This window comes from Zalophus californianus, chromosome 2, assembly GCF_009762305.2.
Source record: "Zalophus californianus isolate mZalCal1 chromosome 2, mZalCal1.pri.v2, whole genome shotgun sequence".
Lineage (NCBI taxonomy): Eukaryota > Metazoa > Chordata > Mammalia > Carnivora > Otariidae > Zalophus > Zalophus californianus.
In genome coordinates, this window is record NC_045596.1 from 84986931 (window position 1) to 85131109 (window position 144179).

The window sequence follows — 144179 nt, forward strand, 5'->3', positions numbered from 1 at the left end:
TTTCAATGCAGGGAGAGGCTAGGAGGACACTATGCAATTGATAAAGTCGATGTCCATCTTAAGCTTTTTCCTTGAGTTATGGGGAGAAACACTTCTTCCTTTGGAGCTGGTAGATGTTCCTGCCTGCCATCATAATTATGAATTACTATCTTTAATTCTTGCCTAAAAATTGGTAGCCAGTTTTAGAGACAAATGGGGTTCTTCCCTTCTTCATTAGAAGGCATCTTTAATGTTTTATAATCTGCCTGTTTGCTAAAAATTTTTAAATATTTGTGAAAAATAAAGTAAAGAAGATCATAGGAATTTGCTTCATCCTTTTAAGGTCCTAAGTGACTATTTCTTAACTTGGTACTTTATATAATAGTCAAAAAGTAAAGGGTTATTTTTTAATGACATGTACAGCTGTCTAATAATTTTGCTAGATTTCCTTTCCAGTTACATTTCATGGAGAAAATCTTTAAATCTTTAAAATTTTTCATTCTACAAAGTAAGTTCATTTGAGCAAAGATTTTCATTAATTCCTACTCTTTGAGGCAATTTTCCTTCATTCCAATGGGAAAATGAGTCATTTATTCTTTTTTCTGTTTTATAGCTACAGATGAAAATGTTTCATTTATATGGATTTTGTTTTTATTCACTCAAAACATGATGTTTTTAAAGTTTCTTTACTCTCTTGGAAAAATCATTATGTTGCTTTAGTGTCATAAATGTATAATTGCAACTTTTAGATGAGAAAAATGTAACACCTTAGAAGTATTTTTCAGATCTATTGTTGGTTTGTTGCATGTAATAATTTAGAATTTTCAAAGAATAAATGGAAAGCCCATTTTATTTTTGAGGGGACAAATATCTTCATAGTGTCCTTGTTACATTTCTCTTCTACCTTCCTCAGTTGAAGCACAGCTGTACAAAATTGCCCTCTGTTTCCAGAGAGTAGGTAGGGCAGGACTGCTACACAGGAGAATAGGGGCTTATGCTGACACCATGAGGCCCTCACACGACTCTCTCACTTCAGGAAATGAATTTAGGAATATTCATCCACAGAGGTGCCAGGCGAATTTATAAAACTTGACGTGGTGGAGGCAGATTTAGAATTCCTGTGGGAGCAGCCGCTGAAGCTTGGATCTCTTGGAGTTGCTCTCTTCTTCTGACTGGATTTGGTGTTGTCTGCATCACTGGGCTCAAACACCACTGTCATGGACTCCATCCTGGTCACCGTGTACAGGCTGCTTTGCCGGGTGGGGTGAAACCTGGTGGTCTTGAGCTCCAGCTCATCATAGCTAGAAACTTCAATGAAAGGACACCAGCGAAATGCTCTCTTGAAGCCAGCTCGAAATCTGAAGAGAAGCAGGCCACAGAAAGAAAAAGTCATGTTTTCAAGTGGAAATTTCCTTCAATTCCCACAGAAAGCCCTACTTAAGGCAATTAAGCAAAATCAGGTTTTGAATTTGATTTCCAACCCTTAAATGTATGCCACAGTATTGGTACTAGTCTTTTAAGTTTTCTTGTTTGAATTTTAGTTTCCTATTAATGAGAAGCAAGTCATCGAAGAGTAAAAGCACAGCGTCAGGTAATCCTTATGCCAAAGAAACAGTGTACATTTCTTCAGTAATTTTATAGGTTTGCAGAAGTGTGATTGAATTAGGCTTGGGGGTTAAGGCACTTAAAAATGACATATTTCAAAATAGCTTCTTTCGGAAATGATTACACATTTATACATTAAAGTCTCATTTAATGTTAGAATTAATTACTAATCTTGATGGTTTTTATCTAATCGCATATGAAAGCACAAAAGACTTTGCTTTGTAAACCATTAAGTGAAGTTGATTAAAAACAGATGTACTGCTTGTGGGGTGGCTTGAATTGATATATAGCTTATGCAATTAATGAAAAAAAAAAGGGAGAATTAAGTGTTTAACAAACTTAGGCACAGTGTAGTGGAGGCCCAACTGGAAAGAGAGTTTAGGATTTGGCTCACAGTTACTTACATGAAGTTCTATTTCTAGTTGTGCTCAAAACACATTGGTTTCTTCAGGGAATTACTAATCTTATGAAATTTAACCCTGCCCCTCCGTGTGTTTTATACATACAATCAAGGTGTTTTTATCTGGAAACATTTTACCTTCCTTTCCAGTCTTAAATTTGACTATAGTCAAATACCGCCTTTTAAAAACTTTACTGTAAAAGTAGCTTTGCCCTGACCACTTTAATTTCTTCACAGCCCATTTCCATGGGGACTGCACCCTGTCTTACTCACTGACCTCATTGTATAGGCAGGAGGATTGGAATTCTCCTCCCCTTACTGTTGATTCTATAACCCTCACGGCAACATCTGCTATTTTGAAGTCTATTTACAAGACATCCTTCTTAATAGAGTCCACTCACATATGCCATCATTTCTCCCCATCTTATAAAAATTATCTGTATATGTTTATGAAATGTCTTCATTTCTTTGAGGACTTGAGCACATATTCAACTCACCTTCTTCAATCATGATGGATTTTTTTTTCTTAGCTGACAAAATTCTGAAGGGTCTGGAGGGAGAATTTAGGCCATATAAAAATTTCTCAGTTAGAGCTTCTAAGTTCACTGTTTTGAGGACGCAATTGTTAAGGTGGGATATTTCAGAAAGTAGGAGGAAGTCTAGAAAAAAATCAAGCTCTGTACTCCTCTCAGTGAATTTTTAAATTTTCCCTTCCTTTTGCATTTTTAATTTGCACCAAAAAGCTGGAACAAAATTATATGCTTTCAGCTAAGCCAGGAGTGACAAGAAACTTGGGCTTGGTAATTTTGTTTCTACCTTTTATTCAGACAGCAGTAGATGATGGGGTTGTACATGGTTGAGCTCATTGCCAGCCAAAAGCTGGCCAAGTAGACCTGCTGGATGTATTTCCACCTATTTAGCTGTTGATAGACTGCAGTGAGGATGAAGTAAATATGATAAGGCAGCCAGCAGATGGCAAATGTCACCACAACAATTATCATCATTTTTACAACCTAGAAAGAAAGAAGGAAAGAGGTCAGTTTTGGAAAATTTAAAAGTCATTAAATGTATTAGTTGCAGTAGTTTACTGCAGATCATATTTTTCTGCCAATATAGTTAAATACATAGCATGCCTAAGGATTTGTATTAAAAAGTGGGAGGTAAGCCAGGGACAGCTGCCTAAGATAAGTCCCAAGAAAGCATGCTGATGTCACCATTCCTTCGTTGCCTAGCCCAAGTGAATGGATGGCACTAACTCAAACAGAAACAAATATATATATTAATTGGCCTGAAGAAAATAAGTGTTTACAAAAATCCAACAAGCTTAGGGGAGAGAGGAGCAAGATTTGGCTGTGCTAGCCTGAACAGTAAAATAGCAGAGATATTATATGTAGAGAAACTGACTGTTGAGTCATGGTGGGGGTAATTTAGGCTGTAAGGGTTGGGCTGGTTCCTCAGTATTTACTATAGCCTGACTATAGCTTAAGACTATTCAGATTTCTTTACTCTAATACCATGCTCACCAGGCAACCTTCTGAATATCAACTTGGTTTCTCTTGTAATCTGGTATTGGGAAAGGTTTCTCTGGATAGTGATTATGAGTATTCACATTAGTCTGAGGAAATATCATTAACTTTAAATTTGCAAATAGGCAATCAACTGGTTTATACATTAGGTCTTATGAATTTGGTAAGCATGGATCATTTCCTTGGTTTCCACACCTTTGAAACAAAATATTCTAGAAAGCCCTGGCCAAAGTAGCCTATCAACCTTTATTTCTCCACCACTAGGCCTTAAATTCCTAAAAGGCAGAGAGACTGTCTTAATTATCTTAATATTCCCAGCATCTAGCACAATCCAAAGTATATAGCTGAAAATAAATAATTAGATATGGAATGAATGAATAATTAATGACAATGTACAATTTGCAATAGTACGTTGAATGGGAGGATGTTTTATATGTCCCTAAATGAAATAAAATCTGTCCATTGTCTGTGACTCTAAGAAAGGTAGACTCAAAGCAGCTTGGCTTTGTGTGGAAAAGGAAATAATAATATTCTATGATGACCTCATTTAATATTTCTCACTGGCAATCTGTCTACTAAATTTATCCATACTTCTTTTGGCAATTTGGAAATAGTAAAATGTTTAGAATGATATATGTTAAATAAAATAATTTTGGGGCTTATCCCTAGTCAGATCAGCACACAAATCAGAGAGACATCAGTGATCTATGAGGCATCTTAGAACTAAGAAAATACAATATTTATGGACTGTACTCATCATTTCACTGCAAGTTTGGGATTCAGATGAAAAGTTGGCAAGGTTAAGAGTCAGGAGAGACATGATTCTAGAACAAGGCAAAGCATGAAGTGGATCAATGTGGAAGGCAAAGCTTTCCCAAGGGCCTAATCACCGTACCATCAAGCTAACTAGTATTGAGCTTCATCAGAGCTGAAGATCTAGGTCAATAGGTCACAGAATGTCATCCCTGGCCACACCATCTAAAGCATTTTTTTCTCAATGCTTTTTAAGCTGATTTTTTTTTTCCTGAAAAGCTGTATTCGGATTTCTGCATTTATCTCTCTGATTTCTTATTCATATATTTGTGGAATATAAGTAAGAACCATATTTTAATTCACATTTATACAATGTTTCATGTATTTAACAACTTATTAGTTGGTTTTCAATTGTGCTTTAGGAAACTAAGGCAAAGACCAAAAGATTTGACCACTGTGATTCATGAAACAAGGCTGCAGGTTTTTTTTTTTTAAGATTTTATTTATTTGAGAGAGAGAGGGAAAGCACAGAGGGATAAACAGACTCCTTGCTGAGCAGAGAGCCCAACATAAGGCTCAATCCCAGGACCCTGAGATCATGACCCAAACCGAAGGCAGACATTCAACCAACTGAGCCACCCAGGCGCCACATGGCTGGAGTTTTAAAACTAAGATTCTTAAGTCTTTTTTCTTCCTGTCTACAGTTAATAACATTTTTTGAATGTCTCTTGGGTCTAGAAAACAGAATAGAGAAAAATAATGAGTAGGGGACCCATTTCTTATCCTGAAGAAGCTTACAATATAACGAAAAAATGTAAATAAAAAATGCATGGAAATGTGGTGAACGTAAACAAGTGCATATAAAATTGAAATAATATTTATGAGCAATTACTAGTTTATTATAAGCAAGAATGATTCGGTGCATGATAACTGTAGCCCAGGGATAGAAGACTGAATGAAACAAGTTCTATTACCTTTTTATTTTGAATATACGAACATCATACTATTCCTTGAATACAACAGGCAAGCTCCTGCCCCAGTTATTTGCCCTCCAGAACACTCTTCCCCCAATTATTCCCACAGGGTACCACGCTCATGTTCTTCACGCCTTTGCACCTACTTTCTCTGTGACTCCCATTCTGACGAACCTGTTTAAAATTGCAGTCTGCCCTTCCAGCACCAAACTCCTTAGCTTGCTCTTTATTTTCAGTTTGTTATGTTTATTCTTTCCTTTCTGTCTCCTCATGTTAGAATATAAGAGAGCAAGAATCTTCTGCTTGCTTTGTTTTTTGTTGATGGATTCAGGCACATAGATTGGACTTCATACATAATCAGTGCTCAAAAATTTTTTAAAATAAATACATGGAAGTGAATAAAAAAAGAAATGAAGAGTCATACAGGTGGTTAAGAGATGTCCCCAATTTTACTCAGTCATTAATTACTGGTATCATTTGTCCTCCAAGTTTAAAATGGGCATGTATGTATAAAATGAACCTGATGTTTTATTGCTATTTCATTTTTCTAGGCAAACAAGTTCAAAAGAATATGAGTGTACAAACAATATAACCAATATATTATTTTAGGTGCATGAAAACATTAAATTTTATTCTGAATAAGTGTTAAGGGCAAAAAAAAAAAAAATCCATGACAGTGTGAACATGGTACAGGCTACTCTGTTAAATACAGTATCAGCAGATATGCATAAAAGCTCCTTTGGATGCTTTTTTGCAGGCTGTCCACAAACTCCCTGTGCATGAAGTTGTTTTCCAACAATAGTAGTTAAAGACCTACAAAGTCTATCAGAATCTTTTAAGTGAATTCCAACCATCAATAATGTAGAAAAATTAAAATGCATGTGGAGAATTAAATTAAATGAAAATGCCTCTGGAACAGAAGTTTCAGATAACTTCTAATTCACAGATATAAGGCCTTATGGACCTTGTTATAAAACATATAGAAACTTATTTGAAGATAAGGAAAAATCTAAAAGACTCAAAGAAAATATCTTTTACAGTGAAACATGGTTATAATATACTTCATTTTTTTATTTCTATAAAATACATTTTAACTGTTAGCTTCAGTCTCTGCTCACAAAATCTTGTGGAATTATTTCAGATATCCAACTTTCGTGACCTCAGGTGTCATGTAAATGCAAAAGCAGGGTCATAGGTGGGAGAAATTGCATTGCTCTGTGAAGTGCCAAAATCATGAAATTGTAATCCTACTCTTTAAATTGCTAAGGAAAAGAGCACTTCGAAGCACAAACCTTGAGCAAGGATAGATGCGCAAAAACTGTGAACAGTTCCCCTGTGTCTCATGGCTGGGCAATGGCACTAGCACATAAATACTAAGCAGGAAAGGATTTAGTTTGGTAGACTTCCTGAAAATCCTGAAATTTTTAGGCAAGATAAGAGATTGGGATGGAGACAATTCAAATCTTTCACCATGTCTTAACAAATTGTGTTACAACTTGATATAAAGATTGATTGATGTTGGGTATTTCATAAATCTGAGATGCATCCCACTTCTGAGGCAATGGGATTTATTTTCCATTTTCCATGGCAACAAGGACAGTCGTGGCTGCCCACTGTCTTTGGCACAGACAAGGGAGGTGGGACAAAAGTGATGTAGCTCATACAGTTCTACTGTCTGTTTTTAGTAGTTAAGAATCCACTTTACTCACATAGGCAGGATTGAAATGCATGTCCTGGTAAGTGAAAATAAGCTTTGGGAACCTTTTGTTTGTGTATCAAAGGTAAAAAAAAAAAAATCTTTGATTTTTGTATCCTGTACAGGTTAGCCTGGAATGCCTGCAGCTGTTCTTATCTTTCATATTAAATTAGTGTAGGAGGTATGATTTTGAGGTTTAGGTCATAAAAGAGAAAAAAAGTAAGTCTAGGAAATGAAATAAAATGGTGCCAACTGTAAAAAATGTCTAGGATTATATTCTTCAGTGTAGGACTTATTCTTCCTAAATGTCCGACCCGGAAGTTTTCAACGTCATGTGACAGGAAGCTTCTTGCTGTGATTAGAACCTCTTCAGAACGTATGTTCTGGAGGACTGTCCCATGGGTCACATCTTACCACTTCACCACGCCTTTTGTCTGCACAAACATTCTTAAATGGACCATAATATTTAAGTCAAAATTTCAGGTCTGCTTATGTTAACCACTCATTAGCAAATTAAGATAATACCCCTAGAGAAGGGATACGGGAAAAATTTCCATAAAAGCATCAAGATGTAAGGTATCATTTCATGGGCTATTTAGGTTGAACTTTCGCTGCTTCAGTTACATTCAGTAGGCTTAAAAATTGCAGTTTTGGGTGAGAACATAAGAACTCAGTGATAATAGTTGTGAAGAAAAGGACACCGTGGCCCAGAAGCCGAGTTGAATTTTGCTAGTGATTTTAGAATTAGATGAGAATACGGGCGCACTGTGTTAGTGTCATCCAAGAGATGTGACACTGGTGCCAATTCCAAGTAACATGTGCACACAGTTAATGTTAGAGTAATGCCTGTAAGAAATTATGTCAAGTCCAAACAAATGAAAAAAAACCTATGTGTGTGTGTAAGTGCAAGTGTGGAAAACATTTCTGTATGTGTGTGTGTGTGTGTGTGTGCAGTGTTATATTTGGACTCTCCTTCTTTACATGTTTTGCTTTTAATGTATTTTCATTTTTTCCATTGAAAACTTAGACTTTGAGAGCATCATAAAATTTTAGGCTTATGATGGTCTAAAGCCAAAGAAAGTGAAGCAGCCACAAAAGGGAAGATGAGATGAAATTAGAAAAGGAAATACATTAAAGCAAGATGAATAAGGTCTGATGTAATGGGCTCATGGTTGGAGACAAAAATGTATGGAAGCTTCTTATGGACCAAATTGTGTTCCCCCATTTTTTTAAAGTTTACAAGCCTTGTTTATTTATTTATTTATTTATTTATTTATTTATTTATTTATTTATAGCTTTATTGAGATATAATTGATATCTAATGTGTATATTTAAAGTGTACAATGTGATGATTTGATACATGTGTGTATTGTGAGATGATTAACACAAAAGGTTACACATAATTACTGGGTTTGGTTTGTGTATGTGTGTGTGTGGTAAGTACATTGAAAATTTACTAGCAACTTTCCAGTATGTAATCCAGTATAGTTAACTATAGTCCCCATGCTTCACATCTGATCCTCAGACTGTATTCATCTTATAACTGGGCCAGTGGGAGACCTGCAGGAGAGGCATCCCCAGCTGCTTGTGGACCGGCCTCCTGTAGAGTCCATGACTGGTTAGTAGAATCCAAGTCCTTCTGCTAGGTTCCATTTACCCTGCTTGCTGTTTTCCCAGCCACTCACCTGCCTGCTCGTTCAGCAGCTCATGACTCAGTTCTCTGGATGTAGGGAGAGAGAAATGGGCCTTTTTGGCAGCACCCTGCAGAGCTGGGGCAGTGGGTACTCACTCACTCACATACTTTCATTTCCCCCCCTTGGGAGAAATCACCTCTGAGAAAGACCCTCTTGGCTCTGCGCTGTGTCACTTTCAGGGAGAGGTGATGTGGGTGCTGTCAAACTGTCTTCTTACCCTCTCCAGTGCATCTGCATCACATTTTTTCTTTTCTCTAGTGCTGTGCTGGAACTTCTCTGCTAGACTCCTGGACTTCCACATGGCTCTCTGGTCCATGGGTGATTATCTAAATCAGTTTTTTCCAGGGATCCTGGACTGTAGCCGAGAGGAGCTAGAGTTGGTTCATGTGCCACGGTAGGGTCAACAGCTGCATGGAGGTCCATCACATGACTCACGGTGGGTGAGATTCCTCCTGGATCCCTTGGTGTTTGGTGCTGGTGAAAGAGCCAAAGCCAAATGAGGCAAGAGCCAAATCTTCTGGGGTATAGAGCTGTTTCTGGGTCTATAGCTGGGACCTTGTTTTAGCCTCCTGGATGCAGGCCTGCCTTCTCAAAATGACTCTCCTCTTTCTTGGACTGCACCAGATCTATCTGGATCCTTCAGCTCCTACAAAGGCACTTTTGCCTGTGGATGCATGCCACATTGTTATTAGGGAGATGACAAGAGATGTCTTATTTTGTCATCTTGCTGATGTCAGTCTTCAAAATTCATGTTGGTGTCCTAATCCCCAGTACCTCAGCGTGAGACTGAATTTGGAGATAGGGTGTTGAAAGAGGTAATTAAGTTAAAATGAATTCATTAGGAGGAGGCCTTAATCAGTATGACTGGTGTTGTTGAAAGAAGAAGTGATTAGAACACTGACACACAGAGGGAAGACCACGGGAAGACAGAGGTTTGCAGCCACCTGCACACCAAGCAGAGAAGCCTTAGAGAAAACCGTCTCCGATGACACCTTCCACTCAGATGGCTGGCTTCCAGAACAGTGAGAAAATAAATGTCTGTTGTTTAAACCACCAGTCTATTGTGTGTTGTTATGGCAGCCTGAAAAGACAGCAAGTGTTTGAAATGCTGAGGGCACTAGATGATATGGCTTCATGCCAGCAAAATAGGAGGCAAAATACCCTAGAGGGTCCCAGAAAATGGAGATTTCCAGAGAGGTTTGGATTGCCTGTAGAATTGCTTTTAGCAATATCAGAAATAGACCAGGATCTACATTTGCATCAGATGAGCCTCTCTTAGGTTATATACGGTCTTCCTCAGCCGCACCGTCGTTTTCCATGGTTAATTCCTTTGCAGCAGAAATAATGACACTGCATATAGAAAGCTTGCTTGCTAAATGAGATGATGGATTTTTCTTGGTTGTTATACAATTCAAAAATCCAATTGAATCTGTCACTTGAGCTTAGACTGAGGAGTGGTCCCCTTGATTAAGGCAAAAGGCTTCTTTGTTATCATACTTAGGTGTTCACCTCTGAAGGAGCAGAGCTGCTATGGCTTGTTAGTTTAGAGGAAGAAAATTAAAATAGAAAATAGCCAGAAAACGATTTCTATGGTTTACAAAAACAGTAGAAGTAGATTTATTTACCAGCATTTCATGGGTATCCAAATAATCAAGAGTAATTTTAATAGGCGTTTTTGAAAAGGAATTGTTACATATTGTGAATACCGGGACAAAGTCATGTTTTTGAGGCTTCTGTTTTATTAGAATGGAAAGGAATGTCAGAGTATGGTTAAGCAGTGTGGATTAATTTAAAGTGTATGTTTAGCAAATTAACACAAAAATGTAATACAAGCATACAATTCACGACATGTTGACAAAACATAATACTAATTCATAATGGACTATGAGATAGTGGTCTGGTAATGGGAATGAAGTTTGAAATTCTTTGATCAGTATTTGTGCTCTTAGAGAGAGAGGGGCTGGGTTGTTACATTTTAACTGGAGTGCCATGAAGAGCCCATTCCTGACTCTGCATTTCCGATTTCTCCTTTATAAACTCTAGAAGGTACAGTAGTGTTTTCAATTTTATCCTGTGCTCTACTTATTTCATCCTACCTTCCAAACCTTCCGTTCCCTTATCTTTTCCCTCATTACCTTCCTGTGCTTGTTTCTGGTGCCACAGACTCTGTGCTACAGAATGCAATGTTCAGCCCAGGTGCTGCACTCTATGCATCGGTCAGGTAGTTCTAACACTCATTTTGAGGCTCAGCAAAGGAAAAGCATGCTGATAGCAATATTGTCCTTTGAGTGAGGCAAGGCCAGCAGATGCATTTGAGGGATGACTCAGTAGAGTTGTATTCACTTTTGATTTTAGTAACAGGCTTAGTGCATTTTATAATCGTTGAAAAATAATCTTTCCAATGTATGAACTTCTCTAACCTTCATGACAAACCTTTGACCATATAGCTTCTCCATTTTATGGGTGAAAGACTTAAAACCCAGGAGGTGGGGTGCTTTCTCAGGATCCCAAAGGCAGGTTCAGAGCTAGGATTCCTGGATCTCTTAATTCTTCATTAGCTAAGGCCTCATTTTGCATATACTCTCCTTCTCAAGACCTTTAGAAATAGTCCTGGCTTCTTTCCTCATTTAACATGCTCAGGGGATGGTTAAGTGAAGGGTAGTCAGACAACCTTATTTTGCCAAGGAATTGCCCATTTGAGCTTCGTGTAAGATGGGATCTTTTCCTAAAGCTGGAAGATCAAAGAGTGAGAAAAGGAGTTGGAATGGTGGAGTGGGCTGGGAACTTGAAGTTGGAATCTGCTTTATCTATCGCTACGGGAATATGGGCAGATTTATCTGCATTAAAACTATGAAATACGGACTTGGAACTTCAAATATTGTATGGGCTCATGTGGCACCACTTACTTCCACAGATTTCATTTATGTTGAGCATGTTTAAAGACAAAAGGACAAGAAGTATAAATTCTTGACTATCTCCTATATTCTTTTTACCTAGTAGCCATAAAGCAAGTCTGTGGAAAAGGATTACTTTGGTCCCAGATAAATGGTTACTGTTGGGATTTAAGATCCTTTGACATTCACAGAAGGGGAGTGAGCGAAGAGAATTTCTGCCTCAATTACCTTCGTGGGGAAGTGAGTGGGAAAGAGCAAACAGCTGCAATCAGCTGCCGGCCTGCTGGCAACATGGCATGGGGTCAGCTTTTCCTTTTCTGTTCCCGGAGTTGCTGGGGGAGATCTGGTATCTCGGGAGTATGCCTGGCCAGGTGAGAAAGGCTAGGCTGACATCATTTGCCCGACCAAGAGATTTTATGTCTTGCTCTATGTTGACATAACTTGTCCTTTTAAAAAATACACTGTTATTAATATACTGCGGTCTGAAATATTAAGTAAGCCAGTGTCTTAAAGTACTTTTGCAGTTGGCTTTTTGTCTTAAAGGTGTGTATACCTTAATTGCTTTTTGAAACAGGAGAGAATACTTAAAAATACGTTTTACTACACTAAATTTGGTAGAAAATAAGATCAGCCACTGAATATTAATATTTTTCTCTATGATATATGACAATCTAATAAGGCATGGATTATAAATAATGTTATTGTCCTGATTTGTAGTTACCTTGAAATAAACCTATGTGATTCGCACATGCTTATCACTCTGGAATGCCCCGATCTGATATCTTTCCCTGTAAAATTCTCTATGCATCTTTTGGGAGGTCACCTCAAGTTCACCTCTCTCAGTAGCTTCCCTCATTTCTTCCTGCAGGTATTGTTAGATACTTCCTAATGAGATTTAGCAAGAGTAATTTTAACAAGAGTTTTTGAAAAGGAATGCTTACATCTTATAACACAGAAAAGGAATGCTTACATCTTATAACGCAGATACATGTTATAGTCAAGCGTGTTTCTGTTTCCTTCCAAATACGGGCATATGCATTATTCGTTTTTGTGTCTCCAGAACCTAGCATAGTTCTTTTTTTTTTTTAAAGATTTTATTTATTTATCTGACAGAGAGAGACAGCGAGAGCAGGAACATAAGCAGGGGGAATGGGAGAGGGAGAAGCAGGCTTTCCGCGGAGCAGGGAGCCCGATGCGGAACTCGATCCCAGGACCCTGGGATCATGACCTGAGCTGAAGGCAGACACTTAACGACTGAGCCACCCAGGCGCCCAACCTAGCATAGTTCTTGACATTGAATAAATTACCTGGTGACTGAAGGTATTGAATTTTCTCACTCATTTTATGAACAGTTTAATTGCAAGAAGCATCATTTATCTTTGTCTTATGAGTGTTTTGCCCTATCATGCACATAATAGGATTTCAAAAATATGCATTTTTGAAGTAGGAAGGCAGAATTTCTTTTTCTTTTTTTCCTTCTCCCCCTACTCCCTTATGCTGTGCCTTTTATTTCCATGACTCATTCAGTCCATAACTGGAAGCCTGTATCTCCCACTCCCCTTCATCCATTTTGTCCAAACCTCTATCCTCTTGCCCTCTGGCAACCATCAGTTTGTTCTGTATATTTATAGGTCTGATTCTGTTTCAAAAATATTATTTAAGTGAATAAAACAAAAATATATTTAAATATCTTATATCTAAATTAAGATAATTATTATTGCCCTTGACTTTTGTGTTTAGCACAAAGTTTGAAAAGAATATTTGAACCATGTGATGGCTCAGGCTTAGAAGGAAGTCAATTATTATTGCGTACTTAATTTATTTTACACTTATGTAACAATTGTTTTACAATAATGCCATTTTTTCTAAAGAAACCAAGGCTCCAGACTCTAGGGATACAGTGCTAAATTAAAAAAGAAAAAATGTTATCTATTTTCACAGCATTTATATCCTCTCAAGGAGACATTTGTTAAATAATAAGTATAGAAAACATATGAAATTACATATTATGGTAAATTCTATAGATAAAGATAATCACATGTAGATTTGTAGAATACAATGGAAGGTCTATTTGAGGAAGCACTATTTAAGCTGAAACCTAGAGGATGTACAGACAGAAGAATAAAAGGCAGGTTAGATACATGTCTGTATTGTGCATTGTCTTTTATTTCAATGGTGCCTACAGAATACAAACTTCTTTTTGTAGAGTGTGATCTTGTGTCAGTATAGATTTATTTACACCCTAAGGCAAATATAAGTCAAGACATATATTCTAAAAGCTTGTACTTTCTTCTCTTAATAGCAGCAATGGTATAAGGAAAGAAATGACTTTCTATTGTAAGAAATTAATTCAGAATGTACTACTAACATGTAGGTGCATTTGGTTTTATAAGAATGTTTAGGAAAGAGGATAAGAAATAAATAAGTACTTCAAAAAGTAAAGGACAAACAGTCGCCTTCTAAGTTGAAGGGAAACTAAAATTTGTTGAGGACCTGTTCTATGAAAAGGACTGTGCTACACGTATTCTGTGTGCTACCTCACTCTAACTGATGCGCTTGGTCCATATTGGAGGTGCCCTACTGCGTTTCAGTTACAGTTAACTAGACATGCATTTCTTTTCTAACAAGGAATGTTGTCAAGAAGTAGAAGAGGCTGATTCTGGACATAAAGGTAAATAAAACATTCTTCTATACAGTGAGTTCTTCGTTATTCAAGGGAATGAATTCATATCACTAACCTAGACTCCTCTAAACTTCTGTTACTTGTTCCCTCGTGGTCCTTAAGTATTTTGTATATTTGTGTTTCGATATATTTCTTCACTTCACAATGGTGACATCCTTTTTTTAAATAATTTTTATTGTTATGTTAATCACCATACATTACATCATTAGTTTTTGATGCAGTGTTCCATGATTCATTGCCTGTGCACAACACCCAGTGCTCCAAGCAGAACGCACCCTCCCCAATACCTGAGGTGACATCTTTTTAACAACTGGAGTTTTACATTTAAAAATCATGTATTTAGTCTCATAATTTTTCTATCATAATGAAGTGACTTATCTTTTGTGTTTTAGTTCATGAAGTACAGCTTATTCTAAGTGCTCTGCTCCTTTGTCTTGTTTCTAGTGGCTGGGATCCCTGAGGCTTGCTTTTCTTTCTTTCTTTTTTTCTTTTTATTTCTTTATTTTTTTAAAAGATTTTATTTATTTATTTGACAGAGAGAGAGAGAGAGACAGTGAGAGAGGGAACACAAGCAGGGGGAGTGGGAGAGGGAGAAGCAGGCTTCCCGTGGGGCAGGGAGCCCGAAGTGGGGCTTGATCCCTCCGAGCCTAAGGCAGACGTTTAATGACTGAGCCACCCAGGTGCCTTCTTCTTCTTCTTCTTTTTTTTTTTTTTAAGATTTAAAAAAATTTTTAAAGTAATCTCTACAGCCAACATGAGGCTTGAACTCACAACCTTGAGATCAAGATTTGCATGCTCTACTGACTGAGTCAGCCAGGGGCCCCTGCTTTTATTTCTTTTGTCCAACTCCAGGCCCTGTTCATCCTTGCTTATAAAGATAAACTGAAAGTGTTCTCCTCAAGCAGCAAATCTGCTGTGTGTTCTTGGAGGATGCAAAAAGCAGTCTGCCCCACGTGGACCTAGTGGGAACATTAGCATTCTCACGGTCTCAGGAATGATGAGGTTGATGCATAAAACCCTGGGCCTTTTTTTCCTGGGTTGCAGCACCCCTGGGCTTCACACACCCCTCTGAGCTTGGTCCACTGTCCTATCTCAGTTGCTGCTTCACTCAGAATTAGCAAGTTGTAGATGAGAAGGTAGAACTTTAGGCTTTCTCAAATGTGAAATGAGACTAACCTTACATAGGATTGTGATGAAGATTATTTCAAATAATGCTTTTAAGCATCTTATTGGGGTAAACTGCCAAAGCTACTATTATATTTTAATAGCTAATAATAAAACAATAACTGTCTTAGCTCAGACAGCTGTAACAAAATATCATAGACTAGCTGGCTTAAATAACAGACATTTATTTTCTCACAGTTCTGAAGCCTGGAAGTCCAAGATCAGGGTGCCAGCATGGTTAGTTTCTGGTGAGGGTCCACTTCCTGGTTTGTAGTCAGTCACCATCTTACTGTGTGCTCACAAAGAGAGAGAGTGAGCTCTCTGGTGTCTCTTCTTATAAGAACATAATTCCTATTGGACCAGGGCCCTATCCATATGAGCCCATTTAACCCTAATTATCTCCCTATAGGCCCTCTCTTCAAATACAATCATATTAGGGTTTAGAGCTCCAAAAATCTGAATTTTGGGGGGACACAATTTGTCCTTAGCAATGATAAGTGTAAGATAATATATTTTCAAGTGCTCATTTTAGGATGTGTTTAGTTCTTTTATTTTCTAGACTTTTCCTTTGAGTTGCCAATTATCTACTGTGCTTTCTAGAAAGTAATTTTTTTGATATTAGTTTTAATATTTATATTAATATACTGTGATTCATTGTTTGGCCTAGGAAGAATGATTTCCAAATTTGGAGAGACACACAACTTTTTTAAGGAGTTGTTGAGAGGAGGGCTCCTGGGTGGCTCAGTTGGTTAAGCGACTGCCTTCGGCTCAGGTCACGATCCTGGAGTCCCTGGATCGAGTCCCCCATCGGGCTCCCTGCTCGGCAGGGAATCTGCTTCTCCCTCTGACCCTAACCCCTCTCATGTGCTCTCTCTCATTCTCTATCTCTCAAATAAATAAATAAAATCTTTAAAAAAAAGAGGAGTTGTTGAGAGGAATTCTTTCCCTGATATTTCAAGGCATTATCAACTTGGTTCTATTTAGTGTTGAGGCAAAAAAAATTGTAATGGCTCATCACATGGCTGCGCAGTGGTGTGTTTTTAAGCATACACTCTCTGGAATAGTTAGAAGACTTGAAGCCTTCATTGCACAGCAATGTACTACAGTGTCAAGAGCACTAGATTCTTAAGACTTTGATTTAAATCTAAGCCTGTTCATAAACAGCTACGTGACCTTGGGAAAATTACTTAATCTTTCCTCATATCAACAGTGTTATTAGTTAAGAAAAGACAAGAACACTTTTCACGTATGGCCTGTGAAGATTAAATGGAAGTGTGGATGCCAGGCTCATCAGATACTCTGGGCATGCTGAGATATTCATTTTCACTTCATTCCCCAATCTGACTAATTTATAAGCAAATTTTAAATCGTTGGTACCGTGTAAATTGATTGCAAACATGCCTTTTGTAAAGGCAAAGAAAGACTATGGTGGCAGGCTGGGGGACAATGGGTAAAACGCAAATTGAGTACTAGAGAGCCAAGAAATTTGGTCAAATTTTGTAACAGAAATTGTGCAGACAATAGGAATTTTAAGAATGGCTCTTTTTCAAGCATAGTCCTACTATCTGTGTGTGAATGTGTGTGTCTGTGATTGTGAATGATAGAGACAGAGATAGTGAGAGAGAGGGAAGCAGAAAGTGGAAGTAACATCAAATCCATGTTTTCCATTACAGAATAAAAAAACAACAAGCCCAGTTATTATGTACTTATAGTGGTTTGTCATTTCTCCAACATGGCATATTTCTATAAAACAACAGGATAACAGGTATTCCTTAAAAAACTTTCCTATGTAAGAAAACTATTATATTACCAGGAAGAAAAAGAATAATAAATGTTTTATTTTTGATATTTCTTTTAGCTTTACCACTGGAAAATTAGCAATGTGAGACTTAGTTAATAAAATATTAATTGAACAATAAAAAGACCAGAAAAGTTTTTAAAAAGTTAAAGAACACTTAGACTGTCATGGCCATTTAATTTTTTTAACTGTAATATGTAGAGCATAAAATTAATCCAAGGCTTACAATCTCAGGATTTTTTCTATTAGTATTTAAGATCTCAATTGGCCTGTGAAGTTCATCTGAGAAAAAAGAAAATAACCTATCTATCTACTCCTTTAGATGCATGAGTAATTTCTGGGAAAGACTGATATCCTCTGCTCTAACGATTCCAGAAATATATTTTAAAACAGTAAATTTAAGTCTTCCTCATAATGTGTCTGGAAAATTGGAAGTGATTTAGAAAATTAAATTATATGGACTCAGATCAGTAATGTCAGAAATTAATGACTTGTGTTAGAGGAAACTCCAAGGTGGGATATTGGAGACTATGAAGTGAAACATTAGTACCAGTTTGTGGGTCACTACACAGCACAAAAGATACAATCAAAGATAAAGGACGGGATGTATTATGAAGATGTTTCCAATATAAGAAACATTAATATATTATATAACTTGTGTATATATATATATAACTTGTATATATATATATAACTTGTATATATATATATAAATAACTTCTGTGTGTATATATATATATAACTATAAATATATAACTATATAACTATATGACTATATAACTATATATATATGTATATATATACATATATATATATATATATATATATATATATAGTTCCATCCTGCAGAACAGATGGGTTGCTGTGGAGTCATGGAACTCAGTTGCATGGAGCAAGAGGACCAAGGAGTGACAACCGTTGTTAAGGCCACTGGGGAAGGGCATTCACCAGCTTTAAGGAACCACACTTCCTAGAATTAAAATAAATGCATAGTGAAGTTTGAATCAGAATGAATTGGAGGACAGAAATCAATGGGAATGGTGTAAGGTCATTTGTTGGATACCTGTCCTCAAACTGGAATATACCTACGACTGTCTTAGAAAAAGGATTCAAAATAAATAGATTCATCCTTTTCTCCTTAAAATTAATATAAACAAAACTAGAAGCTAAAAAAACAACTAGAAGCTTTTTTTAGTTCCAGCCAACTAATATAACTTGGTACTGTAGCTGGATGAGAAAAGAATGTTTATGTGTGAAGCAACACATTTCAGAGAGATGAGAATCTGATCTGTGTTGTTCAATCACCCAAAGACATGGATTCCGTGACTTTCCTACAAAACTTTAAAAAATATTAACAACTTCATGTGCTGGAAAATAGTTCCTTTTGCTTACGGCAAAATATTTTTGTGGTTTGTCCTCACAGAATATAATAGAACAGCCATCTGTATGTCATATATGTATTAAAAAATGAAATCACTATAGCAAAACATTCCTGAACCATGTTTCCCTTTGGGGCTGTGGGACTTGAGGGAAGGTGCGGGTAAAAACCTTCACATTTGAATCATCTTCTCAAAGCTGCCTAGATTCTAAGATGTCTTATAGGAAGAAGATAGGAGAACAACAGAAACCGAGTTGTAAGGTCTGCAGTCTCCCACTCAATCTATTACAGGTGATCCCCAAGTAAATGCAAGTTGATTTATTAATTGTCTCCCAGCAGTGGAGTTAGAGCTCTCTGTACAGACTCTTTCCTAGTAAAATCCCTGGTCTGGTAATGAAATGTTCTTTTTTTTTTTTTAATGTTTTATTTATTTATTCATGAGAGCCAGAGAGAGAGAGGCAGAGGCAGAGGGAGAGGCAGGCTCTCTGCCTAGCAGAGAGCCCGATGCGGGACTTGATCCCAGGACCCTGGCATCATGACCTGAGCCGAAGGCAGACGCTTAACCATCTGAGCCACCCAGGCGCCCTGGTAATGAAATGTTCTTTTAGATGTCCCATGAAATCTCCTGGCTAGAAGTTAGACTGGGGTTGTGATGATGGAGACCTGGTTTGTTTTCTCAGTCAAGTGAATGAAGCAGTGTCTTCTAGTTCTCCATGAAGCCTTGTTTTAAAATAAACTGGTCTGTGATGTTCAAGCTGGATTAATGTGGTATATGAGCTTATGGCCATCGATCATGTGTTTTCAATTTCCGGTGAGGCACTGTTAATATAAAGGAAATTATTATCTCATACTTGATCTTCTGCCTTTTAATCAGCAAGGATAATGCTGAATGACCTGTTGTTTATTCTAATTAATACTGAATTCCTTTTTGGTATGCAACTACTATTCTATCCATTGTTTTCGGTTCTTTTAAGATGATCTTTTCCTTTACAGTTTTAATATGTGAACATGTACGTGTTCCTTTAAGGTGTCAGTGAAAATCATTCTTCTCATCTGGGCTTAGATGGCTGCGGCAAAAGGCTTTAGAAATTCCTATTTCAGAGATTTGTATAATGCTGCCAGATCATGTTGGAGAATGATGAAATAATGAGGCAGAAATAATGTGAGGATAATACCTGAGAATGAAAATGTAGGAAGAATTCACAATGTTATTTCTCCAGTTCTAAATATTTCCAAATAAAAACAGATTCAAGATAGGTTTGGAAGGAATATAAATGATTTGAAAAATACGTAAATTTGGAAATACACTGAGGAAAGCATATAGAAGTACCGAGAATCATAGTCCTTTAGGATGACCACCTAAGCAAATAGGAGAGGGAAGTCTCTCCGAAATCTTTTCAGAAATGAAATAAAATAAAAACAGGAGCACAAAGACACCTGAAAAAGACTTAGATCAAATAATTAGAATCACATACATAAAGGGTCTGTCAACATAGTGTGACAGAAAACAACAACGTCAACAACAACAACATTATTTTTCAGTTTGTAATAATCTCCTGACATGGAAAAGAGAGAGAAATTGAGTATAGGGAGGGTATATTGTTTGCTGAGAAGGGTAATGGGTATAGATGAGAATTTGCAAGTTTGGAACTATTCGAATTATCAGAACAGTACTATAGTTGGAACTCTAGGAACAGTACTAAATTTGTCCTTGAAAGTTGTGGGTGCATGGTCTTTGTGGAGCAGAGAAATGGATCAAGGAGGGGCTGCAGGAAGGAAAGGTGGGAAGGGAGAAGGTGAAGAGGGGGAGAGACTGACATAAGTACCTGGTTGCTGACTTGAGAAGACACGCTAAAGGAGTTTTATGTTCTGAGAGGCAAATTCTCTCTTTCAACTAATCTACAAAGTCCTTGAGAGAGTTTACATTTTTCATTCAGGACATATGAAAAAAGTGATACGTATGAAGTGAGTTAAAAACCAGGTCACATAACTAATGATAAATGAATACGGAGAGTCCTGGGAACGGGCTGTCATTAAACATGCGGAGAGTAAGAGTCACTCACAGAGTGCTGTGCTGGGGGGCTCAGGCATCATACCAGGCACTTTAACAGGACTGCAGAGATTACATAATGATGGGAAGGTGAAATCATTTCAAAAGGAACAGTTTCTTTGAGGGCAGGAATGAAAAAAGAGGACTGGAGGAGAACGGTGAAGTGCAAAGGGCTCTCACAAGCAAACTGCCAACTAGGGATGAAAAAGAATAAAACATTCAAGTCAAACAAACAGAAAAATGGTTTCAATTTTCTTTCAGCTGAAGATAAGCCTGTTGGAATGAAGTGGAGAGGAGCACTACCCTAGCCCTCATTTAGTGCACTCTCTCTCCCTTGTTAAGGAACTTGCCTCTTCATAACAGAGCAGAAATACTCCTTGGTGCCAGCAAGCGGCCAGAACCGTCAAGTGACTGAATCAGAGGGTTCCTTTCTAAAAATTAGGAATGACATCTTTGCTATGGGCTGAATTGTGTCCCCCTCTCAAATTCATATGTTAAAATTCTAACCCCCAGTACCCTCGAGTGGGACTGTATTTGGAAGCAGGGCCTTTAAAAAGCTAAATAAGACACAGTGAAGGTCTTATGGATGGACCCTAATTTAATATGACTGGTACCCTTATATACAGAGGGAAGTCATATGAAGACACTGGAGGAAGATGGTCATCTACAAGCCAGGGAAAGAGACTTTAAAGAAACCAACCCTGCTGACCTTTGATCTTCTTCTTCTTCTTTTTTTTTTAAGATTATTTATTTATTTGACAGTGAGAGACAAAGCGAGAGAAGGAACACAAGCAGGGGTAGTGGGAGAGGGAGAAGCAGGCTTCCAGCCGAGCAGGGAGCCCGATGTGGGGCTCGATCCCAGGACCCTGGGATCATGACCTGAGCCGAAGGCAGACACTTAACGACTGAACCACCCAGGTGCTCCGACCCCTTGATCTTCTAAGCCTCCAGAATTTTGGGAAAATAAATTTCTGTTTTTAAATCACTTAGTCTGTGGTTGTTTGCTATGGCTTCTCTAACAAAGTCATACATTTTCTTTCCACCTTTCTTCCTCACATCCCCTTACCACTTCTAAATCATTTGTGGCAGGTATTACGAAATATAACTGATATTTATATTCTGTTACCTAACCTAGATAGATCCACAGTAAGCCTGATACATGTGCAGTTCACATAGCTGCTCCTGGGGCTGAAATGGCAAATTTAATCTGGTATCTCTTACTGGTTACCTCCAGCAGAGAGAGCCCTTGATTCTGTCAACTCCTGTGTCCTAGTTGTCAACCAAAAGGACACTAAGAAAGAAAGGCTTGTTCTTCATGTATTCTTTGGGTTTTTGGAAGGGAGTTTTCTTTTTAGAAAAAGCTTCATGACTAATGTTACCAGCTGAGGGCATGGGCAGAATGGGAGGTTTGTGGAAACGTTTGCTAGGATGGCAAACCTGCTGTGGGGATATGCAATACGTAAGCCTAGGAGTATACCCTCTGCTATCCATCATTCTGTTAGCTGAACCTGTCTATTAATTATTGTACATGGTCAGGCAATTTATGTTTGATATTGATAAAGTTAGTCCTGCATAACACTGAAGTATTTTTCTCCTTTATGAAAGAAAGGAAGCTTTTTTTTTCCCAGCACAGTTTGATGTTAAAGGAATTTGGAATTATATAATGAATATTATATGCATGCATATAAACTCCTTTTACTGGCTAGACTTTTTAGCTTACTGGAATACCGTATCACGAATCTATACAATAGGGAGAGTCCTATGTATTATTTTACTTGTGGCAGGGCTAAGAAATATTTTTATTTAATGAAATATGGAAACTTTTCAAGAACAGTTTAACTCATTCAGCAATAGAGCAGTAGACTTCATTTCTAGTGCTGAGGATTTTAATACAGTCCTGAAGACATTCACTTTATTCCACAGATTTAGACTAAAATCTTTCCTGTGTGCGTCGGGACAAGGAGCAGAGTTCCAGCGTAGAACTCAGGAAGTCTAAATTCCAGAACTGGTTCTCCCCTTTCATGATTTTGACTTTTACCGTCACATCAGGTGACTTCACAAGCAGAAGACTACACATTATTATTAAAACAGGCTGTATGATGATGATGCAAAATTAAAAAGGAATAGAGGAAGACAGGTGATATTCACTCTCTTACTTTTGAGAGCACAAGAATAGCGGCATAAATGGTCAGTTAGCCATCCATCTGTTTCAAAGAATATTTTACTAACCTGTTATTAACTGGTTACTTCTAGTAAAGAGGAACAATTCTATCGATGGAAATTTCTGCATGGGTTGAAAAATCTTTTTTAACAGAATTGGAAACAATAAAAAATAGAAATCATGAAATAAGTATAAATAGAAGCAGGTAGTTCTGGCAAAAGAATTTTTCTCTGCTCCTCTGACTTGGGCTTTGGGAGGTTGATGGTGTGGAGAATGGGAGGAAGGAAGGAACATGAGCAGAGGACATGAGTAGAGGAATTTGTGTTCATGATACTCAGTAGTTGGCACACCTATATTCACAATTATTATGTCCTTCAGAGGGTGGGATAGAATGTTCTTATGAAAATTTCTAATCACAGTACAGAATAGATTGAAACTCATAGTGTTAGATTAAAGAAGTGTGAGACATTTTGTGCAGTTGTAATATGAGCTGTCATCTTCCCTAGCACGAGTAAACGTTCCCTCTGCTGGAACACACCTCCAGTTGCATGTGGACCATTTCCACCTTGCTGGGTTCTTCTAAAAGTGAACTCATTTTCACTCCAAATTGCTGGATTTGCTCACAAGCAAATTTCTTGTCACAAGCATCTCAATTTTCTCAGCAATTTAGTCTTTAAATAGAACTTCTAATTTCCTCTCTCTCAGTCTTCATATCTAATCAGTCACCAAACTCTGATGATTATTTTAAGTTTTTCACATTGATCTCTTTCTATTTCACCTTTACCTTCTCTAATGTTGACTCTCTTGCTTATGTATCTCTAAAGTAAGATAAAACCTTTCCTATCTATCCTGGAACATTACTGTGAGTGTAAAGTAAAATAATGTAGCGACTGTGTGTTACACAGGTTATGGAATTGGAAAATTTTTTCATCATAGATTGTGAGCTAGTTTCAGACTCCATTATTGCCTCCTTACCTCATCATCTAGTGCACTGCTGCAGTGCATAGAAAAACATTATGTATATTTTATATGAATACATATTTATATAAGTAATGGACACAGAACTACTGCATATAAACATCACCTTACACTATAAACATAAGTTGATACTCTAAGTATTAATGTTTCCTGTGATTTTCCTTCCTGTTTTCTGTCCCATTAGTGTTCCTATGAAACATTTGCCTAAGCACATGTAAAAGCACATAATTTTTCTTCCCCTCAACTAGATAGAGTTGGGGGTAGGAAGTGGAGGTGGAGGGGTGGCTGAGATCAGAGAGAAAAAAATGTAGGGACTGAAGTGTTACAAATTAGAAGAATAAATTTTATTTTTGAGTGGAGGGGACTCCATGCTGAACTGACCTTAAATGTGGGTCTTCCCATCTGTATCCCTGCATGATACACCACTTGCAGACATTAATATAATATGTGTGACTTCAGTTGCTTGAGTGAGGTCAGAGATAGGAGGAAAAACTTTGGTGTGTAAGCAAAATCAACTGCACAGAACCCATTAGAAAAGTTCCAGTGAGCTTGGGCCACTAATATTTCTGACCTGAAACATAGCCTCTTTTATAGGATTTTGTAAGGTTAAATAAAATCACCTGTGCACAATGCCTAGTATACACTTGATGTTGAATAAATAATTCATGAATCTCAATCATGGATATTTATAGTTGGAAGAGAACTTAGAGATGATAGTTACTGCAAAACCATTAATTAATATCAGTATGCCTTAGGATGTTATATTAACTAAGGGCAGTTTGTTGGGGGGGCTTGTTGTTTTTATTTCTTATGTATTAAACGGAGCTTTAGAATGTTAAAAATTGATCTGAACAAAAACCAAAACAATACTATATATTGAGCTGATTTACAATTTTTAATGATCAGTAACACATTTTTGCGTAGCTAAAATAGATGCCTCTTCAGTTTGGTAAATACACGCAGTCTTAGTTTACTGATGGATTGTTTTCTAAGAATTAATTTTTAAGTTGACTGCTGATACTGGAAATAAATTTTAAGTTGACTGCTGATACTGGGAAATAATTATTTTTTAAAAACAATGTTATGTATTTTGGTTAGTTTAATCTTCAAAAGACTTTTAATTCAGAATATGTCAATAAATAATACAATAATATAATTCAATTGTATTACTGGTAATTAAATAAATTCAAAAATAAGTGAAGAATTCTTTTTTCTTATTTACTGCCTCCCCCCCCCCCCCCCGTATTTGGAGCAAAGTATGGAAATGATCAGTATAATAGAGAGGTTAAGAACATGTTCTCTAGGGGCGCCTGGGTGGCTCAGTCGGGTAAGTGTCTGACTCTTGACTTTGGCTCAGGTCATGAACTCAGGGTCTTGAGATCAAGCCCTGCATCAGACTCTGCACTCAGCAGGGGAGTCTGCTTGAGATTCTCTCTTCCTCCGCCCCTCCCCCCATGCACGTGTGCACTCTCTCTCTAAAATAAATCAATAAATCTTAAAAAAAAGGAACACATTCTCTAGAATCAGATTTGCTGGGTTCAAATCCTGACTTTATCATTCAGTAGACTAGGCAATTCCTTACCCCATCTATTGACTGCTTCTTCATCTGTTAAATGAAATAATAATAGTACCTTCCTCATGTGGTTGTCAGAATTCAGTTGGCTCATCTATTTAAAGCACCCAAATCAAGTGTCTGGCATGTAACAAGAACGATAAATGCTGTTGCTTTTATAAAGCTATCATAAGCATTATTTTTATTAGTAATCATAATTAAGTTTATTTTTGTCTCACGAATAGATGAAAGTAAGTGTAGACTGGAATTGCATATTTATGAGCATTAGGTACCAGACACTTTAATACATACATTATCTTGATTAGCCCTCATCAAAAAGTTTCAAGAAAAGAAATAGTATTTTGGTATTTTATAAATGAGAAATGGAGGGTGAGAGAACCAGTAGCCAATAATCCAGGAATCACACCAGCCTATCGGACTCCACAGTTCATGGTTTCGCTTTGTTTTTTTCCCCATTAACACTGTACAAATATGTTACATGTGTTTGTGTTAGGCATCATGTCAGAAATGTAAGGAAGTCATGATGGCCCTTTTCTTACAAAGAAATCTTTACTTATGGCTCAAGAAACTTAGTAGCCAAAATAAGTGTATATATGTGACACAATATAGTTAAAATACATATAACACATAATAAGGATCAAGAATAGAGAAAAAGTATTTCAAATACCAGAATTCTATGAGCAAAATGTTAAAGTAGAGGAATCTCAGTTTTTTATGAACCTCATGGTAGAATTATTCATTTTCTTCAATTCTTACTACATTATCACAGTAAATGAGAGTAAACACTAGTTGTAAAATAACTGGTTGGTTTATTGTTCTGCCTTTTTTAGAGTAGCACTGATAAAAATATGGTAGCCACTACCCAGATGTGGCATTTAAATTTCAATTTACGTTAATAAATTAAGTAAATTAATTTTCATTTTTTGTTATTGTGGCTGTACTTGGTGTTCATTCGTTGGGTGCATGTGGCTAATGACTATCCCATTGGACGGTCGAGATACAGAACATTTCCATCATTGCAGAAATTTCTATTGGACAGCAGTAGTCTAGAGTAAATCAGGATGTGTAATGGAATGACCAGGAAGAAATTTTTAATGCACAAAAGACTGGCTAAGGGTAGTTGCGAATTCTTTGCAGTTGAGTATAACGGAAGGAATGGTCATCTTGCATTCCATAGTACTGAATGGACTCCATGTACACCATTATCAGCTGTGTAAGTTTGGAACACTTTCACCTTCCCGGAGCTTCAGTTTCCTGATTTGTTAAGTGGAAGAAAACACCTTCCACCAGGCCTACTTCCTCAGGGAAATTATGAAGCTCAGTACAGACAGTATATAAGAATGCACCTTGTATAATACAAATAATACTCAGACATAAAGTATCATTCTCAAACCTGGTTCTTTGAACTAAGTAGTTCTCTAAAAGAACACAGCCCTAAAAACTTCTGTCCAGAATTCAAGTCCAAGTTCTGCCTCTTATGAATTTTATAAGCTTGAGACTCAGTTTCATTTTTCTGTAAAGCAAGAAAAAGTCACATAGATATTGTGAGAATTAAGTAATATATATGTGGAAGGAAGTCAGTGTAGGTGGGTAGGGGGATGGACAAAATAAGTGAAGGGGATTAAGAGCACACAGAAACACAATGTATGTCAATATTATATTTAAAAAGATAAATGGCCAATTTTATACCTCTTTACTTTGCTATCACATGATGCTTTCTGATCTCTGCAATACTGGCATATATATTCACAGTGAAGTACCGGCATTAACAGGTACCATTTACTGAGAACAGTTCTATGTGCTAGACACTTTTTGGAGTACTTAACATTCATTGCCTTGTTTAATCTCTATACAACCACATGTATATGCATTATTATTTTTTTCCTTCATTTTATAAGGGTTGTAACCTCTCTGAGGCTCAGATAGGTTATATAGCCCAAGATAGGTGCCAGAGTCAGCATTTGAAGTTGGCACACTAAGAGTCTCTGGTCCCAGTCATTACATTCAATTGTTTCAAGTAACGTAAAAGAATACCATTGGTTTATCCATTCATCAACCCATTCCATTTTTTCCCTTACTAAATATTTATGGTCCAGTTCTCTCAAAGTTAATAAATGTTATCTAATTTCAAAATCAAAAATCATTTTTAACTAGACAAAATGATTTTATAAAATTTTTATGTAAAAATAAACATGGAAGAATAGCTAGGAAAATTCTGGAAAGAAAAAAGATAAATGGAGTGGAGAGTTGCCCTGTCAGATATTAAAATACATTAAGTTTCATTAATTTAATCTGTATGGTGATAATGCATGAACAGCCAGATAGAAGAGAATAGAAATTCTCCTGAGTCTCAAACACATTTAAGAATTTAGGATATGATAATTGTGACATTTTAAGTTAGTGTTGGAAAAGATGGGTTATGCAGTAAATAGTGGCAGGTACAACAGAAGAACATCTAGAAAATAAAACTGTTTTCTCATTCTACAACTTATATAAACTTCAGATAGATCTAAGTTTTAAATAACAAACACACAAAAACCAGTAGAAGACTTTGATTCAATCTTATCTATCCATATGGTGATTTTGTAAAACCTATAATAATTGATACCATTCTTGTGTGTGCATTTGTGTGTTTGTGTGTCCTGAAGTATTGAGAATTTTAAGACAGTGGTCCAGTTTCATTCTTTCCTATATAGCTGTCTAGTTTTCCCAACATAGTTTATTGAACAGTCTGTCTTTTTCTCATTTTATATTCTTAGCTCCTTTGTTATAAAATAATATGTAAGTTTATTTGTAGGCTGTCATTTCTGGTCCATTGATTGATGTGTCTGTTTTTATGCTAATACCATACTGTTTTAATTACTATAGCTTTGTAATATAGTTCGAAATCATAAGTATGATCCCTCCAGCTATGTTTTTCTTTCTCAAGATTGCTTTGGCTATTTAGGTTTTGTGTGTGGTGTGTGTGTGTGTGTGTGTGTGTGTGTGTGTGTGTGTGGTTCCATACACATTTTAGGATTGTTTGTTCTTTTTCTGTAAAAAATGCTATTGGAATTTTGTTAGGAATTGCATTGAATCTGTAGATTGCTTTGGGTAGTATGGGCATTTTAACATATTAATTCTTCCAATACATGAGCATGGAGTATCTTTCTATTTATTTGTGTTGTCTTCAATTTCTTTCATCAATGTTTCAGTGTACAGGTCTTTCACCTCCTTGGTTAAATTTATTCCTAGGTATTTTTTTCTTTTTTGATGCAGTTGTAAATGGGATTGTTTTGTTTATTTCTCTTTCTGATAGTTTGTTATCAGTGTGTAGAAATGCAACAGATTCCTGCGTATTGATTTTGTAGTACTTGTTATAGATTTCATATGCTAAGCTTAATTTTCCTGTGAGAATTCCACTACTTCTGAACCTGGTCCCAAAATTCTCTGCACCTGTGATTGCAGAATGAGAACTATTAATGGGTAATCCATGGCGAAATCTTTTCAAGTAATTGCCAAGCACTGAAGGGCTGCAGACATTTCCTCCACAAGTGCTATCTTTTCAAAAAGGAGTAAACACCTCCTCTTCTTGAGTACCTCTGGAAAACCAGAAAGAAATACACAGAAACTTTTCTAGGTTTTTCGAAATGATTGCCATCCACTGCCACCCATAGAGAGCAGGGAGAAGATTGCAACTAAGTGGCATCTGCAGTCAATGCAAAGCTCAGGTGTAGGAGGCACTCCTAATTGTGGGTTGTAGTCCCAGGTGGGGTAGAAGTTAATGAGACAGAGCAGCTCTTAGTTTCTTTAAGCTTCACTATTTCAATTAGAAGTATTTCGTGGTAATATTATTCCTAACTATCATAAATTTCAGGTATTTTTTGACTTTGTTTTGATCTTAGTTCTTTTCCTTGAAGACATCAAGGTTTTTAAAGACCCAATTCATATAAATTTTCATCATATCCTGATGGAATAAAGTATTTATATAATTTTCAAAATAAAAAAAGCAGATATGTTCTAATGATGTTCATTGACTCATCAGCCAAAGCACAAACTGGTCTCAAAATATATGAATGAAAAATAGTTGATAAATTATCATGAACTTCTATATAAAAGTGCTTACAATATTTATTTTTCTTTGTGGGGGAGATATTTTGTGATACATGACAAAAACTTAAAAAAGCTATTTTATAGTTCTTGATTTTCATTTCCATAGAAAATCTACTACTAAAATATTGGTTTTTTGCCTGTATAAACTTTAGGTTTACATATATATATATATATATATATATATATATACACACACACATATATATACCTATATATATATATGTATACCTACACCTAAAATGTATACTTATAGTATATATTTTAAAGGAAAGAAGACAAAGGAAGATATGTATTTCTTAAAATGTAGAGATTTTAAAAGGGATATATGGTTTTATGATTAATAATATGAATAATAATATTATGCCAAGTTATCGGAGAACGATGCATGGAAATAAGTAGAAATGTGTCATGGAGACACAGAAATGAGGAAGGGACACAAAGATAGGAGAATCACACTGAATTACACTCCCTTTTACATTTACATAATGTATTAGCATTTGAAGTCTAAATCATATAGATAATATCAAGTTTTTTTTTACTGCAACAAAGTGAAGTACATAAAGATAAAACAACTGATTATGGGGAAAGGGTCAGACACAAAACTTCTAGTTTATTCACAAAGCCAGCATTTCAGCAGATTCTCAATTAATCTGAATGCCTGCCACTGCTGACATTGCACAGTGAGCTCTTTTAGAAAAATATGCACACGTTGTGTTACTTTATTTGCTACAGCTGGGTAGCTAAAGGAAGACAATTGCTAGGAAAAAAATCACATTAATAGCATAAAATGTGATGTAAATAGTAAAACACAGAGCAGGAAATGTGCTATCAAATTATTGATTCACCTTGTTTTAATGGATATTTTCCAAGACTAAGAGGCTTATAGGCTAAATCTGAAAAATGGAAAATAACTCTTTTTCCCCTTGTGGTTGAACTGTTGTTGTTGTTACTTTGGTTAAATGTAGTCACAGGAAATTTTCTATTTATATTTTTTGTTAAGTTAATGCATAGAAAAAAACAACTCTTGACCGCTTGGAAATGGATTTTATCTTTAATGGAATTTATCTTAACTGTAAGTCTTGATAAAATCTACAGCCATCTTAAATACAAATCATTGATTTATTAAAGGAGTAAAGTGAGAGTGAGATATAAATGTTTGGGCATGAGTTCTCCACTCAGTTTTATGTTCTCCATATTGAAAAAGGTAGAAAATGGCTCAAGAAGAGGGAAATATCAACAGGAACTAAGTGCCTGCTTTGTAAAAGGCATGACGCTGTGCATTAAAGCCACCGAATTTTAATACAAAAGGTCCTTTTTCAAACCTCCACAGTCTTAAGTAAACAGGGACTCTGAAAGTTAAAGAGATGTGTCTAAGATCACACTGATAGGACAGTAACTAGAATAAAGATCATTGGTGGGGCATCTGGTGGCTCAGTTGGTTAAGCACCTAGCTCTTGGTTTCAGCTCAGGTCATGATCTCAGGGTCATGAGAACAAGCCCCAGGTCGGGCTCTGCACTCAGCATGGAGCCTGCTTGAGATTCTCTCTCTCCCTCTGTTCCTCCCCCTGCTCTCTAAATAAATAAATATCTTTAAATTAAAAAAAAAAAGAATAGAGATCATTGACATCCAATACCCCACCCTTTTTGGTCAGCCAACGGATCAAGACCATCCAGCATGCACAACCTATCATGCACATGGCACTGTGTTCTAGGCCTTCCTAGATCTTACTTCAGTCATCTAATATTCTGTCTCTATATGTAGATTTATTTATCATGGCCACAGAGTTGATATTCTTGTTACTGATCAATTTTGAATGAGCTAGTACTGAGGATAGAGCTCTGTGGCGTGCCCCACAGAGCCTCTGTTTAGACTGACATCATTCTCTTCATCAGCACACATGGAGCATCCAAATTCAATCAATACTAATATGATTTGCAACAAGGCCATTTTTCTTTATCTGGTTTATAAGAATATTACAAGATAGCAACTTTTTTTCTGATATCAGACAAACTTTGTCAGTGGTATTTCTACAATAGGAACTTTTAATATATCACCTTTGATGAATGAGTTAAAGTTGATCTGATATAGTTCTTACCAGTGTTTTCATTCTCTATCTAGCCACCACTTATTTTTCTGATAGATGAATTTAATAATTATAATTATTTAAAGTATTAAGCTATGTTTTATGTCCAACTCATATACCTATTAATAAACATAATTTATTTTCTTTCCATCTTGCTTATCACTGGTCTTCTGGAATTTATGTTCTACATAGTTACTCCAAGATGTCAGCAGACTTACACATATATTTTGGGATATATTTTGTCATTGCCAAGAATTTAATATTATTTATAGGAGAATGTCACTACTTTTTTTCACCCACATTGCCAAGGAAGTAGTCATTATATGAGAATACTAAGTGGGAGAGATGGATAGCAACTATTCTCTGTTTCCAAAGTGCAGCTTTCAAACTGTAGCTGTGTAGATTTAGTTGTAGATAAGATCCTAACCGAAATAAGCATTACAATGGCTTCTGAGACAGTATCTATATAGTTTTCTTATTTCTAGATACTTAAGGAAATGGAACAATATTGACAGGAGTGAAAAAACATCAAAGAACATACTTGATTTTTTTTTTTAACCAAAACATCCTAAATATGAGATGTTAGCACCCCATACCCATTTCTTCCTTATACTGCATTTGATTTTAATCCAGAATAGCAATAAACAAGGGATTCATGAAATTTTAGGTTCTGATCAGATCTGTCATTCTAGAACACATTTTTTAAACTGCAAATATATTTTAAAATCACCTTGTGAGTTGACCACTAGATATTTAAAATCTGACTTTTTATATGCCAACATAAAGAGATACAGCTTCAGGTTTTGTCATATAATTGTTATGACTTCAAGTAGATTGCTTTCATGCATAGCGTTTCAACCACAGGTAGCCAAAATCTGTGACTACATCCACTAGTAAGTAGAATAAACAGGATCAGCTTTTCCTCTGGACACTAAATTTTTCCTACACTGGAATGTAAGCGTTAGTATAACAAGCTCAGCAAACAGGATAATGTTAGAAAAGCATTCTCTTAAAAATTTATAAAAATATTATAATTTCAATTTTCAATTTGAATATTATAGCAGTGTACAAAATAATACACATTTCCTGAAAGGAGAGCTTTGGCAAGAATATTGACCAATTACTACCAAAAAAAAAAAATAGAACCAATGAGAGCTAAGACTCTGGGGATTCTGTGATATTAATTGAAACTTTATATTTTCTACTATTTGAAGATAATCTTATTTAAAGTGCCTGGATTCTTAAGTTAACCACTTTATACATTAAAGGTACATTATTATTTCAATATGCATATTTAAATAGACTTATATTGAAAGCCAATGGGTATGTAACATACAATATTTTAAAATCTAGCACATCTACTATAAATTAAGGATATCTGATTGTGCTATGAGGTAAACATAGTGCTGTGAAGTTGTAAAATACACTTACATAAGAGTTTATTAATGTGATTTCTAACATATTTTTGGAAGACTGGTTCTATATATGTGACTCAAATGTCAGACAATCCTACCTATTACCTCCTAGAGTTTAGTGAGCTGTTTAGAGCCATCGAATTTTAATACTGATTTTCAGTTTCAACACTCCAATTTTAATGATGAAATATTTCTAGAGGTATTAACTTATTTCTCAAGACTAATAATTTAGTTTTTTTTTTTTTTTTTTTTTTTTTAACCTGGTGCTGGCTAGAACTACTGGTATTATTTTCAAACTATACATATACTTAGGCAGGTCATATGTAAAGATTGAGTGGGGAAGTTAATCCTTAATTATCTGAAAGTTTTATATTAGTTTAATTTTTAGGTTGCTAAATTCATTATGGTTTAGACATAGTAATTTATTTTACTGGCTGTTCTTCAGAGAATTTAATGTATAATATTTGAAATTGAGCATAATTCCTGCAGATTATGGGAGAAAGAGAAATGGAAGTAATGCTTCTCAGTGGTGGCAGAGATCTCAGTGACTTGCCTAAATTTCATTTATTCTTGTTCATGTGTATTTGGGGGCTCCACTACTCTTTTATTACTAGGAGGCTGACTCAGAGTTGTTTATGGAGTTTTTTCTTTCCCCACAGTCATCATGAATTTGTACTGTCATAACCGATATCCTCTTATTTAATCTCTGAAGTCCAATCTGTATTATCAAGGATGTATTCTTTAAATGATAGTGCTCATCCAGAGTAGGATTTACATCTTTAACCTAAGTTGTCATATTGAAATATAAAAAATTAAAGTGCTCATCCAGAGTAGGATTTACATCTTAAACCTAAGTTGTCATATTAAAATATAAAAAACAGATGATTACTAGATAAATAACTGTATCCCAGACCATATCAGACAATATTTTAATTTTAGGTTCAAATAAAGAAATTAGGAGAAAAGCCAGCTCTATTTTGAAATTTAAAAGTTTTAGACAAAATGAGTGTTACTTCTGAGATACCGATGATCATTCTAATATGTGCCTGCGAAAGAAATCCAAGGGCAAGGTGATTTATTATGAGAAGTCCATGTCATGGATGTCATTTTGTCTTATTTTAGCCCAGAACACAGTATGACAGAAATATGGACTGGAACTTCTAAATGTCTTACTTTTTTGAAATGTTCTAGAAGGGTCACTCTCTCAGTTTGAATTGGTATTTATACTTTGGAATTGTAGAGTAATGAAATAAAAAGTAAATATTTATGCCTTGTTCTCATCAGTTATAGATGGGCAAAGACAAAAATATTCCCTCTTGCTTCTCTTCCCTCTGGGACTCAAATAAAAAATAAAACGGAGCACTCACATTAACTTTTCATTTCTTGCTAGACAATATTACATGCATATGAGAAAAAGAGAACAATCATCAACAATTACTGGGCTTATTTTAATTTGTTTAGGAGTGAACAAGAAAAAAATGTAAAAAAAAAAAAAAGAGATGCCTAAACCAAAAGAAAGAAATAAAAGATGGGAAACTAAGTGGGTACTATAGACACAGACATTATTCTGAAATAGCTATCAGTTATTTAATGTGATAACCCCTAAAACATAGCTATAAAAAATATGATTCTCAAAAGTATTCTGAAATATGAGCAAGATGTTGGAAAATGAGCTGAAACCACAAAGTAGAAAGAGAAACTGTTCATTTAAGATGTGTGTTATTGATGTTCTTCTAGATTTAGGGTTTTTTGTTGTTGTTTTGTGCTAAAGGCATAGTTTAATTGTGCACTTCATTTTTAAGGTAAGTTTCTTTGAAAGAGAAATAAGTCTATAACTTTATCCATATTATAGGCTGAAATGACTAAATTAATGTGCAGAAGTTCATGCTACTTTTTGTTTTCAAATACTAGAGACCATGATAAAATGTGAACTGAACATAAATCTTATCTTCCATTATTTAATGATAACAGGAAAAGCATAACAGTACTAAAATGGAATCAATTTGCTACATCAGATTTTAAAATGTGATTGATCTTTGTTAAGTGAGAATTTGTAGGTAAGTGGTTTTTAAATTGTTGAGTGTTTTTTCAAGGGAAGTGTCCATGTAGTAAGGAGTAGTTCTACATAAATAAATGAATCGCAAATGGAATAAATAATAATTGGCCTAATCAGTATGACTCTTTCATCTTTGGGAAAACCTCTCTGATTTGTATCAGGAACACATCGACTGGAGAGAGGAAGACGGAATAGATGACTCTAGGATTCTTTTCAACTCCACAGATTTTTTAAAAATCTCACTTGAGTCATATGATGATAGAAAAGAAATCTTCATTAAAGAAATCCTAATAAAATGTCAATATAATAATTTTTAGAAGCTTTTTGTTTCATGTGAATTGTTCAAAAATAAGCTTTTTCTTGCCACCCACTAAGTCATAGAAGAGCATTGGTGCAGCCCGCATCTCTTCACCAGGCTTGCATGATGGCTGGCTAGAAACCACATGGGGCTGGGGGCGTAGGGGAGGCCTGTGTAGGGGGAGAGGGATGGGTGGATGGATATTTGGAAATTATAGCACCTACTAGGAGAGATTCCTGGGGTAAAAGAAGCTGCTGGAAGATTAGAGGACATCAGAGGCATTCTGTTCAATAAAGGACAAAGGTAGCTATAGCTGCAGAAACATAATCACTGGGACTTCAACTGAAATTTCAGAAGTTTCAGGTGGAGTAATTGAGAGCACTCTGCAAAAAGTAGTGCAAGTCCTGCTGTAAGAAACCGACTGTATTCCAGACTGATACTGTACATAGACAGTGCTTATAGAAGACATGAAGAAATTAAAAGAAAAAATTGATAGAGAGAGTGAAAACATGATAAAAAAAATAAGAGTAAAACATCCCATTGTATTATATTAAAATGCCATGACTAGGTTTTCCCCTCTCTGATGGGCCACTAACACAAATGCTAGGTAAAATGATAATGGAACAGTACCTTTCTTTTAGCCTTTAGCTGCTCATGATACTTGTCACAGGTATCTCCTGGGATCTCTCCTCCCCAGAGAGTAATTCCAACAATGGTGTATGTGACACCCATGACGAGCAGTGGGAAGCAGTACACCAGTATAATGACAATAATATGGTAACTGCAAGAGATGAAAAAAAAATGCTGAAGAGCATATTGAGATGCAATATGTGGAACTCTGAATTCATTCCCTTTTAAATAATAATGGAAAATTCCAAAGATTACTTCCACATTTGCTCCAAGTCCTCATTTCCCAAATCCATCAAGATATCATGTTATTGTCTACTACAGGCATCCAAATGCTGCCAGTTGATCTTGGTCAATCTCTGATTCACATGCAAAAACTATAGGGGCATTGCAGTGCTGATTTAAACCATCCCTGTTCTCCCTGCCTAGAGGTTCAGGATGAATGCCATTTCTCTGCTTGGTAATTGTTCAGTTAATCTAATTAAATTTATCATCAGAGAGAAAGAGGTAAGGCCAACTAAACGAATCAACTGACTGATATTTTCTCATATGTAAAATTATTCTATATATCTCTGCAACAACAGTCATATTTGAAATAAATTGTTTTTTATCTGAATAAAAAATGTAACTGGATACTCTAAGCCAATTTTGGATCCACAAGCTATATGACTGTAATTTAAGAAAATCAGGTAATGACATTTTCATGCATTTTTCCAATGTCATGACACATCTGATAGCATTATTAATTTGGTAAATAACATTCAGATGTTTTAGTCACACCAGTGTCATGATACTATTTAGCAAACTAAATTCTAGGACTTCATAGCTTTCAGTCAAAATTATAAGGATGCAGTTGGGGAGGAATAGGAGGGCAACTGATAATATAACCACACAATTAGAATTTGTAGAAGTTTTGCGTAATTTCCACTGTCTTAGGAAGGCTTTAAAGTAATTAAAGAATTTGGAACACTAGTCATCTCAATATCTGTTTCTTTGTAAAGAGAATCTTAAATCTCCTTGCCTTCCCGTTTCCTGATAGCTTATTAAATATTGAATTACCATCAGTGGGAAGGAATTCAGGCAAAAAATAATTGAATTTTATTATCATGGTTACTTTTATTTTGTTATACAGCTAAGATTTATTAATATCAGAATAACAGTACTCGGTTTAATAACCGCTGCCTTCTTTTCCTTCAGTAAATATTTCTTAACATTTTTATTTAAAAATCTGGACTCTGGGCACTCAGAGAAAGACAAATACCATATGATTACACTCATATGTGGAATTTAAGAAACAAATGAGCAAGGAAAAGAAAAAGAGAGAGAAACAAATTAAGAAACAGACTATTAACTATAGAGAACAAACTGATGGTCACCAGAGGGAAGGGTGGTGGAGGGATGGATTAAATAAGTGATGGGGACTGAGGAGTATACTTGTGATGAGCACCGCGTATTATATGGAAATGTTGAACCACCATTTTGTACAGCTGAAACTAACATTATACTGCATGTTCACTAACTGGAATTAAAATAAAAACTTAAAAAAATCTGGACATTGGGTATAGACCAGTTTGATAAAACAGCTGCTTTAAAAGATGACCATTATATTTGTATTACTTGTTATTGTTAAAGGGAAAAATAGGACACTACATAAGATTTTACTGAATTAAAATTTAAATGATCACAAGAAAAAATGCAAACAAGGGCATCTGGGAGGCTCAGTCAGTTAAGCTGCCAACTCTTGACTTCGGCTCAGGTCGTGATCTCAGGGTCCTGGAATCGAGCCCCATGCTTGGGAGCACCGAGTCTGCTTGGGATTCTCTCTCCCTCTCCCTCCGCCCCTCCCCCAGTCTCTCTCTCTCTCTCGCTCTCTCTTTGTCTCAAATAAATAAATCTTTAAAAAATGCAAACAGTTGCCCAGTTATGTTTTTTTTTCTTTTTAAAAGATGGGCCCAAAATATGAAATACCAAATTCTATCGTATAGAATTCGTATTTCCATTCTAACCTAGTGTTTATGTTTCTTTAATGCTAAAAGAAAGGAACACAACTAAGAGCCTACTAGAACTGCCTTTCCCTGGCCAGGATTTTAAAAGGGCAGTCAACACCTTTGGGCTTCAGTTCTTCTTTTCTCATTCTTTTCTCAATCAATAATAACCCTGCTTTCGTTTGTGTAATGCTTTCATCTCCAGGGATCTTATCACCTCCTCCAGGAAACTCTCTAGCTCTACCCCATATAAATGTCATCAAATTTTTCCTATTAGAAACCTTTGTAACTTATAAAATTTATTGATCATATCATATTGTAGTATTTTAAACCTTTTTTTTAAAAAAGATTTTAGTTTTAAGTAATCTCTACACTCAATATGGGGCTCGAACTCACAACCCTGAGATAAAGAGTTGCTCTACCCACTGAGCCAGCCAGGCACTCCATGTATTACAATATTTTAATATGTCTATTTTCCCAAGTAATGTGTGAACCCTTGGGAGGAAATGCTTATATCTTATTTGCTTAATTGTTTCTCCCAACCTGTAGTTTCTCAAGTGTTCAATAAATTGAACTGAAAACCACAATAGAGAATTAACTTACGTGAAATGTTGTTTGGGACCTTCTGGCCATTGCACGTAGCAAAGAGTACGGCCTGGCATGACTTTAATTTTGGAGTAAAGACACTGAGGGAAGGCAAGTAGGAATGCTAGAATCCAAATACTTCCAATGACGATCTTGGTTGCTGTGGCAGACAGTCTGGGTTTCAAGGGGTCAATAATGGCCATATACCTATATAAAAACAAACAAAACCATTTTGTTGAATCTCTTGCTACAGAGTTAAAAATGGAGATTCAAAGGAGTTATCTCTCTGGTAAGCAAGTTAATGAGGATTTTGCTTAGGTAGAGGCAGCATAGAATGATAATCACATCATAGTCTTAGGAATCAGGCAGATTAAGTTTCAAATCCTATTCTGTCACTTATTTAACCTTTTTGAATCTCAGCTTCATTATTTTAAAAATAGAAATAAGAACACCCACCTCGTAGGGGGTGAAGTCAAGATTAATAGAAATAATGTAAGTGAAAGGTATTGATTATTTGGTGCTGTGCCTAGCACATTATCAGAATTCATAAATGTCTGCTGAATGGAATTGGAAAAGTGTGTAGTAAGTGCTTAAAAATATGAGTTCTGTACCTCAAGACCTCCATTTTTCTTCTGTATGTTTACCTGTTTGAAAGAAAATTCTAGAGAACTAATATGGATATGATGGACAAAGATGAGGAACCCCTATAAAGATATCATTAACAACTTCATTTAAAAACATCAAGATACAAGTTCAGGATTCAGATAATAATGAATAAGTCAAGTTTGACTGAGGCTGTGCCTTGCTGTTACCTCTAAAATTGAATTCATGGTTCAGTACAGTATCAGATGGTTCAGATACACAGTATCTATGTAACTCTGTATAACATAATAGTTATAAGAAAAATATATTTGAGACTCTTAAAAACACACTTAACATATGGTTTTTGTAGTGCAACTTTCTAGGAAATTGGAAACTCTTTGAATATGGTAACAAAAGTCAAGCTATTTCACTTGGTAAAATAGTAGCCATGTCTGGGAGAATCAGTTAAAGTTTTAAATTGGATAATATGTCTAATTGCCAAATTCTGGCTAATAGAGCAGAAAGTTAATTACAAATTATACATAAAATCAATTATATTTCTGCACTTCTATCAATAAAACATTATTTAAATTATTTTACTGTTGACCATTTTGTGTTTTTCAAATATATTTTGATTTATGCAAAATTTCCAGAGGCTTTAATTTAGTCAATTTAATCAAAGAATGAGTGTTACTTAAACCCCAAATATTTCATTTTTTTATTTTTTATTTTTTTAAAGATTTTATTTATTTATTCATGAGAGACAGAGGGAGAGAGAGAGGGAGAGAGAGAGAAGCAGGCTCCCAAGGAGCAGGGAGCCCGATGCGGGACTCGATCCCAGGACCTTGGGATCATGACCTGAACCGAAGGCAGACGCTTAACCATCTGAGCCACCCAGGCGCCCTATCCTTAGTTTATTATGTATGACAGCTAATAGGTATAAGTGAATGTTAGGTATGAAAAAAAAATCATAAAAACAGTACCATAGTTTCAGAAAATTAAGTAAACCACACAAGAAAATAAAATGCGTATGTGTAAAACTGAAAACGTACCTCTTGTGCTTATGTTGGTGAATAATAGCAACAATCTTGCTGATTGCCAACCATAAGCAAGAAATTTATTATATACGCTATATATATTTAATATCCAGAACAATCTAGTCAACCAAATAATATTATTATCTCTATTTTACAGAAAATTGAAGCTTGAAGACATTAAGCAAATTGTTCAAAATGACCCAGATGGTAAGGGCTTAGAATTCTAAACCAGTTCTGCCAGTCTTCAAAGTCCGTATGTTTAGACTGTGGCTTTGAATATGACTGCTCATGTAAGGAATCATGGAAGAGAAAGAAAAATATATAAGGTAGACGCCATCCAAAGAATCACATTTTGCCTCGGAATCCAAAAGCATTCATGTGCGATGTTAATGACAGAAGTCAAGCATAGATAGGTAATATTTGTCGTTGGGCATTTCTGTTTCCACTGCTGCTGATTACGATTCACCACAGCATTTCTCTCATTATATTGACTTGTTGCTTAATGGACGTTTCTAGAGCCAAGCACGGCACTTACCAATAAATTTTGTTGTACTGAACTGAATATTCCCCAACTCTGTTATAATCTTTGGCTTTTTTGCTTGCCCTGGAAGTATGTGACTGCAGTTTGGATGTTTAGACAGTTGATTTTTTGAGACTAAAAAGAGAATTTGAGTGACATGAGCAGGGTTAGAATTTTCCACAGTTACTACAACTCAAATAATTCAAAAAAAGGTGCAAGTTGCTTATTGATTGTTTCGGTGACTTACTCTATATTTACAGAAATTATTTCCTGACAGGGAGAATATCGTCTCATACGAATTATATGAAAACAATCAATTTATATTCTCGTTAACCAGCACTTTAGTGAAAATAGAAATTTAGGAACTTCCAGCTGACATTTTTATCATTTCTGGTTTGGTCCATTATTCATCCAACCAAACATTTATTGAATGCCTACTGTGGTATGCTAAACACTACAGTGATACAACACTGAGGAGAAATGACCTTCACAGAGCTCACAGTCCAGTGGAGTAGACAGATACTAATCAAATAATGTAAACATAAAATTACAAATATGACAATTGTTACAAAGGCAAGCAACATATAGCCATGTGAATGCATTTACTGGGAAAAACATATTTAGATTGTGACTCAGTCTTCCCTAAGAAAAGTCATTCTGGCTTGAAGTTTGGAAAGGTGATTAGGCAAGGCGGCAGAAGAATAAGGAGTGCCAGAAGATTTGTAGAAGAGCAAAGGACATGGGAAAAACTCCTGTGTTAATGGGATTTTATTGGTTGAATTGTGTGTCTCTAAAAAAGATATGTTTAAGTCCTAAAGCTCCGTATCACAGAATGTGACCCTAGTTGGAAATCGAGTTTTTATAAAGGCAACTGAGTCAAAATGAGGTCGTTAGTGTGGGCCCTAATCCATATGACTGATTTAAAGGAGAAATTTGGGAACAGAGAGAAACATGGAGAATGCCATACGAAGATGGAGGACTGAATGATGCATCTAAAGAAATCAGAAGGGGAGACAAACCATGAGAAGCTCTTGACTCTGGAAACAGAGGGAGGGTTACGGAAGGGGAGGTGGGTGGGGGGATGGGGTAACTGGGTGATGGGCATTAAGAAGGACATGTGATGTGATGAGCACTGGGTATTATACACAACTAATGAATCACTGAACACTACAACAAAAACTAATGATGCAATGTATGGTGATTAACATAACATAATAAAAAACAAAACAAAACAAAACAAAACCCCAAAAAACTAATGATGTTGGCTAATTGAATTAAATTAACAAAAATAAATAAAAGCCAAGGAGTGCCAAAGACTGCCAGCAAACCACAAAAAGCTAGGAGGAGGCAAGGAAGGGTTTCCTTACAGGTTTCTGAGGGAGCTTGGCCTTTGTCAACCCCTTGATTTCAGACTTCAAGCTTCCAGGACTGTTAAGACTGTAAAAATCTGTTGTTTTAAGTCACTCCATTTGTGTTACTTTGTTACAACAGCCCCAGGAAACCAGAGCTATGGGTAAGGGTGGGGGAAGCATTGGGCACTTAAGTAATTAAAGACTACTGTAACAGAAACACAGAAAGTGAACGGGGGAAGTGGTTAGAGATGGGGTTGTACAGCAGGTTCTAGGTCTCTTGTCCTGTGGCAAGTAGGGTGAGGTAATCAATCAGAGGAGAATAATCAGATTTTAGTATGGAGAATGGACTGAAGGAAGGAGAAGAATGGAAGCAGGGGAGTAAGTGACTTGGCTATGTTTTTGTTTCGATGAGAGGATTGCTGCTTGGAGTAGGGTGTTACCTGGAGATTGAATTATGTTAATGGTCTGAGGAAAATAAAGGAATGTTGAAACATTGTAGAAAGGGAGAGCCAGTTGGCCAAAGAAGTAGGTACCATTGCCAGGCACTGCTGACAAGACCGATTTGAAATTGGTAATTAAGAATTCACTGTGGCATCAATATTTCCTATTCTGTGACTCTCTCCAGCAATAATAATTTGCTCGAAAGTAGGCATAAAAAATAAAAGGATCCTTGGGCTCATCCACATGAATATCCTCTGGACCCTGAGAAGAAATGGTCTAATCTGAGTTATATTATCACCTAAATGATTGTCAGTACTTTTATTTCTCCTTTCGAGAAATTCGTATCTTTGATGTGATCACATTAGCTGTTGCTAGGTTTTTGTCTGAGCTTCTCGCTACCATTTTTCCCTCACTAAACAGATTCTCAAATATGTTAGTCTCCTTGGTCTGATTATTTCATATGTAACAGCTAAGATTGGATTCTTCACTCTTCCAATTACCATATCACTTAAACAAGTTTAAAGTCACTTTTTATTATCTTTTGAGTCTGAAATTTTTAGAAGCATCCATTGAAAGCTCATATTTTTAATGCCATATTTTATCAATTTTCCTTTTCATTCTAATGAATTCCTTTACAACTTACTTTTTTCTGATATAATTGAAGGGTCTTTTCTGGTCCTTCTGATGTCTAAAATAGAATATTTTGACATAACTTTTTCAATAAGTAAGCCTTTTCCATTTTGCAATTCTTGATATCTGTCTGGTATAATTCTTCTTTTTGTTAACATTTTTATTAAGCTCTGTTTCTGGATCTTTTTATGCTTCTGCAAATTTTAAAATTTTGGTATGAAGACAGAGTGCACTCTTCAGACGGGTACTTGATTATATTAACAATGCAAAGAATATTTGCCTGAAATGACATGGGTCTGGCTGTTTTCCAATTTGCTTCTGGCCACAGTAGACAAAGTCTTAGTCTGTAGAGCCCATATATAAAATGCTATCTAGCTATTGTCTGCGCAAAGTAAAAATTAGTTGCAATAGGTGTTCATGACACATAAAATTTCAACTTCTGACCTTTGGTGTTAAGGCATTTTCTGCTTTGAGAAGTCACTAGAGAGAAATATAATCTTTTCTGAAATTGCATTTTGTAGACAAATTTTATTTTGTGCTTTTTCATAAGTGTTTTAAAGAAGCAAGAGTGAGCCAGTGAATCTGTTACATTGTCTTAGTGAATTTTGAAAGGAACAAGTATTTATTGAAATGAACATATATACATACATTCAAATACATGTACACATATAATAGGAACTTTAAAATATTATCAAGCGAGAAACAAATCACTACTTAATCAAATTTTTAAAAAGATTTCATTTATTTATTTGTCAGAGAGAGAGCACACAAGCAGGGGGAGCATCAGGCAGAGGGAGAAGCAGGCTCCCGGCTGAGCAAGGAGCCCGACGCAGGGCTCAATCCCAGGACCCCGGGATCATGACCTGAGCCGAAGGCAGACACTTAACGGACTGAGCCACTCAGGCATCCCAAGTTTTTTGATTTTTATAAATAAAATTTATAAACAGGCATTTGAGGGAGATTATATTTAAAAAATAAAGTTTCCGAATAGTAAAATACCCTCACTGTATATACTTTCAATTTAAATTTGGCAATTAGGTCTATCTATTCATTTATTAACTGAATATCAGCTATTTGTTTTCAACTATTTCTTGAATGCTTTTTTTCAAGATTGTATTACAATCTTTGGCCATATTGGTAAATGAAATAGATAATAGTTCCTACTCTTGTGGAGTTCAGAGTCTAATGCAGAAGAAATACATTATTCAGATAGTCACAAAATATGTTAAGAAATTACTACCTAAATGTTGCTTAGGAAACATTGCCTCTGTGATATTTAGTTAAACTTTCCTTGGCGCTTTATTGTGATGGCCTGCGCAAGTTCAGCACCCTCCCCCATGATTTCTAAGTGAAATCCAATCTGTCCTATTTGGTACCCTCTGTTTCTGTTTTTGAATCTGTATGAAATACATTCATCTCACCCATTGTGAAGCTGGCTGTGAAATTGTACTGATGATTTCCACAACAAATCCAATTATATAAAGCATTTCAGATTTCAAAATTTTATTGGATTTAGGAGTTTGGCAGGGGAGAATATACTGGCACTCTTCGTCCTGATTCTAAACTCAACTTTCTCTCTTTGTTATACTCACTTTATATTCTGTAATTTAAAAAAAACTCTCCACATACCATGGGTGACCCTCTCATGTACAGTGCCTTGAGAAGTTTAACCCAGTTCCCTGGGGTACTGTCAATAGGCTAATCTGTCTAACATAATCCTTTGGGAAGTCTGCAAAATAAAATTGTCTCCCTTATGTACACCATGATGTTATGAAGACATGTACTAGTAATTATAAAGCATAAAACAAGCAATTTGACTCAGTCTGGGGTATAGGTTGAAATGATGGTAGAGATATTAATAGGCATGGCTTCCCTGAGGAAGAAACATCAGTTTAGAATGATAAATAGGAGTTAATTAGAATGAAGGTGGATTTGGAAGAGAAAGTAATAGCAAGTCCTGAGGTTAGAGAAAGCATGAGGTATTTGAGGAACTAAAAAAGCTAGCTTCGCTACAGCACAGAAGAGGTAAAAGCAGAGGTGTCAAATGAGGCTGAAGATGTAGGTATTAATCATGACTTCACTGATATTATATATCCAATATATATTTAGATTTTCTTTTTTGACAATAAAAGCAATAATTGCTAACACCTGTACCAGATGCTATTCTAAGAGCTTTATATATAAATCATTTAATCTTTAAATTCCATTTGTAGTAATTACAAAATGAGTTATAACAAAATGCTACCTCATTAGTGAGTATGACGTAAAACAATTTCTCAAAATTTCAGACACGAATTTAGAAGTGGTTTTCTAAATTGACAATATAAAACTTACTGCTAACGATTCTCTAATGTTATTTATACTACCTCTGATGATAAATAATTCAAAAATCAGAACATAATAGGTTATTTCATCCATGAGATACTATAAAACTCTAAATCACTTTTTTTAAAGTCCAATTTACTAACATTTTGTGTCATTTCTATATTGGTTCAGAAAAATAATGGGAACATACATCACCACTTCTATATGTCACTTCGAAAGTACTGCTTTCACAAAGTCACCTTTATGTTATCAATCATGTACTAAAAAGTTAATTAGTTTCTTTGCTAAGAAACTAATTCCTCTTGAAAATACTTTTGAACTCTTGGCAAATTATTTTCCTGGAAGCAATGCCTTCATTAAAATATATCTGAAGTTGGGGCGCCTGGGTGGCTCAGTCGTTAAGTGTCTGCCTTCGGCTCAGGTCATCGCCCCGGGGTCCTGGGATCAAGCCCCACATCAGGCTCCCTGCTCAGCGGGAAGCCTGCTTCTCCCTCTCCCACTCCCCCTGCTTGTGTTCCCTTTCTTGCTGTGTCTCTCTCTCTGTCAAAAAAATAAATAAAATCTTTAAAAAAATTTGAAGTTGAAATTGACCTATAAATATTTTTAGTATTCAGTATTTTATGGAGATAACACAAAACACAATACGTAATTGTGTATAGTATAATTATACATGATATTCTATTTATACTATAAGGTAATATGCTTCCTAAAATGCATACAAAACCCCTTTTCAGAACAATAAGAAAAGATATTCAATCCAGTTTAATTTCATTTTATAAGGAAAAGAGTTTTTAGATGAAAAGACAATTCAAAAGGTTGCCCCAAAGTGGAGGAATTCGAGTAAGGGCTAAAGAAACTCCCAGGTGGGAGCAATAGACATGTCAAATTATAATCCACGGATAAAGGAAGTGAAATTTCTTAAGAAGAGAAGACTCAGGACACTTGCTAGCTTTAGTCAAATGTATAAGGAGCTGTAGTGTAGATAGTAGAGCAGTTTGAGATCACTATAGGAGGTAGAGCTCAGACTACAGTTTCTGGAGAAAGATGAATCACAACTCCCTAGGGGACAATAGATTGTCTCCAGTGGTAATAAGTCTCTCTTCTCTTCTCTCTCTCTCTCTCTGTTGTTGAGGCACTCAGGAATCAGGAATAAAATGAGTCACCATTTATTGAGTGAATTAAAGGATTATAAACGTAAGGTGAATTGTTGAAATAGATAAAAGTAGTCTCCCACACAACTTTGAGATCCTAATTTTCATCAGAGGGAGGTTGTCAGAAAACTAATTATAGTTCCAGGCCCTCGTCATCAAAATTACAACAGGAAGCAGATTATTGGGACAACTGAGTGAAGTAACTTATTACTTTGTGTAATTTGCAGAGTACTTTGTGTAATTTGCAAGTATGACTCATATATCAAATAGTATTGAGCCAAAATTCACTTCCCCTCTATTAGCTTCCCCTTATAATTGACTTCTCTTTTTATGACTTTTATATGCATTGATTAAGTAAAAGCTACATATTATAATTAGCACTACAAGTCAATAGTTTTGGCAGACATTTTTCTTAACTAACAGCAACATTAAGAGATTATAAGAGTGGATGGAAACATTTTTTTTTAAAGGTTTTATTTATTTGACAGAGAGAGACACAGCGGGAGAGGGAACACAAGCAGGGGGAGCGGCAGAGGGAGAAGCAGGCTTCCCGCTGAGCAGGGAGCCCAATGCGGGGGCCTGATCATGACCTGAGCCGAAGGCAGATGCTTAACAACTCAGCCACCCAGGCGCCCCTGGATGGAAACATTTTATATCTACTCTTTGACGGTGTGAATGACTTCAGAAAAAAAACCATGAATATTACTATGTATATATGAAAATATGTTTATGTTTCAATAATAGGTTTTACACTTTTGGAAAATGAATACTTTTTGAGTGTGCTCATTGTATTATTCATATGTACATATGAGTTACTCTGAACCCCTTTATTTTTCTCATTTCCTTTGCACAATCATAAACCTTATCAATTCAGCTTCTGACACCACCAAATCTATTCTGTCCTCCCTTTCAGCTCTCAATTCCTGAACTATTGGAACATCACCATAATGGGTTTCCCTGATGCTACTCTTTCTTCACAATGTCTTTAAAGTTATTTTTCTAAATTATTTCACTGTCTCTTCACTTTTGACAGGATTAACTGCAATTCTGCACACCCTTTACTACAGTGGTACTAAATATCTTACCTTTCACTCAAACTTACTACATTGTATCAGTCAGAGCTCCAGGAGAAACAGATGGCACACTGGCATGGGAAAACTAGAGAGTTTAATAAAGAGGTCATTTATAAAGTTAAATAGATAAGCCATTTACAAACCCCATTTTACAAAGGTGTAATAGGAAATCAACTTGAAATGAACATTCCTAGGATTAGCAATAGCAAGGAGTGGGAGGAGTGGGTGTCCCCCCTGGCCAGGTCTGAAGGATGAAAGAATGCTATAATCTGAAGTGAGGAGATGAACCCTTGGGGGAGGAGTACGTGACAAGAGATATGTTGGGGGCTTAGCCAATTTGCAGCAATCCTGAATGGAAGGAATGTTAGTAAATACAACCCAAAGTTGCTCTTCTCTCTTCCTCCCATTTCCTCCAAGTGTCTCCCATTAGGCAAAGCCAAGAAGAGACCAGAGAGCAAGGGACCCTATAGATGCATTAAGTCCACAGCTATGGTCAGCCTGGTGGGGAAGGGGCAGAAAAATGGAGTAGACTAAGTAGAGAGTAAATCTGAACTGAGACATGGAAATTGTCCAGCTCACATAGCCTTTAATAATTTCATGTTTCTCACCTGGTAGTTTCTTTGCTGGAATGATTTTTCTTGCTCATACCTTACTTTAAAGTTCTACAGCTGCTAAACTTTTAGGCATCCTTCAGTTTCCACTCAGGTTACAGAATGATCACCGTGGATTCCTTCCCTTCTCTCTGTCCAGAGTTAGTTTTTAACTTTCTCAGGGCTCCAACAGGCTTATGCTCATATTTTGATTTTAGCTCATTGGAATTACTGATTTATTCTTCTCAGTGTTCTGTAGCACCTAACAAAGTATCTACAGTAGTCGACACGATAGTTTCATAGTGACTGCAAATGGTTATTACATATTTGGATGTTGAATACTTGAATACTTCTATGGTTGTTGAATATTTGGATGGAGTGAATAATTGATTACAAGTGGAAACTTCAGCATGTATACAATTTTTAAAGGAATAGCTTTCTTAACTTTGCTAAATGGGAATAATAAACAATACAGAGTATGATTATAAGGTTAAAATAACATTAAATAACACAGTATATTCGAAGAGACTTAGCTAATGTCGGGCACAGTAGACACTCAATCTAAAACATTCCTAACTATGTTGAATAAGACGAAATTAACACTTAGGACAAAAACAAAAACAAAACAGCTAAAGTGGTAAGTTTGAGACAAAAACAAACAAAACAATTTAACATGGTTCTTAGAACTTGTGATTGGCAAGAAAGAGAAACACGTTTATGTCCAAATTCTAATCTAAGGATTGAAAAAACATCTTTTGATATTGTCCCTAGCTCTTCAACACAAACCAATCCCATAAGGGTAGCAACAGTATAGGTATTTCTCTTCTAAATCTCTCCATCTGAAACAATTTTCTATATAGGGAGTAATGAAATTTCTATGCAACTTCAATAAGGACATCTAATGCTCAGTGATTCAATGATTAAATGGAAATATTCAGTGTTACATTTGGAGATTTTAAAAATTCTTTGTGTATACTAGGAATCAATTTTGTCTAATGTGGATCTACACCATATCAAACTCCTTTCTGAAATAAATAGTGGTGTGTAGCAAATCCACTAGATTATCTTTAAACTCGTAGAGATGATGACACGCATAAAGCAGGAGGATTTCTAAATCTTTGGGTATTTAAGTTGTGATGATGTAAAGGTTTCTTTAACTGTGCAAATGGAGGAAAACAGGTAATAGCTTTTAAACTTGGATTATAAAGATGGAAAATGAAAGCTTTTTCATATCTTATTTTCTTTCTAATTATGTTTTCATTATATCTTTTTAAGGTAATTTGTGCTCAAATTATTCAATGTTAGGAAAACAATTTTAAAAATTTTTTCCATTCACTCAGTCATGCAGGAAATATGTATTGAGTGCCAAATATATGTAGTCATTATCCTAGATGTTATGAATATAGTAGTAAACAAAATAGATAATAGTAAATATTATGAAGAAAAACAAAGCACAATATGTGGGTAGAAAGTAACATGAGGCTACTATTTAGACGGTGATCACTCAGTTCACACATGATATACACTGAGAAAATGAAAGGTATCTATTCATTTCTTTGTAAGAGTTGCTTTTTTTGTCCTCTTACAACACAACTATAAATATAATTTTATTTTAATAACTTTTCTTCTTTGTAGGCCATAACCCTTCCATGCTTTTCTGAACAACAATATGCTAACCAATTAGAAAACTTAAGTAAAATTGAAGAATTCCTAAAAGGAAACAAAAGACTGAAATTGACTCAGCAAAAATAGAAAATCTGAATTTATATACAACAAATACAGATATAAAATCAGAAATCGAAAATATTCCCACAAAGAAAAATCAGGTTCAAATTATTTCAGTGATGAATCTGCTTAAACATTTAATGAAAAAATATGACCTGTCATGGGAATGTAGTGTACAGCATGGCTGCTATAGTTTATACTGTATTGTATAGTTGAAAGTTGCTAAGTGAATAGATCTTAAAAGTACTCATCACAAGAAAAAAATTGTAGCTGTGTGGTGATGTATGTTAGCTAGACTTATTGTGGTGATAATTTTATAATATATACAAATCAAATTATTATGTTGTGTATGCAAAACTTATATAATATAATATGTTAATTATTTCAGGAACATACAAAAAGTATTATCCATCACGGAAAAGTGGAAATTATTTCAGAAATTCAAGGTTGATCTGAAAATCAGTTAATATAATATACCATAGTAATAGGATAAAGAACAAAGACCATGTGGTCATATTAACAGAGGCAGAAAATAATTGTCTAAAATCCAAAAGCTTTTCAGAATAAAAACTCTCCACACACTGGGAATATAAAGGAACTTTTTCAACCTGATAAAGTGCATTGATGAAAAATCTACAATTAACATCATACTTAATTGTGAAAAGTTTAATTCTTTCTCCTGATAATCTGAAGCAAGGCAAAGATGTCCAATTTCATCACTTCCAATAAAAATTGTACTGGAAGTTCTAGCCAGGTTAATCAATCAGGCAAAAAACAAACAAACAAAAATAAAATATAAAATAAAGAAAAGAAAAAAAGAAATAAAAGACACGCAAATTGAAAAGAAGAAAGTAATGTCTTTATTAGCAAGTGACATGATCCTCCATACTGAATATCCTAAGGAATGCACAAAAGCCAAAACCCATTAAAATTAATAAATAAGTGCAGCAAGGTCACAGGGATACAAGTTCAATCAACTGCATTTCTACATAGTAGCTATGAAGAATCTGAAAATGAACTTTAAAAATTCCATTCAGCAATGAGGAATTTGAGAAACAAAATAGATGAACATATGGGAGGGGGAAATAAAAGAGAGAGGGAAACAAACCATAAAAAACTCTTAAAGATGGAGAACAAACTGAGGGTTCATGGAGGGAGGGTGGCGTGTGATGGGCTAGATGGGTGATGGGTATTAAGGAGGGCACTTGTTGAGATGAGCACTGGGTGCTGTATGTAAGTGATGAATCACTGAATTCCATTCCTAAAACCAATATAGCACTGTATGTTAACTAACTAGAATTTAAATAAAAATTAAAATTTAAAATTCCATTCAGCAGCACCAAAAAGGATAAAATATTAGGAATAAATGTAATGAAAGACTGGTACATTGAAAACTACAGAACATTGCCAAAAGATATTAAAGAAATCAAGGAATATCTCAATAAATGGAGGGACTGTCCATGGATGGGAAGTCTCATTAAGCTGACATTACTTCCCAAGTTGATTGAAAGGTTCAACACAATCCTTATAAAAATCCTTATTCTAATTTCAAAATTTAAAAAGCTGATCCTAGAAATAATTTGGAAATGTCTCCTTGAACAGTCAAAACAATTTTGAAAAATAAGGACAAAGTTGAAAGACTTACACTTCCATATTTCAAAACCTATTATGAGCCCACAGTAATCAAGATAGTATAGTACAGGCGGAAAAATAGACATATAGATCAATGATCTAGAAAGAGCGGGGGTTCAGAAATAAACACTTACGTTTATTGGTTGATTTTTGACAAATGTGCCAAAGCAATTTAGTGAGGGGTAGTCTTTTCAACAAACAGTACTGGAACAATTGGATAGCCACACACAGAAAGATGAATTGTTACCCCACACCTCACACCATACACAAAAATTATCTCCAAATGGATCATAAATAAATGTAAGATCTAAACCTATAAAACGACTGGGAAAAAAACATGGAGCTGAATCTTCTCTACCTTAAGGTAACTAATGATTTCTTAGACTGACCACAAAAGCACAAACAATGAAGGGGAAAAAATGATATATTGTACTTCATCAAAATTAAACATTTTGCTCTTTCAATTCACCATGAAGAAAGTAAAAAGACAAGCCAAAGACAGGGAGAAAATATTTGCAAATAATACATCTAATAAAGGACTTGTGTCTAAAATACACAAATCATTCTTACAATTTAATAAGAAGATATATAACCCAATTTAAAAGCAGAGAAAACAATTTGAAGTCCACACAAAAGACTACATATTGTATGAGTCCATTTATAACAGATTCCAGAAAAGTCGAATATATTGCAGGAGAAAATAGCACAGTGGTTGTATAGGTCTGGGTGTGGAACAGAGTGACTGCAATTAGAATGAGGTTTCTTTTTGGGGTAGTGAAAATGTTCTAAAATTAGACTGTGTTAATGGTTACATAACTAAACACTTATGAATAATTATTCAATTATGTACTTAAAATGACTATTTTATGACATGTAAATTATAACTCAGTAAGGCTATTAAAAATAATATCTCAACAGTAAGAAAACAATCCAATTTAAAAATGGGCAAATGGCTTGAACAGACACTTCACCAATGAAGAAATATTAATGACAAATAAGCACATGAAAATGTCCAACATAATTATCCATTAATGAAATGAGAATTAAAACCACATTGAGATACAACCACACAAACATTAGAATTGCTAAAATAAAAACAAAACTACTGACAATATCCACTGCTGATGAGGATCTGGAATAAGTTGTACTCTCATATCCTGTTGATATGAATACAAAAATGGTACAGCCACTGTGGAAAACAGTTTCAAAATTTTTTTTCTCTTTTCTTTTTATTAAAGTATAGTTGACATACAATATTATATTATTCTCAGGTGTACATCACAGTGATTTCACATTTATATACATTACAAAATGCTCACCATGGTAAGTGTAGTTATCCATCCATCACCATACAAAGTTATTACAATATTATTGACTTTATTCCCTACACTGTGCTTCCCATCCCCATAACTTATGTATTTTATAACTGGAAGTTTGTACCTCTTAATCCCCTTTCCCTATTTTCCTCATCTGCCCACCCACCTCCCCTTTGGCAGACACCAGTTTGTTCTCTGTATTTATGAGTCTGTTTTTGTTTTGTTTTGTCTTTTAGACTCCACATATAAGTGAAATCATGTGATATTTGTCTTTCTCTGTTTTACTGGTTCACTTAGCATAATACCCTCTAGGTTCATCCATGTTATTGAAAATGGTACAATTTCATTCTTTTTTTTTTCTAGCTGAGTAATACTCCATTGTATACATATAGCACATCTTCTTTATCCATCCAGCTATTGATGGACACTTCAGTTACTTTCCTATCTTGGCTATTGTAAATAATGCTACAATGAACACAGGGGTACATATATTTTTTCTAATTAGTGTTCTTATTTTCTTTGGATAAATACCCAGAAATGCAATTCCTGGATCGTATGGTAGTTCTATTTTTAATTTTTTGAAAAACCTCCATACTGTTTTCTGTAGTGGCTGCACCAATTTACATTCCCACTGAAAGTACAGAAGAGCTCCCTTTTCTCCACATCCTCACTAACACTTAATTTCTTGTCTTTTTGATAATAGCCATCTGACAGGTATGAGGTGATATCACAATTTCTTATAAAGTTTTTATTTGTTACATGGCCCAGCAATCTCACTCTTAGTTATTTACCCTAGAGAAATGAAAGTTTCTGTTCATACACAAATCTCTGCATGGGTGTTTATAGCAACTCTATAATTGTTCAAAACCAGAAACAATGCAAATGTTTTACCAACAGTGGATGAACAAACAAACTTTGGTATATCCATGCAATGCAATATCCTTGGAAATAAAAAGCAGCAAACTTCTGAAACACTCAGCAACTTAGATAAATCTCAGAGATGTTACGGTTAGTGAAAGTATCCGGACTCAAAGTTTACATGTTGTATGATTATATTAATATGATATTTTTCCAGAAAGACCGAACTAAAATGGTGGAAGATAAATCAGTGATAATCAGTTCTTAGGGCAGGGAGAAGGTATGAATACAAAGGTATAGCATAAAGGAAAAAAATCATTTTGTGTTCTGATTGTGGTGGCTGTTAAATGAATCTATTCATGCATTAAAAATCCTGCATTTATACATCAATTAAAATCAATTTTACTGTATGTTAATTTTAAAATAAAGTTATATATTTGGAATTTAGATTTTCACACATCATTGAAATTAAATTTGTGATTTCTAATCATATTAAATATTCTTCGTATTAAAATATTTGTGTGAAAAGGGTTATCATGTAAACACTAACTCCACCTCCCCTGGAAGATTGACTATATAAGGGACGCCTGGGTGGCTCAGTCGGTTAAGCTGCTGCCTTTGGCATGGGTCATGATCCCAGGGTCCTGGGATCGAGTCCCACATCGGGCTCCTTGCTCAGCAGGGAACCTGCTTCTCCCTCTCTCTCCCTCTGCTTGTGCTCTCTCTGTCAAATAAATAAAATCTTTAAAAAAAAAGATTGACTATATAAGTTTCACAAACATTAGACTTGAAGGCATGAAGTGATACTAAACATAAAGATGGACATTTCATAATGATAAAAAGAATAAGTTCAACAGGAAAGCATAACAAATCCTAGATTTGTATTAACATTGCTTTAAAATATGCAAAACAAAATGGACAGAACTAAAATGAAAAATACATTCCAGTCACAGTTGGAGTATCACATAATTATCTCAGTAACTGATAGAACAGAAAGCAAAACAACAATAACAAAACCTAGAAAAGATGAAGAAGATGTGAACATGATTAATAAACTTGATGTACTTACGGAGGAGAGTTCATCACATCAGACAATGTCAACACTTCTCTTGATTTATTTTGAAACTTTATATATGTGGTGCTTGTAGGATTTTTTAAAACAACCTCTCAGAGTGATTTTCCCTAAAAATTAACAAATCGAATAGTGGAACCATATCCAAATAGCAGATGAATGGAAAATACTGTACAAAAGGTCATTAAATATCCCCTATTATATAACTCCAGAGATTTGCTGGCACAGGTACATGTAAAAAACCTCAGGATAAGTTCTAAGGAACAGGTTACAGCAAAGGGAAAACCATTGTCCAGGCTTCTAGCAAAGTAACAGAGTAACGAGAAAGCATATGAACATTCAGGTCTTTCTACAAAATGAAATTGTGGAAAAATAATCTTATCCTGCTTTATAGAAAGTTACATTTTTCCCTTCAGATTATTAAACTGAGGATACTAGGATATATTAAGAAAATGCAGGGGCTTCTGGGTGGATCAGTTGGTTAAACGTCTGCCTTCAGCTCAGGTCATGATCCCAGGGTCCTGGAATCCTCCCCGGAGTGGGGAGCCTGCTTCTCCCTCTCCCTCTGCCCCTCCCTGTGCTCATTCTCTTTCTCTCTCTCTCACTTGCTTTCACTCTCTCTCTCTCTCTCTCAAATAAATAAATAAAATTAAAAAAAAGAAAATACAAATTCCCCATAATCCCACCACTAAGGGACAATATTGCTATATATCTTGGTTCATTTTTCATTTCCTTTTTACTATTTTATTTATGCATATGCGTACTTATGCATGTATCATTATATAATTATATCTTTTTTTAAAAGATTTTATGTATTTACTTGGCAGAGAGATACAGAGAGAGAACAAGTAGGCAGAGAGGCAGGCAGAGGGAGAGGGAGAAGCAGGCTCCCCCCCAAGCAGAGACCCCGATGCTGGGCTCGATCCCAGGATCCTGGGATTATGACCTGAGCGGAAGGCAGCCGCTTAACTGACTGAGCCACCCAGGTGCCCCATATATAATTATATCTTGTACCTGTTTATAATTATCTACATTCTCTATAATTAATATTTTATTGCATGCTCTTTGAATATAAATATTCTCAAAATACTATTCTTAATTACTACATAATATCTTAAAACGTGCATAAGAATGTCTATTTCTGAACTATTATGATGTGAAAAAACTGCAAACAATAAAGTCATTCTTTGCAACTTTATTTTTTATGGATAGATACCTGGAGTTAAAATTGCTGTGTCTAATGGAATGAGCAATTTTAATATATACGTTACTAAATTGATTTCTCAAAATGTTCTGATTTCTGTTTCCACCAGCAAAAAATTAGAATGCCTGCCTTTCTAACTTTCATTAGCACTGTATTAACATAAAATATTTTTAAATGAATGTCTATGTCTTTGGTTATTGTTAAGATAAATATTTTTTCATTTATTTATGTAGTAGTTTTATTCCTTTAAAAACTGTTGTTTTGCATATTTGCGTTAATATTTTCTTACTGATTTATAGGAGCTCATTATAAGTTAAATTTATTAACCTTGTGTCTATCACTTATATTGAAAATAACTAAAACAGTTTGCTTGCTATTTAATTATGCTTTAATACTTTTGATTTTGTGGTTATACTATATAAAGTTTTGGTTATATAGTTTCTTACAGTCAAATCAACTAATATCTTTCTCTGTATTCTTTTCCTGTCCTGATGCTTAGAAATTTTTTTCCCACCTAAGATTATTTAATAAGTTTTTCTATTTTATTCTTCATGGTTTAATTGTTATATTTTAACTATTTAGTCTATCTGATACTTCTATTAGCACATGGTGTAAAGTGAGACTCTAACTTACTTGTGTTTTTCCAAAATAATTAGATAAATTCCAAATTTCTTATTTTGACTAGTTGTGCTTTTATTGGCTTGTGATATTTTCTTTGTATAATCTTATATGTGTAGGAATTTCATTACATATATTATCAACCTGACTTGGCTCTTGTTTAACAGTTCCAAATTTTTTCATTTATTATAACTTATAATACTTTCTCATTCTCATTAGCAATTCCCTTTATTATTATTTTTATTATTAACAAACATTTCTTGGTTAGTCCCACCAACTCTCAGAAAAACCGTAGTAGACTATTTTAGATTTTATTCAACTTCCACTGTGGTTTTACTAGAATTACATTGAGCCTTAAGACAATGATTACATTTTTACTATTTAGTTTTTTTACTATATGTCATTTTCAAGCCTGTGTGTGTGTGTGAAGTTTATTTCATATAGTTCTCACATATTGTGTTTGGGGATAAATATTTGTTTATCATGTTAAGAAAGTACCATATATTGTAATTCACCAAGAATTCTGTTAGGAATGTGTATTGAGTTATCTTGGATGCATTTCAAAATTCATTTAGATGATCATTTGCTTATTTTTGACATTATATATTAATAGTTTCTGGTATTCAGCCAATTCCTATTTCCCTGGGTTGTCTTTCCTACTGGATGCTTCCTTTCTCCCATTTTCCTTTTAAATTCTCTTTGCACAGCTATATAATTTGTATCTCTGACAAAGGTACTTTTTTTTAGTTTTTATTTATTTTATTTTTATTTTTTTATTAAATAATTTTATTATGTTATGTTAATCACCATACATTACATCATTAGTTTTTGATGTAGTGTTCCATGATTCATTGTTTGCATATAACACCCAGTGCTCCATTCAGTATATGCCCTCTTTAATACCCATCACCAGGCTAACCCATCCCCCCACCCCTCTCCCCTCTAGAACCGTCAGTTTGTCCATGGTTTGTCTCCCCCTCTGATTTCCCCCTCTTCATTTTTCCCTTCCTACTATCCTCTTTAGTTTTTATTTAAATTCCAGTTAGTTAACATACAGTGTAATATTAGTTTCAGAAGTACAATATAGTGATTCAACACCTCCATACATCACCCGGTGCTCATCACAAGTGCCCTCCTTAACCCCATCACCTGTTTCACCCATCGGCCCCCTCACTTCTCCTTTGGTAACCATCAGTTTGTTGTCTATAGTTAAGAGTCTGTTGCTTGGTTTGCCCCCCTCTTCTTTTTTCCCCTTTGCTTATTTATTTATTTCTTTAAATTCCACAGATGAGTGAAATCATACGGTATTTGTCTTTCTCTGAGTGATTTATTTTGTTAATTATTATACTTTCTAGCTCTATCCGCATCATTGCAAATGGCAAGATTTATTCTTGAATAATATCATAATTATGTTTGGCGAATAGAATGGTCTATATGTACTATCTATATAGTGTGCAAATGCCTGAGACAAAAGTATTTATTTATTACCAAACTTAGGCAATTAGGTTGTGATACTTGCCATGCCAGCAGTTCTCACTTTACCAAGTATTATGGCAACATCAAAATGACCATGTAAGTTGAAACTGTGCAAAATGATCTTAATAATCAATGAGAAGGGCGCCTGGGTGGTTCAGTCATTAAGTCATTAAGTCTGCCTTCGGCTCAGGTCATGGTCCTAGGGGCCTGGGATCGAGGCCCGAATTGGGCTCCCTGCTCAGCGGGGAGCCTGCTTCTCCCTCTCCCACTCCCCCTGCTTAGGTTTCCTCTCTTGCTGTGTCTCTCTCTGTCAAATAAATAAATTAAATCTTTAAAAAAAATAATGAGAAAAATGACAAATTTTCTGGGACCTTTAAAAATTTCTGTCAAAAATTTTAAAAATCTTACTTTCAGTTATGTATACATAAGGAAATGAAAAAAATAGTAAAACTAATAATTCATACAGTGTAATTTTAAACATTAGAAATGTTAGAAATAAGTTTTTTTTTCTTTTTGTAAAAAATACTTTCTTTGGTAAAAGTATCACAGGACTTCTGGTTTCTGGTTGTGCATATAGGGAGCTTGGAAGCTGCTACCCCATCCTAACAAGTGAAAAGGTGCACAGACTGAAAAATCAACAACTATTCCCAGATCTGGAAGAGAGGGTAGGATGCAGGGAAAAACCACTGTCCCTAAGATTGGGCAGACAGGCAACTATCTGAGCAGAGGCACACAAGCAAAAATTCCATCAGAACTAGTGTATGGTTAGGAAAACCTGCGCTGTAGTATGTGAATTGCTGGAGGCTCTGAGTGGACATATCTGAGTGTTAAAGACTTCAAGGAGGCCCAATCATAAGGGAGCCCCCACAATATTATCAGATTTATCTCCAGGAACTTGACCATGTTACCATGGTAACTATCATGCTCTGGCAAGGAGAGGGGAAGAGGAACCAAGTGAAACACATGAAAGACTGTTCTTAGTAAGGTCTGCCTGCAGGGGAAACTAGTTATCCAGAGTCTAATCAGATAGGGTATTATCAGAGTCTAACTGTCCCGGGGGAAAGTTATACCCAAATCCAGCCCCAGATGGCTTTCCAAGTAGAAGGGAGATATCCCACCCTAGCCCACTCTAGCTACCCTGTGCCATCTAAGGGGGAAGAAAAAAAAAACAAAACACTTCAGAAGTTCACAGGCCAGAGGCATGTGCTCAGTAAATGACTAGCCCTAATCACAGGACTCAAGAACACGTGCCCTTTCTTCACACCTCAGCACCACATCACAGTTAATATGACTTGGTAACTAAAATTTTAGCCATGTTCTTGAGAGGACTGATATATAACTAAATCTGGTAACTGAAATTTGTGCCAAGTGAGAAGTGCATGTATAAAACTGGCAGTCTGTTCATACAAATATTTATTCATCTATTTATTTATTTAATCTTCAGCATACGTGTTTTGCTCGTGAGCTGCTAAAGCTATAAAATTGGTATCATTTTATATGTTTCTCTGTTTCATTCCTGTTCATTAAAGATATTTATCAGCAATGGTTCTGTGACTGGTGAATGAGGATTGCCAGTACTAATATAGTATAGTACAGGAAAGATATTTTAACCTATTATTTAAAAAAATAATATTGGATTATCCTCATTTTGTTTGATTCTGAAATATTTCACCATGAAATTAGGATTATGTAAGTCTTTGTTGAAGAGATACTGAAAATATTCTGATTTAAGGAGTAAAATATTTTAAGCTAATGAAAACATGATGTATAGTTTAAGAATTCTGAATTTATTTTATACCATGTAGTTAGCTTACTGGAAAAAACTACATACATATATCTATTCAATCTGAAGGTATGAAAATCAATATACATGGTGCTGTGCCATCTTTTAAACTTAATAGGTTTATTCATCTGGGAATTCTGAATTGTGATTAATAGTTCTTACTCAACATAACACTCAAATTTATGAGTATTTTATCTTTTCAAAATTGTTCCTTATGCTTTGAAAATCTCCAAGTCTTTTTCTTTATATATAATTCAGCTGGATACTATAATCATGCTTTAGGCTGAATAGAGTATTTAAGTTGTTTTATTTTTATTTTATTTAAATACTACTACTCATAGTTAATTTATTAGGAGATATTTTCTATTCCTCTGTACAATGAACTTTAAAAGATGCTTCTACGATTTCTTTTTCTGTTCTAACACTCCACATGTGCTTTTCCCTACTATGTGTTCTTACAGTTATCATGAACTTTATTGTTCATTCATTTAATTGAAATACAGGTCTAGTCTGGTCCTCATGGAACTTATAACTCAGTAGGACAGACAGACAAAAAACAATAAGCAATAAAGATGAACTAATTATATAGTATTTCAGAAGGTGATACATGTGATAGAGAAAAAAGCAATTTTTTTTAAAGTAATTTTAAGTAGAGTAGTCACAGTTCAGAAGTAGTACAGGGAATGAGAAATGTGGCTATCTGGAGAAAGCATGTTTCACGTAGAATGTAAGAACCTAAAGTGGAAATATGACTAGTATATTGCTGAAACAGAGGAGACTAGTGATAGTGGAGCAGAGTGGTGGAGAGGTGAGTAGCAGGAGATAAGATCAGAGAGTAACAAAGGACCAGTTACTACAAATTCTTACAGACCATTGTAAGAACTTTGATTTCTACCCTGGGAGAACTGGGGAGCTATTGGAGACTTTGCTGAGGGGGAATGACCAGATTCATTATTAACAGGATCACTCTGGTGGTTTCATTTAGAACAAATCAAAAAGGAGCAAGAGTAGGAGTAGGAAAACAGGTGAGGTGAGAAATGGATTGACTAAGACTGGGGAGGCAACAGTAGACACCTTAAGAAGTGATTAGATTCTACATATATTCTGAAAATAGAGGTGTTAGATTTGCTGATGGATTGGATATGGAATATGAAAGAAGAGATGAGTCAAGAATATGTCTAAAAGTTTTGACCTGAGGCTCAGATTTTTGACCTCAGAAGACTGCAGGAGGAGTAAGTTTGGAGGAATATCAGGAACTCAGTGAAGGCTGGAGACACCTCAATCTCGGTAAAGTCTGAGATACCTGTTAGACATCTCAATGGTAAAGTCGAATAAGTTGTTGGATTTAAGATTCTGGAATATAGCTGAGGGGTTCAAGCTAGATATATTAATTCATTTCATTAGTGTTTGAGCCATATCTACCTCATTTATGCCAAAATGTACCATTCCTATACAAAGTGTAGTACTTAGGAGGTACTCACGAAATACCTGTTGAGTGACTACAAATATTATGAGTTGTGTGCTGGTAAATGTTTAACTACAAGCACTCTGTGGAAAAAAATCAAACTGAAAACAAAACTCTGATTTCTAGTGTTTGCAGATTTTTATGGTGTAAACTCCTACCATGATTTCAGGCTACCAAAGTAACATCGCTAAGTGCAGAGTTGGGAAGAAATGTGTGCGACTGATTCTCTTTAGCCAGTATAAAGCAGCTCCAGCACAAAACTAAGCCCACTCTTGTTTAGTGATATAATCATATACTTATTTAATGATTTTTGACTTCTCTCAATCCACTTTCCCCTTCCTTCCTATTCTTTTATTATTTAGTCTATGATCTTAAATGCTGGTTTGAAATAATACTATCTTGGAGGTCAGTCGAAAGGTGGGTGAAATAGGCGATGGGGATCAAGGAGTGCACTTGTGATGAGCTCTGGGTGTTGTATGGAAGTGCTGAATCACTACACTCTACACCTGAAACTAATATAACTGTATTAGTTATATGTTATATGTTATATGTTAGCTGTACCAGAACTTAAAAATTTTTTAATTAAAATTTCTTTAATGTTCTAAAATAAAATAAAACGATACTATCTTCTCTCCCCCCTGAAAAATCATATACATATTTTCCTTACTAACAGGTGTGCATAAAAAAGAATTTTAAATAAGCTTGATAGTTGGGCAGATAGGAAGGAAGAAAATCTCATAGGTGATAATAAAAGCTCAAAATGGGGGATTTAAGCAAATATTTAAAGCCTATGTCACATACCAAACTAAGTTTATCCTTGTACCTTTAGCCGGGCTGTTATATTATCCACACATCTGAGATATTATTATACAATTCTTGGGAAAAAGATTTCACAGCCTACAAAATAATCTATTATAAGGTTAACAGTACTCTCTTGCCAGAGATTTCTTTATAAATTTGAATTCAGCCTAGAAAAGGTGTTTAAAATGTTGCCATAAAACATCTACCACAAGAATGTCTATACAAAGCTTAATCAAGTTGTTCTGTTCTGGAGTCCCAACTTGTTGGGCATATAGCTCAGTCACTATTGGTTCTTTAAAAAATACTTACTTAATATTTTAAAAATTTGTACTGTGATAAAACATACATGAAATTTACCATTTTAACTATTTTTAAGTGTACAGTTCAGGTATTACGTACATTCACATTGTTGTGCAGCCTTCACCACTATCTACAGAACTTTAATTAATTAATAATTTGTTTCATATAAAAGAAGTGCATGTTGTAAATAATTTAAAAAGAAAAGTACAAAACAAAATAAAATTCCCTGAAGTCTCACCATTCAGAGCAAACAAACCTTGTTGTACATATGGAATTATATCAGACTGTTAAATCCATAGTCTAAAAATCCCACATGTATTAGAGATTCTGCTGAGTCTAAAATGGGATTCAGACTCTGACTGTGTCTAATGACACAGGTTATGAGCTAAAAAAATTTGGATATTTATGCTAATGTTACTACATTTATACACGTGTGCCTGGAGACTTGAGAGGACTGATGTTATATTCAAAATATTCAAACATATGACTTTTAAATTTCATTTTGGCCTCATAGATACCCCATCATTTATTTGGTCATTTTCTTTTTTTGGGGTTTTTAATGTTTTCAGTTAATTTTGGTTTGAAAAATATCCTTGAGGGGCACCTACATGGCTCAGTCGGTTAAGGGTCTCACTCTTGATTTTGGCTCAGATCACGATCTTATGGTCTTGAGATTGAGCCCTGTGATGGGCTCCTGCTTAGGATTTTCTTTCTCCCTCTCCCTCTGCCCCTCCCCTCCTCTCTCCTGTGCATACCCTCTCTCTCTCTCTCTAAAAAAAGAAAAAAAAGAGAGAGAGGAAAGAAAAATATCCCCAAATATATTGGCAAATTGAACTGCTGAAGGTTTTGACAAAATATATCCAACTGTTAGGCTAAACCATATAAAATATGACATATTAAACTATACAAAATGGCGGGGTGCCTAGGTGGCTCAGTTGGTTAAGCATCTGCCTTCAGCTCAGGTCATGATCTCAGGGTCCTGGGACTGAGCCCCACATCAGGCTCCCTGCTCAGTGGGGAGTCTGCTTCTCCCTCTGTGCTCCCCCCTTCAAATAAATAAATAAATAAATAAGATCTTTAAAAAATAAACTATAAAAAATGGCAATTGCATAGGGCTTAATCTAAAACTATATGTAAAAATGCTCTGTTCATTACACACTTACCTGGGGGTAGCAATCCTTATATCAGACAAATTAGATTTTAAACCAAAGACTATAATAAGAGATGAGGAAGGACACTATATCATACATAAAGGGTCTATCCAACAGGAAGATTTAGCAATTGTAAATATCTATGCCCTTAACATAGGAGCAGCCAATTATATAAGCCAATTAATAACAAAAGCAAAGAAACACAACGACAACAATACAATAATAGTGGGGGACTTTAACAGCCCCTTCACTGAAATGGACAGATCATCTAAGCAAAAGATCAACAAGGAAATAAAGACTTTAAATGACACACTGGACCAAATGGACTTCATAGATATATTCAGAACATTCCATCCCAGAGCAACAGAATACACATTCTTCTCTAGTGCCCATGGAACATTCTCCAGAATAGATCACATCCTAGGTCACAAATCAGGTCTCAACTGGTACCAAAAGACTTGGATCGTTCCTTGCATATTTTCGGGCCACAATGCTTTGAAACTAGAACTCAATCACAAGAGGAAAGTTGGAAAGAACTCAAATACATGGAGGCTAAAGAGCATCCCACTAAAGAAAGAATGGGTCAACCAGGAAATTAAAGAAGAATTAAAAAATTTCATGGAAACAAATGAAAATGAAAACATGACTGTTCAAAATCTTTGGGATGCAGCAAAGGCGGTTCTAAGAGGAAAGTATATAGCAATACAAGCCTTTCTCAAGAAACAAGAAAGGTCTCAAATACACAACCTAACCCTACACCTAAAGGAGCTGAAGAAAGAAGAGCAAATAAAGCCTAAACCCAGCAGGAGAAGAGAAAGAATAAAGATCAGAGCAGAAATCAATGAAATAGAAACCAAAAGAACAGTAGAACAGATCAACGAAACTAGGAGCTGGTTCTTTGAAAGAATTAACAAGATTGATAAACCCCTGGCCAGACTTATCAAAAAGAAAAGAGAAATGACCCCCAAAAATAAAATCATGAATGAAAGAGGAGAGATCACAACCAACACCAAAGAAATACAAACAATTATAAGAACATATTATGAGCAACTCTATGCCAGCAAATTAGATAATCCGGAAGAAATGGATGCATTCCTAGAGATGTATCAACTACCAAAACTGAACCAGGAAGAAAGAGAAAACCTGAACAGACCAATAACCACTAAGGAAATTGAAGCAGTCATCAAAAATATCCCAACAAACAAGAGCCCAGGGCCAGATGGCTTCCCAGGGGAATTCTACCAAATATTCATGTTAAGAAGAATTAATACCTAGTCTTCTGAAATTGTTCCAAAAAACAGAAATGGAAGGAAAACCTCCAAACTTATTCTATGAGGCCAGCATTACCTTGATCCCCAAACCAGACAAAGACCCCATCAAAAAAGAGAATTACAGACCAATATCCTTGATGAACATGGCTGCGAAAATTCTCACCAAAATACTAACCAATAGGATCCAACAGTACATTAAAAGGATTATTCACCACGATCAAGTGGGATTTATTCTTGGGCTGCAAGGTTGGTTCAACATCTGCAAATCAAACAATGTGATACAATACGTTAATAAAAGAAAGAACAAGAACCATACGATCCTCTCAGTAGATGCAGAAAGCGCATTTGACAAAGTACAGCATCCTTTCTTGATTAAAACTCTTCAGAGTGTAGAGATAGAGGGTACATACCTCAATCTCATAAAAGCCATCTATAAAAATCCCACAGTGAATTCATTCTCAATGGGGAAAAACTGAGAGCTTTCCCCCTAAGGTCAGGAACATGGCAGCGATGTCCACTATCACCACTGCTATTCAACATAGTATTAGAAGTCCTAGCCACAGCAATCAGACAACAAAAAGAAATCAAAGGCACCCGAATCGGCAAAGAAGAAGTCAAACTCTCACTCTTTGCAGATATGATACTTTATGTGGAAAATCCAAAAAACTCCACCCCAAAACTGCTAGGACTTATACAGGAATTCAGTGAAGTGGCAGGATATAAAATCAATGTGCAGAAATCAGTGGCATTCCTATACACCAACAAGACAGAAGAAAGAGAAATTAAGGAGTCGAGTCCATTTACAATGGCACCCAAAACCATAAATACCTAGGAATAAATCTGACCAAAGAGGCAAAGAATCTGTACTCAGAAAGCTATAAAATACTCATGAAACACACTGAGGAAGACACAAAGAAATGGAAAAACGTTCCATGCTCATGGATTGGAAGAAAATATATTGTGAAGATGTCAATGCTACCTAGAGCAATCTACACATTCAATGCAATCCCCATCAAAATACCATCCACTTTTTTCAAAGAAATGGAACAAATAATCCTAACATTTGTATGGAACCAGAAGAGATCCCGAATAGGCAGAGGAATGTTGAAAAAGCAAAGCAAAGGTGGTGGCATCCCAATTCCGGACTTCAAGCTCTATTACAAAGCTGTCATCATCAAGACCACATGGTACTGGCACAAAAACAGACACATCAAGCAATGGAACAGAACAGAGAGCCCAGAGATGGACCCTCAACTCTATGGTCAACTAATCTTCGACAAAGCAGGAAAGAATGTCCAATGGAAAAAAGACAGTCTCTTCAACAAATGGTGTTGGGAAAATTGGACAGCCACATGCAGAAGAATGAAACTGGACCATTTCCTTACACCACATACAAAAATAGACTCAAAATGGTTGAAAGACCTAAATGTGAGACAGGAGTCCATCAACATCCTAAAGAAGAACACAGGCAGCAACCTGTTCGACCTCAGCCGCAGCAACTTCTTCCTAGACACATCGCCAAAGGCAAGGGAAGCAAGGGCAAAAATGAACTATTGGGATTTCATCAAGATAAAAAGCTTTTGCACAGCGAAAGAAACAGTCAACAAAACCAAAAGATAACCAACAGAATGGGAGAAGATATTTGCAAATGGCATATCAGATAAAGGGCTAGTATCCAAAATCTATAAAAAATTTATCAAACTCAACACCCAAAGAACAAATGATTGAATCAAGAAATGGGCAGAAGACATGAACAGACATCACTGCAAAGAAGACATCCAAAGGGCCAACAGACACATGAAAAAATGCTCAACATCGCTCGGCATCAGGGAAATCCAAAACAAAACCTCAATGAGATACCACCTCACACCAGTTAGAATGGCTAAAATTAACAAGTCAGGAAACGACAGATGTTGGCGGGGTGGGGCAGAGAAAGGGGAACCCTCCTACACTGTTGGTGGGAATGCAAGCTGGTGCAGCCACTCTGGAAAACAGTGTGGAAGTTCCTCAAACAGTTGAAAATAGAGCTACCATACAATCCAGCAATTGCACTACTGGGTATTTACCCCAAAGATACAAATGTAGGGATCCGAAGGGGTACGTGCACCCCAATGTATATAGCAGCAATGTCCACAATAGCCAAACTATGGAAAGAGCCAAGATGTCCATCGACAGATGAATGGATAAAGAAGAAGTGGTATATATACACAATGGAATATTATGCAGCCATCAAAAGGAATGAGATCTTGCCATTTGCAATGGCGTGGATGGAACTGGAGGGTATTATGCTGAGCGAAATAAGTCAGTCAGAGAAAGACATGTGTCATATGACCTCATTGATATGAGGAATTCTTAATCTCAGGAAACAAACTGAGGGTTGCTGGAGTGGTGGGGGGTGGGAGTGATGGTGTGGCTGGGTGATAGGCATTGGGGAGGGTATGTGCTATGGTGAGCACTGTGAATTGTGTAAGACTGTTGAATCATAGATCTGTACCTCTGAAACAAATAATACACTATACGTTAAAAAAAAAAAAGAAGATAGTAGGGAGGGAAAAATGAAGGGGGGAAATTGGAGGGGGAGATGAACCACGACAGACTATGGACTCTGAGAAACAAACAGGTTTCTAGAGGGGAGGTGGGTGGTGGGATGGGTTGGCCTGGTGATGGGTATTAAAGAGGCATGTACTTCATGGAGCACTGGGTATTATACACAAACAATGAATCATGGAACACTACATCAAAAACTAATGATGTAATGTACGGTGATTAACATAGCATTAAAAAAAAACAACAAAAAAGCTTTGTGGCAAAAATAGGGACTTGAAAGAAGATAGGAGTGCATGGAACAGAGATTAGGTCAGTTGAGTTACGGTATGAGAGGAAAAATTAAAATGAAAATTCTTTTTCTCATAAGAGCATTGAGCAAACATGGGGTTTTAAGCAGGGGTGCAGAATCATGTTCTTACATGTTCTTATTTTGAATGCATCATTCTTTGTGTGACCATGATGGTAGCTTGGACTTGGGAAACTGGGGTAGAGACAGAAAAAAGGTAATAGATTTGGGAGCTATTTGAACAATTGAATGGATGCTTGTACTGCTTGTTGAAATGGGGAACACTGGAAAAGGAAAAGGTTTAGAGGTAAGGTAATGGCATTGGGTGGAGTTTAAGGGGCTTTTTATGCATCCAAGTGGAAATGTCAATTAGGTAATTGAATATACATAACCAGAGCTCGCAGAAGGTTTAGACATAGGATTTTAAATTGTGAGGCATTTACTGAGTTTTAAACAAAATATATGTATTGTCTATTAAAAATTTAAAGAACATTATAGAGCAAGATGAATCTGTATATTCTCATATCAAATAATGTCCGAGATTTATAATTTGTTCAATAAAAGTCTAATAAGTTTATTAAATTAAAAATGACAGTAACGTGACATTATTTTAGTAATTAAAGGAAAGACATCTGTATTTATGCCTGTATATAATGTACTATGCACGAGAGATGTGTATATATATGTCATACATATATGTGAGATTATATACATATCTCACAGAAATGAGAGTTGTAATATGAATATGAAGATCATAGGCTGGCTATATTTGGGGAGTAGGTATGTTAGTCACCATACAGTACTTCATTAGCTTTTGATGTAATGATCCATGATTCATTGTTAGGTATATTGTTGTATTTTTTACACTGTGCATATGTGCCTCTTAAAACGAATGAGTGAAATAATACATTGGAATAAAAGACTGGCATAGAGGATAGATTAGGATCAGGGACTGGGGGCTGAAAGGAAGAATATTTAGAGGGCTTTAGCCATACCTTACAACTTTGAGTTCTCTGCTTCTCAAACTATATCCAAAGTTCAGGCGAGAAAAATACTTCTGGGGGAAATGTACCTTATCCCTTCTTGTAGTTTCTTCAATACATCCAACCTGAACATCTGGAAACTATTCAAATAGAGAATTGGGACCTTGAGGATTTCATTCACTGAATTCTGCTTTGGCTCACCCAGAGGAACACTTAACAACCCTTTGTGACAGCGTGGGTTAAGACAATGTCCTCTTTATTACCCAACAAAGAATTTCTTAAAACTCAATACCAGAAATTCCTTAGCCCTTAATGAATGTGTATGTATTATTTTTATGGACGGTGTCAGCTATATTACTAATTGTGTTTTTTTGCATGTACATCAAGAGTTGCAGACATATCTGAAGCTCAACTTTTCATTAATGATTAGAACTCTTTACCTTAAATGTCTGTTATAAATTCACCCTGCTTTTTTAGTATTTTCTCCAGTCTTAATTTTTCATTCATTTATACTTGTCTACTGTACAGATGGTCATGTATCTTTATAATCCAGAAGAAAACCAATTAGATAATAGAAAAAATGGGAGCTCTTTATTCAAAAGTGAAAAATAAGGTGATGGGCTTGGATGAGCTTACCTGGGGAGAGAGGATAAAGTTAGGACAAACTCAGGCCCAGGACTTAGCATTGAGGAACCTATGTATTTAATCACTAGATAGAGGCGGAGAATCAGAAATATAAGCATGGAAGACAGACCAAGGAGGAAGGAGGGGACCTGGGAAGGTGGAAGCCAAGAAGCAGTGAGCTACCTGATAGGAATGCTACTGAAAAATCAAGGAAGTTAAGGAGTGAAATGCCCACTGGGTTTCACAACTTGTCTTCAGATGGAGTTTTGGGAGACGGATTCAGATTTGAGTAGCTTGAGGAGCAAAGAGCAGGTGAAGAAATGGAGATACGGAATCTAAGCAGCCCATAATTTTATGTTTGTTAGACATTTTTTTCTTCTATGAACTCTCTGTTTATGTCTTTTGTTCTTCTTATATTAATGCTGTATCTTCTTATTAGTGTGTAAGAATGTGTTATATTTTAAGGTTCTGTCTTTACACTAGGTCTGTTAAATATGCTGCAAACTTTTTTTCAACATAGTCTTTCCCATTGCGGTGAATGTAACCTTGATATCAACTAGAGTTCTGCTAGCTATGGAAGAGCCACTTGTGATTATATCTTATACTATAATGATCGTATGTTTCACCCATTCAATTAATGTATATTTATTGCTTTCACTATGTGCTCATGATTAATTTTATAAGAATTTGCACTATAATTTTAACAGAATGTTCACAGCTCACTACAGCAGTAATTTTAGTAGATATAAATGGGATATTTTAAAAGCCTTAGATAACAACTACAAATTGTAGAAAGAGCTGAAGATTCACAGTAAATACCCTAAAAACAATCTTTTCCCAAACATAGTTTTAGTTACTATTTTGTAAATAAAGCAAAGATAGAGCAATTAATCTTAGGCTAAACTCATCCAATTCATCATCTGGGTTAAATATTGAATCAAGTCTTACCATAACACTAATAAAGAATATTATCTGCATGGATAGTAGCTGTCCCTAAAATAGAGAGGAATGAGGAGTTTGGCTCAGCACACCGGAATTAAAGACCGATGAGGGAGTTTTAAAAAATTTACTGAAGTGTTTATATCCATAATATTCATAGCAGTGATGTAAAAGTAACCACAATACATTTAGGTAATTTTTATCACATTGAGTACTCATGATTTTTTTTAAGATTTTATTTATTTATTTGACAGAGAGAGACACAGCAAGAGAGGGAACACAAACAGGGGGAGTGGGAGAGGGAGAGGCAGGCTACCCGCGGAGCAGGGAGCCCCATGCGGGGCTCGATCCCAGGACACTGGGATCATGACGTGAGCCGAAGGCAGACACTTAACGACTGAGCCACCCAGGCACTCCGAGGCCTCATGATTTTTTATAACTACCTATTTTTAATTTGTCCACAATAAACTTCAAAAGAAATAGAGGTTCTATGAATACTCTGCATAACAGCTTTATGAAAAAGGATCCTCCTAAAGAAATTAAAAAAAAATGGAGAGTAGCATATAAGATCAACTTTTATCTATTTGGATGAAAAATAAAACAGTTCAGTTAGATAAAATACTTCTCTTACAATTATTCATGCTGGGCGTGTGTCCCTGGATTTGAAGAATATAAAGTATTTTTTGCTGTCTTTGTTAATGTTTTAGGACTATTAAATAAGACATATTGAAATAGTTCCCTAAGATTTCCAGGTAAGAAAGAGTGAATGTCATTTAAAAAATTCTCTAATTAAATATTACAATCAATACTGGAGTATGAGCTCTGAAATTTTCCTTTACTACATATTAATAAACCCTTCCTAGAGTTTCTAACTTAATCTCAAAAATGTGCTTAGAAATGGAAGAAAAAATTTTCTGTTTTTAATATATTCCCACATATCAAGTGGTATATGGCCATAAACGAATAAAATGACAATATTTGTATTATATTAATAATTTTCTATTATCTACATTCTCAATTACAACAAAGGTACTATATACATAAGGTGTTAAATGTACATTTAAGATATATAATATATAGATATATAGTTTATATAGTATAAACAAGCACTAAATTCTAATTTAAATGAAGGTAATAATTTGTCTAATTAAACTCTACAATCATCAGAATTCCTTAGGAGCCATTTTACTAACATAGAGGCTGAGAATAGCACAGACCCTTGAGCGGGTTACAGTGGTTTGAGTCTTGGCTCTACTGCATGATCTTGGGAAAGTTTAGCATCTTTTGAATAAATGTTATGTTTAAATGTTAAAGTTAAAAATGGTAAATTTGGGAAGGATGGTGAAGAGAAACATTGACCTGATTGGCAAATAATTCCAGTGTGTGTGTGTGTGTGTTTGTGTGTGTGTGTGTGTGTGTGTGTGTGTGTGTGTGTGTGTGTGTATGTGTGTGGGTGTGGGTATGGATGTGTGGGGATGCTGAAGTAGACTTCCAGGCAAGAGGGAACTGTGTAGAACCGAAAGATGGTTTCTGAGCCAATAAAAAGAGTTTTGCAGAAATTTTTAACAAAACAAAAGGTAACATGTATCAGGGTAAGACCAGAACCTGTGACCTCACATGCACATATTTGGTAGAATTACTAGAATTATACAAAAACAAAACAAAACAAAACAAAATGTGTGGCAGTTAGCTTGATGTTCTCCATTTGTAAAATACATGTGTTCATTAGGGGAATATCTATAGTCAGGTCTAAAATTTCCAAGTTCATAGGAGATTGTAACCATTTTGCTCTAGCTGAAGAAAAGCCATTTGTGCCTGAGTCAAAGCTGAAGTAGTTTTCAAGCTCAGAGGATCTTTTTGATTTTATGCAGAGGGACAGAGTGAGTTAAATATGTTTTCTATTTAGGCTGGGAGAATACAATTCAGTTCATATTAAATGAGGATAGAAAACACAATTCAATAAGACAAGTATTCACATCACAGTCTAAATGATGTATTCCTTTATCAATAAGAACTAATTAGGGAACTAGTAACCTTTATGATTATTTCAATAAAGCATTAATTACACAGGAAAATATAATTTCTGTGAGCACATACTATTGCCTATATCCTATATGGGGTGGGGAGTCCATGCAGCCATAACCAAAGGCACCATGACTCACCTGAAATTTCTCAGAGAGGGTCAACCTTGCAAACTTGAATCTATAAAGTAATGGCAAATACCACAGGACTAGCTTTTCCAGTTCATGTTTGATAAGACACTAGTGTAGAAAGATTCCATCCATCCAGCAAGGATGGTAAACTATTGAATATTCTAATAACTTGTTATATTTGAATGATCTTTGATTCTAAAAATTATCTTAAACAGGTTTTTCTATAGGTCTGTATTGATTTTCATCAATTGAGTGCACAAAATATTACTTTAAGTAACAGTTTTTAAAAACATTTTCAGTAACAAAGCTGAGCATGCTTCAAATTTTGTTGCAAATTACATGCTTGATAAATTTTGCATTTTTTTGCTGATTAAATAATGTTTTCTACTAAAGAAATAGTAAAGAAGAAGTAAAGTATTCATTAATTTCAAATCAGTGACTGTGATGACATAGCATTATATTATCACTTAAAATAACTCCAAGACCACTTCAGATTTTGTCTAACTGTTGGCAGAAAATAACTGGAAAAGTACCCCTTTTTTCCCCTCAGACTTGAAATACCAATTTCACAACACTAAAATTTCATCAAATCTCATTAGGAATTATTAATATTTCAAGAAGATTGTGAGAATTTTATAACACGATATGCTAATTCCCTTCCTGATCCCATTGAAAATCACGTTTACAAGTAATTTAAAAAAAGAAGGAAAAGGAAACCAAAACAAAACAAAAGGGAAGATGCTTAAGCTAAAGGAACATTTGTTTCTATCTTGGTGGAGCAAAATTAGAGGCAATTTCACCTATTCCTCAACTTGGAGCTGATTTTGTTCCTTCTTTGCACTCACTCGTGTTCCTACAAAAGTGAAGGAAGAGATACATGTGGAAGATCAGAGATAAAGGGAAGATCAATTTTAGAGGCCTTCTAAAAATGCTAATGTAGTAAGAATATTAAGTCTCATTTCATTTTGAAACAGGTTGTTAATATAGAAAAAAAGTGCTCTTTTCTTTTCATGGTCAAGAACTTTGAGGCTTGAAGTTAAAGTCACGTCACCCCTCTACATCCCCCATGCAGCTGCCAGTCACAGAACAGACACGAATCAACTGGTGGTGTTGGGTTTTAGAATAATACTGAATTAGTGTAACCAGCTTTCAGTAATAAGTAGGGGTTTACCATTGTCTTAACACAATTAACACAATTATGCATATTTCATAATGTTCAATAGGAGAAAGCAAATGCAAACAGAAATTTTAAAAACTAAATTATGAGGACAAATATTGGCAGTCTGTCAGGCTTCTTTTAATTGCTTAAGGATCTCAGAATCCCCACTGTAAATGGGGGAACATTCTAAAAAATCATCTTAAATAGCTATAAAGTGGTACATCTCATTATTTAGGATCCTCCCCCCATCGTCTGAAACATTTGGCTGAAGGTAATCTTCCAGGAACAAGGTGTACCCAGGTCATAGCCTCCTCAGATTATTGAAAGTGAAATCTAACCCAAGTCACTGTGGAAACTTTCAGCATAAAGCAATCTTTTGGAGGACATCGTTACCTCTATTGGATGTTCCATGACTGGGGGGCCAAGCCAATATTGGCCTTGGAGCAAGCATAGGGAATAGGGCTGGTGGGGTTGAGGACCAGCAGACCAGGGAGAGGGGGGAAGGGTGGAGGGTGACTCATCGTCCATTTCTCTGACAGAATAGTGACTGACAGAGAGAAGGAAGACCAAAAAGTACCCTTTACAGAGAATGTAAGTTTTGTAGCAATAGTTTGAAGCCATTTGGGAAACTTGCTAGGATTGTTTCTAGCTGAGTTTGTCCCTCTTGGAATGACAGATTTTCCCCGTCTCCCTCCTTGGTCTTCTCAGTCCCTCTAGATGCTCTTAGTGGGATCAGGGGTTGGGGAGAGTGAGGGAGGCCATAGAAGCAGAAGCTGGTTCAGCCAACACCATGTGTTGGTGACCTCCTTTCTCCAAGAACTCTTTCCTAGGCCCTTTCCTTTCATCAAATCCATCTTGTTACCATGTCCTTGGTAACCTTATCCCACTGCCCAGGTCTTCTCTCTCCCTTTCCCCCCATTCCTCCCTATTCTCTCCTCACCTGTCCACCGCAATGGCCGTCATAGAGTAGATGCTGGCGAACACCGCCGTGATAGGAAAGAAGTTCTGGAAGCGACAGTAGTTGGCGCCGAAGTACCACTCGCTGTGAAGCGCATAGATGAAGTTGACTAAGGTGTTGAAGGCAGCCATGGAGGCGTCGGAGAAAGCCAGGTTCACAAGGAAGTAGTTGGTGATGGTCCTCATGCGCTTGTGGGCCAGGATGATCCAGATGACGATGAGATTCCCGAAGACCGCCACGGCCACCACCACGCCGTATGCTAGGGACCAGAGGGCGATGCGCCAGGACGGCTGCACGAACTGGTTGGTGAGGTTGGCCCGGGGCTGCGTAGGCGCCGGGGAGGCAGCAGGTAGTCCCGGCGCGGAAGAGGAGGCCGAGAGGTTGCCGGCTTGGACCAGCAGATGCAGCCACTCAGCCTCAGCCGCCCCTGCCGCGAGCGCCGCACTCAAGTTCCCGGCGTCCGCGCCCGCGGTGCCCGCACCGTCCGTCCAGTTTGCGGCTGCGGGGAGAGAGCCCATCGCCAGGGGTCTGCAGCCCCGGATCTCCCCACTCACCGCCGCCAGCCGGAGTCGACTCCCTCGAAGTTCTTCTCTGCTTCCTGGTCCCTTTGCTGCTGGGCGGACCTCAGCCCCTCCTGGAAGCAAGGTGGAGAAGCTACCGCAGCCCTTGCTGGTTATGAGATGCTTGGAGCCAGCAGGTGATGCGTAACAGGGGAGTCACTTTCTCGGAGGAGTTTCCGACTGGAGCAGGCAGGAAGAATGAGATGGGAGGGAAGGGAGACGTTAGGAGCTGTCACCAGCGGGGAACTCCGGGGTTGCCTCTTCTCTGGTTCCCGGGCCCTGGCTGGAGCACTGAGGTTCAGGCGCTGCAGCTGGCTTTATAGTCTCGTACAGTCCCCTGCTTTGGTGACGTTGTGGGGGCCGCGGAGCTGACGAACCCCTTCGCAGGCTATGATTGCGCTCCTTTCCTCCGTCGCGCCCTTCGTATTTCATTCATTCGCTACTTGTAGCCACGCAGCTGGAGCGTGGCGGGTTGAGACACTCAGGAAGGGCTGCATTTTCTCAGTTGTAATTAAAATCTGTACATGATTGATTTTTCCTTTTTTAACTTCAAGATATTTTTGCTGAGGTCCCTGCTCTCAGACGTTTCTTATGGGCTGTTCTTTTCTAAACCAATTAAACCATTCATCCCTAAAGCAGAGGCACTATCCCAGATTTGTCGTCAAGAGCGTGTGTGTGTGTGTGTGTGTGTGTGTGTGTGTGTGTGTGTGTAAACTGCTGCAGGCTGCGGGTACAGCTAGACGCTCACTTTGGTAGGTGTCGCTGGCCTTTGGAATTTCGCTCCACTTTCTGCTTGTGTGTGTGTTCTCACTTCTCAGATCCCTTTTCCTCACCCACTTCCGAAGTCTACCCATTTGTCCTATTCTAATCTCTGTCACCAGAAATCAGTTTCCTCTGCCTTCCTCCCGGGCAGAGACTGGTTTCTCCTGGAGGATTCTGCTCACGTTGGAATGCCATAACACACTGAGGGTAAATCAGAAACCCGAGATGCAGATTTTTTTGAAATACGATGACAAGACTTGAATCTCTTCATTTCTCTGGTGTGAACATATCTTGTAAGCAATCTAAACACATTCATTTGGTTATATGGCTTTGGACATTTGGCGCCTTAGTTTTCGGGCTGACCATGAGGACACTCTGATAAGGGTGAGTGACAGTAACCTGTTTCCTGTGCAGACCCGGAGGGCCTGACTTCTTGAACTTTGGCTGGGAGCAGGTGAGCAGCAGTGTTTATGGAGTGCAAGCTGGAGAAGGATGTTATGGGCAATTTATCAGTATGTTCCAGAGAGGAAACTCTTTATTAGTTTCTTGGAGGCAGGAATAACAGGATTTGGGGTTAAACATATTTTAGCAACCTCCCCAAAACATTGACTTCTTTAAACCCAAGTTTCCTCATTTGAAAGTTAATATTTAAAAAAATCTAATTTACAGAATAATTAGGGGGCAAGTAGTTTTCAACAGATTTTCAACAACAGAAGGCAAGAGGGAGACCTCAATACATGTTAGCGTCCTTTGTTCTTGTTATCATTGTTTATTTCATCTAAACATTTTCAGGTAAAATAGACTGGCACAGAAAGTTTTATTAGCTTCAAGAAAAGGTAGCATGTGATTTGTGAACATTCTGTATTCTTTAGTTTCCTGGTGTAGAACATATTTCTCCAAAACTCTGCAGTGATTATTATACAAGTAGACCTGGATGTCTGGTAATGAATAATGTTTTCTTTCTTGTAGTTTTTATGACACACAAGGTAGTGTATAGAAATAACTTTGAGGCAACCTGATAATAAATATATTGATACAACCCTGCTTCAAAATAAATGCATGCTGAAAATTATCAAGTTATTATTTATGATTTCTTCTCAGAAAGACCTGTGAAAATATGTGATAAATCATAAAGGAATTTAATAGAGATTCCACATGTCCTGTTTACTAATTCTAAACTAAACCATTTTCTTTTGAAAGGCAGATTATTTCTTTCTGCCAGTTCACCACTTAGAAATTACTTGAGTTGCAAATGAAAATCTCTTTCTTCCATAAGGAAATCAAGGAAGAATTTAAAAAAAAATTGTATGACATTCATCAGTCATCAAATAAGTCATGTGGTCGCTTGGTAATTTTGCATATTTTGATCAAATATTTAACATTGTAAAATTACCTAGTTGTGTAGAAATCCATTCAGTTTATTCTGTGCTTTACTTATCCCATACAGAGTATCAGGTCTGTAATTCCGCCTTCATTGGATTTTTCCCTGAGTGGAAATGATATGAAAAAAAAAAGTGATAATGATAGAATTAGAAGTACTTACAATGAAAGGGGTTTATTTAAAAAAAATGATTTTTTATTTGTTTATTTTTGAGAGAGAGAGAGAGAGAGAGACAGCAGGTCAGGGGTTGGGCAGAGGGAGAAGCAGACTCCTCGCTGAGCAGGGAGCCGGATGCCGGACTCCATCCCAGGACCCTGGGATCATGACCCGAGCCGAAGGCAGACGCTCCACCCACTGAGCCACCCAGGCCCCAGTGAAAAGGGTTTAATGAGTTAGTTCTTTCCTTTCAGAGGAAGAGAGGGATCCAGGTCATGGCTTTCCTTTTACATCTGTCTTCCACAGAGAGAATGTCTGTGTATCCCAGTAGAAGATTTATTGTTCATTCATTGCTTCAGTCATTCCTCCCATCAGTGCTGAGTGTACTTCCTTCCAGGAGCTGTGCCAGGTACTAGGATGGAGCAGGGAATCTATAGACATAAGCCAGATATGACTCCTGTCCTCGCTGAGCCTGCAGTCTAGCAATATTTTTGATCTTAGAGCAATTATTATGGATGGTGGAATAAGAAAGTACAGAGAAAAATGGGAGTGTTCAACTGAACAGGAGGATGTTGTGTTCACTGGATTCTGGATTCTGTCAACTTCACATAGTTTCTTTGTAAGGAAAAGATATATGCACCTCTCTGTTTATTGCAGCTTTATTTACAGTTGCCAAGATATGGAAGCAACCTAAGTGTCCATTGATAGAAGAATGGATAAAGAAGGTGTAGTGTGTGTGTATATATATGCACAATGGAATGTTATTCAGCCATAAAAAATGAGCTCTTGCCATTTGTGACAACATGGATGGGCCTAGAGCATATTATAATGAGTGAAATGAGTCAGAGAAAGACAAACACCCTATGATTTTACTTATATGTGGAATCTAAAAAACAAAAGAAACCAACAACAAAAAAGGCAGAAACAGACCCATAAATATAGGGAGCAAGCTGATGGTTGCCAGTGGGAAAAAGGAGGATGGGCAAAATGGGTGAAGGAGAGTGGTAGATACAGGCTTCCAGTTATGGAATAAGTAAGTCACAGGGATGAAAGGTACAGCATAGGGAATATATCAGTGGTATTGTGATAGTGAAGTAGGGTGACAGATCGTAGCCACACTTGTGGTGAGCATAGCATAACATATAGAGTTGTGGAATCACTATGTTGTACATCTGAAATTAATGTAACATTATGTTTGACTCTACTTCAATTAGCAAAAATTTATTTGTAAGGATGAAATGAAGTGCCAAAAAATAGACTTGTTAGAAGATTATGCCTTGAAAAATGGGAAGGTTTAGAAGATAATGGCTAAGAAAGAAGCTTCCTTAGACTTCTTCCTAAGAGAATTTGGTGAATAGTCTACTCATTGTAGCTCCAGAATCTGAATCCTGCCCTTATCTGAGTCCACTCTGCTGGTTTCCTAATTCCTCTTTCTATTACTATAAGAACTCCAAAGTCTTAGTCCTGGACTCCCGAGGGAAGGAGGACAGGCAGAGGAAATGGTAACATACTAGAAGGTGACTCTTGGAGAAGGATCCTCTCCTCTTACATTTAAAACTTGGGAGTGTGGCTTTTCTGCCCACTCCCTCCTGCCCGCCAGTGCTGCTCAGGCTGTACCACTAGCTCAGAGCTCTTGGCTTTGGCTAAACTAAGTCCACAGTGGTCTCTCTCCAGCTGCCCTCATGATCATCTACCAGGACTTCCTCAGCCACGATGAGATGTCCTCTGACATCTATAAGATTTGGGAGATCGTAGATGGGCTGCGCCTAGAGGTGGAGGGGAAGGTGGTCAAGAAGACAGAAGGTACCACTGATGATTCACTAATGGTGGAAATGCCTCCACTGAAGTCCCTGAGGGCAAAGGTACTGGAAGCACGGTAATCACTGATGTTGCTATTGTCATGAACCATCACTTGCAGGAAACCAGCTTCACAAAAGAAGCCTACAAGAAGTACATCAAAGATTACATGAAATCAATCAAAGGCAAACTGAAAGAACAGAGGCCAGAAAGAGTAAAATCTTTTACGACAGGAGCTGAAGAACAAATGAAGCACATCCCAGCTAACTTCAAAAATTACCAGTTCTTTTTAGGGAAAACACAAATCCAGATGGCATGGTTGCTCTGCTGGACTACCGTGAGAATGGTGTGGCCCTATATATGATTTTCTTTAAGGATGGTTTAGAAATGGAAAAATGTTAAGGAATTTGGCCATCACTTTGGATGCATCATGTATTGTCGTAACTAGCTGCTGCTCTTCATCCACACAACACCAGGACTTAGACAAATGGGCCTGATGTCATCTTGAGCTCTTCATTTATTTTGACCTTGATTTATTTGGAGCAGAAGCATTGTTTTTAAGGCATATTTCTTTTTTTTTTTTTTTTACATATCATGTAGGTTAGCTAAAGATAAAATGCATTTAAACTCATTTGAGAGAATATCTCTTAGCTTAATACATATTTAAGTCGATCCTGTGTAGCACCCTGGAGAAGTTAGGGCCTGGTTGTGGACTACTGCTAGAAAGCATAAGACGGCCTACAGATAACTTCTACAGGGAAAACTTCTTCTGGGACTGGAATAGGAAAAAAAGCAAGAACCAAAACTCTTAATTCTGAGTTCAAGTAAAGGGAAAGACCATGCTCATAGTGGTGCCAACATTTGAAGTGACTCCTTATACATTCCATCACGTACAAACGGAAGTAGTAGTTAACTCAATGACATTACCAAAAGAATAAGAAGAGACTAATATAGTAAGGAAAAAAACCCTGGGGAATGTGTTTGAGCACATTTAAAACCTATGCAAAAGCATGAGGCTGCTAGGAAATAAGCCAAGCATGGTATCATAGGAGATATTAATAGGTTTTACATAATAGTGATTAAATCTTGGTTTGACTGCATAAATATTAATACAAATTATGATCTTTTTTTAAAGATTTTATTCATCCACTTGAGAGAGAGAGAGAAAGTGAGACACAGAGCATGAGCATAGGGGGAGGGACAAAGGGAGAAGGGAGATGCAGACTCCCTGCTGAGCAGGGAACCTGATGCTGGGCTTGATCCCAGGACCCCGGGATCATGACCTGAGCTGAAGGTAGACACTTAACAGACTGAGCCACCCAGGCACCCCCAAATTATGATCTTTTATGTGAATGTTTGTTATTTATTCCTAATGAGAAAAGTTTATCTATTTTATTTATTTATTATGTATAATAGACTACATTTCTTTCAAGTTTTATTTGTTCTCCATATTTTTGTTTGGAATACATATTGGTAATGTGCCCCAGTAATTTGCTAACAATTTATAATAATAGAATGGATACTGATGACATGCTGTGCCCCCCCTCCTCTTTTTTTTTTTTTTCCCCTTACAACTCAAGGAAACCATATGGCATATTTCACACTTGTATTTTTATTTTAACAGTCCTCTTGAAAATAATAGGGTAGAATTTCAGGTGTTGGTGCTGGCTAGTGGAGGAGTTATTTTCAGAAAAAGTTTGTCAAAATTCCAGATTTCTCTGACAACGAACTTCTCTTTGACAGTTTGTTTCGATATGTTCGGTGTTCCCACTGTGTTGAGATTTATTTTTCTTTCTTATGAATTTCAGATCTGATGGTCCACACTTTGACTCTTGCTTTACACTTTTTTCCTTTGTTATTTCATCATACTGCTTTGCAATTACATTGGGTCATTTCCACAAGATCAGGCTACTAAGTATTGCTGGCAATCAATCAATAATCAGCAATCGATACAACTCCACTCAATTGTGTAGACAAGTGCCTTGAAAATACTTGTTTTCTGCCAAACACCCTTTTCATGTGGCTCTATCAGTTTCCATTTCCCCAAATCCCAAATTTCCTTCAACTTTCTTCTTTCTCCATCATCCTTCTTCTGCTCAGCAAGTTATTTCCAATTTATCTGAAAAAGATTCAGAGCATCAGCCAAATTGGAGCACCTGGGTGGCTCGGTTGGTTAAGTGACGAACTCTTGATTTTGGTTCAGGTCATGATCTCAAGGTCATGAGATGGAGCCCTGCACTGGGGCTCAGCATGGAGTCTGCTTGAGATGCTGCTCTCTCCCCTTCTCCTGCCCTTCCCCCTGCTCTATAAATAAATAAATAAAATCTTAAAAAAACGAACATCAGCCATGAATTTCACATTTCTGTGCATTTCATCCATCTTTTCATTATTTGTTATCATCTTGATGAAAGTGGTTTATCTTCTCCTGAAACATTCTTTTATCTAAAGTGCTACCTGTTCTTTCAACAACTCCTCTTTTCTCTCTCTCTTCAGCATCTCTTTTTTTGTCTTTAGGATTGAAACACATCTAAGAATCTACATTAAAATAACTCTTTTCTGACCACATTCCCTTTTAGTTACCACTTTTCTCTCTCTCCTTCTATTCCCACATGAGCTTCTTTAACAAAATATTTAAACTCATTATTTTCACTTCCTCACTCACAATTATATTCTTAAATATTAAATATTTAATACTCTTCTGTCAATGCACTGTCCTATCAATTGTCTGCATAATAAATTAAACTCTCATTTTCTGTCCTTAACTTCCTTGACCTCTCTGTAGCATTAGCATTTGACATTTATATCAGTTTGCTAGGGTTGTCATAACAAATTACCACAAACTGAGTGGCTTAAAACAACAGAAATTTATTCTTTCACAGTTTGGGGGGCTAGAAGCCTAAAGTCAGGATGTGGGCAAGTTTGGTTCTTTCTGGAGATTCTGAGGGAGAATCTATTCCATGCCTCCTTCCTAGTTTCTGTTGGTTGCTGGCAATCTTTGGTGTTCCTGGGCTTCTAGATGGTGTCACTCTAATTCTGTCCCTCTCATCACATGACGTTCTTCCTGTGTATCTTTACATTACCTTCTCTGTGTTCAAATTAACCTCTTCTTATAATGAGATCAGTCATTGCATTAGGGTCAGCCCCAAACTAGTGTACCTCATCTTAACTTGATTACATCAACAAAGACTCTATTTCCAAATAAGTTCATATTCACAGGTACTGGGAGTTAAGAACTAATTTATTTGGTGGGGGGGAGTAGAGGGACACAATATTGAGGGTCATATTTAAGGAAGGTTTTAAATTGGAGACTGACAGCTCAACTGTTGTATATAGATTTTGTGAATCAAGTGCTGGGTAGGAAGCAATAAATAGAGAGACTGTGAGTAAAGACAACCATGAATTCCTCCCCCCCTTCAATACTAAGTGTTGTTAATAGCCCTCAATGCAGTGTATGAATTACTACGGCAGTGGAAAAATGATATAATACAAAGTAATATATATCAGGAATCTTGATAATAATCTCACTCTTCAAGTCCAATAATTTCAATCCTAGTGATTTGATCTAAGGAAGTAATCAGAAATTCAGACAAAAATTTATGTACAAGGATGTATTTTAGAGTTATATTTATGAGATCAAAGATGTAAAAGGCATAAACATAAAATAATTTTGGCATGTCCAAAAACTGTATCCTAGTATCTTCAAAGATGGGCTTTTATCCCATCATTTGAAGAGCGTGTTTTAAATGTTCTAAAATTAGATAGAAGGGATGGTTGCACAACACTGTGAATGTACAAAAAGCTATTGAATTGTACACTTTAAAATGATTAAAATGGGGGCGCCTGGGTGGCTCAGTCGTTAAGCGTCTGCCTTCGGCTCAGGTCATGATCCCAGGGTCCTGGGATCGAGCCCCGCATCGGGCTCCCTGCTTGGCCGGAAGCCTGCTTCTCCCTCTCCCGCTCCCCCTGCTTGTGTTCCCTCTCTCGCTGTGTCTCTCTCTGTCAAATAAATAAATAAAATCTTTTAAAAAAATAACATGATTAAAATGGTGGAATTTGTGTTATGTAAATTTTACCTAAAACAGGAAACAGTTCCTAAAAAGACCAAAGAACTAAGAATTCAGAAGGATTCATCATGTCCCAATCAAGCTTTATACAAAAAAATCAAGTCAAGACATATTCAAGTGAAGTTACAAGACCCCTGGGCTCATAGATAAGGAGATAATATTATATGCAACAGGCAAAGATAGTCAAATCACCTGTAAGTTTAATAAATCAATTTGGTCTTGAAATTGTACACGTTACCTGCTGGAAGAGTGTTAAGGAATTCTTAAAAATTCTTCGGGAAAGGAAAATGTGTTCCAAGAAATTTATCCCAGTAAGTAAGCTCTTTTTCAAATATACAGATAACAGAAAGACATTTTCAAACATGCAGGGACTCAGATATAACACTGATGAGTGTTTTGTAGAACACAAACGATACTCCAACAAACCAAACAACAAGCAAGCAACCAAACAAAAAGATAATCTCTTTGTAACTAAAACCCAGCCAACAAAAGTGGACTGGAGTAGCTATCAGTTAAGACTGGAGCCATGGACCAGAGTTGGGTCTGAGCCACAGTGATGACTTTGAGGTGATCAGTATCCTCACTACCAGTGTTTCTAAACATATATGTGTACAACATAGTCACAGATTACATGAGGAGTAGTGACTACAGTTTGTATGCAAGAGAAAAATCACATTATCAAAGTGGCCCTTGAGAATCCTCCATATCACCGATAAAGTATGATATGTGCATACACCGTGTTTCCTAAGGAACAAAATAGCTAGTCTTCAAACTGGAATCTCTTGCTGCTTCTTCAGTTTAGCGAAAAATAAAGCATTAGATTGTATTCAGAGTCCAGATGGTACAAAATGCACATTTGAAACACTAGAATCATATTTATTTGTGCAGAACTTTTACACAATGAGAGGTGAGAATGACTGAGTTGAAGATTCATTTCTCCCATCTCCTCTTCTCACTGGGACTATGCTAAATCAAGAAAATGGGAAGAGCATTACCTGAAAATGTAAATTATTTCTCTCCTTCCTTGTTTTCTCCCTACCTCTTTCCTTCTTTATTTCCTAAGTATATTTATTGGAATTTTAGAATATGAAAGACGTGTATAATATAATTCTATAGAATTATAGAGTGATGATAATTTTGCCACCTGCATTTATACCCTCAAGTAATTTGGATACAATTTCCAAAGAAACAAAAACAAATTTATACAAATTCATTAAAAGAATTCTAATAACATCAAGATTTGTTTATTTATTTTTTTGTCTAAGAGGAGAAAGTGTTCTACACAAATAAGTATGGGGTGGTAGGTCAGATATCTGTTCGTTATCTACAAACACTGGCATTTCCCATGTTGATTCAAAAGATACAGGTGACATAATTAAGAGAAGAATTAATCTTTCAAAACTCATTAAAGTATCTATTACTCTAAATTAAAAACTGCTAAATGTGTGTGTGAGTAGGGGTAGTTGGATAATTCAGCATTTTTTAGCTCTCAAATTAAGAGCTCCTTGGAGAACTCCTATCTGTTAATTAAATCAAAGTTAATCAGTAAAATTATAGGATTCCATGATTGGTATATAATTTCTGTGCTACACATTCATTTACTATCATTTAAAGGAGGAATCAGAAATTAGTGTGTACAGGAAAAGCTGATATCTTTATTTATGTATGCTTCATTTTGCTTAGTGTAATTTTTCATTTCAAATATGATCGCTGCATAAACTCCACAAGAATGGAAATATATTAAAGAGAAAATAGGTTAAATTTGTTCAAAATAGTGCACAAAATTGGGGCGCCTGGGTGGCTTAGTCGTTAAGCATCTTCCTTCAGCTCAGGTCATGATCTCAGGGTCCTGGGATTGAGCCTCACATCAGGCTCCCTGTTCGGCCGGAAGCCTGCTTCTCCCTCTCCCACTCCCCCTGCCTGTGTTCTCTCTCGCGCTGTGTCTCTCTCTGTCAAATAAATAAATAAAATCTTTAAAAAAATAGTGCACAAAATTTTCTGGATACACATTTATTCCAAAATGTTCTTAGAGTTCTAAGAAGATTTCTAAGGACATAATCTATAATCAAACCAGCATTTTATATGGTTTAATCTAAATCTGGTTAGATTAAAAAGTCAAATATAGCTAACACTCTGAGGTACAAATTACTTTCTAATCTTTGTACTATTATATACTGACTAGTGTAGTATTCAGCTGTTGATCAAGAGCTCAAAAGAAAGCATAAATATATATATATTTATGCACAAATTTTATATATTGCATTATTGCATTAACGTATTTTATACATTTAAGATATTAATGATAAAGAAAGACGAAGCCATTGACATTAGTTTTTAAACATATAGGTAGGATCTCAGTATTTAATCTTCATTCACATAAGGTAGATTTGGTCATCGATATGAAAATTTTCCTTCTGTAATTATTTTGAAATGATATTAATAATGTTGCATAGGTACTTCCCTCACCCAACCTGTACAAACAAGTTGTTAGCAACCCCGCTAATTCCATGGCTGCATACACAGTTGGGAGTCAACAGGTGTGTCCATAAATGGCTGTCCTAACTTTGATAGTATTGATATACTTCCTAATTGGTTGAAACACACATATTTTCCTTTTTTCCTCTTAGGAAGTTTTATCCTCTTTCCTCAGAACACTTGGAGTTCCTCGGTATCCCAACAATTAAAAATATAACACTCCATACTGAAGTACCTGTAGGTGCTAGTTTGCATGGGATTTACAAATGAGGGAATGATAACTCTATTATTGGTGCATTTTTTTTTTTTTTTTTGAGAGAGGGTTCAGGCACAGAGGGAGAGGGAGAGAGAGAATCCCAAGCAGGCTCCACGCCTAGCACAGAGCCCGATGTGGGGCTCAGTCTCACAACCCTGTGATCATGACCTTAGCTGAAATTAAGAGCCAGACATTTAGCTGACTGGCCACTCATGTGCCCCATGTTGGTACATTTTTAATATCTGCTGAGGCTGCCTCCAGTCATGTTGACCAGCCTGTTTCAATAGTACGAAGTCTCTCCCCCAGGTTTGATTGTATGTTTTGATAGTGCTTTTGTAACCAAATTGTATAAATTTTGAGAAGTGTTCCTGATCCTTTTTCCCCCATATACCCTGATTTTTTTTTAAATGTAACTATTTATTTTCCCTGAATAGAAGTCTTTCAGGTACATCTATAAGACATTATAGTACAGTTGACCCTTGAACAACAAGGGTTTGAACTGCATGGGTCTACTTATATGCAGATGTTTTTGGATAAATACAGTACAGTACTGTAAATGTGTTTTCTCTTCCTTATTATTTTCTTAACATTTTCTTTTCTCTTGCTGACTTTATTGTAGAAATACAGTACATGATATATGTAACATACAAAATATGTGCTAATTGACTGCTTTTGTTATTGGTAAGCCTTCTGGTAGACAGTAGGCTATTAAGTTTTGGGGGAGTCAAAAGCTTGGATTTTTGATTGTGTAGGGAGTCACTGCCCCTAAGCCATGCATTGTACAAGGGTCAACTATAGACATGTATATAGTCCAAAAATGTATATAGAAATGTAGTGCCATAATTGTTAACATCTCTGTTTTATGAGTGAGGAAACTAACTGAGAAGTAATTTGAAACTTAACTGACAGGGCCAGCATTCAAATCCAGATGTTTCAAAAGCAAATCCCACAGCCTTAGTCAAACACTCTTTGGTCTCAGTTTAGTTGGAAAGTAATTGGAAGAGGCTAATGTGTTTTTTTATGTTAAATCATCACACAGAGTGTAACACTCAGGGTGAAATGAAAAAAAAAATACATCAGCATTCCTTAAAAGTCAACAAAACAAAGCGAAAGTAAAGGGGAACATATTTTATAATTATTTATATTTCAGGTTATATTTAATTTATATTACCATACTGGTTATATATTTTGAGTGGAAATTAGTTCTTATCAATTTCTCATAGAAACAAAGGACCTATGAGGACATTTTACTTGATAGTTTTTTTTTTTGCCTGTTCTTACAATTTTATTTAAATTGAATTCAAGTTTCTCTTCACTATAGGGTTTTTCTTCTATTTGTTAATGTTATCCTTGCTTTAGAAGGAGAATTCATTCATGAGTCAAAATGCTCTACCTGACAGGTAGACAGACCTCTCCAGAGGTTTTTTGCAACAGAAACAGTGCAGAATAAATCAGAATCAATCCACTTGTGGAAAAAATTTGGAGAAATATCTAAAGATTTTGTGTTTGCAAAGTCAAGTTCAGATCATTGCAATTTCTTTTTTTCCCCCAAATTTTATTTAAATTCTAGTTAGTTAACAAATGGTGTAAGGAGTAGAATTTAGTGATTCATCACTTACATTTAACACCCAGTGTTCTTCACAAGAGCCCTCCTTAATACTCATCACCCACCCACCTCCCTTGATCTACCTTCAGTTTGTCCTCTGTCTAAAAAAGTCTCTTATGGTTTGTTTTCCTCCGTCTTTTTTTCTCCTTCCCAGATGTTCATCTGTTTTGTTTCTTAAATTCCACATGAGTGAAATCATATAGTATTTTTCTTTGACTGACTTATTTTGCTTAGCCTAATACCCTCTAGCTCCATCCATCTCCTTGCAAATGGCAAGATTTCATTCTTTCGATGGCTGGATAATATTCCAGTGTATGCATATACCACATCTTCTTTATCCATTCATTAGTTGATGGACATTTGGGCTCTCTCCATAGTTTGTTTATTATTGATAATGTTGCTATAAAAAAAAGACTTGAGTGTTGAAATGATTTCTTGATCCATGGATCAAGCTGCCATAGATAGTGATTCTTCCAATGGATTTTGGCAAAGTAAATTGAAAACCTTCAAGGACGGATTCACCATTCTACATACCATTAACAAAGTTCGTGATTCATGGGAAGAAGTCAAAATATCAACATGAACTGGAGTTTGGAAGAATTTAATCCCATTTCTCATGGATGACTTTGAAGGGTTCAAGACTTCAGTGGAGGAAGTAACTGACTATCTGATGAAAATAGCAAGAGAGCCAGAATTAGAAGTAGAGCCTGAAGATGTTACTGAATTACTGCGATTTTATGATGACACTTTAACAGATGAGTTGCTTCTTATGAATGAGCAAAGAAAGTAGTTTCTTGAGATGGAATCTGCTTCTGTGATACTGTGAAAATTGTTGAAATGACAACAAAGAATTTAGAATATTATATAAACTTAGTTGATAAAGCCGTGACAGAGTTTGAGAATATTGACTCCAATTTTGAAAGAAATTCTGTAGGTGAAATGCTATCAAACAGAATCGCATGCTACAGAGAATTTTTTTTTTGTGAACATAAGTCAGTTGGTGCAGCAAACTTTTTGTTGTCTTATTTTAGGAAATTGCCATGGCCATCCCAACCTTCAGCAGCCACGACCCTACCAGTCAGCAGCCATCAACACTGGAGAAAGACCTTCCACCAGCAAAAGTTTACAACTCATTGTTGTTGCACTTTTTAGCAATAAAATATTTTTAAAGTGTGTACACATTTTTTGAAATAATACTATTGCACACTTACTTAATATGTTACAGTATAGTGTAAACATAACTTTTATATACACGAGGAAACCAAACAATGTATTTGTCTCCCCTTATTGTGATACTCACTTTCTTGTGGTGGTATGGAACTGAACCCACAATATATTTCAGAAACAACCCTCATAATCTTATTATTTTTATTGTTTTCTATGGCAAAGCAAAATTTCCAAGGTAGTTTAATCTTTATTTTCTTTTTTTTTAAGATTTATTTATTTATTTTGAGAGACTGAGAATGAGAGAGAGAGAGAGAGAGAGAGAGAGCGCACATGAGAGGAGGGGAAGGGTCAGAGGGAAAAGCAGACTCCCCTCCAAGCAGGGATCCCGATGCGGGACTCGATCCCGGGACTCCAGGATCATGACCTGAGCCGAAGGCAGTCGCTTAACCGACTGAGCCAGCCACCCAGGTGCCCAGTTTAATCTTTATTTTCAAAATTTTTATAGGATTTTGAAAATGTATTAAGTTTATATAAAGTAGTGTGAAAATCTGAAAAGACAGAAAAGTAACATTTAAAATTCTCTAGAAATAACATTTATAAAACAATTAAAAGGGAGGCATTATGTCATCTAAATGAATATAAATGATTCTAACCCTAGCATCTCTTCCTTATACCATTGGTGTCCAAGTGAGGTGCATATATTGCATGTGGTGCTAGAGAAGATTCGTTAAGATGTGGGGGGATATATTAGAACTTTTATGATTTTTATTCTTTATCTTATCCTTTAACTGTTTTATGCTATTGGTATATATTTTAAAATTTATCTAATATATTAGTATAGTAGAACAAAGGTATAAATTATACAGTAATGATCATGTGTATGCATGCATGCCCTGTGTTCACTGATTTTTAATTGGTGAAAATCTGTTATAAAAGATCTTAATGCTATACTTCCCTTTCCTGTCTCTTCTCCCACTGCCACTGCATTCTCCAGCCACAGAGAAGATGCACTTCTTTTGGTCCCTGGAGGATTTCCCCCCATTGGCTTAGAGTAGGAGGACACAAAGATGCTGGCGTGACAGAGATCTACATTTTTTTCTCTTGTTTGTGCCACCTTCCTGAGTCCTAGTGGTAGTGTGAAAAGTAAGGTTACTGCAAGGATTTTTTTAACTTTAGGAAATTATGCTTATAATTTCCACTCTGTGGTAGACCTTTAATCCAATCCTGATGTTTTGCATTCTATTCAGCTGGTATTAATCCTTTATCCAAAGATTTAAAATTATTTCTCTAGAAATACTAAACTAATAGATTTATTGACTTTTTCCTGGTTTATTGCATTAGGGGAAATCAGGTGTAATAATTTTGGTAGGAAAAATGTCTGAATAAATCATTCTTAAAATGGGGAAACTCTGATCTTAGCCTTTGCAGCGATTACGACTGTTCTTTTTTGGTTGCTACAATTTGTTGATGATAAAAAGTATTACCTACCGAGCTATAATTAAGATGGTGTTTCTGAAATCTTAGAGAGCAAACTTATGAAAAATGCAGTTTATTTATAGAACTGACTCTTCAGACAAAAGTTTACAGACCCAACTGTTCTCTCTGGGCTTAGAAGAAAGTGATTACTTCATCTGAAGAAATAATTTCCTTGGATGGCTGAAGAAATAAAATCAAAGGAGAGAAAAATTAAGTATTCAAAGGTCTCTTATGTTAGAGGGACTGTAGAGATCACTTAATTCAAATACCTTAGAGGTAGAGCAATTGAGTCACCAGGAGTTGAGAAGTCATTTGCTTTTGTATAGGTAAAATGGGTTGGGGTAGGAAGAAACTTTATTAGTATTGGTGGACACTGGTGCTCAGTGTACTGCCATACTCATTTAGCAATTGTTAAGTACTTCTTGGGTTTTAATTTAAGCTTCTATTGTTGAATGGCATGCAGTTATTTTGAGACCTGAAATACCTATTTTGGTCTGTGTTCTATCAGACCATCATCCCAGCAGGATGGGAATTGCACAGAGACATTCCTCAGCAAGTGTAAGTGGAAATATTCTTGGTTCTTGGAAATATTCAAGAAAATGCAATAGGAGAAACCGCTGAGGGTACCGACTACGTAAATGAACACACAGCTGCTATTCTTTGGGTCCCACATTAAATCTTCCTGAAGAATTACCTAACATTCTGGCTAAATGGGTCCCTTCCAATGATCAGTTATCTGAAGGTGCTAAAAATGCAACATGGTTTGCAGATGTCTCAAGAGAGGAAGGTTAACAATCTGGAAAGCATTTGCACTGGCTGATAATATGATATAGATTTTTAACATTTATGGGGAATAGCTAATGAACAAGCAGTATATCTAGAAAATGAGACATAGATCATTGGAAGACAAAAGGAATCTCAGTGGGTGCTATGTTATGGAAAATGTTGTGGATTTAGGAGGGGGAAATGAAAGTGGGCCATGTTGATACCCACCAGGAGAATGCCATTCAAATTCAGAAGGGGGCTGGAACCAACCAGTAGATACTCCTGATGGTTCTGGAAAGTGGTCTCTTGGACACATGAGATGAGTTGGCATGGGGGGATTTACCAAGAAATACACTGACTGGCATAGAAAAACTATGTGTCCTACTGTCTTAGAAGCTTACAGTATTTGCTTTTTTGTCAACAGGAACATTAGAGACTAAAAGAAGCCATGGTTGCATTTTGAGTAGATCTAGGCAGGCCCATAGTTTATAGATTACATTGATGAATTATTCATAAAGCTGGGTGGATACCAAAGGGCCTTGACCAGTGTAGGACACTTGTTATTAATTTAGATTTACATATCCATCAACTGAAGAAAATACTTCTAACACTGTTTAATGCCTAGAGCTGAAAACATTTCAGTTTGGACCTTCTGCTTATATAGCATTTGATGAAGGAACTCATTTTGTTGCAGGTGCAGTGGAACAATGCACTGAGAAACATCACATCTTACCATCCACAAAATATTCAAAAATTAAAAACTTGAATGGGCAATTGAAACAGCTACTTACTACATTGGCAGGTTATAAGTAAGGCTTGCAAAATTGAATAAATGTGTGTTAAAACTTAATATATGTGAATATAAAGGGAATTCATGGTTGGATAAGTTGTTGAGACATTGTGCAGAAAATAGAGAAGAGGGAATGAGGGATAGTACAAGCACATAGCATTAATTTCTGTCCTACTTCTAATATTTTTTTCTTTCTGTCCTATATAGAATCTTTCTGATTCTATAGTGTGGAACTTGGATTGCATTTATGAATTCCAGGGGAAGAAATGATTTTTCAATATGATTCATAACAATATCTCTAAAGGAAAATGAAATTAAGAGTTAAAAATTAAAAAAAAACTCTTCAAGAGAAAATTAGACATGCAAAGATGATCCAACATACTATGATTAGCATCGCCAAAGTGAAAAGCAATGAAATGGACTAGAATAAATACTAATAATTATCATTAAGGAAACTATTTATGGAATACAATCATACTTAAACCTATGTACTGGAAGACTTCAATATTATATGTGACTTTCAATTGAGAATGATCAACACCAAGATATAACCTATTAAAATTACTGAATGTGAATTATCTTTAAGAAAAAGCATTTGGAAACCAGGAAAAAAATTAATTTACTTATAAGGGGAAAAAAACAAATAGGTACAAGACTTCTAGAACAAAATATTTCATAATAGAATACAGAGGAGCAATTTATTGAAGATATTCAAGGAAGCAAGGATTTTATATCCAGCCAAAATATAAAGGTCATGGACAATTACAAACATGAGAGTAATTGACTAATATTGTTCCCATCAACTATTTATGAATAATCTTCTAGATAATTACTTTAGGCATCTGAACAATCATAAAGAAGTTTTATTATTAGGTATGGTGATAAGCATAAAGTATATTTAACTGTGCAACCAAGCTAAGTGTTTAGGATGATGATGAGAAAATTATAAATGTATATGCTTTGACATCATAGATATAATAGAACTATCAAAAATTGGCAGAGAAGAGACAGAGTATATGGAAGTAAAATAAGTTTACTAGTTGTATTTTATAGGCAATAAAAATTAAAATAATATGATTTTAAGCAGATACTGGAGAATAGGGAGAGAAGGGGAGGATTTTATTAGCCTAATTAATTATTGTGGATAGTAGGAATCATAAAATAGTATGCCAAAAGGAGAAGACCTAGAATATTATATATAATTATTATTAGCAGTATAAAGCCAATAATTAAAACAAAAAATATAAATTTATCTACATAATAAGAGATACGACAAAATAAAAAGAAATATACCATGTGATGTAGGCTTTAAATAAAATAAAACAATGTGACAGAATTGAGAACAAATATTTGGTCATATCAATAGGTAAAAATGACTCTAACTCAGTGCATTAAAATGTAAAAGTTATTCAGATTGTCTAATAAGGCAAAAGCCATGAAATAAACAAGGCACATGCAAAATTAATGATAAAAAATATAAAAGTTCAGTATCATAATTTTGATGTTAGACAAAATAACAATCTAGACAGGAAAATATTTTTTAGTGCTAAAGTTCTAGAATATGGGTCTTTTTAAAGGATGTTTTTATTTTTTATTTTTTTAAGTTTTTATTTAAATTCCAGTTAGTTAACATACAGTGTAATATTAATTTCAGGTATGAAATTTAGAAATTCAGCACTTACATACGACACCCATTGCTCATCATGACAATGATTTAACCCATCCCCTACCCACCTCCTTCCATCAACCCTCAGTTTGTCCTGTCTTAAAGAGTCTCCTATGGTTTGCTTTCCTCAATCTCTTTTTTCCCCCTTTCCCATATGTTCATCTGTTTTGTTTCTTAAATTCCACATGACTGAAATCATATGGTATTTGTCTTTCTCTGACTGACTTATTTTTCTTAGCATAATACACTCTAACTCCATCCATGTACTGCAACTGGCAAGATTTCATTCTTTTGATGGCTGAGTAATATTTCGTTGTATATGTATAATACCTCTTCTTTATCCATTCATGAGTCAATGGACATGTGGGCTCTTTCCATATTTTGGCTGTTGTTCATAGTGCTGCCCTAAACATTGGGGTGCATACAACCCCTAGAATCAGTTTATTTGTATCCCTTGGGTAAATACCTAGTAGTGCAATTACTGGATCCTAGGGTAGTTCTATTTTTAACTTTTTGAGGAACCTCCATACTGTTTGCCAGAGTGGCTGCACCAGTTTGCATTCCTACTAACAGTGTGAGAGGTTTCTCCTTTCTCCACATCCTTGACAACACTTGTTTCTTGTGTTGTTGATTTTAGCCATTGTGACAGGTGCGAGGTGATATCTCATTATAGTTTTGATGTGTATTTCCCTGATGATGAGTGATGCTGAACATCTTTTCCTGTGTCTTTTGGTCATTTGAATTCTCCAACAATCAGGTGAATAAAAGAGGTGGTTGAGGGGAAGGAAATGAAATAACTAAGATAATAAGAGAAACTTCAGAAGCATAACAACCATGTGCAATGTGTGGACTTGTTTGAATCTTGAAATTGTCATGTTTGAGACAATTGGTGTGGATAAAGCCTGGATATTATTAATATTATCTAATTAAATAATTGTTAATTTTACTATGTGTAATGGTAGCATGGTTGTGGTATTTTTTAAAAGTCCATGCCAGAGATATATCTTGAAGAATCTACTGGATAAATGACATATGTTTGGGATTTTCTACATATGTAAATATTTAAAATCCATAATATTTATTCTGAATAATAGAAAAATGAATAGTCTCATTTTGTCAAGTTTAGGAAACATAAACTCATTCTTTACAAATACTACAATATCTCTCTTTTGAAATAAAAAATATACATTAAAAACATAAATTTCCGAGGAACAGTCTGCTTATTCCCCCAAAATGGAATATTTTAAATATTTATTTCATTATCCTGTGCTAAAGGAAAAAAAAGAGGGAGATAATACTGATACTTTCTAAAAGATAGCTCCACTGTCATTACTGTTTCACACACAGGCCCTTATGATACAAGGGAAAAAGTGAACAAGCACTTGATTCCAAAAACATTAAAATCAGTTTGGTCTGTTAAGGGAATGGTTTATCACAATTACTCATTCTTTTGTAACTCTGGGTATTTTTACACAATAGGTGAGAAAATGAGTTTTGCAGGAGAATTTTTATGTTCATATGTTCATTTTTTTTTTATTCACAAACATTTGTTCGGGACTGTTATTAGCCAGACACTATTTGGGATATTGAAATGTAATAATATTAAAAAAAAGGGCTAGTATCCAAAATCTATAAAGAACTTATTAAACTCAGCACCCAAAGAATAAATGATTCAGTCAAGAAATGGGCAGAAGACATGAACAGACATTTTTCCAAAGAAGACATCCAAATGGCCAACAGACACATGAAAAAGTGCTCAATATCGTTCGGCATCAGGGAAATCCAAATCAAAACCTCAATGAGATACCACCGCACACCTGTCAGAATGGCTAAAATTAACAAGTCAGGAAATGACAGATGTTGGCGGGGGTGCAGAGAAAGGGGAACCCTCCTACACTGTTGGTGGGAATGCAAGCTGGTGCAGCCACTCTGGAAAACAGTATGGAGGTTCCTCAAACAGTTGAAAATAAAGCTACCCTACAATCCAGCAATTGCACTACTGGGTATTTACCCCCAAAGATACAAATGTAGGGATCCGAAGGGGGTACGTGCACCCCGATGTTTACAGCAGCAATGTCCACAATAGCCAAACTGTGGATAGGGCCAAGATGTCCATGGACAGATGAATGGATAAAGAAGATATAATACACACACACACACACACACACACACACACACACACACACACACACACACACACACACAATGTGGAATATTATGCAGCCATCAAAAGGAATGAGATCTTGCCATTCACAACGATGTGGATGGAACTGGAGGGTATTATGCTGAGCAAAATAAGTCAATCAGAGAAAGACATGTGTCGTATGACCTCACTGATATGAGGAATTCTTAATCTCAGGAAACAAACTGAGGGTTGCTGGAGTGGTGGGGGGTGGGAGGGATGGGGTGGCTGGGTGATAGACATTGGAGAGGGTATGTGCTATGGTGAGCGCTGTGAATTGTGTAAGACTGTTGAATCACAGACCTGTACCTCTGAAGCAAATAATACATTATATGTTAAAAAAAAAAAAAAGAAGATAGTAGGAAGGGTGGGAAATTGGAGGGGGAGATGAACCACGAGAGACTATGGACTCTTAGAAACAAACTGAGGGTTCTAGAGGAGAGGTGGGTAGGGGGATGGGTTAGCCTGGTGATGGGTATTGAAGAGGGCACATACTGCATGGAGCACTGGGTGTTATACGCAAACAATGAATCATGGAACACTACATCAAAAACTAATGATGTAATATATGGTGATTAACATAACATAATAAAAAAATTAATTGGATGCAAAGACAACCTGTGTTACTTGTATATAGAGATGACATAAACAACTTGAGACAAAGCAAACGTGTTTGATGCACAATGTCTAACATGAGGCTTATGCTTCTTTGGAATAAATCTGATATAGAAATAAACTGCTTTTATGACCCTAAAAATAAAACAAAAAAACAAGCTTATGATCCCATAATTATTAAATTTAATGGGGATACCCCAAAATGAATAAACACATGTATTCTATGGTATCTCTAATATTTGGTAATGACATTATTATAATGCCATCTAATATACAGAAATGAAGGATGTTAACTTTTTTTGAAAGATATTCTTTTTAAAGTAATCTCTTTTCTAATGAATGTATGTCATCACAGCAAAAGTTATATATACATATATATATATATATATGCGTACGTGTGAGGTTTTTGGTAAACAACCTTTGTACACTTAAGAGTTTGAGACATTATATCTTTATATATACCTTCTCCTTATTCATGGACTCTAAATGTTGAATGCTTCAGGTTCTTTCCTGAACTTCACCATTATTTCTTTACCTTTCCTTTTCCTCTTTTTCCCCTTTTATCCTATCTCCTTCTCCCTTCCCTCATTTTATTTATCCTTCACCCATTCATCAAATGGAAATTTTAGATCTCTCCTATTTCCTTGTCTTTATATGTTGTAGGAGAATATTTATTACTGTGGAGAATTAAAATTTTGTTAAAGTCAGTGATCATCACTCTGAGTTTGGTACCAAAGGTGACAAACATTTAGAGAATGAAATACCTATTGTGCCTTGAATACCATAATAACAAAAAATGTTTGATTAATAATAGCCATTTTGACAGAAGGCATTAAATATGATATTATTTCACAGTTCAACAGATCACATCTTACATATGAGAAATTTTTGTTGTCTTGCAATTTCCAAAGATAACATTTATGGCATGACAACAGGGATAACTTGGCTTAAATTAATTTGGCTTTCATATCAGACTATGTCTTTGCAGACAGATATTCATTATTTAAGCATATCTATGATTGAATAAAATGATTTTTTCTCTTCTGTGAGGCAATTTCCTGTTTATAGTAAATACACATATACAAAACTATATATATGTATATTTTATATATAAAAATGTTTTATGGTTATATAAATATATAAGATAAACTACATGTGATATATAGTACTATATTTATGATATATATACTATATACATAGTATTTATTATGTTTCATAACATGTAGTAATATTATTTGTTCATATATCTGTCATCATTTGTCCATCATCTAGGAAGCTATGGAGAAGCTACATGGCTGTCAAACTGGGGCAGTAAGTGTGACTCAGTCTCTCTGTACCCTTTCTATACTCTCCGCTCTTCAGCATTGCTTCAACTTCTTTGATGAAATAGTTTAGTAATTTTGATCTTTAATTTTATTTTACTATCCCCTGATGTATATAGCTTTCTGTTTTCAGAAAACTAATTATCAATTTCAGTACATCTTATGTATCTTTGAATATTTATATCTGATATATATTTGTATATATTGCAAAATTCATTTATCATCACTATTTTTTCTTATTTTTCCCTTATCAGATCTCAAGGATTGTATTCCACTTTCACAGTAGTCTGTAGATACTAGTCTATTATTTTTCAATTGCTAGTATTATAAATGAAAATTCCAATATAAATTTGATTTGGGGGTTAATGTTTATAAATAAGCTTTCTATTTATATTTGTAAACTTGTATGATTTTTTATTCTTAAGTTTCGAAGTTTTTAAAATTCAGAAATGACATGACAAGTTGTGGGTTTTTTTCATGAATGCAGCCTGAGTCATTTCAATTTTCAAACCTATGTCTCTTTTCATCTTGAGGACATTTTCTTATATTCTTGGCTTAATTTCCATCCTTTTGCGTCTGTGATTTTTTAAAACTACTATTATTTGTACTTTAAGTGCCATTAATATATTCTCCAATTTCCTCACCTTTTTTTTCAGTTATGTTTATTTTTTTACAATCTTGCTCTGTGATTTAGATATTTTTAAACTTCATTTTCCAAGCCATTAACTTAAGTTACAACTGTTTCCATCACCTCATTCAATTCATCCACTGACTTGTTTAGCTGGCAAATTATGTTTTTTTATTTTGTGTTGGTTTTGGATTCAAAAAGACTTTTTCAAGCCCCAGGAAAATTTTCTCAGTTCCTGTTGTTGTCATCGTCATCCTCATCCTCATTTTTAAGTTAAAGTTTCTGCCTCCTCCATCAGCAATACTTTGCTGAATATTCTTCTGTCTCATCTCTCCCTTGGCAGCTGACTGAGGTACTAGGCAAAAGCCTATTTCCTTCTACCTTTCCATTGTAAGAAGCAGAAACAACATAGTAACTCCCACCAATTCTTAACTACCTTTTTAGAGTCAGAAAAACTAGGCATGGTTGAACCGCCTGATATTATTCTATTCCTAAGGGCACCTGCAGGTGTCTAGGAATAAATTCATGTCCAGACAGTGAATTGTGGCTTTGCAATACAGTGTCTCTCCCGGAGTGGTCTCCAAACACACCCCTCTCCCACAAGTAAATAGTGCACTTGTTCTCAATAGAGACTCCAACAGACCCCAGTACTCCTGAATCATTCACTCTGACAGCCTCAGAAGCCATTTGGTTCAAGAGAGAAATAGAGAGTGGAGAGGAAGCAGGGAGGGAGGAAGGCCTGCTTTTAGTTTTGTTCTCAGAATCCCTTTACATCTTCTTCAATAGTGCCACCCTATAAAAGTAAATATAAATTCAAGAATATGCTTATAATCTTCCTGAGGACAGAGAATAAACTTAATACCTTTTGTTGTTGTTGTTACCTCTTTCGTAGGAGATACACAGCATACAATGTTAAGAACTAAATAAATATTGATTGTGGAGGCCAGTATTTCAAAACAGTACTTATGAATATCATTCTATGTTTCATCATTAAAAAAAATTATTAAGCCTCTGCTACCTGGAACAGATTTTTTCCTCATTTAATATATATCCCTTTATTTTTTGCTTTTCTTTTTTATGAGAAGTTGACAATTTCAAAGAAACCTGTACATATAAACAACTATTTACACATAGTTTTTGTATTCTGATGTTTTGCTTCAAAGTACGATAGAAAAACACACGAAAAATTATATTTTAAGTGTATTTTTGTATGTTTAAATTCCTATAATAATGTAAATAAAAAGAAATAGTCTTTAATATTTTCCTAGAAACATGAACTGAATATATAAAAATGTTTTACTAATTTGAATTATTTTTTAAAAAGCTGACATTTCTTTAAAGATTTTTTTTGATCCATGGAATTGAAACTAAATAGTACTTTGAACAAAATCATATTTCCACTAACTTACTAGGATAGCTCTACTGAAGGGAGTCATGTATCAAATAGTGAAGAACATTAATAGCAATAAATGCTCTCAAATTAGATTTTTTAATCTCAGACCACACGATATTATTGGCATTAGTGATAGCCAACTTTATTTCCCCACTTTGTACAGTACTTTTTATTTATTTTTAAAGATTTTATTTATTTATTTGAGAGAGAAAGAATGAGAGATAGAAAGCACGAGAGGGAAGAGGGTCAGAGGGAGAAGCAGACTCCCTGCTGAGCTGGGAGCCCGATGTGGGACTCGATCCTGGGACTCCAGGATCATGACCTGAGCCAAAGGCAGTCGCTTAACCAACTGAGCCACCCAGGCACCCTGCACAGTATTTTTTTTTTTTTAATTTGTGTGATGGCTCCTATTATAGTTAGTATCCACCAAAGGGTAGGTGAACATAGCTTGCTTATAGTGGAGAGGTATTTTCTCATTAGTTTTCAGAAGCACACCACAGAAAAGTTATATAGCACAAACTATATCACAAAAAGCAAGACAGAAAGAAGAACCTTGTGGTAATGCCGTGTGAATGTCCTCTATTTCTATAAGGACTCAGGGTTTTCAATATAATTTTTTTTGTGGAAACATAACATGATGAAACATAAGTATAGCTCTGCAGATTATATTTAACTGGATGGGATCTGGTTTTGGATATCATATGTAGTTACAACTGCTCTTGGGGGATTTGTAGTAAAATGGAGATTTTCTCTTTGCGTACATGAATTTCTAAGATTGAAGAAGAGAGAAACCTAATTCAAAATTTGAATGTGATTTTATTCTTAACTGCTCTAAACTATTTATTTTCTCACTGTATTTTGCATCACCACAGGGATGCCATAGAGAATTTCTCTGAAGCCTCAGAGGGAATTAATAAGAGAAAGAGAATTGAAGTCCTGTTTTCTCTCTTCAAAGATTAGATTTTATTTTTAAATATTTTATTTAAAAAAATTCTACTATTCTAAAGTTTAAAAACAGTATTTGAGAGGGTCTGTTAATCTCAAATGAGAGAGGTCATGATGACCAATTTCAGTAAGAGACTATTCAAATTGGGCTGAGTAAGTAACAAAACCTGCTGGTCAGAAGTACACATTAATTGTTCTAAATATTCTAGAAAGCTAAATTATTAATTTACATTTTGGAGAGTTGGATGAGCTCATATCAGATCAAATTTATTCTTCTTGGGAAGTGATTATAAGATAATGCCACTTTCTTCTAGGAGGATATTTAATAGTGTTATTTAGAAGTGCTTCATAGGATTATTACATAATTGGGTCATTCTTTTTTCCACTAAAAATTATTTAAATTATTTCTTTTTAAAGCATGTAGATAAAAAGCAATTGCCAAGAATACAACATCTACTGGAGTAGCACAGATATAAGACAGAGAAATCCAGCAGAACAAAAATGATTTCATGAACTGAATAGCAGTTAACCATTTTGAATTGGATAGTTTCCTAGTCTAAAGCAAAACTTCAGTAGATATCAATAGGGAGAACAAGGAAACAGACAAAAAACAGTATTCAAAGGCTTTATTTTGAGCAAGAACATAAACAAATGTTAAGACACTAAGTCTTCCATGTCCAACATAGTAGCCACTAGTTACTTGTGATGAGTGAGCCCTTGAAATGTCGTCAGTCCAAATTAAGATGTGCAGTGGGTATAATATACACATTAGACTTCAAGCACTTACTATGAAAATAGTTAAAATATCTCAATAATTTTATATTGATTACATGTAGGAATGAAAAGGACATATTGGTAGTGGGTTATTATCTGTTTCTTTCTGAGACTAGAAAAAGGCTATATATTAGAACCCACTGATAATTTTATACGCACATATAAGAGATTGTATATAGCTCAAAAACTATAATTTGGCTCAGTAATTCTCAACAAATACTATACTTTTTTAATCCTTTCCATAAAAAGAGTCTATCAGATATCAAACTGGGTGAAACTTATCTGATTATCACAGTAAAAATTTTCAGGCCTAGAAGGGACTAAATAATGTAAGCAATTTACTCCCAGATTTTGGTTAAATGAGACCCTTTTCTATTTATATGGGATCAAAGTTTTATTTCACCAGAGTGATATATAGCAATTTTGTATCTCTATTAAGTTAAATTTAACAAGTATTATTGAAAATGATTATGCGTATTGCACAGAATTTGTCCTTATGGGAAGTAAAATTAAATACTATGTCAACAAATGTAAAATTAATTCATTTTAACATGTATTTTTGAAACATCTACACTGTGTCTAGCACTGTTGGGAAATAAAATATTAAAAGACCAAATATATTATATGTTAACACAAGTCACAATAGGAATCAGAGAAGTAGAAAGTTGTGCATTTGGGTTGCTTATAATCACCTTGTGACATTCATAAATGTGTCAGATAGTATTACACTTATTAACTTACTATCATCGTAACAACCTTATAAATTAAGTGCTTTTATTATCATCATTTTATAATGGTGAAATTCAGGCTGATGAAAAATTCAGGTTAAAAGAGGTTAAGGTGACATAACTTGCAGCTATTTAAGTGGATGAAGAAGGATCCAAACTCAGGAGTCTGGCTCCAGTAACCATACATTTAACTCTCTGGATATTGGGAGAAAAAAATTTATGATGGAAGGGATAATGTAAGTGAGCAGGACAACAAAAAACACGTATGTGGTTAGGGAATATTAACTAGTCCTGCTATGGGTACCTCATTTGTATTGAATCAGATTCTTTGGTTGCAACAAAACCAATTCTTTTTAACTCAGGCAAGATTTTTGGTTTGTTTGTTTTGGAAGGTTACTGGGTTCACACATTAATAGAAATGCTTGAGGTGAGATTCAGAGATGAGCAAAATGAGATCTGTTCTAAATGTTCCAGATTTTGCTGCCATAATAAATACACTCCATCAAATTTTTCCCTTTGTTTCATTCCAATAACTTGAATCAATATTAATAAAGATTCAAAGTATTGGACTCTGACCATAAACCATTAATGAGATAAACTATAAGGACAGAAAGAACTGCAAGGGAATTTTGAACTTTACATAGTAGACTTGCTCTTAGTAAGTGGTATTAGTTGTGTAATTATGAAACTATATTCTAAAGGCACTGTAAGATAGAGGAAAATCCACAAGTATTAAATATATTTCGAACTAGGGTTCTCATAATGGGAGATGGAAGACACAAATATTGAATGATAGAGAGATAGGGAGGACTCAGAATGTTGGATTTGAATTGGCGGTATCTTGACTTAGTGTGAACTCTTGACTTAACTTCCTTCTGCTCACAGAAGGAGCCTAGAAACAATGACATCCCACTATCAATATGCACAACTAGAGGTTAACTCTTGGTTTCTAAATACTGTTGTCCACTAAAAGAAACCACGAATTATTAGAGAATTAGCAGCTTTCAGAACTAGGGTAGGGAAAGTACAAGATAAAACCATTCAGTCTTATTATGCTGAAAGCAAGGAGGTACTAAAAAATTAATAGAGTCATAGTAAAAGGACAGAGAACCAGCTCGAAGGGGCATCTAATGGTCAAATTGGGCCAAATCAGCATAAAAAATATAATGCATAAACTGTATTGAATACAATGAAATCATAAATTTAATACTACAAGAAGTGGTGTGGGACAGAAGACTTTTCTTTACAGAAAAATGCCAACACATAAAAAAGGAATGACATGGTTAGAGAAGTCATCATTTTGTAGTCACAATATAATATTTAATTTTGGCAACCATGATCAATTGATGCTCAAATGCACACAAAAAGAAAAATATATGATTATTTAATTCTTCCATTCACATAGAGGTATTCTTTTAAAAACACATTGTTTAAAAAATGGTATTTCTTTTTTTAAAAAATATTTCTTATATTCAGACAATTTTCAATTTCCTTCATCATAAAATTGATTCCTTGGGAGCATGACTTGAGGTAGGCGTTATTTAATGACCACTCAGTAGTTTTTGGAGAGATATGATAAAGCATGACAACAGCTATATTCAACCAAAAAAAAAAATAACAATCCACCTCAGAATGGTTATTTCCGAATTGCCCAATGAAATATGACAATAATATTCTCTTCTACTGCACTTATTTCTTTCAAAAGAAACAAGCTATAATTTATAAAAGAGAAAGACAATATTTAACCATTTTATAGAACAATGGTTATGTTCAGAGGTAATGTGGTCATTAGGCAATTAGATTTGTGTCCCTTTTGTACCATATAAAATCATTAGTTTTTTAAATATGTGAGCCAGGAACCAAGCTCACTGAACATTAAATTATTAAAAGATGAAAAGCTATAGTTTATTCTTTAAATAAGTATTGTTGAAATGAATGAAATCTTGAGAGCCATTACATTTGGTAGATCAGAACTAAACATTTTTGGGACACCTGATGGTGCAGTCGTTTAAGCATCTGACTCTTGATTTCAGCTCAGGTCAAGATCTCAGGTTCACTAGATTGAGCCCAGCATCAGCCTTTGCACTCAGCATGGAGTCTGCTTGTCCCTCTCCCTCCCTGTCCTTGTGCACTCATCCTCTCTCTCTCAAATAAATACATAAATAAAATCTTTTTTTAAAGAACTAAACATTTTTATGCAAGTGTTTTTATCATATTTATAAACTGAATTTTTTATTTATTTTTTGAGGTTGCAATGAGTGAGGAGGGCTGATGACAGGTTACTGTAAATCTGAATGAGAAGCACTGGACACTGAACTCTGAAAATGGCTGTGGATGGAAAGTGTTGGAAACTGTGTAGGGAAGAGACTGAAAATCTATTGAGAAACCTGGGTGGCTCGGTTGGTTAACATCTGACTTCAGCTCAGGTCATGATCTTAGGTGGGGTATCCAGCCCCATACAGAACCCCATAAGAGCCCCATGGGAGCCCCACATCGGGCTCCCTGCTCAGTGGGGATTTTGCTTGTCCCTCTGCCCTTCCCCTCACTTGTTCTCTCCCCTCCTCTCTCTCTCAAATAAATAAATAAAATCTTAAAAAAAAAAAAGAACCATTGATGGGGTGCCTGGATGGCTCAGTTGGTTAAGCGTCTGCCTTCCAGTCAGGCCATGATCCCAGAGTCCTGGGATTGAGCCCCAAGTTGGGCTCCCTGCTCAGCAGGGGGCCTGCTTCCACCTCTCCCTCTGCTGCTCCTCCTGCTCGTGCTCTTGCTCTTGCTGTCTCTCTTTCTCAAATAAATAAATAAAATATTTAAAAAAATTGAGAAAACAAATAACAACAGTAGCATTTTTTCTACAATAATTTAGAGGTGCAAGTCTTTGATATAATCTTATCAGTTATATTTTGATATTCATTTTAGAAGATTTTATTTATTTATTTATTTATTTATTTATTTATTTATTTATTTATTTTAGAAAGAGAGAGAGAATGCCAGTGGGGGTTGGAGGGGAAGGAGCAGAGGGAGTGGGACAAGCAGACTATGCTGAGCACAAAGCCAGTTTTAGGGCTTGATCTCACGACTCTGAGATCATGGCCTTGAGATCATGACCTGAGCCGAAAACAAGAATTAGGTGCTTAACCAACTGAGCCACCTAGGCACCCCTATTTTGATATTCGTATTTATTAGGTGTGTTGAACTAAAAAAAAAAAAAATGGAGACCAGTCTTGAAAATTCCCTGAGTTGACAAAACCAGTTTAGACATACAAAGCTTAATTTAGTGTATTTTGCAAGGGTAACTTGACCTGGGTCATTTCTTGCTTATGCCTCTGGAAATCATAAGCAAACTTACACTATTTCCCAGGGTTGATATGAAGTAACCCTGACCAGTTCCTTATCATTTAGGAAAATTCTAATATATAACAAATCACTGTGAAGAACAGTCACTGTTGTCTCACTATATACCACAGTATACCCCCAGCTTCATCCAATGTTTGGGTTTGAGTGCTCCAAGTTTGTAAACTTTTTGGCATGTGCCTAATAAACTTTTACTAATTACTATTTCAGTAATTCATTGGTTTTACTTCTTTTATTTCTGAACTTTTCATAGCTGTATACCTCTGGGTAAATCATAATCTCTTTTTGTTTCAATTTCTTAATCTGTATAAAGGAGACATTACTTTTACCTGCCTTTTAAGATTATTGTTTTTGAGAAGATACTGTAATTATTTCACATAGATCTTCTGCTTGACACATATTTAGGACTCAGTGTTAGCTATATATATATATATATATATATATATATATATATATGCGCTATACTCTAAGAACTACAGAACACTCATGAAAGTAATTGAAGAAGACACAAAAAGATGGAAAAATATTCCATGCTCATGGATCAGAAGAATAAACATTGTTAAAATGTCTATGCTATCCAGACCAATCTATACCTTCAATGTTATCCTGATAAAAATTCCAATGACATTTTTCAAAGTGCTGGAACAAACAATCCTAAAATTTGTATGGAATCAGAAAAGACCCCGAATCACCAAGGAAATGTTGAAAAAACAACAAAGCTGGGGCATCACGATACCTGATTTCAAGCTATATTACAAAGAAGTGATCACCAAGACAGCATGGTACTGGCACAAAAACAGACATATAGACCAATGGAACAGAATAGAGAGCCCAGATATGGACCCTCAACTCTATGGTCAAATAATCCTCAACAAAGCAGGAAAAAATATGCAATGGAAAAAAGACAGTCTCTTCAATAAATGGTGCTGGGAAAATTGGACAGCTATATACAGAAGAATGAAACTCGACCATTCTCTTACACCATAAACAAAGATAAACTCAAAATAGATGAAAGACCTCAATGTAAGACAGGAGTCCATCAAAATCCTCGAGGAGACCATATGCAGTAACCTCTTCAACATTGGCCACAGCAACTTCTTTCAAGATACATCTCCAAAGGCTAGTGAAGGAAAAGCAAAAATTAACTTTTGGGACTTCATCAAGATAAAAGCTTCTGCACAGCAAAGGAAACAGTCAACAAAACAAAGAGGCAACCCACAGAATGGGAGAAGATATTTGCAAATGACACTACAGACAAAGCGCTGATTTCCAAGATCTATACAGAACTTACCAAACTCAACACCCAAAAAACAAATAATCAAGTCAAAACATGAGCAGAAGACATGAACAGACACTTCTCCAAAGGAGACATACAAATGGCTAACAGACACATGAAAAAAATGTTCATCATCATTAGCCATCAGGGAAATTCAAATTAAAACCACATTGAGATACCACCTTACACCAGTTAGAATGGCCAAAATTGACAGGGCAAGAAACCACAAATGTTGGAGAGGCTGTGGAGAAAGGGGAACCCTCTTACACTGTTGGTGGGAATGCAAGTTGGTACAGCCATTTTGGGAAACAGTGTGGAGGTACCTCAAAAAATTAAAAAATAGAGCCAGCGATTGCACTACTGGGTATTTACCCCAAAGGCACAGATGTAAATGAAAAGAAGGGCCATATGCACCCCAATGTTCATAGTAGCCAATAGTAGTCCTCAATAGCCAAACTGTGGAATGGCCTTCAACAGATGAATGGAAAAAGAAGATGTGGTCCATATATAGAACGGAATATTACTCAGCCATCAGAAAGGATGAATACCCAACTTTTACATCAACGTGGATGGGACTGGAGGAGATTATGCTAAGTGAAATAAGTCAAGCAGAGAAAGTCAATTATTATATGCTTTCACTTATTTGTGGAACATAAGGAATAGTATGGAGGACATTAGGAGAAGGAAGGGAAAAATGAAGGGGGGGAAATCGGAGGAGGAGGAGAAACATGAGAGACTTGGACTCTGAGAAACAAACTGAGGGTTTTAGAGGGGAGGGGGTGGGGGGATGGATTAGCCTAGTGATGGGTATTAAGGAGGACATGTACTGCATGGAGCACTGGGTGTTATACGAAAACAGTGAATCATGGATCACTACATCAAAAACTAATGATGTATTGTATGGTGACTAACATAGCATAATAAAATAAAATTAAAGAAAAGAAAATATATTCAAAAAAGAATGGTGGAAACTATAGGCTACTCACTGAAAGACTATTGATAAATGAATTTTCCATTTTCATGTTAAACATCTTTTGAACACTTCTTTATTACCTTTAAGTACCTTAAAACCTAAGAAATGAAAAATCCTGTCAGCCTATCTAATTCAAAAAAATGACTCACTTTATAAAAAAATATTTTCAGATATCAGTTGCTAGATATAGCATTCTTTCTCTGAAAAACTAGAAAAGATTAATTTAGTTTCAAAAAAACCAGTTTATAATAAAGAAAACTGTTATCTGAACAGCAATTCTGAATATACTGTCTAGTGTCCAAGCATATTATGAATTGGTAATGGGTAGATTAAGTAGATTAGTAATAGTAAGTTTCAAATATAAAAATAAAACAACTAAAGTTATTTCAATTCTTAAAAATACCTTACATCATAAATTGCTATTTCTTATATTGAATGGTTATGTCTGTTTGCTGAATACATTCTAAGGATGATGAAGCACACTGAATCACAGATAAGATGCCTTAGCCAATAGGCTATTTTTGAAATACTGGTTCTTCAACAGCTGGGTTTAATCCATCAATATTTGATGTAATTTTTTTCTTGACCATTATAATCTTTGTTTATATGATCAGTCCTGCTTTGCAATTAACCCTGTTGCTCTTTGTGCAACTACATCTTACATTCTTCCACCTGATGTAGTCCTGTCATCATGCTATCCAAATAATAGAACTCCATTTGCTCCCCCAGACTACCTACATCTGCAAACTGTATTTCTCACTAAGCAACCATGCCTCATTCCCTTCCTTGACTGGCAAAAACAACACAACAAAGTGTTAAAACACACTGTGCCTTTTCTATTTTTGTTTCAACTTTCTAGAAGATCTGCCTTGATTTTTAATGATCCTTATGAAATGTAGTCTATTCTAATTTCACTTAATCATTTTAACATGGCAATTAAAACAAATGGGACAAAGTGAAAATTGGTGCCTTCATTTGGATCCATCAGAGAATTGAGGTCATAGGGCAAATGTCATCCCAAAATCTGGAAAAAGAGGAGTATCCAGAAAGTATGGCAACCAAGATTTGCTTACCTGGAGCACAAGCATATAGAGCCGTTAAGTTGAAGAAAGATGGTAATTTTGAGACTGAGACTAGACTAGCATGAGAACTGTAGTCTTACAGGAACTCATGCTTTCATAGGCTTCCACTCCAAGAATCCTACCAGGTGCTCACTCTAACGAGCCTGGAAACTTCCCCTTGTGGCTCTGGCAGGGTGAGGGGAAGAGTAGCCATTGTGAGACACTCCCAAAGCCTACTTTTCAGGGGGAAAAAAACTTTGCCTGAGCAAAATTTTGAAACCCTATCTCAGCTGGGTGAAAGGAATTCCTGTCGAATGCAGCCCCTCTTACTTTCTTGTCTCACCTATGGGGAAAAAACTATAATCAACAGGGGACAGGGCTTTAAGGATATAAATTAGGAATGCCACAGACAGGGAAGAGAAACATCAAAAAAAAAAAGAAACCTATAAAATGGAGGAGGGTCTGAAGGAATACTTGTGAAGGACACAGTCCAAGTCAAAGTCCCACTAAAAGATTAAGGTTTAATCAAAAGATTATAGAAAGTTTCCCCACCCTCACACCTTACCACCACAGCAAAAGGGCTCTCCTATAATAATAATGACTACAACTGAAAGAGCTCAGACTCTGGGGAATTATTAGGAAGCCTCTATGATAAGACAGAAGACAAAAATAAGGTCATTAGGAGAATTTGAAGCCTCTGGCACCTATAACTACAACATATGTTAAACACAGTCCAGCTCCAAGATAGATGAATATAAATCCTTACACTGAAGGCCAATTTACTTCATTTCCTATTACCCAAGATAACATGTACCGCTCTCAACAAAATATTATAAGGCATGCAAAAAGGGAAGAACACACAGTGGGAAAAGACAACATAGTCATCTGAACTAGACTCAGATATGGCACACATATTGGAGTTATCAGAAAGGAAATACAAAATAATTATGATTAATATATTAAAGGCATGTAATAGAGTTTCCATGACAACCCTCAGGCTCACTGATTTACTAGAAAGACTCCCAGGACATAGAAAAAGATGTTATATACATGATTAAGTTTATTACAGTGAAAGGGTCCACAGATTAAAATTAGCAAAGGAAATGATACCTGGGGCAAAGTCCAGTTGAAAACAGACATATGCTTCTTGGTATCCTTACCCAGGGAGTGACACAGGAATACAATTAGTTTCCCAGAAATGATATGTGAGAACACATGATAAGTGTTGTCAATCAGGGAATCCCATGTGAGCCTTGATGTTTTGGTTTTTATTGGAGTTCACTCACACAAGCATGCAGTACCTACATGATTTATCTCAGCTACTCAGATTCTAGATCCCATCCTCCCCAAATAAACTACTACATATATATATATATATATATATATATATATATATATATATATATATATGTATATATATATATATATATATATATTAGAACAGCTACATTACAAAGAACTAACAATACAAATTGCTGAAAAGAATGCAAAATGATAAAAACTTTTATTCATTGCTGGTAGGAATGTAAAATGGTACAGCCATTTTGACAGAGTTTGGCAATTTCTTCCAAAGCTAAACATTGTCTTACCATGATCCAGCAGTGGCACTCGTAGGTAGCTGCACAACTGATTTGAAACTCATGCCAACATAAAAACCAGCACATAAATGTTTATAGCAGCTTTATTCATAATCACCAAATACTGGAAGTAACCAAGATGTCCTTCCAGAGGAAAATGGATAAACTGTGAGACAGCCACACAATGGACTCATATTCAGTGATAAAAAGGAATAAGCTATCAAGCCCCATAAAAAAACATAGATGAATTTAAATACTGCTAAATGAAAGAAGTCAGTCTCAAAGTGCCATAAGTTCCATTTTTATGACATTCTAGAAAAGGTAAAACATGAAGTTGGTAAACAGATCAGTAGTTCCAGGGTCTTGTGGAAAGGGATATTTTTAAAGTGGTTAAATTATGATATATATGATACTGTAATGCTGGATACATTATATTCTACAGTTGTCTAAACCTGTGATAATTTACAACCATAGAGTGAATCTTAATGTATGCAAATTTAAATTTAAAAATCATTTAGGGGTGCCTGGGTGTCAGGCATTGATTTTGTATCCTGCCACATTACTGAATTGCTGTATGAATTCTAGTAATTTGGGGGTGGAGTCTTTTGGGTTTTTCACATAAAGTATCATGTCATCTGCGAAGAGAGAGAATTTGACTATTTCTTTGCCAATTTGAATACATTTTTATTTCTTTTTGTTGTCTGATTGCCATTGCTAGGACTTCTAGCACTATGTTGAACAATAGTGGCGAGAGTGGGCATCCTTGACGTGTTTCTGATCTTAAGGGAAAGGCTCTCATCTTTTCGCCATTGAGGCTGATATTCACTGTGGGTTTTTCATAGATGGATTTTATGAACTTGAGGAATGTTCCCTCTATCCCTATACTCTGAAGAGTTTTAATCAGGAAAGGATGCTGTATTTTGTCAAATGCTTTTTCTGTATCAATTCAGAGGACCATATAGTTCTTCTCCCTCCTCTTATTAATGTGCTCTATCACACTGATTGATTTGCAAGTGTTGAACCACACTTGCCTTCCGGATATAAATCCCACTTGGTCATGGTGGATGATCCTTTTAATGTATTGTTGGATTCTATTAGCTAGGATTTTGTTGACAATTTTGGAATCCATATTCGTCAGGGATATTGGTCTGAAATTCTCCTTTTTGATGGGGTCTTTGCCTGGTTTGAGGATTAAGGTAGTGCTGGCCTCATAGAATGAGTCTGGAAGCTTTCTTTCTGTTTTTATTTTTTGAAACAGCCTCAGGAGAATAGGTATTATTTCTTCTTTAAGTGTTTGGTAGAATTCCCGAGGGAATCCATCAGGCCCTGGACTCTTGTTTTTTGGGAGGTTTTTGCTCACTGCTTCAATCTCATTACTGGTCATAGGCCTATTCAAGTTGTCAGTTTCTTCCTGTTTCAGTCTTGGCAGTTTATAGGTCTCCTGGAAAACATCCATTTCTTCTAGTTGCTTAATTTATTGGCATATAGTTGTTGATAATAATTTCTAATAATTGCTTCTATTTCCTTGGTGTTAGTCATGATCTCTCCCCTTTCATTCATAATTTTATTAATTTGGGTCCTTTCTCTTTTCTTTTGGATAAGTCTGGCCAGTGGTTTATCAATCTTATTAATTCTTTCAGAGAACCAGCTTCTAGTTTCATTGATCTGATCTACTGTGTTTCTGGTTTCTAATTCATTGATCTCTGCTCTAATCTTAATTATTTCTCTTCTAATGTGTGGCTTAGGCAACATTTGTTGTTTTTTCTCCAGTTCTTTAAGGTGTAAAATTAGTTGGTGAATTTGGGATTTTTCTATTTTTTTGAGTGAGGCTTGGATGGCTATGTATTTTCCCCTTAGGACCACCTTTGCAGTATCCCATAGGTTTTGGACTGATGTGTTTTCATTCTCATTGGTTTCCATGAATTGTTTAAGTTCTTCTTTGATTTCCTGGTTGACCCAAACATTCTTAAGCAGAGTGGTCTTTAGCTTCCTAGTGTTTGAATTTCTTCCAAGTTTTTTCTTGTGATTGAGTTCTAGTTTTAAAGCATTATGGTCTGAGAATATGCAGAGAATAATCTCAATCTTTTGGTATCAGTTGAGACCTGATCTGTGACCCAGTATGAGGTCTATTATGGAAAAAGTTCAGTGTACGCTTGAGAAGAATGAGCATTCTGTTGTTTTAGGGTAGAATGTTCTGTATATACCTATGAGGTCCATCTGGTCCAGTGTATCATTCAAAGCTCTTGTTTCGTTGTTGATTTTTCTGCTTAGATAATCTGTCAATTGCTGAGAGTGGAGAATTGAGGTCTCCTACAATTAACATATTGTTATCAATATGACTCTTTGTTTTGGTTAACAGCTGGCTTATGTAGATGGCTGCTCCCATGTTGGGGGCGTAGATATTTACAATTGTTAGATCTTCTTGTTGGATAGTCCCTTTAAGAATGATATAGTGTCCTTCTGTGTCTCTAACTACAGTCTTTAGCTTAAACTCTAATTAGTCTGATATAAGAATTGCTACCCCAGCTTTCTTTTGAGGTCCATTGGCGCAGAAGCTCGATCTCCATCCCTTCACTTTCAGTCTGAATGTATCTTTAGGTTCAAAGTCTCTTGTAGACAGCATATGGATGGGTCCTGCCTTTTTATCCATTCTGCAACCCTGTGCCGTTTTATGGGAGCATTTAGGCCGTTTATATTGAGAGTGATTATTGAAGGATATTAATTTATTGTCATCATGTTGCCTTTGAAGTCCTTGTTTCTATAGATTGTCTCTGTAAATTTCTGTTCTATAACACTCTTGGGGGTCTTTATCCTTTTATAGAACTCCCCTTAATATTTCTTGCAGGGCCAGCTGAGTGGTCACATATTCTTTCAGTTTCTGCTGGTCTTGGAAGCTCTGCATCTCTCCATCCATTCTAAATGACAGCCTTGCTGGATAAAGTATTCTTGGCTGCATGTTCTTCTCATTTAGTACCCTGAATATATCTTGCCAGACCTTTCTGGCTTGCCAGGTCTCTGTGGCTAGGTCTGACGTTATTCTGATGTTCCTCCTTCTGTACATAAAGAATCTCTTCCCGCTAACTGCCCTTAAGATGGTTTCCTTGGTGCTAAGATTTGCAAGTTTTACTATTACATGCTGCGGCATTGGCCTGTTTTCCTTGATCTTGGGAGGGGTCCTCTCTGCTTCTAAGAGTTGAATGTTTGCTTCATTCCCCAGATTAGGGAAATTCTCAGCTACGATTTGCTCAGATATATCTTCTAGTCCTCTCTCTCTCTCTCTATTCCCTCAGAGATCCCAATAATTCTGATATTGGAACGTTTCATGGTGTCACTTATTTCTCTGATTTTGTTTTCATGGATTTTGAGTTGTTTCTCCCTGGCCTCCTCTTTATCTTTCTTTTCTATCAATTGGTCTTCTAGATCACTAATTCATTCTTCTGCCTCGCTTACTGTAGCTGTTAGATTATCTAGATTAGATTGGATCTCATTGATAGCATTTTAAAGTTCTACCAATTCAGCTTTCATTTCTGCTCTTAGAGACTCTATGTTGCCATTAATTGATTTCTCCATTCTAGCTATTGTCTTCGCAACTACTACCTTGAATTCCGTTTCCGACATCTTGGTTATATCTGTATCCATTTGTAAATCTGTGGCAGAAGTCACAGTCTGTGAGTCTTTCCTATTTTGATGGTTCCTTCTCTTAGTCTTTCTGTTGAGGCGTGGTTGAGGGAATGTACAGAGGCCAAATTATTGACCACAACCCAAGTAAGATGCACCTGTTTTATAGGGATCTTAGTGTTGCTGGCCTCTTGTTCTCCCAGCCTGTCTTCTGGGGGAGGGGCCTGCCGTGCTGTTACTCAGGCAACCCTGTTTGGGCAGAGTTGTCCTGCCCTCTGTGGGGGTGGGGGAATGGGCTCAGTGAAAACCCATTTTGGGGGGCTTTTGTTCTCTGGTGGCTTTCCCTGGCAGCTTTCTGCGTCTCTTCTGAGAGTCAGAGCAGAAGAGATTGTTTCCAACCCTCTGCGTCAGAGCAGAGAGATTGCAGTCTGTTCTTCAGTGAGTTCTCCAGGCCACACTATCTCCATTTCTGTCTGTGCTGCTAGAAACTGCAACATCCTGGGTTGTGCGCCCCTCAGCAGTGCTCCCAGCCCTCACCTCCTGGTCAGGGCACAGGGGCATGTCTCTGCCCTTTGTGCTTCTAAAACCTCCAGCCGCCCCCAGTCTGCGCAGGCAGCCCTGATGCTCCAGGTTTCAGTCGGAGGGCTGCCCTAAAGTCCTTTCCCCGCAGCTACTGGTCTGCAAGTCTGTGCCCTGTCCCCAGTGTGGGGGACTATCGCTCACCGGTGGTGTAGGATCTTCACAGCTCCCTCCCCCTTCCATTTATCTTCTGATATGTGCCCATGGAATCACGGCTCCCCGCTTCATACCTCGAAACCAACCGCCCGTGGTATTGTTTGTAGAGATCCAGATATATCTTCTTACATCTCAGGCTGATATCATGGGTGTTCAGAGTGGTCTGGTAGATATCCAGCTCAATTCCAGAGACTAGTTGGAATAGGGTCCCCTACTCCTCAGCCATCTTTTCCTCTCCTACCACCATTCTTTCTTTAACCTGAGATTTTGTGACTACTTATAATTTTGTTCCTTTTCATTAAAAGTTATAATTGTTAAGCAAAATTGTGTGCTAACTATATTAGGAAAAAGTTATTATTTTAATATTTTCTAGCCTATTTTAGAAGATATTACTCTTATATTTATCATTGTGAATGATATCAAAGTTTCCTTCTTCTTTTAAATACTAACTCTAACAAGAAATTGGCAAACCATAATTGGTTCTAAATGGAAAATGGAGACCAGCTGGACATTAATATGTTTTTTTTTCTGAAGTATAGAGGGATTGTTAAAATATATTACCTATCTTTCAAGGCCCAATTCAGGGCCAGTCTCTTCCATAAGGTTATTTGCTGCTAGAGTTGCTTTCACTGATATCTGCAATTCCTGAAATTCATTGATGCTTATAGTATATTCTCCAAAACTTGACAATTAATTTGTTTTTAATATGATTTTATTAGTCTTTCATTGTAATGCTATATCTTTGTGCAGATTATGTTTTACAGAGATGACTACACTAATATTTCCCACCCTTTATGTTCTTTGCCAATGTGACCTTGACACTTGTCCTCTTACCTTGAATTCTGGGTAGGCTTGTGAGTCAATTGCATCATGACTACAAATGCTATGTTAGGAAATGTGATGAACTGGTCAATGTGATATTTGTTTTTGGAGCTCTGGAATGCTAATTAAGAAGTTTGATGACTCTGATGAAGTCATATTGTGAGGAACTACAGCCCTCATGAAAATGTTATGTGGAAGTCTCAGATGAGGATCCAGTGAACAGCCATTATCAATTATTAGACATATGTGTAAATAAACCTATAGTTGATTCCAGTCCTAGGCAGTGCAACAATGATCAACGTCAGTCATCTAGTCTTTTCAGCAAAAACAAACTATTTGCTGTGCCCTGTCCAAATTCCCCATCCACAGAATCCATAAGAACAAAAAATAATTATTCTAAGCAACTAAATCTTGAGGTATTTTGTTAGGTAGAAATAGTAATTTGAACAATCTTAATATGATAAACATTGAAAGAATGTAGCTGTGTATTGCAATTAGTTTGTTCCTATGTAGTTCTCTGGAGCAAATAAGGGAGGAAATTTGCTCCATCTATGTCACAAACCCTTTTTTCACCAAAGGAGAATTGTTACAGATTGTCCAGCTTTGAAAGCTCTGACTGGACCATGGTTGTGGAGGAGGTCGTGCACACAGGTATGGAGTTGTCTTTCTCACTTTTGTGGGGAAGGGCCCACACTGCTTCCACATAGGAAAACATCTAGCCTACTTACTTATCACCTACTCTCTTCTTCAAAGTTGCTCACCAGATTCTGGTAAATTTCAAAGATTTATGTCAAGACCTAGAAGGGAGAGAAGTTCCTCAAACTCTCTACTTAAGCCATTACTCTAGCTCATCTCTACATTATTCATAAAATTAGGATTATTCATAGCTGCTCAAATCCAGCTATACTATATTGTACTTTGTTTTCCTTTGTCACTTATTCTGTGCTTTGAGGCCTTCCCTCTCTTGACAGAAGAGGTATGAGTGCCAGAGCCTACCTGGTCTTCACTGGTCCATTAGTCAAATAGTACTTGCTAATTTAATTTCCAAGAGTAGACAGAGATGATCCATTAACTTCTAATTGGAGAACTCACCAAATACTGGTTAATTGGTTGATCATCAACAACTGAAGTTTATTTATTTTAATTTTTTTAGAACTTTTTTTTAAAGATTTTATTTATTTATTTGACAGAGAGAGACACAGTGAGAGAAGGAACACAAGCAGGGGGAGTGGGAGAGGGACAAGGAGGCTTCCCGTGGAGCAGGGAGCCTGATGCGGGGCTCGATCCCAGGACCCTGGGATCATGACCTGAGCCAAAGGCAGACGCTTAATGACTGAGCCACCCAGGCACAGCAACTGAAGTTTATTACTTGAAAAATATTTGGTAATAATAATAACAAAAACAATAGCACCTAGAATTTATTGAGAACTTTTTATGTGCCAATCTTTTTCTAAACTCTTTTCATGTGTTCTGTATTTTAGTAGCTCTATCAGACTTGTGGGGTAAATATTAGATAATATCATAGATGGCATATTTTTATTTTGGACATGAGGAAACTAAGGAAAAATGATTTTTTTCCTACATCACACAGCTAGTGAGCAGTAGCACCAGAATAAACCCAGGTTATCTGACTGGAAGGGATTGCTTCTTCAACCTAACATTTTTTTTTCTTTTTCTTTTTAATTAATATATAATGTATTATTTGTTTCAGGGGTACAAGTCTGTGATTCATAAGTCTTACACAATTCACAGTGCTCACCATAGTACCTACTCTCCCCAGTACGTTCATTTGTCCATCACCGGGCACCCCATCCCTCCCACCGCCCTCCACTCCAGCAACCCTCAGTTTGTTTCCTGAGATTAAGAGACTCTTATGGTTTATCTCCCTCTCTGGTTTCATCTTATTTTATTTCCCCCCTTCCCCTATGATCCTCTGTCTTGTTTCTCAAATTCCTCATATCAGTGAGATCATATGATACTTGTCTTTCTCTGATTGACTTATTTCACTTAGCATAATACCCTCCAGTTCCATCCACGTCATTGCAAAGGGCAAGATTTCATTTTTGATGGCTACATAATATTCCATTGTATATATACACTACTTCTTCATAATCCATTCATCTGTTGATGGACATCTAGGCTCTTTCCATTGTTTGGCTATTGTGGACATTGCTCCTATAAACATTGGGGTGCACGTGCCCCTTCAGATCACTACATTTGTATCTTTGGGGTAAATACCTAGGAGTGCAATTGGTGGGTGGTAGGGTAGCTCCATTTTCAACTTTTTGAGGAACCTCCATACTGTTTTCCAGAGTAGCTACACCAGCTCGCATTCCCACCAACAGTGTAAGAGGGTTCCCCTTTCTCCGCATCCTCACCAACATCTGTCATTTCCTGACTTGTTAATTTTAGCCATTCTGACTGGTGTGAGGTGGTATCTCATTGAGGTTTTGATATGTATTTACCTGATGCCGAGTGATGTTGAGCACTTTTTCATGTGTCTGTGGGCCATTTGGATGTCTTCTTTGCAGAAATGTCTGTTCATGTCTTCTGCCCATTTTTTGATTGGATTCTTTGTTCTTTGGGTGTTGAGTTTGATAAGTTCTTTATAGATTTTGGATACTAGGCCTTTATCTGATATGTCATTTGCAAATATCTTCTCCCATTCTGTCAGTTGTCTTTTGGTTTTGTTGACTGTTTCCTTTACTGGGCAAAAGCTTTTTATCTTGTTGAGGTCCCAATAGTTCATTTTTGCCCTTGTTTCCCTTGCCTTTGAGCTGTTTCTAGGAAGAAGTTGCTGTGGCTGAGATCGAAGAGGTTGCTGCCTGTGTTCTCTAGGATTTTGATGGACTACTGTTTAACATTTAGGTCTTTCATCCATTTTGAGTCTGTTTTTATGTGTGGTGTAAGGAAATGGTCCAGTTTCATTCTTCTGCATGTGGCTGTCCAATTTTCCCAACACCATTTGTTGAACAGACTGTCTTTTGTCACTGGACATTCTTTCCTGCTTTGTCGAAGATTAGTTGACCATAGAGTTGAGTGTCCATTTCTGGGCTCTCTATTCTCTTCCATTGATCTATGTGTCTGTTTTTGTGCCAGTACCATACTGTCTTGATGATGACAGCTTTGTAATAGAGCTGGAAGTCCAGAATTGTGATACCACCAGCTTTGCTTTTCTTTTTCAACATTCCTCTGGCTATTCGGGGTCTTTTCTGGTTCCATACAAATTTGAGGATTATTTGTTCCATTTCTTTGAAAAAACTTGATGGTATTTTGATAGGGATTGCATTAAATGTGTAGATTTAATCTACAATTAAATCTTGATCTACAATTAGATCAAGGTAATGGTGTCCTCATAAGACGAATGGAAGGTTTCCTTCCATTTCTATTTTTTGGAACAGTATCAGCAGAATAGGTATTAATTCTTTAAATGTTTGGTAAAATTCCCCTCAGAAGCCATCTGGCCCTGGATTCTTGTTTGTTGGGATATTTTTAATGACTGCTTCAATTTCCTTAGTGGTTATTGGTCTGTTCAGGTTTTCTGTTTCTTCCTGGTTCAGTGTGGTGGTTGATACGTCTCTAGGATTGCATCCAGTTCTTCCAGATTATCTAATTTGCTGGTATATAGTTGTTCATAATATGTTCTTATAATTGTTTGTATTTCTTTGGTGTTGGTTGTGATCTCTCCTCTTTCATTCATGATTTTATTTATTTGGGTCATTTCTCTTTTCTTTTTGATAAGTCTGGCTAGGGTTTTATTGAGTTCTAGTTTCAAAGCATTGTGGTCTGAAAATATGCAGGGAATGATCCCAGTCTTTTGGTACCAGTTGAGACCCGATTTATGACCCAGGATGTGATCTATTCTGGAGAATGTTCCATGGGCACTAGAGAAGAATGTGTATTCTGTTGCTTTGGGATGGAATGTTCTGAATATATCTGTGAAGTCTATCTTGTCCATCGTGTAATTTAAGCCTTTATTTCCTTGTTGATCTTTTGCTTAGATGATCTGTCCATTTGAGTGAAGGGCGTGTTAAAGTCCCCTAGTATTATTGTATTGTTGTCAATGTGTTTCTTTGATTTTGTTATTAACTGGCTTATATAATAGGCTGCTCCCATGTTAAGGGCATAGATATTTAAAACTGTTAGATCTTCTTGTTGGATAGACCATATTTAAGTATGATATAGTGTCCTTCCTCATCTCTTATTACAGTCTTTGTCTTAAAATCTAATTTGTCTGATATAAGGATTGCCACCCCAGCTTTCTTTTGGTGTCCATTAGCATGGTAGATGGTTTTCCACCCCTTCACTTTCAACGTGTGGGTGTCTTTGGGTCTAAAGTGAGTCTCTTGCAGACAGCATATTGATGGGTCTTGTTTTTTTATCCAATCAGATACCCTGTGTCTTTTGTTAGGGCATTTAGCCCATTTACATCCATGGTAACTATTGAAAGATATGAACTTAGTGCCATTGTACTGCCTGTAAGGTGACTGTTACTGTATATTGTCTGTATTCTTTTCTGGTCTATGTTACTTTTAGTCTCTTTCTTTCCTTAGAGGACCCCTTTTAATATTTCTTGTAGGGTCCGTTTGTGGTTCTCAAATTCTTTTAGTTTTTGTTTGTCCTGGAAGCTTTTTATCTCTCCTTCTATTTTCAATGATAGCCTAGCTGGATATAGTATTCTGGCTGCATATTTTTCTCATTTAGTGCTCTGACTATATCGTGCGAGTCTTTCTGGCCTACCAGGTCTCAGTGGATAGGTCTGTTGCCAATCTAATGTTTCTACGTTTGTAGTCAACCTACATTTTTCTGAATCTGGAAGTACAGTGCTTCAGAAATTTTCTTTTTGTTGTTGTTGTTATTGTTCAAAGATTATATACTTCTTCAAGCACATTCATTGTGAGTAGAGTCTTATTCTATTGGAAGACTAAATCTGAGAGTAAGAAAATATTTTCTTTTATGAAATACTTTCATTATTGAAAGCTCACATTTAAAATTTTCAGTACAAAGCATATGTAGAGTTTCACTGCATAAAGGAGTTTACGTAGACTGGACTCAACGGAAAACCAATTTGCTTAGCTCAATTTTTTGATCCTTTAGTTGATTACATCACGCAGTTTGGGAGCTGCTGTATCACTTCACAGGTGTTAGTACCTTTGATTGACCTATCGAAAGATTTTATGTCAACCTAACATCAATATGAAGATAATATTTATTCATATATTCCAACCATAGAATTAAGAGAATTTAGACACAAAACATAGAGTGAAGTGACTTACTTGGAGGCAAGAGATAACTGTATCAAATGCATAGTCATGCACTGTAATATTGCAGTTAGACTTGATAAAATATTTGATAGATTAAGTTGAGTTGCCCAAAAAAAGATACTTGTGGTTATATATATTTGTTCTTTTTTCAACATAAATATTGCTGTATGCCACAATATGTTGACTGCTGATTACAGAGGCTGCTTTATGTCATGTAGTTACTCTATTTGCCTCACAAACTAATTTAAAATTGTCACTGAGCATTAAGTAATGTTGTATCAGGGACTTTGAAAGACTTCAGCATTTTTTCTCTACTACATGGAAATGCTTACAAGTTTTCTCTATATTTTTTGACTATATGTATTCCTAATAGACTTATGTGTTAATGCATAATATGTGTTCTAGGGAAATTTGAGAAATGATTACTGCATATACAATTAAAGGGAGGACTATTATTAGTGAAATGTTTTGGTTGTAAATAATATCCATTCAAGGACTTAAGATACACCTAAAGAGACAAAATAATTTGATATTACATATGAAAACTCTCAAAGGCAAAACAATGATGATATATAATTTCATAATAAAACCCAAGTGCATGATTACATATTTTTAATACAGTGATAATTTGCCTTGCATTAACTTCAATTTAATGGCTCCCAATATATGAGATTTAAAAATCCATAAATTAAAATATGTTACTAAATATGCAAGAGATGCAATAAATGAAAATATTAGTTATCAATAGTTATGAAGATTCAACAGGCACATTGGCTTAAATAACCAATTTTAAGTTGGTTTCTCTGTTATTATTTTCTCTAGAGTTATTTTCTCTAGGGTTAATATTTGGACTTTCAGTTCAGGGTACGGGGTGATAGAGAATTAATTGCACCCCTTGGTACACAAGTGAATATTTTCTTACTTTTAAGTGGGAAATTTACTCCAGCCTCTATTTGGAAAATTAAAACTGGCAACTCATTCCCATCAGTCTTCCCCAGCCTCTTTCCACTTCAATGCAACTTTACTTTATTACCTCAATGTTCTCTAAATTAACATTTTCTCTCCACTTGCATTATTCTCTCTCTTCTCTGTTTTCTCACCCCACTTGTACTCTTCATGCACACCTTTATTTATCTTTTAAAATAATTCGTTATAATAAAACAATTCAAGTACTGTTTTATATATACTACTATAGAAGGGAGAAAATAATTATTCTTAATATTGAATATGGACTAATAGCATAACACAAAGGACTATTATTACTCATTAGAGATAGCTGATGAAAGCACAAAGAGCTCAGGGCAATGAAAAGATTCTGAATTGTAAATTAGGTGCTGTGTCTTTGGCTTTCTGGTGTAACACAATATTGGTCTGTTGATAATAGTGAATAAGCAATATAATAATTTAGTGTAATAATTATAATAAATCATAATTTAAAGAACTTAAAATTTAATGAAGCTCTAGCTAATGTTTATTAGGTAATGCTAAATTAGGAACTTTATCATTACTTCCAGTTAATATGAAGTTATTGGCATAATAACTCTCTTTTTTACAGATATTGAATACAATTTAAATAACTACCATGTTCTGACAGTGGCAGTTGTCCAAATCTCAGACTTTTTGATTGTCAAAACAAACAAAAGTTTTTATTGTTCCCAGAAGAGTCAACATTTTCAAAAGGTAATGATGAAGAAATCAGTTGTGTTCAACTGTATCAATCCAGTGTGAATCTCACAATGCATTTGTTCATGAAAGCATTGTGTTCATTCAGTTGGTATTCATTACATGTCTCCTGTGTGGTATGGTGGAGATAGAGTGGTAAACACGGCATGGTAGTGTCTGCTCTTTTGAAACAAGGAAGACAACTGGTAGATAATTGCACGTGGGAGGATGATCCCAGTGTGCATGTAAGGTTGAGTGGGGGAATAGTCTATGACTTTCAAAGATCAGGTAAAACAAATCCCATGATATCACATCTCTTGGTAAATTTTTTTCTAAAAATTTTAAGGATTCTAAAAAAAGTTTTTTCTAAAATTTTAAAATAAAAAACAAGATTTTAAGCTTTAGGTTATTTAAATACTACAACACAGTGTCAGAAATACACATAAAATGTGAATTGACATTACCATATATACTTAGCGTAGCATTATAATGCATAAAGGCAGAAATTATTTCTAAAAAATACTTCATAATGTTCATAAACCATTTTCAACTGCTTTCATAATCATTTTGTTCCTATTACAAAGGATTTTTTTTCAAAAAGGAGAGTTTTAATTTATATTTCATTCCAAGAATTTTACTTTGATTTAATATGATGAAATTCATAAATTATACTTCATAATATTTTATATTTGATAGTTTGGGAGGGAGGGTTGTGCGGAAGAAGATAGGTACATAGATTTAGTTACTAATTTGTTTTTAAAGCTACCACTGTTCTAAAAATTGCTTCATGATCTATTAATGTTCCTTGACATTTGTGGATAAAAATGGCTTTATGATAATGGAAGTCATTGATAACTGCTTGTCGAATGCCTACATTCTTTACTAAGAGAAGCTCAATTTTTATTGCAACAATATGACCAGCCAAAAGTCATTACTTCAACCTCCCTTAAGCTAGGATAAGTTGTCAGTTCTGGTCAATGAAAGTTCAGTGGGAACCTTTTGGTGTTTTCTGAAAAAGTTTTGGCATTTCCTTTTTCCTGCCCAGCATTCAGATGACAGGCTGAGAGCTGACTGGCCATCTTTGTAATATGAGGGGATTATAAGAGTGGTAGAGCAGAACTTAGAACAAATTTAGGACAATGATGCTTTATGGACCTACTGAAGCCACTGTATATGGGACTTCTGGTTTGCAAAAAATATTGGTTAAAATCACCATGTTGAGTCTCTTAAATGCAGCTGAATTCATGCAATGACCAAGTAAGCAAAGAGTTTTGTTACTACAAAATCTGTATGTTAAGTTCTAGTAGTTCTCAAAGAGATTTTTGGCCAAAGAATCCTTTTATTCATGGAATTATTATTAGTATATCAGTAAACAACAGTGAAACTAACTTGAAAAATTATGACATTGTTATGATTTTGTTTGATCTGAATTCCCATGTTCTTCCTACCATACAATATGCTTCCAGAAAAATCATTATATAATAATACACAGCATTTTCATTACTGTTGTACTATGTGTGCTTAAAACATGTTACTAAAGGTCAACTAAGTGAAAAATCTAACTTCAAATACGATGGGTTTAAAAAATAAGCCACTGAGACTATAGAGTTTTAGTATATAGTTCTAAAAAAAAAACTTTATGGCATTTTTTCAAAGATTTTATTTATTTATTTGTTTATTTATTTATTTTTATTTTTTTAATTTTTTGATTATTTGTTAAAGACTTTATTTATTTATTTGACAGAGAGAGACACAGTGAGAGAGGGAACGCAAGTGGGTGGGTGGGAGAGGGAGAAGCAGGCTTCCCGCCGAGCAGGGAGCCCGATGTGGGGCTCGATCCCAGGACCCCGAGATCATGACCTGAGCTGAAAGCAGACGCTCAACAACTGAGCCACGCAGGCGCCCCTGGATTTGATTTTAAAACAAGTTTTCCAAACATTTTTACCTGCAGAGTGTTTATCATCTTCATTCTTTTTTTTAAATTTTTTTATTGTTATGTTAATCACTTTCTAATCATTCCTAGAAATATATCAACTACCAAAATTGAACCAGGAAGAAATAGAAAACCTGAACAGACCTATAACCACTAAGGAAATTGAAGCAGTCATCAAAAATCTCCCAAGAAACAAAAGCCCGAGGCCAGATGGCTTCCCAGGGGAATTCTACCAAACATTTAAAGACGAATTAATACCTATTCTCCTGAAACTGTTCCAAAAAATAGAAATGGAAGGAAAACTTCCAAACTCATTTTATGAGGCCACCATTATCTTGATCCTAAAACCAGACAAAGACGCCATCAAAAAGAAGAATTACAGACCGATATCCTTGATGAACATGGATGCAAAAATTCTCACCAAAATACTAGCCAATAGGATCCAACAGTACATTTAAAAAAATGACATTTTTCCAAAGAAGACATCCAAATGGCCAACAGACACATGAAAAAGTGCTCAACATCACTCGGCATCAGGGAAATTCAAATCAAAACCTCAATGAGATATCACCTCACACCAGTCAGAATGGCTAAAATTAACAAGTCAGGAGACAACAGATGTTGGCGGGGATGCGGAGAAAGGGGAACCCTCCTACACTGTTGGTGGGAATGCAAGCTGGTGCAGCCACTCTGGAAGACAATATGGAAGTTCCTCAAACAGTTGAAAATAGAGCTACCATACAATCCAGCAATTGCACTACTGGGTATTTACCCCAAAGATACAAATGTAGGGATCCGAAGGGGTATGTGCACCCCAATGTTTATAGCAGCAATGTCCACAATAGCCAAACTGTGGAAAGAGTCAAGATGTCCATCGACAGATGAATGGATAAAGAAGAAGTGGTATATATACACAATGGAATATTATGCAGCCATCAAAAGGAATGAGATTTTGCCATTTGCAACGATGTGGATGGAACTGGAGGGTATTATGCTGAGCGAAATAAGTCAATCAGAGAAAGACATGTATCATATGACCTCACTGATATGAGGAATTCTTAATCTCAGGAAACAAACTGAGGGTTGCTGGAGTGGTGGGGGGTGGAAGGGAGGGGGTGGTGGGTGATAGACATTGGGGAGGGTATGTGCTATGTTGAGTGCTGGGAATTGTGCAAGACTGTTGAATCACAGATCTGTACCTCTGAAACAAATAATGCAATATATGTTAAGAAAAGAAAAAAAAAAAGAAGATAGCAGGAGGGGAAGAATGAAGGGGAGTAAGTCGGAGGCGGAGATGAACCATGAGAGATGATGGACTCTGAAAAACAAACTGAGGGTTCTAGAGGGGTAGGGGGGGTTGGGGGATGGGTTAGCCTGGTGATGGGTATTAAAGAGGGCACATTCTGCGTGGAGTACTGGGTGTTATGCACAAACAATGAATCATGGAACACTACATCAAAAACTAATGATGTAATGTATGGTGATTAACATAACAATAAAAAATTATTAAAATAAAATAAAATAAAACAAAAAACAATAAAGTGGGTTTCTTGTATACAACATAAAAAAAATAAAATCTAATTTGTCTGATATAAGGATGGTCACTCCAGCTTTCTTTTGGTGTCCATTATCATGGTAAATGGTTTTCCACCCCCTCACTTTCAATCTGGGGGTGTCTTTGGGTCTAAAATGAGTCTCTTGCAGACAACATATTGATGGGTCTTGTTTTTTAATCCAATCTGATAGCCTATGTCTTTTGATTGGGGCATTTAGCCCATTTACATTCAGGGTAACTATTGAAAGATAGGAATTTAGTGCCACTGTATTGCCTGTAAGGTGACTGTTACTGTATATTATCTGTGTTCCTTTCTGATCTATGCTGCTTTTAAGCTCTCTCTTTGCTTAGAGGACCCCTTCCAATATTTCTTGTAGGGCTGCTTTCGTGTTTGCAAATTCCTTTAGTTTTTGTTTGTCCTGGAAGCTTTTTATCTCTCCTTTTATTTTCAGTGACAGCCTAGCTGGATATAGTATTCTTGGCTGCATATTTTTCTCGTTTAGTGCTCTGAATATATCATGCCAGTCCTTTCTGGCCTGTCAGGTGTCTGTGGATAGGTCTGTAGCCAATCTAATGTTTCTACCATTGTAGGTTACATATCTCTTCTCCTGAGCTGCTTTCAGGATTTTCTCTTTGTCTCTGAGACTCGTAAGTTTTACTACTAGATGTCGGGGTGTTGACCTATTTTTATTGATTTTGAGAGGGGTTCTCTGTGCCCCCTGGATTTTGATGCCCGTTTCCTTCCCCACATTAGGGAAGTTCTCTGCTATAATTTGCTCCAATATACCTTCTGCCCCTCTCTCTCTTTCTTCTTCTTCTGGGATCCCAATTATTCTAATGTTTCATCTTATCATATCACTTATCTCTCGAATTCTGCCCTCATGATCCTGTAGTTGTTTCTCTCTCTTTTTCTCAGCCTCTTTATTTTCCATCATTTGGTCTTCTATATCACTGATTCTCTCTTCTGCCTCATTTATCCTAGCAGTTAGTGCCCCCATTTTTGATTGCACCTCATTAATAGCCTTTTTGATTTCGACTTGGTTAGATTTTAGTTCTTTTATTTCTCTAGAAAGGGTTTCTCTAAAACTTCCACGATTTTTTTCAAGCCCAGCTAGTATCTTTAAAGTCATGATTCTGAACTCTAGGTCCGACGTCGTACTAATGTCCGTATTGATTATGTCCCTGGCAGACGGTACTACCTCTTGTTCTTTTTGCTGAGGTGATTTTTTTCATCTTGTCATTTTGTCCAGAGGAGAATAGATGAATGAGAGAACAAAATGCTAACAGGTTAACAACGTTCCCAGCAAATATACTCTATCTAAATCAGAAAAGACCTGAAACCAGGGGAAAAGAAAGGGAAAGAAAGAAAAAAGAAAGAGGAAAAAAAAAAGAAAAAGATAAAAACAAACAAAAACAGAACAAAACCAAAAAAACAGAATATGATCAAATGTGATCAGGGTAGTGCATAGATCAGTGCCACACACTAGATTTTGGGCATATTTTGTTCTGTTAGAAGAAAGTGCCTCCTAAAATTTTAAAGGAAGAAAGACTTATATATGTACGAAATAAGGGTTGATACAATCAAGGGATGGAAGATGACTGTAAAGATGAAAATTATAAAAGATTTTATAAAAGGTATTGATAAGATAAGAAGTTGTTTGAAAAAAGAAAGAAGATTTAAAAAAAAGGAAAGAAAAAAAAGGGAGAGAATGTGATCAGGCAGGAGACCAGAACAAAGCCATACACTAGTGATTTAGGGTATATTTTGATCTGTTAGAAGAAAGTGTATCTCAAAATTTTAAAGAGAGAACAACTTATATATATATATGCCAAAAATAAGGGGAACTACTATGAAGGGATAAAATATGACTCTAAAAATGAAAAATAAAAAATGTTCTTTTAAAAAAGGGATTGATAAGAAGTTGGTTGAAAAAAGGAAAAAGAAAAATTCAAAAAAAACCATAACAGTTAAAAAAATTAACTTTGAAAAACTAATGAATCATGGTAAAAAAGCCATGAATTCTATGTGCAGTATTCCCCTAGCACTGGAGTTCTCCCGTTCTCCTTGATCGGTAAACTTGATTTTGGCTTGCTGGCTGTTTGTGCTGATCTTCTGGGGGAGGGGCCTGTTGCCGTGTTTCCCAAATGTCTTTGCCGGAGGTGGAATTGCCCTGCCCTTGTCGGTCCAGGCTAAGCAAGCTGCTCGGGTTTGCTCTCAGGAGCTTTTGTTCCCTGCAAGCTCTCGGTACAGCTTTGGAGGGTGAGAGTGAAAATGGTGGCCTCCCAATCTCCGCCCGGAGGAGCCAAGAACTCAGGGCCCCGCTCCTCAGTGCGCCCCCAGAGAAAAGCAGTCACTCCCGTCTCCCCGGTCTCCGGCCGCACTGCGTGCTCACCCGGCCTGTGACCGAGCGTTTGTATCTCTGGCACCCGACACGGTGTGGAGTCTCCAAACCCAGCAGATCCCTGCGGTGCGCTCCCATGCAGCTCCTCCCGGGGAAGGAAGAGGTGTCTCCCCGGCTCTGCCGCTTGTTGGGTCCCTGCTGGAGGCGCAGTGGCCCGAGTGGGCCACGAATCATAGTTTATGGCAACCCTGAGCTGAGAGCCTGTGCCTGGGCTCCGTCTCTGCTGCCGGCTTCCCCGCTCCGATACCTGGGAACTCTGCCACACTCAGGCACCCCTGGTCTTTCTTGACCCCGAGGGTCCTGAGACCACACTGTCCCGCGAGGGTTCCACCCCTAGCTTAGCCACTGGAGCAACGTCCCTCAGTGGAGCCGACTTCTAAAATTTCTGATTTTGTGCTCCGCGGCTCTAGCACTTGCCAGAAGCGGCCGATGGAGGCCCCCTCCCCCGCCGTCTATCCTCCTGAAAAGCGCCTCGGATTCACTTCTCTGCACGTCCTACCTTCCAGTAAGTGGTCGCTTCTCTGTTCAGAGAGTTGTTGCTACTCTCTTCTTCGGTCTCCTGTTGAGTTCGTAGGTGTTCAGAATGGTTTGATCCCTATTCAGCTGAATTCCTGAGACCAGACTCTATCCAGGTCTCCTACTCCTCTGCCATCTTGCTCTGCCGCTATTTATTTAGTTTTAGAAAGAGAGTGTGAGAGCATAAACAGGAGGAGGGACAGAGGGAGAGAGAATTACAAGCAGACTCTACATTGAGCACAGAGCCTGACACAGGGCTTGATCTCCCGACCTTGAGATCATGACCTGAGCTGAAACCAGGAGTTGGATGGTTAACTGACTAAGCCACCCAGGCACCCCACAACTTTACTGCTATTAAACTGAAGGAAGAATCAGACAAAGGAGATATTTTTCTTTTTACCAATACGAAATGTGTTGAGTAATTAATTCAAAATATATTAACTGGTGCTTATTACACACATAGACACCCCTGGGTGTTGTACGTAGATTATGGAGACCAAAATACCTGTTTTAGATGCAGAGGAGAAAAGAAGAAAGGAGGTGTAAGTGTTGTTGGAGAATAGATTTATTGTGTGTTGGAAAGTAGTTTGCTCTTGAGACTGATTGTGTAGATTAGGGTTGGATCCATGAAGTGCTTTGTGTCTCATGCTAGGAATTTAGACCTTTATCCTAAAAGCATTGAGGAACCATTGGGAGGAACTTTAGAGGTGGAGTGATACTGCTAGATATATGTTTTTAACAATTTTGGGAAGCTAATATTTATAGTAGAGGTAAGCTGGATGGTAGGGAGGAGAAGAAGGAAGTCAGAAGGAGAAAGATTGGTTAAGGTATTTCCTTTAATCATTTAGTTAACATACACAAGTAAATTTATCAGTTAACTTGAATTCTACAAACCCTACTGAACAAACAAACAGTGATACCACAAGGAGAAAAAGATAAGAAAAAAAATATTTTTATAGTCCATATAAAATGTTAATGGAACATTTAAATGGAAGCTCTCGAATTCTTTAAAACTGATAAAGTAAGATGGTCTGTGATCTGCGTCTGTGGTTTCATCAACTGAAGATTTTATGTTTTTCTTCCTCAAGTATCCTTGCAATGAAGAGGGGGTGTTAAAATATTTACCTCCACTATATGTCTCTATATCTATGATATGATTGTGCTGTCTTTGAAGTCTGTGATAGAGCACATGGTGATTGACTTATTAGTATTCACTTGCTTTTCCCCTCAAAGTTGTAAAGGGTTTCCACTAGCTTAATATGACTACCTCTCTGCCATCATTTCAATACTTTTATTTATATGAGCAGTTTTCAAGTGAGCAGTGAGACATCATTAATTCTATGTTCTCAGGGCTTATTTACATGAGTAAATATTAGTTAAAAATTAAAAACAAGCTGCATTAGTTTACATTAAACATTAAATAATAGAACTTACTTTCCTATATATTACAAGATAATAATGTTTTTCTATGAGCAGATTATCAATTCAGAGACCTCGTATAATATTGATGTAAGTAAAATGGAACACAGCAGGGAAAATAATTATATAGAATACTCAACCTGAATTCTATAGAGTTGTGCCAATGCTTCCTGCAATAGGGAAGTGACATTTATTTTGATAAACTTAATGTCACCATGTATAGGTGCTTTTGGAATAAACTACTTGGAAGATAAGAATCAAACAGAAGTGGGGCACCTGGGTGGCTCAGATGGTTAAGCATCTGCCTTCGACTCAGGTTGTGATCTCTGGGTCCTGGGATCAAGCCCCGCATAGAGCCCCGTGTTGGACTCCTGGCTCAGAGGGGAGTCTGCTTCTCCTTCCCTCTGTTTCTCCCCCTGCTCATGCTCTTTCTCTCTCTCTCTCTGTATCTCTCTGTCTCAAATGAATAAATAAAATCTTTTTAAAAAAAGAATCATGTTGTCAATAGAAAGAATTAAGGACATATTATCAGTTTTTCTGGCTTCTGCAATATCGTATTTATTACATTATAGCCAAGTGCTAGCTAACCAAGTACATTATGGTCAAGTGCTAGGATCATCATTGTTAAAGCATTGGTTCAGATTGCTTCTGACTGGGAACATATTCATATGAGGCAAGGCCATTAGATATGAGTGAAAAATTGCTGTAATGTGTTTTCTAGCCTCTCGAAATCTTCACAGATCACCTTGGTAAACAAAGCTCTCTTCACCTTCAGAATTCTTATTAAATATATCGTTCACAATAAATTTACTCATTTATTTGCCAAAAGTTATCGAGGTCATTTTATGTACCTGAAAGTAATTGTGATATATATTATACAGTCTCATTCCTCAAGAAGCTCAGAGTATAATGGACAAAAATAGCAAATTGACATTAGATTTTGTTGGGTGAGAGGTGCGATGTTTGGGATATACAGAAGATTGGCGACTTTAAAAAGGGGAATTTTATGCAGGCTTGGAAGAGGAAATCCTTCCTAAAGAATTTGACATTGGGAAGATGAATTGTACTAATTTGGAGATGAGTTAGTGGTGAAGGCCTTCAGGAAGAGAAAATACCATATAGGAAGTCACAGCCCCATGAAATGGGTTGGTTTCTCTTAGAGAGAAGACTTCAAGGGAAGGGTTGAAGTTAAAGAAATGTAGGAACGAATCAGACGACCGTATGTCCTGTGTGTTAAACTAAGGGGTTCAGAGCAGTAGAATATCATCGGAGGCTTTTAAGAAACAGTGTAAGGATAAAACCCCAGTGGCTAAGGGGAGAATGGCTGGGAAAAAATGGACCTGAAGAAAGGGCCCTGCTTAACAGACTTGTCCAGTGACTCACACTGGGCAGCCTTACAGAACTGGATTAAAGCCCTTAGCTCTTAACTTTCTTGGGTCATGAGCTCCTTCAAGAGTCTGATGAACACTGTGAATTCTGGCATTGCATGCTCGCATTTATTTGCGATAAGAGAGAGAAGACTATTCCACAGATTGTAGCGGTTGCTCTTATGAGAAGAAATAAAAAGTCAGGAATGAGGCCACACTGCACATCTCTGGAGATTTCAGCCTTCCGAGTGAATAGTGCAGTGTAGGAAGCTTTTGGGTACCAAGCAGCAAGAAAATGGCAAAAAGACATGGCAAAAAGGGACTATGTTTAGAATGGAATTACTTCTCTCAAAATACATTTAAGAACTGAATTCAATAAAGGAAATATCAGAGGATTTTATATTGCTGAACCTTATCCCAGAAAACAAAATAAATAAATGGATCAATTTCCAATGATTTTAGAAAATTTTACATGTATAGAAAATTGTTGGGGCACCTGAGTGGCTCAGTTGGTTAAACTTGTGACTCTCGATTTTGGTTCAGGTAATGATCTCAGGGTCATCAGAGGAGACCCATGGTGGGTTCCTCCCCCCTGCCCCTCCCCTTACTCCTGTTTGTTGGTCTGCCCCCCCAACCCCCGCCATGCATGCTCTCTCTCTCTCTCAAATAAATAAAATCTTAAAAAAAAGGAAAATTGTCAAATAAGTATCCATCCTTCTCTTCCCCTCCCAAAATAAGCATGCCCAGAAATCTTCACAGGGGAGTTCTTTGAAACTGTTAAAAATTGATAACTATAATGTGAATGAAATAGAGTATTGAAAAAGAAAATCTTCCACATTATTTTCACATAGGAAGCATTATATTTATAAAAAAGACTGACAAAAATAGTTAAAAAAAGAAAATTTTAGATCAGTCTCAATATGAATATTGATACAAAAATCCTAAAAGTATATCTTGGCAACATAATCCAGTGAAATAGAACTTGAACAAGTGGGATTTATTTCAGAAATGGAAACAGTTCTATAATTCATAATATAAATATACCTAAAGAGAAAAACCATATAATCTTACACAATCATGTCTACATATACCAAAAGGACATTTTATTGAACGTCAATTTTTGATAAATTCTTAGTAAAATGTTTCTTTTAATATATGAACCTTTATGTGTATATGTCATCCTAAATGTCAATGTTACGCTTAATGTGCAAAATATAGGTCATATTAAAGTCAGAAAAAGACAAAGGTGTTTGTGATTACACTATTTATCATGTTTTTCTGGATTTTAGTTATCATTTTAATTCCCAACATTTCTAATATTGGAACAGCTCTTAACACTGTTGATACATAAAGAAAATCCAGTTATACAGGAATTAATATTCCCTGAGGAATGATGTATATATATATATTTTTAAAGATTTTATTTATTTATTTATTTGACAGGGAGAGACACAGCGAGAGAGGGAACACAAGCAGGGGGAGTGGGAGAGGGAGAAGCAGGCTTCCCGCCAAGCAGGGAGCCTGATGCGGGGCTCGATCCCAGGACCCCGGGACCATGACCTGAGCCGAAGGCAGACACTTAATGACTGAGCCACCCAGGCGCCCCGATGTATATTTTTTTTGTTTATTTTTATTCATTCAGTCAGTCACTTTATTTATTCAGGGGATATAACCTCCCCAGCAATGCAGCTTGTAAAAATTAAAAGGGCAAGCGTTCACATAGTGCATCCTATGTGTCAAGCATTTCTCCAAACACTTTCCATGTATTAAGTCATTTAATCTTCACAGTGATCTTGAAACACCTCAGATACAGAAGAGTGGAGTAATTTTCCCAAGGTCACATATGTAGCATGTTGCAGAAGAACAATTCAGCATGGTCTGCACCACTGAACATCTGGCCTTGGTATAGGAATAGATTTATCTTTCCTTCTGGTCAGATTAGTCAGTCACTTGATCTTAAAATTAAGATGTTCATCCTATTAGCTTTTCTCTCCAGTCGATACAGCTTTCTCTGGAACTCCCTTTAAAACTGTATTTTCATTTTGTGCTTATCTCCAGCTGCTGGCTTTTAAAAACACTTTCAAGATGAGCTAATCCTGATATGTACAAAATGAGATGTTATTTTTTTCTAAATTGGAAAAAACAGCTTTCCTCCTTGGTTAAGTTCTTAGATGTCCTATTTTCTTTCCCAGTTGAAAATATGCTTTAAATAGAAATTTAACAGGTGTATAAACAAGATTATTATGAATTTGAAATGAGTTAATCTATATAATATCATATATATAGCTTTATATATGACATATGACATTGCATATGTACTATTACATATGTAAAATGTAATGCTACACATATGTACCATCATTACATATATGTACACATGATATAGAAATTCATATTATTACATATATGTCAATATAGTGACACATTCATATTTTATATAAATATATATACAGCAATTTTCTTTCTGAAAGCATGTGGTTTTGATATATGCACCAATTATTGCAATGAATTAGGTACATTAGAGTAATAGTGAAATTATTTTGGAAGAACAACTTACTAAGCATGATCTGTCTATACCATATTTTTATTATTCTAATAAAAATACGACCTTGGTTGCATACCAAATTCATCTGTGGAGCCTCAATCCAGATCTACTAAATCATTTCTTGGATGAAGCTCAGATATGTATATTTTATAAAGACCCACAGATGGTTCAGGTCTATAAAGAGGAATGAGTTCATCCAATGCAGTGGTAAAGAGCATCCTTTTTGGAGTGACATAGCTGTGGGTTCTGAGACGGGGCTTCTCCACTTTACCAGGTAAAAGCTTCTCTGGGCTCTGCCCTTAACTATATAGTTAGTATGATACCTTTAGAATCATATTCTAGTAGGGATGAAATTCATTTTTTGATTTAACACAATTCTTATTACGTGTAAGGCACTATTCTAGAAACCTTGGGTATGGTGGTTTAAAAGAAACAAAGTCTCTGCCTCAGTAAGAGAAAAAAGATTAATCAAATAATATTAAAGTCTAGTTATAACATACTCAATAAAGAAAAGGAAGGCAGGTTAAAGTGATAGAGGCTTATCTTTCTGAGAAGATGATATTTGGCAAAAATCAAAGAAAGTGAGTCAATGAATCGTGGAGATACGTGGAGGAAGAACATTCTAGATTGAAGGAACCGGCAAAGGCCCCTGAGTCAGGGACGTAGGTGAGAATTTCTAAAGCATCTCAAGTTGTCCAGTCTGGTTGAAGTAGAGTGACGAATATGGTAAGAGTGGCTATTGATGTTGGAGCTGTAGTCAGATGCCAGATAACAAAGACTCTCTAGGTCTTTTATTTTATTCTAAGGTAATTTTAAGTCATTGTGTGGTTTTCAGCAGGTAAGTGATTGATCTGAACTTAATGTGACTTGCATTTTATCAGGATTATAGCAGTCACAGTGAAAAGAAAGAGCCGGTAAGTATGACCATAGTCTAGGCAAGAATTCTTGGTGGCTTAGCCTATGAGTAGTGGAGGTAGAGATGCTGAAAAGTCATTAGATTTCAGATATATCTAAAAGAAATAGTGTCAGCAGGACAAAATAGATGTGAAAGCTCATTGTACTATTTCTGACCCAGTTTCTTTTTGCATTTCCTTTCTACTATTATTTTAATGTTTTTCTATACTTCAAAGAAAAAAAATCTTGAGACCTCCCATGCTAACCCTACCCTCAAAGAGTTTAGGATACAGAAAATTTTGTTGAGTATTTAATAGACTTTTCAAATTTCAAGTTAAATAAATAACAGAGCTTTAATACAACCTATTAAAATTCAGAACGTTAATTATTTCAACAGAAACATCAATATATTTAGCAATAAATATACATTAGTTAAACACTGACAACTTTTGTGCACCAGACCATGAAACCTTAGTAGTTCTAGCTTCCTGTTTTCTTTGTTCATCATGATGAAATCACCATTCCTGTTAAGTTGTTGACACACGGGGAGAATTTTTAGCCTACCGCCTCCAGCCTCCATCCTGAGCAATAGGAAACAAAACCAACAACAGTAGTTTTACTGGAAGAAAAACAAATTCTAATAACATTATAAATGTAAAGCTATTATATTTTATAATGTACTATAATGTTAAGTTTTGTTACAAAAAATTCCTAGAGTCTTTGTTCTAAAATTCTCCCCTGCAGATTTACTTTGGCTGTTCTGTGTCAAGAATTTGTTAACATTGTAAATTACAACAGTTTTGTTACACGTCTTCACAGGTGTACACATATTTTGTGTGTTCCTATCCAGCTTCATCCCCTTGCCTTGTATTCTCATAATTTATTTTGCTAAAATTGAATACTTGTTTTGCAGCCATTTCATACTTATTTTCAGCTGTTACAGATCGTATGAAGATGGACATATTTGTACCTAAATCTTAATCTTTTTCTGTGTTTTCACCTTTGTTTAAGTTATTTTTCACAGAATTCTGAGTCAAAGTTCTGAACAGTTTTGTGGATCTTAATATATGTTTTCAAATTGCTTTCCAGAGAATTTACATGTATCTACCAGCCATGTCTGAAAATGCCTGCTTCACCTTATTGTCAACTATAGAACTCATTAAATGTAGGTCAGTATTCTATCTCCAAGACCTCATGAGAATATTAGGTTACATAAAGTATTAAATGTTTTTATAAGAGCTATGCAAATATATCAGGGACATGGTGGGAAGCAGTACCAATTCATATAAATTGCATATAGACACTCCCACTGTTCCCTTAATAAATAATAAATAATAAATTTGGAGTCAGTGTTAATGTGATTGAGTAAATCAAATTTATAATGCTTCTGAGGTGTCTGGATGACTAAGTCAGTTCAGCGTCCAACTCTTGGTTTTGGCTCAGGTTATGATCTCAGGGTGGAGACCCACAGTGGACTCCGCATTCAGGGGGGAATCTGCTTGAGTATTCTCTCTCTCCCTCTCCCTCTGCCCCTCCCCTACTCGCTCACTTGCTCTTGCTGTCTCTCTAAAATAAAATAAATGAATCTTTTAAAAATGTATAATGCTTCTAACTTATAATGAATTAAACTGGTATTTAGTGTTTAAAATAATTCATTTAAGAATCAGTAGTTACAAAATAGAGCTGTCGGTTTATTATTTCTAAGCTACTACCAGGTAAAAATCTTGACAGTGATTTGTAATAAATAAGCTGAAAAAAATAAGTAGAATGTGGAAAATGTTTAATGATAAATTAACATGTGATGGCAGTTAGCAGTTAATAATAAGCACTTAATGTAGGTTTGTTTAAACGTCGCTGTGGTTTGGGGTGCCTGGGTGGCTCGCTCGGTTTAGCATCTGCCTTCGGCTCCCGTCATGATTTCTGCGTCCTGCATGATGGAGTCCCGCATCGGGCTCCCCGCTCAGCGGGGAGTCTGCTTCTCCCTCTCCCTCTGTCCCTCCCTCTGCTCCCTTGGCCTCTCTCTCGGTCTCACTCTCTCTCTTAAAAAAATAAAATCTTAAAAAAAATGTATAGTAAATGTCTCTGTGGTTTTGTAGTAGAAAATAAACTAGCTCCCTGGATTGAGCCAAGTTACCAGTTCTCATCTCAGTTTAGGCACAATTCTGAGATTTTAAGAAAAAGAAGTCTTCTAAGGCCTCAATCTTCTCTTCTTGGAAGATTTCTGGATTCATGTCAGCTCGAAAGTACTGTGATCACACAATTCTTACAGATGAAAACAACTTGTACAGTCAGACTCCATCGAAAATGTGGAGTCATTCTAACCACTTTTTTTTTGCTAGATACTTAAATTGTTTTCAATTCTTCACAATTACAAATAATATTAAAATAAGCTCCCTTAGGGCACCTGGGTGGCTCAGTCAGTTAAGCCTCTGACTTGGTTTCTGCTTAGGTTCTGATCTCAGGGTCATGAGATTGAGCCTCAAGTCAGGCTCCAAGCTCAGCATGCAGCTTGCTTGAGACTCTCTTCCTCTGCCCCTCCACCGCCCCTCTAAAATAAATAAGTTTTAAAAAATTAAAAATAAAATAAAATAAGCACCCTTGTATGTTGAACTATATAGAGCTATGTTAGTATTCTTTGGAAGATACAGATGATGTGGATTTGCTAGGTCAAACTGAAAGACTGCTTTCTTATATTCACAACAATAGTGTATTGGAGGACCTATTGTTCCTATCAAACATTGGATATGATTAAATTTTTACTGGTGACTAATATTATCTTTGTTGTTTTTAATTTGTATCTTCCTGATAAATAGTAAAGTTGAACTTCTTATTTTTTATTGGCTGTTTATATTTCTTCTACTATTAATTACCTGGCTCACAACCTTTATGCATTCATCTATTTGGACATTTATCATTTTTTTTATATTTATAGGAGTTTTTCATAGATTATAAATATTAATTTATGTTGCAAGTATTTCCCCATACTCCTTTGTCCATTAACTTTTTGCTGGCTTCATAATAAATTTGTCATCTGTTAAAAAAGTGAAATAAAAATATACACCTTCACATGATTTTTTAATGATTGAGATGATATATGAAAAGAAATTTACCTACAAGAAGAATTAGGTAAATATAAAGTAACATTACTGTGAGAGTTTGAAAGATAAAGACTAGGCCTATTGAAATGTTTTGTACTTAATAGTATATATGTTAATATATACTGTATATAAATTTATACTATATATAAATATAGTGTATATATAATTTTAATTTTGATTAAATTTAATTTGAGTCAAATTTAATATTTCACTATTAACTATTTCTCTCTTCATTTCCCATATTAATAATATCTGGGTAATAATGCCCCATGAGTCTAAACATGGTAAATATTATGTTAACCCTGAAAATAAATAGTATTAACTTACACTATCTGCTTATCAGGAAAGCCAACATTATCAGATTAGGAATATGACTTCAACTAACATGAAGCCCCAAATAATAGTTCCTGTTATATTTTCTCACATGAAAGAAATTTAGAAGATCACCTGCCCCATAATTCTATAAAAAGACCTACGTCATCTCCATCTTTATGTTCTGCCATTATTGTGTGATCTCTATTCAATGTCAAGGTGACTGCTACAGCTCAGCTTTCTTGTTCTCATTCAAGGCAAAAAAGTGACACCCCACCCCCTAATGAAGGACCCTTCCAGCAATATCCATATACTTTTATTGGGAAAGTAATAGCGTTCGTTACCCTGGAATCCCTCCTGTGCAAAGCCAGGTCACATAGACAGCCCTAGATTTGAAAGAAGACCCGGAAATGGATTTTACTTTTGCTAGCCTTTGGTAGAGATAGCTAAGGATACGGAGGTTTGAGGGGTTTCAAAATACATTTTGGATCAAGCACTCTACATTTCCAGCCTAATAAATTTGAGAGGAAATGAGCGAAAAAAATATGTTCATTGACTTACAATTTATTATCACAAATGACATTTATTTTCATTATTTTAAATGTACCCGTGTTCTTAGTAGGTCAAATGACTATACACAGAGAGCTTTATGACATTTTTCAAGGAATCACAGATCAATAAAAACTTTTTTTAAATATAGCAACAACATGGGCCATCATGAATCACGTATTAGTACACAATTTCCACAACTTGTTCTTCTCTGGTCTGATTCATCATTGAAGCTGGGAAATATTTCTATCTATTAAGAGTAAACTGAATTATATGAAAGATGAAATAAAAAGCACATACATAAATAGATTTTAATGGATAATTATGAGACTATTTTAATACTGAGTAATAACCAAAGTAAGGGAAACTGCAACAAACATTCAATGTCTACTATTGGACAGGAAATATCTTAGGCACAGTGGGGGTAAAATCTTTAGCAGTAGAGATACAATCCCTGCCCTCCAATAGCTTACTATTCAGTAGAACCAAGAGAGGAGTAGCTCTGTTTTAGAAATTTATGTGCATAATATATAATCAAGGCCAAATTATAATAGAGGCATTATTAATCCCTACCTTTTTAAGGGGGAAAAAATGAGGTTTGGGAGAAAAAGTGACTTAGACAATGACTTAGAGTTCAGAACAGATCAATTATTAGTCAAATAAGCCAAATAAGTGAAGTCTCCTATACTCCCCTACACCACCATCCAGTGCTAAGTTTCTATTACACTGAAGTTTAAGATTTATAATCCTTTTTATATGTTGCTTGATTTGGTTTCCTGGTATTTTGTTGAGGATTTTTTGTGTCTGTATACACAAGAGATACTGTTTTTAGTTTTCTAACATATTTTTTGTCTAGTTTTTTTTTTTATTATGTTCAGTTAGCCAACATAGAGTACATCATCAGTTTTTGATGGAGTGTTCAACGATTCGTTAGTTGTGTATAACACCCAGTGCTCATCACCACACGTGCACTCCTTAATACCCATCACCCTCTAGTTTGATTTCAGGGTAATACTGGCCTCTTAGAATGAGTTGGTAAGTGTATCCTGTTCCTATATTTTCTGAAAGACTTTGTCAATAATTGACATTAATTCTTAATAAAAAATTTGGTAGAATTTAACCATGAAGCCATTTGGGTCTGGACTCAACTTTATGAGATGGTTTTTAAATTAGCAATTCAATCTCTTTATTTGTATAGTTCTATTCAGATCTTTTAGTTCTTTTTGAGTCAGTGTCAGTAATTCATTTCTTTTTGGGAAGTTGCTGATTTCATCTACATTATCTAATTTCATTGGTACACAGTTGTTCAGTCTTCCTTTATAATCTTTCCTATTTCTGTAAGGTGGTAGTGATGTCACTTCTTTTATTTTTTATGGTATTTGAGTCTTCTCTCTTCTTGGTCAGTCTAGCAAAGTATTGTCAATTTTGTTGATCTTTTCAAATAACTGAATTTTGGGTTCATTGATTTTCTTTATTGTTTTTCTATTCCCTCTTTCATTAATTTCTTCTTTTATCTGTGAGATTATATTTAAGTTGATTTGTTCTGGACTGTATTATGCCTTTTAATTTATTGGGTTATACTTTTTAATTCATTCTGACAATCTCAGATTTTCAATTAGAGTGTTTAGTTACTTTTTGAAGTGAACATTGATATGGTTTTAAATCTACCATCTTGCTATTTCTTTCCTATTTTTCCCACATGGTTTTGAATTATTAGCTATATTTTTTTTTGTTATTTTGTTTGCTGTAGAGTTCAGTATACATATTTATAGTTTACTAGTTTAGAGTTTATAATATACATTTCTAATTTATTATATTAATCATCAAGTAATATACCACTTCATATTTATTATCGGAAACTTAAAGCATTATGTGTTACGAGTATATACTCCAGACCTTTGTGCTGTTTGTTTTCATACATTTTACTTCAGTATATACTAGAAACAACCTTCTGCTTTGTTTTGGTTTAATCAGTCAATATTTTTATATGTACTTATTCTGTTGCTATTCCCATACTATTTATTCCATTTTGTAGATCCAGATTTCCACATGATATCATATTATTTATGCCTATAGGACTCTCTTCAGTATTTCTGGCAGGGTGAGCCTCCTGATGATAAATTCTTTCAGCCTTTGCATATCTAAAAATGTCTTTATTTTGCCTTTCTTTTGGAAATAAATTTTTGCTAGATGTATTCTTCTAGGTTGACAGATTTTTTTCCAGTGCTTTAAATATATTTTGCTGTATATTCTTGCTTGACTCCTATTTTATGAGAGTTCTACCTTATGTTTATTCCTCCTTACAAGATGTTTGTTTTTCCCAGGGCTATTTTAAATAGTTTTTTTTTTCTTTTTTATCCCTGATGGAAACCTTGGAGTTTCCATTAAATTTCTTATAATACAAGTTCATTAAAATTCTTGGATCTATAGGATTATAGTTTCATTGAAGTTGGTAATTTTGGTCATGATTTTCTCAAATATTTTTTCTGTGTCCTCTTTTCTCTTCTCTCTTTTAGGGATTACAAGTATGTTAGACCTCTGAAAGTTGTTCATTTTTTAGGAGTTTTGTTTGTGTCATATTGGATATTTTTATATTGCTCTGTCTTTATGGTTTTCACCTCCACTAATTTGATTTGGGGTTTAAAAAATTTTTTCCAAGCATTTATTTAAAATGTTCAATATTTTCTCTGGCCTTTTAAATGTATAAAGTACAATTATAATAACTTTTTAAATGTTCTTGTCTGCTAATCCTAAAATCACTGTTAATAATGAGTTTGTTGGATTGATTGATATTTTTCATTTTAGGTCATATTTTTCTACTATTTGAAATGTCTGGTAATTTTTGATTGGATATTAACATTGTGAATTTTATCTTTTTGGGTGGTGGATAATTTTGCATTCCTACAGTTTTTGAAATTTGTTTAGGAAGAAATTGGAAATAGTTTGTTCTTTTTAGTAATGATTTAATTACTTGGTATAATGGACCAATGCTATTTTTAATCTGGGATGAATTATTCCCCACTACTGAGGCAAAACACTTCCTCTAAGTATTCTGCCCAATGCCAAGGGTGGCTTGTGGGAGGAGACACTATTCCTAACTCTTTATGAGTGCTTGGTGCACTCCTCTCTCATGATTTGGGTGTTTCCCCCCCTGGTCATTAGTCTCTTGCATGCATATTCTGATCAGAATTCTGCTGAATACTTCCATATTGGTGCATATTGGTGGTTCCCTCTCAGTGAAACTCCCTTTCATTGATCTTTCCAGACCCTCAGCTCTGTCTCCTTTAGTCAGGGAGAACTCTTGGTTCCACCTCCTCTCTCACTTCTGCCAGCAAACTCTCTCAAGGCAGGAACCTGGGACATTTAATTGTAGGGCTCGCCTTGTTTATTTCTTATGTTTCTGGGATTTTTTTCCCTGATGCCCAGTATCTTGAAAACCATTGTTTTACCTATTTTTTGGTTTGTTTGTTTCAAATGGGAATCTATAACCAGCCTCTTACTCTTTCATTGATGGCATGGATATTTCCTTATCCACTATAATTTTCATCTAAGACTGTAATTTTTATCTCTAAAAGTTTGATTAATGTCTTGTTTTATTTGTTTTAGGTCTCTACTTAATATATTAAAATTTTCTTCTAGGTTCTGAATATATGGAATCCATTCCCAACTGTTTTATTGTCCTTGCATGACAATTCTATTACCTGAGTAATCTCTAAGTCAGATTTCCTCATTATGGGGTTGTATTTTCCTTTTTTGCATGCCTGGTAATTTCTTATTGGATGCTACACATTCTGAACTTTATTTTGTTGGGTGCTGGATATTTTTGATTTCTTTCAGTGTTGTTGAGCTTTGCCCTGGGACATAGCATATTACCTGGAAACATTTTGATATTTTGAATCTTCCTTTTAAGTTTTGTTAGGCAGGACTAATGGTGTATTTATTCTAGAGGTAATTTTTTTCACTACTTAAGGAAGATCTTTTTAGTACTCTAAACCATGCCTCAGAAATTATGAATTATTTTCCACTCTGCTTGTTTGGAATAGGGACTGTTCCAGGTCCTATATGATCTTCAGGCACTGTTCCTTCTAATCCTTTCTAATATTCTGCCCCCACTCCCACTGCCCACCTCTGCTTCCTGGTTCTGGGTTGTTTCCTCACATGTGCCAATGTGCCAAAGCATGTGCCAGTCAGTACTCAACTGAATGCTTCAGGGTGACCCTCTGCAGATTCCTGGAATTTTATCCCTGTGTATTCTGTTCTTTAGTTTTACCTGTTGGCCTTTGATGGATCTATAACAGAAGAGAAACTAAAGTATCTAAGTATAAATACTGGCAGGGGTAGATGTAGGGGTGGGACCTACAGTTCTCCTCTGATCATTTCAATTTTCTTACTGAAGTTACAAGCCAACTATGGGTTAAGAGAGAAGACTGGAGTAGATGTTGTAGTTGTAAGGATACAAAAAATGAAACATCATTTCAGAAAAGTGGTAGAGTCAGTCGACTTGGGAAATATATTATCATTATTAGGCAACATTAAAAGCTTTCTTGAGATTCAAGTTCATGAATTGAAAATGAGAATAGTCAGCATAATTGTGTTGCCCTCTATTTATGTTCTATTGCTCAAGGGGAAACATATGTAAGGCCTGGGATCTACCAAATAGGTTTGTAGGAAAAAAAATAATGATTCTTATTATGGGATATAGGTGAATTTAAATAAGGCAGCATACTTTTGGTAGAAACATGTTGTTTTATTATTTTTAATAATAAAATATAATGTTTTATATATAAAATTTTATGAAATATAGAAGCATATGCTAATAGAAATGCAAGAGGCTTTGGATTTGAATACATCTTTATTTGAATTTAAATTACACCATTTGCCTTTGTGACTTTGAGAAATATACATATACTTCTCTTAGGAATAAAAACACTACTTTGAAGGAAAAGTAGCCTTAAATGAATGAGATAATCTTTGGTCTTGTATCTATAAAAAAAATCAATACCCATTTTACTTTCCCATATAAAATGGAGAATTTAATGAAAATGTATTACCAAGTGGATTAAGTATATATTAACATAATAAAACTTGGAGGGAGGACATAATATCTTTCATCATGGGCTGAGTTTACTTTAATATGTTTCAATCAGACTTTAGAATTTCTGTCAAATGAATTTCTGATTTCATAGGAAATTATACTTTATCTTAATATGTGCATTTCAAGTTTATAATAGATATTAAATATGATGTGAGAGAACTTAAGGAAAGGAACCAT

The 144179-nt window shown here is 35.8% G+C and overlaps 1 protein-coding gene and 1 pseudogene across 1 annotated transcript; one reads left to right on the forward strand and one right to left on the reverse strand.

Annotated features, from left to right (window-relative positions):
* Nucleotides 1-827: 827 nt before the first annotated feature.
* Nucleotides 828-74988, reverse strand: TACR3 (tachykinin receptor 3). The gene is made up of 5 exons (XM_027599647.1): nucleotides 74453-74988; nucleotides 38467-38655; nucleotides 35882-36032; nucleotides 2801-2997; nucleotides 828-1337 (listed from the first exon to the last, which is right to left on the reverse strand). The coding sequence occupies exons 1-5, from the start codon at nucleotides 74986-74988 to the stop codon at nucleotides 1025-1027; spliced, it is 1386 nt and encodes a 461-aa protein (XP_027455448.1). The 3' UTR covers nucleotides 828-1024.
* Nucleotides 74989-79011: 4023 nt separating this feature from the next.
* On the forward strand, nucleotides 79012-79528 carry LOC113925756 (annotated as a pseudogene).
* The last annotated feature ends 64651 nt before the right edge of the window (nucleotides 79529-144179 follow it).

Bases quoted from the DNA above. Each gene is read 5' to 3' on its own strand.
- TACR3 (XM_027599647.1), bottom strand. From the start codon at position 74,988: ATGGGCTCTCTCCCCGCAGCCGCAAACTGGACGGACGGTGCGGGCACC. The intron at 36,033-38,466 runs GTAAGTTAATTC...CATCTCTTGCAG, and splicing joins GGTCCCAAACAACATTTCAC to TTACCATATTATTGTCATTA. The intron at 1,338-2,800 runs GTAGAAACAAAA...GCTTCTCTTCAG, and splicing joins TACTGCTGTCTGAATAAAAG to ATTTCGAGCTGGCTTCAAGA.